The sequence below is a fragment of the Scardinius erythrophthalmus genome (genome assembly GCF_964197995.2).
Source record: "Scardinius erythrophthalmus genome assembly, chromosome: 5".
NCBI lineage: Eukaryota > Metazoa > Chordata > Actinopteri > Cypriniformes > Leuciscidae > Scardinius > Scardinius erythrophthalmus.
In genome coordinates this window covers 15,115,180-15,225,050 of record NC_138225.1, presented here as the reverse complement: position 1 = coordinate 15,225,050, position 109,871 = coordinate 15,115,180, and the positions used below count along the sequence as shown (strand labels likewise).

Below are 109,871 nucleotides of genomic sequence, written 5' to 3'. Positions count from 1 at the left end.
TGTTTACTGTTTGATACGAAACACCATTTTTACGAAGGTGTGAAGAGTTAATCTAGCTGTTTTCGCTTTTGCAAGAGAACTACAATGTTTTGATAATTGGGTGAAAGGTTTTCTTATTTGTGTGTAGAGTTTTGCAAAAATAGCCAATAGTTACAAAAAATGTGCTTAAGCAATCAGAAAAAACTGTAAGAGACTATTAAACATTTGTTTGACACAAAATCCGGAAATCATAATGAATCTAAATTGCTATAAACTGTGTGGCATATGATTTGTAGGCATATGATATAGCAGTTATAGACCTACATAGTGAAGCACACATTTATGTAAGTGTAAAATGAATAGGAGAAAATTGTGTTTTATTATAAATTAGCTTTCTACTGCAGTGGTTCTTTTTGACTCCATGATCACCATTGTCCAAGACAATATTTAATCCAATGTAAGCTAATTGTAGGCTACCTCTACTTCTGTTGTCAGGCATAACAATAATAAAAAAGCTAAAATAAAAATGAGGTGTTTATTTTTAGCATTAACAATTAAGATTATGGGAATATACCTACATTTAAATCAGTTTAAGACTTATTGGTAAAACCCAGTGATCTACAGGATAATGAAGTAGCTACAACTGATGAATGAATTGAAACATTTAGAACTTTTTTTGTTACAAACACTTTTGACATTTGCAATAACTCTCAATGTGTGAAATCTAATCTTTGTCATCAGGCAGAGATTCCATCACAAATAAATTAATATTAAGATTTTCTTTAATTGTAGTATTTTTAGCTAACATTTTTATACAGCAGTGTAAATTTATTTAAACAATGGTCTAAAAATGTTCGGAGTAATAACATGTATGCCTATACATATTTTAAAAAGTATTTCCCTAGTTTCACAGATAAGGCTTAAGCCTAGTCCCAGACTAAAATGTTTGAGCTGTTTTAACCAAAAGCTACTAGCACTGACATATCTTAAAAAAAAGTCTTAAAAAATGCACGTTTTTGAAAGCTTCATAAATTTCCTAATTGAACTAAGGCCTAATCTTGGCTTAATCAAACCCCTGTCTGTGAAACTGGGCCATTGAGTTATAAAATAAATTTAAAAAACATCATCAATGAGGTGAGGATATTATTAGGCCAGTGTTTGAGTGAAATATTTAGCTTTCAGGGTGACTAGACGAGCACTTCTAAAAGGAAAACAATTTCTGAGAGATCCAGGCTCCCACTGCAGAGTCCTTGGAGTTATTGAGATGGCGACTTGTTGCCCTAGCAACAAGAAATATGATTTCTGCGATGTTGAGCAGGATGCAGATGCCGGACACCGCAAGCATAAATATAGTGAACACCGTTTTCTCTGTTGGCCGGGACACAAAGCAATCGACTATGTTTGGGCACGGGTACGAATCACACTTTACCAGCCGGAACATCTTGTAGCCTGGGTAAATCATGTAGAAGAGATACATAAACGCAGATTCGAATAACACACGGAACAGCAGGCTAATCATGTATGTCCACCAAAGGCCACCGGTAATCTTCATCTTTTGAGTCTTTATCTGCTCTAAGTCCTTTGGACTGGTGCGGCCAGCTTGGCGATACAACTTTTTGTCAATATGCCGACGATGTGCAATGTGCATGGCAACCAGCAGGGCGGGGGTAGAGACCATGATGAGCTGCAGCGCCCACAGTCGGATGTGAGAGATGGGAAAGAAGTGGTCGTAGCACACGCTGTTGCAGCCAGGCTGCTGGGTGTTGCAGATAAAATGCGCTTTCTCGTCGCCCCACACACTCTCCGCCGCCACCACCAGAACCATGATACGGAAAATGAAGAGAACAGACAGCCAAATCCGCCCAATGCCTGTGGAATGCCGGTTCACGCCGCTGATCACGGCATAAAAAGACGCCCAGTTCATTTTTGGTTCCAGATCTGCAAAACAGAGAAAAACTCCACTCTTAGCAAACTCTCTCTCTCTCTCTCTCTCTCTCTCTCTCTCGCAAGGAAACAATAAATTGATCAAAAGTGGCAGTTTATGCTCTGCTGAAAAAAAATGCATCATGGTTTACACAGAAATATTAAGCAGCACAATTGTTTTTAACATTGATAATAAGAAATGTTACTTAAACACAAAATCAGCATATTATACTGATTTTTTAAGGATCATGTGACACTAGAGTAGCTAATGGCTGCTACATGAAAATCCAGCATCATAAAATATAATTTAAAATAGAATACCCATTGAACATTAATACATCACAGTCTTGATTTAAGCCTTTTTATTACCACACAATAACCATAAGACATCATAATATGTAACACATAATGACCATGTCTGACTCAAATTTACAAATATATCTTTGAAACATTGCATAACACAATAATAAAAATGTAATTCTGACCAATTTGAGACCAGAGCTAACAATGAACTTGTTCTGTATAGGCTCGTACTTGCACAAAGTGATTTTTCATGACTACCTACCTACATAAAGAACCTCATTGACTGAAACCCATTTACATGTCACAATTAAAGCAAATGCAAAGAGAAAAATACAACTACATCCACAGGAGAAAACAGCAGCAGACCACCCATGTTCTGACAGACAGAGAAAGTAAATGAGAGAAAGAGATGTATGCAGTATTCAGCATTACCAGACTCCGCAGGTGGTGTTAGTGGCATGGGCAAAGCCCGTTCAGAGGGGTTCTGAGACCCGCCGTGTCTCCGGTGTGTGTGTATGCCTGTGTCTATATGTGTGTACTTCTGTCAGATGGAGTGTCTCCGGCTTGCAGCCACCATTTATGAAGGAACGGACACCCATGTGACCGGCGAACTCAGAGCCAATGTCATTCTCCCATCACACAATGAAAGCGTGGGTTCAGTCACAGAACAAGAGTGTGTGCTTTGATGTGTGTGTTTGTGTGATATGGGTCACCGGGTATCTTCCATCTTGTACTTTTGCCTTTCTGCCTCATAGATAGCTATTTTAAGCTTTATATTATATATTAATATTATATGCACTATTATAGGCAAAATCTTTTTTGATTTTAGTAAACTTAATTTTCTATGTCTATCCAATTCATTTGTCCAATGTATTGAACTGATAAAATTAAAAAAAGTTTGGGTGTAATTAAAACTCAAAAAACACAATTTAATGATTTGAAATTATTTGCAGTGTTACCTCACAGGACCATGTAACATATTTTTAAACAAACGTAAGGCACACTCATATGAACTCAAATTTTATGTGTGAGTTTATAATTGGTTACAGGTAAGTTTAGGAATTAGAAATATGCCAATATTTTGGTTTGCAAATCAATAATATGTATCCGTGTGAAAATTCATAACAATTATGATGTCATAGGCTATTGCAGGACATCCATTCATATCATGTAATTTTATGTTTTAATTCATGCTTTTACATTATTGATGAATATAACTATTATTATATTTTAATATTTAATAGAATATCATTTAGTAGGCTATATAATAAATATTATTATTCATACTATACAAATTAATCAATATAAAGTGTTGTCTAAAAATAAAAGTCTTACATTTCTCAATCACTGCATTTACGTGTGTTTTTTTTTTTTTTTAATTCCTTACACTTTTCTTTTTCTCTCTGCTAGGAAAGTGTTGATTGTGGTTTTATTATTGTTTTAGTGAAATACAATGATGGATGTCATCACAAATATACAGAATCCTACACATCAGAAATCCACTAAAGAGTCTCAAGATGCTGTGTAACATCTTGACTTCAAATAGCCTAGAGATTTATAGTTTCCCAGAGTGGTGTTATGAAACAATATATTTTCTGATATTATTATGTGTAGTAGGCTATTCCATGAACAGGGAGTGTTGTAAACTCTCTAAATTAAATATAGAGGGGAGTTTCACACAGCTGAATTCACTGGTTTGGGTTTGGTAGTTGGTTGATTATTGAGTTTCTGGAGTGAACATGGTTGGTAGTTGATTATGACAAAGGTTTAATTGGTAGGTTTAGTACTGTGTTTGATAGGGTTGATATTTGGCTGATGTTTACCTGCGGTTGGTGTGGTCCCTGAGCAGAAGAAGAGGTTGAAGTCGCACAGGAAAGGGTTGATGTTTCCCTAGTGCCGATTATGGCGCAGTACCGGAGCTTTGCATTGCTAATCACTCGTGTCACGCTGTTACTCACCCCACTACAAACATCTCCACACAAAAGATGCTTGTGCTGCTGGTCCTTAACCATTCAGATCAGATCCGAGGCATACACCCACCAGCAGAAACTGTGACGCAAATTATGTACAAACGCACATTTACACATGAACATACACCAACTCACATACACAAGCATGTACATAGCAATTCTTTCACACACATTCAATAGTTTAAAGCCGCGAAAAAAAGTTTAACGTTTAAACGCACACCAAGTCTGTGTCTGCAAAAATATGTATTCTTGTACAACAGAACTGTTTTTAGATAGACCTAAATGTATTATATTAAATCACTCCAATCACATTCACAACAGCAATTTCAAAAGAAAAGATAAAATTAATCCAAATCGTCTTATTGTTTATCAAAAGCAGCATTTATTAAAGGGAAGTTTCATAAAAAATATAAACACCAAACAGTAAGTTTTTTTTTTGTATTTTTGTATTTTTACTGTTTTTTTTTTTTCAAATTGCTAACACACTAAAATGACATGCACAGCACACTTATTTAAACTGACACACAGAGAGCAAAACCTCTTCTCAAGTCTCCAAAAGTCTAAACACACTGAACACGGTTCTCTACATAAGACACAACAATCTGACAAAAGACAAAAGAGTGAGTGGTAGGGGTAGAGCTGGTAGAGGAGTTCATGGCCAAAGAAGACAACAACTTTCAAATAAAATCAGAGCAACTTTAGATGATCATGTCATCAACCATGGGCTGACAATGCGAGAGGCTGGACAAAGAGCGCAGCCTAACTTGAGCCATTTTACTGTCGCCGGTGTCATCCGGACATTTAGACTGAGTACAGGTATGTAACCAAAATTTCATGTAGTAGCCTACACCCCATGTCAGTGTATCAGTTGGGTGACACCTGTTTACTTCATGAATGGCTGATTTCATACACTAACTGTACAAGTTTCCTGTACAATGTACTCTACTGTGGGGGAAATATCTGCATTGTCCAAGCCCCATATATATATATTTTTTTTTCTAATGGACTGAGAGATGCAACCATGGTGGAGGAAGAGGCCAAATGTTCACCGGGGTACAGGAAGCTGGCATTGTAAACTTGGTTTTGGAAAATAATGAAACCAGATTACGAGAAATTCAAAGCCACATCATCCAAGAGACAACACCATATTCAACAACATTCAACGAGTCAGTCTGTCCACATTGGCTCGCATTCTCAAGCAAAACCAAATCAGAATGAAACAACTTTATAAGGTGCCGTTTGAGAGAAACTCTCAAAGAAACAATGAGGTCAGACGAGCATATGTGAATGTAAGAACAATTTTGACTGCAGTACACTACACGCAACATTGTTTCCCAGTTTACTGGATAACACCATATTGACAGATTTTTGTTCTTTGTTTTCAGGGAGTACTGAAAATGGATGTTCATGCAATCTCACATGAGTTCATCTTTATAGATGAGGCTGGGTTTAACCTAGCAAGACCAGAAGAAGGGGGAGAAATGTCATTGGCCACAGAGCCATTATAGATGTTCCTAGCCAACGTGGTGGGAACATCACAATGTGCGCTGCCATGGTGTCCTCCACCGTCATGCCAACCTTTGACCATACAACACAGCCCATATTCTCACATTTCTGGACAGACTCCACAACATTCTCATACAGCCAGAGTGTATGAATGATGCAGACCATCAAAGAAACCGGTACGTTGTAGTATGGGACAATGTGAGCTTTCATCGTGCAGCCCCAGTCCAAAACTGGTTTGCTGACCACCCACCATTTCTCGTGCAGTACCTCCCACCATACTCACCATTTCTGAACCCCATAGAAGAGTTCTTTTCCACCTTTGGTGGAAGGTATACGACCGACAGCCCTTTGTGCGCGTGCCTCTTGTGCAGGCTATGCAAGAGGCATGTGATGAGATTGATGTGGGTGCGATTCAGGGATGGATTAGGCACTCAAGACGCTTCTTCCCTCGATGTCTGGCAAGGGAAGATATTGCCTGTGATGTGGATGAGGCATTGTGGCCAGATCCAGCTGTGCGGCAAGATTTTTTTCAAAAAGATTTTCTTTTTCAGTTTACTGTTTTTTTTGTGAGCATATTTTTGTTCAGTCCAATGTAAATATATCTGATGTGCATATGTTGCACTGACTTGTTTGGTGAAAATAAATAAATAAATAAATGTTTCAACAGCATATATGTGTTTCTGCAAATATTTCGTTGCATGTGAACAATCTGAAGAATTTTCTACAATTTGAACTATTTTAGTATTATGGCAAAGCGTACTAAAGATGAAAGAGCTTTTCATTATGCCCAACAGTGTGTAGTTGGTTAGACAAACATCTGGTAATATGAATGAAGTGTGTGCCATTTCGTGCAAAAGATTGATTTTCATAATGCTATAGTTTTGGTTGCATTGATTTTGCAGGATATATTAGGTATTTCGCAGTTTGGGTGTGTGGTTTTGTGTATTGTGTTAAGTATTTTGATAAAACCAGCCTAGTTTGCAAAATTGTGTGTTAGTAATTGGGGAAAAAAAAAAAGTAAATGCAGATTTCACTTCCCAAAGGTCTCCACAAGGTGACCCAAGAACACGCGCACCAGCACTCTGGCACACATACAGAACGCGCGAGCGCGGCAGCGCGCACGACAAGCCCCACCTAGAGGAATTGTGGGAAGACATGGCAGCTTCCGCTGTTTGTGTTCACGGAATTTCCGTACTGAACAGTCACTAAATTAATAGAGTTTAGTTAACATCATAACTCAATAAGTGTTGCGGTTCGGTTTGTTTCGGGATGGAGGAGAGCGGCAGTGTGGACAGTGTGGAGTCGCTGTGCAGGTATCAACAGAAAACACACTCTCTAAATGAATATGTAGGTTAATGTATAATTTTACGCTGGCTTTTATATAATGTTTTTGAAACTTCTTCTAACTGTCTTCACTTCACTGTCAGAAGGGATCGTTGAATTAAAATTATGCCATTATTTACTAACCATTATGTTGCTCCAAACACGTATGACACCACTTATTTTTATTATATAGAAAAAAAGATGTAAAGATAGTGAATAATGACTGAGGCTGTCAGTCTCTAAGATTCTGCATTATATATTCCATGGAAGAAATAAAGTCAGTTTAAAATATACAGTTTTGGAACAGCATGATGGTGAGTAAATGATGAAAGAATGTTCATTTCTGAGTTAACCTTTCCTTTAAAATGAGTAAAGCTCATAGGTGTGCTTTAATCCACCTTCATCCTCTAATGTCCTTTCAGCTCCACTACGACCCGCTCTGACCGTTCAAGTGGCACCAAAGTTTCAGACACAGAGCTGCGGGTCAGTCAGAACCAAAGTTCAGCCCAGCACTTCTTTTTCTGTATTTAAAACTGATGTATGTTCTGAACTGTTACTATTACTAAACCTCATCTGTTACTTTTTCTTATTACAGAGTAAAGGAAGGACATTTGAAAAGGTATTAAAGTGTGAATGTGTGCAAAAGACTTGGATAAAGTTTCAGTTTATGTTCACTGATCATATTTTCCTGTATGCAGGTCTATAAAGACCCTGGTAAAGGCGAACTTCCTCTTCTGGAAGAGGAACTGGTTCAGGATGCCGGTATGTGTGTCACTTTACACTGACTGCTGTGCATCAGCTATTCTGATGGATTTAATATATGCCTATTGTGTGCTTGTCCACAGCTAAAGACGTGACTTATATTTGTCCATTCATTGGGCCTGCTAGAGGATCTCTGACCGTCACTAACTACAGACTGTTCTTCAGGTGCACTGACAGGGTAAGAACCACGCACACATGCTGTTTCTGTACTTCTGGAGAGAATTTCTAAACTAAAGATTTATTTGTTTGTTAGGAGCCGGTGTTTGGGCTAGATCTGCCACTGGGAGTTTTGAGCAGAGTAGAGAAGATCGGAGCAGCGACTAGCAGAGGAGACGCCTCATACGTCCTCGTCTGCAAGGTTTGTGAATTTTTCGTGTAAAAATTTTTTTGAACAAGACTTGACATTTAACTATACATATATTAAAAATGAAGCTGAAATAAAATATAATTATTAAATGATTTTTTTTATTTAAAATTAGAAATTTTGAAATAAAATCTACAAAACTGACAAACAAATAAAAATAATTTAAAGCTAAATTGGAATATAAAAAACAAACAAAAAAATGTACTGAAAATATACAAATAAAGGCTACTTCAAAATATTAATTAATAATAAAATGAGGTTAATGTTATTAAAAATAGTGTTATTTTAGTGTTATTTAGGCTATGTACACTAATAAAATAGTATATAAATAATACTAAAATAACACTGTTTGTGGTTGGCCAATGAAAATGTTGGCAGGGCAGGAAACTGGCCAGCAGAAAAAACCCTTACTGTTGAGTCCTGATACATTCTTTTCCCTGCATGTTTGCTCAATATGTGTCTTGTAGGATATGAGGAACCTGCGTTTTGTGCACAAGGAACCTGAGGACTCACTAAAGAAATCAGTGTTTGAGGTTCTGATGAAGTTTGCTTTTCCAGTGTCAAACAACATGGTGAGAAACATAAGAAGACAAAGAGCGTATATTATTCCAGCATACAGTATATTATAATTAATGAACCTAATTCAACAAAATCAGCATCAGCCTAAAAGTAATTAGAGCTCATAATCTCTCTCTTCTGTATCCCTCCTTTCTCTTTGTCTAGTCCCTCTTTGCATTCGAGTACAAGCAGGTGTTTCCTGAGAATGGATGGAGGGTGTATGATCCACTGGCTGAATACAAGAGACAGGTACGTTGTGTGTTTATTCATTCACCCCTTCAGAGGGACGAGGACTCTAATGTAAAGCAGGGATGGCTTGTATCACCCTAAAAAGGTTTGTTTTGCAATAATGATGGCTGGGTGTACATTATCCCATGTATTACACAGTTACTTACCAAATAAATTAATATAAATAAAAACGAATAATGACAACAATAATAATATGAAATAGTGGTTTTATTCTACAATATTTCAATATTAATTTTTGATTTTATCACTTGGCAATATTATAATAATAATAATATTAGTTAATAATATTAATACATGTATATACATTATGTAAAATATGAAAAATATATAATAATTTACAGTATTTAACAATATTTTATTATTAGAAAAGAATGAGACTATGGAGTGATACAAGAGACATCTGGCACAGCTATGTAGGATATTGTAAATCAATCATACATTTTAGGGTCATTATACAAATAGGCCTGTCGCGATAGTCGATAAGTCGATTAATCGCACGATAAAAAAAATGAGCTCGATAATTTTTCCGGCCGCGATAATTCCATTTGCATGCTTGTTTGTTTTCCTCGTCTCTCTCTCTCTCTTCCAAAGAGACTGGATGACCACTCTCGCTCGGTTCTTTAGCATATAGGAGGAGTGAACCCTCTTGTTGTCAGTTGCATGGACTTTGTGCGGGGAGGCGGCGCCGCGGCGCTTGTCAGTCACATGGTCTTTGTGTGGGAAAGCGCCGGCGGGACTGTTTGCGGCTCCTGCCGGGAGAGAGAGAAGACGCTAGTTGTGAGTTGCGACAGCGAGCCCTATCACATGAAAATGTGTATCTATACCACGAATGTTATTTCTCGTGCCATTTATACGCCAAAAATAGTTTTTGTGTGCATATGATACGCTCTTTATGGCGTGTAATACGCACGCACTCCTCACCCCTAATCCTAACCAAGTATTTTCAGTGCGTATCATACACGCAATAAAGTGCATCTCCGTCTTCCCGACAGTACACAATCACTTGACAAAGTAACAGGAGGACAAAGTAACAGGAGTAACAGTGCAAAATTGTGTGATATGGCTTGAGGCTTTTTTTTATTTGTTTACAAAGGTCCTAACTGTCAGTTTTGCCTGTTATGGAATGTATCACTATTTAAGCCTAATGTCTAAAGCCTAATGTTTAATATTTTTTGAAGTGCAATTTTGTTTACATCCATTTTATTTATTAACAGACATTTATTTTGTTAACAGACACTAAGAGTCCATTGCTTTCATTGTTTTTGGTTGTTTTGTTCATTTTTTTTGGATATTTAAAATGTTTTCTGTTTTCAATGTTTAATATTCTTTAGAAATAAAAGTTTATAGATCGTTGAAAAGGTGTACCTGCATTATTATGCCATTATAATTATATTAAATGAAAATGGTCTCAGAACGACAATATTATCGTTTATCGCGATAGTTTCTTGGACAATTTATCGTCCAGCAAAATTTGTTATCGTGACAGGCCTATATACACAGCATATTTCACTGCAGAATCTGTGATTGACCAATAAGGAACAAGTATTTCAGAGAGTCCTGTTTTAAATATAAATAGGGTCTTCCGAATGAGAGCTGGAGGATCTCCAAAGTAAATGATCACTATGAGCTGTGTGATTCATACCCAGCGGTGCTAGTTGTGCCGGTAACAATCACAGACGAGGAACTGCGGCGCGTCTCCAGCTTCAGGGCCAAAGGACGCATTCCGGTCAGTGTCTTGAGATGTTGAATCTTCACACTTCAGTTTGTGTGTGAGCAATAATTCATCCTCAGATCTCATCACTGAAGCTATTGGCTCGTTCCGGTTTAGGTATTGTCATGGATCCACCCGGAGAGTCAGGCTGCAGTGGTTCGGTCCAGTCAGCCGATGGTAGGTCAGAATGGTCGACGCAGCAAAGAAGATGAGAAACTCCTTCAGGCCATCATGGACGCAAACGCACAATCACACAAACTGTTCATATTTGATTCCAGACCCAGTGTGAATGCTGCAGCTAACAAGGTAAACACTCACTTTCTTTTCAAGCGTGTGTTTTAAATGAAAGGGAAAGTTTTGACAGTTTGTGTTTTAGATGAAAGGAGGTGGGTATGAGAGTGAAGATGCTTATCAGAATGCAGAGCTGGTGTTTCTGGATATCCACAACATTCATGTAATGCGCGAGTCACTACGGAAACTGAAGGATGTCGTCTATCCCAACATTGAAGAATCTCATTGGCTGTCCAACCTCGAGTCCACACACTGGCTTGAGCATATTAAGGTGAGACAAGAGGGATCTCTTCATAATGTTTCTCACATGTTAAGAAACATAAGGATGATGAAGATGGCACTGAATGTGTGGTGTATGTGTGTGTGTGTGTGTGTGTGTGTGTGATAGTTGATTCTGGCTGGAGCTTTAAGGATAGCCGACAAGGTGGAGTCTGGGAAAACCTCAGTGGTGGTTCATTGCAGTGATGGCTGGGACAGAACTGCTCAGCTGACCTCACTGGCCCTGATAATGCTGGACTCTCACTACAGAACCATACGAGGCTTTCAGATACTGGTGGAGAAAGAGTGGCTCAGCTTTGGACATCGCTTCCAACAGGTCAGGCAACTTACATGACAACAACAAACAAGACTGTAAGGGGATAAAATGTTTGCTGTTTTCCAAATTCCTTACTTGTTAACTCATTCACTATTTACTATATAATGAATGCTTCATAGTGCATCATATAAGTGCACTGGTGTCTACTCTGGGCACATACTGTGATTTTTAATATGTTGCACTACTGAAAAGTCTGAAATTAAGTCAAAATAAAGTTGCTAGAATAACTTTATTTTGCCTTTCTCAATTAAATAAAGTGGTTTCATTTTCAAATATCACATGACAAATATCATTAGACATTCTCAGCATTATAAACAGAAATGATGAAGAGAAGAGATAACACTGGTGTTATGCACTAGCATATATTACATGCTTTTCTAACTGAACATCAGCATTACTGAAAATGTTCATTTTTTTCCCCAAATTATATCTAAATTGAGAATTCAACTTCATTTGCCAGGCTGCAACATAGGCTAATTTTTTTTTATATATATATATAATTTAATACTTTTTTTTCAGCAAGGACAAAATTGATCAAAAGTGACAGTAAATGTTACCAAAGATTTCTATTTCAAATAAATGCTGTTCTTTTTAGCTTTCTATTCATCAAAGAATACTGAAAAAAATTCTATCACAGTTTCCAAAAAAATATTAATATTAAACAGCAGAACTGTTTTTAACATTGATAATAAGAAATGTTTCTTGAGCTCCAAATCTACATATTAGAATGATTTCTGAAGGATCATGTGAAACTGAAGACTGGATTAATGATGCTGAAAATTCAGCTTGGCATCACTGGAATAAATGGCATTTTAAAATATATTAAAATAGAGAGTTATTATAAATTGTAATAATATTTCACAATATTACTGTTTTACTGATCAAAATAAATGCAGCCTTAGTGAGCATGAGAGACTTTGTTCAAAAATATATAATAAAAATCATATTGACCCCAATGTTTTGAAAGGTATTAAATACAGCAGCATGTCAAATATTGAAATAATAACATTCAAAAACAAAAAAGATCCATGTTTTGTAATTATTTTAAGTCACTTTGCTCATTATTTGCTCTACCAGATGAAGTAAAAAGGCTACTAGCATTCATAGTTTTAAAAAGCAGGTTAAGACATATCTTTAAGACAAAGTTGCTTATCAATATAACAATATGGTGTTGTAATATAACAAAGCTGTGTGTAAGTCAGTTTTATGTTCTATTTTACCTTCTAATTTTTCTCATGTTTTATTTATTTTATTTTATATCGATATTGAGATCAAACTATATTGCCAATTTACTTTATTTTACACACTGAACCTGTATAGTTGTTTTACGAATATTTGTATATTTACATTGCGTGATTGTATTATTTGATTTTATGCATGTGAAGCACTTTGAGTTGCATTCTATGAATGAAAAGTGCTATACAAATACATTTTTATTATTATTATTATTATTATGAATACAGTACATGATCATTTTTGTGTATGTAGCGAGTAGGTCATGGTGATAAGAATCACACAGATGCAGATCGCTCTCCGATCTTCCTGCAGTTCATTGACTGTGTCTGGCAGATGACAAGACAGGTTAGTGCAAAACACCCCACACTTCCATTGGCCAACCTGCAACCTGTCTTCAGTGTATTGCTATGATCTGTCTCTTTATAAGTAATAAATATTTGTGTCTCTGTATTTGTAGTTTCCTGCAGCTTTTGAGTTCAATGAGAATTTCCTCATAACAATTCTGGATCACCTCTACAGCTGCCTTTTTGGCACATTTCTGTGTAACAGTGAGCAGCAAAGACTCAAAGAGGTGAGAGCGAGCCTACTCTTAGCTATAAATGTTTGCACACTTTGTACGTATGTAATTTAACAGTAAGAATATCAATGTTTAATGGATCAGGACATAATCTGGTAGATGCTATTATCTTTAACTTACAGCGAATGAACCGTGTTTCGGACACAATAAGGGTCATCTCAAAACTTTGAGATTTGTGTTTGTTTATAAACAAGCATATATAAAGCATATATAACTGTGTGGGTCTAAGGGACTGTCTGTTTTTGTGTTTAGGAAGTCCCGAAGCGCACGGTGTCTGTATGGTCATTTGTGAACAGTCAGCTAGAGGAGTTTGTGAATCCGCTGTACGTACACTACCCCTCCCACGTTCTCTTCCCCACCGTCGGTATACGACACCTTCAGCTCTGGGTCTCCTACTACATACGCTGGAATCCTCGCATGCGGCCACAGGTACACACATGTGAATGGTTTTTAAATTAATGTTCAGGTGCAGAAATGATTAGGTTCATTCTCTGATTATGCCAGATAATGTGTTCTCACAATCTTCGGATGTTTAAAAGATAATAATGTGTGTACTTGAGGTGTCCGTCACTACAAAACATCCAAGTATCTGTTGGTTTAACTAACAGGGCTAGATCCTTCCATCTTTAAACCCAGCTATTTTGTTTTGATTGTCAATAAATATTTCTCCTATGATGTAATTAGATGGATTTTATTATCCATCACCTAAACATCTGAACCTAAACATAATTTAAAGACCTTATGTTAGGTAATAATGGGTCTTGAAAGTCACTGTTTGATTAAAAATGTATTTTAGGAGCCCGTCCATCAGCGCTACAAAGAGCTGCTAGCAAAACGGGCAGAGCTTCAGAAGAGGGTGGAAGAGCTTCAGCGTGAGGCGGCCAATCGTACGGCCTCGTCATCCTCCGAGAGGGCGGGGTCTCCTACGCGCTCCATCACACCTGTTCAAACCTTTGTATAAGTGCTCGACAGCTTTGAGGAATGTAGATCGCCACACACCACGTGAACGTCACACGGTTCTCATGTTACTTGCAGTGATGCATAACTGATGTAAATTCACACACTAACATTCATCTCGCTGCTACAAGCTGGGTGGATTGAAGAAGCTTTTAATCACTAAAACCGTTGGATACTAGTATTATATTAATACATTTATTAAGACTAGTGAAGCATAAACATATTAGGGCTTGTACTGAATGAACTGTATGTAATAGAACATGATGAAAGCGACGTTACTGGGATTCTGTCTGCATCATCTTGATGCAGAGGGAAATTGAGGCAAGTCTTTCTAGCCTCAGGGTTTTATGTACAGAGTTCTGTCTTTACTTGAAATTCCTAACTTTCTTGGGCTTGATAAAGATGACACTATCTAATCATGTTATGAGTCACATAGAATATGCTCTATAATCTAACTTTTGCTTATACTTTAACATTATTGACCAATAAAGTGTATTGACACTAATTAAATGGAACTCTGTTGTCAGTCGTCACCAATCCGGTGGTGCTGTGATACAGCTAATCCACAGCTATGTCATGCAGTTATTATTGAGCTAGAGCTTTTTGAGTTTTTGTGTAGTTAAGCTACAACGTGTAATTTAATATTTGAAAGATCAAATGCATGTTATACATTACCTTATAATGTGCAAAGAGCCAAAGTCAATTATAGCTTGATTAAAGTGTGCACAATCACATTATCTAGGTCTTTTAGTTTCACTTTTCAAAGAGTTGCCACAAGATTTTAGTCGGACTAAAGCATTTACGTTGTAAACTTTTTAAAGTGCATGTGAATGTCAATGAATCAGTGTTTAAAACTATTTAAGAAATGTGTTAATTCGCCTTTGGCTAAGCCACGCCCTAGAATGTAGATTGACCAATCACAGCGCAGCCAAGAACGAGCTCCGACAGAGGTCCGACACTTTTTCACAGCGCTCCGTTGACTTTAACGCAGGCGTCTCATATTTTTGGTCTCGGCAGGCTATTACCGTCGTAGTTTTATCAAAAATATGGTGAAACGTTGTGCCTGGGGCATTTGTAACACAGATACGCGTTTCCCAGAGAGGTTGGAGGGGGGTGTCCGTTTTTTTCCCTTCCCAAAACCGAAGTCAAATCCTGACAAGTGTCGTCTTTGGATTAAACTGTGTGTGTGGACGTCCTCTAAACCCCTCAAGGATCAACAAGCACACTTTTGTGTGCTCTAAGGTAAATTTGTTTTTAACCTTCCCGTCAAGTTATACAAGTTATAATGCAGTTTTATGCTGTTTTAGGTTATGATTTCGGTTCTCTACCCTAATTACGTTAATGAAGAATCCAGGTGCTAGCAAGCAAGCTTAGCGATAGTTTAGTTAACGTTATCACGTAAGTCAGGATTGTATGTTTTGACTAGCGGCTGGATGTTAGCTAACTTTGTTATTCAAGATACAAACACCTAACGTTAACGTTAGGTGTTTGTATTTTGAATAACAAAGTATCTTGAATAACAAAGTTAGCTAAAACAAACAGCATATAACTGTCTAACTAGTATAACTTCACAGTAAGGTTAACATCTAAATTTACCTTAGAGCACACAAAAGTGTGCTTGTTGATCCTTGAGGGGTTTAGCTGACTGTGAGGATGTCCACACACACAGTTTAATCCAAAGACGACACTTGTCAGGATTTGAAATCGGTTTTGGGAAGGGAAAAAACGGACACCCCCCTCCAACCTCTCTGGGAAACGCGTATCTGTGTTACAAATGCCCCAGGCACAACGTTTAACCATATTTTTGATAAAACTACGACGGTAATAGCCTGCCGAGACCAAAAATATGAGACGCCTGCGTTAAAGTCAATGGAGCGCTTAGAAAAAGTGTCCGACCTCTGTCGGAGCTCGTTCTTGGCTGCGCTGTGATTGGTCAATCTACATTCTAGGGCGTGGCTTAGCCAAAGGTGAATTGAAATAAAGCTGGAATAAAATATACAAGAAAAATTTCAATAAAAAGAAAAATCCTTACATGGCAAATAACAGAAATAAGTTCAAATACTAAAATGAATATAGCTAAAAAATAAATTTTAGCTTAAAAAAATTACCAAAGCATGTAACAAAATTACTAAAAACTTTTAATTAAAATTACAATGAAAACTGAATACTAAAATAAAAGGCTAATTCAAATGGTTAATAAATACTACATTAGTATATAAATAAAAAACAAAATAACACTGCATCCAACCAAGCTTTCAAATGTCAATTATCAAGTGTCTGATTTACCTAACGACTTTAATCATGGCCCCACTGTTGTCCTCCTTCACCTGCTGTTTTATTGTTGAATGAAAGGTGGGGCTGGCTCTTTTCCAAATGTTAATCCCAGTCGTACATCGCTATAACATTTATCACGGTTCGAACCCCAGCTCCTGTCCTTTCTGTGTGGAGTTTGTGTGATTTCCCAGTGTCAGTGTGGGTTTCCCCCACAGTCCAAAGACATGCAGGTTAGATGGATTGGATATATCAAATTGGCCATAGGAATATGAGCGAGTGAGTGTGTTCCAGAACTCTGTGTTTTGTCAGGAAGAACATCCGGCATAAACCCTATGCCAAATCTAATGCGTGCGCTAATTCCGATGAAGTGGACCCTGCAAATGAGCGGGACTAACACTAAGAAAATATATATTGCTATACCATTTGTCATGTAGCACATGCTTTTAATCTATAGCAAATGTGAGAAAAAATGGAGTTAAAACCCACTAAAAGGTTTTTAATCACTCATCATAATGTCATACATGTTCCCAGTTTGCATTTGGCAAGTAAAATCAACTCCCCAAACAGTACAAACAGACTGTTTATTTACACATTATCACATTCAGTTACATTTTTTAAATGCCTCCATATCTGTAGAGAAGTTCTTCTTATAAAAACCAAGAAAGTACATAAATACAAGTTTATTTACAGTATTTATGTTGGTTTGAATTCCTGTGTGTCTGTGAGCTAGTGGCCCTGCTCTCTCTGTCCTTCACCACTTCCCCCTCTTGCTCCAGTCTTTAGGAGTGAAATGCAAGCATTTGGGATCAATGCGGAGGTGGCGTTTCTGCATGGCACGCTCGTGGCCTTCCACTATGTCCTCGGACAAGGTGAGGATATATTGACCCTGCGAGGGAAGAGAGCAAAATCAATCACCCTGAAAGACCCCTTCAGTATCTGAATTAGCAAAGAATATAGCTAATTACTCCTTTTCATTGGAAGTGATTTCTTACCTTATAATAATTGATGAGGTTGAGGTATTGAAGAGTTGATATCACATCCTCTTTCTTGACACTCGTGATCTCGCTAATTTCGCTAAGAACAACAAAAGCGAGAACACTGCTAGAACTTTGTGCCTACAAAGTATTTCTTTAGTACAACACAAAGAGTTGGGCACATACTTGATGGTGATCTGTGGCCGTTCTCCATTCTCTGATTTGAGATCCATGAGTATCTCCAGAATGGTCTGGGACCAGTATGAGCGGTAGGAGAGCAGGCCCAAATCGGACAGAGGTTTCTCTGGGGTACCTGTCTTTCCTTCCACCTTTGAGAGCTCATAACCTTGGAAGCAGAGATGTGAAACAGGGGCTATGACATTTAGAGCTTATTATATTTCACAAATAAAACTGAGGCATAAAATATTGACTGAAAATTAATTACCATAATAACCAAATTTGACTAGTCCTAAAGAACTGTAAAATTACTCACTGAACTCAATTAGTAGTTTTCCATAGCCTCTTCTCTGATAAGGTGGTAACGTCAGAATACAGGCCACATTATAGTCTTCTGTTGATTCTTTCTCCTTTAATAAGAGAGTAAAAAAAGACATTAAAGTCATCATGAAACAGAGGTTATGATAGTCTTTTCTTCCTTATTGTGATGAATATTCGAGTGAAACAGCTTCTTGAACAAGACAAAATGTAGGCAGAAACTTGATTTTGTCCATCTGGAATGTGGTTTGCTACTGCTGTGATGTCATGTCAATGACAGAATGTCAGACCAGTAAACACATCATCAGAGAAGAGAAGAGATGTCATTGCAAGAGCGAGGGAAAGTTATTTTGATTAAAGAGGGCACATTCATTTTAAAATAAATAATCACATGCCAGATAAATCATTTATATTACATTCTTCAAAATTCCATAAAAAAACAAGAATTATCCATTTTGATTTCATGGTGAATTAGAATATAGTGGCCTCAAACAGTATTTGGTCACTTTATATTAGAGAATATCAAAACAAGAAGAATTCATTTGAAATAAATATAGCACAAGCGAATGTTTGAAGAATTAAAAAGCAAACAACAGATGCCAGCAGAGAGGAAATATACCTTTGAGAAGTAGCCAACTATATGGAAACCCTTTGAGTCATACTCCGTCATAACATAGAAGAGGAAAGGATCCGTGTCGTAGTACAGGGTCTTGTGGTCCAGGAAGCATTTAGCCAATAAACACAAATTTTGGGAATATGCCTGGGAAAAGAATCACAGATTTAAAAGACCATCAAGAGACCACATAGATGTACAGTACATACTGCAACAGTGCACAGGACATTATTAGTGGAAGAAAAAAAAATGACACACCTTGTTTTTCCTGCCATCTATTTCAAAAAAGGAGATGGTTCCTTTGCGGTAGATCTCATTTCCTGGAGGATGCCGAAGGTTGCATTTTGTCTGTATAGGTTACAGGGGGTGTAATTGTATATCAAATGTACTAAAAATTATATAAAAGGCATCTAAAACTATATAATAACAGCTATTTAAAGATATGGTCATATTTATTATTGTCCAGCAAAATTTAGTGGGTCATTTCAATAGGAATCCTCCATGCTATTGAGAGTTTCGCATGAGGCTGGAAATGTTCAACAGAAAGATGCTTGGTTTGAAAGTGTAAGCCACTGACAATGGACTTTTTATTGCCCGTGAAATTTCACCAGTGTGACCACACCTTAAGCTTAAGTCTTGAAACTACTCTTACCAGGTGTCTTTGAAGACATTTGAGGCTCTTGAGGTATTTGAGACAGAATTCACAGAGGTAGAGAATGGGCAGAGAGGTGAGCTCCTGTGAGTATGGAGAGAAGTACCAAGGCTTCAGCCTGTGCCGGCCCAGCTCTATACAGTTTATGTTTTTCATTCGCGTCACGATGTCATCATGACTGCGGTCTGACACCAAACTACCGGTCATGCGCGGGGCAGATGGGATTCCATCTGAACTGTCCTGAGAGTCCTGAGATCAGAGAGTAGTGTTAGGGAGAATTACATCGATAACATGAATGTCTTTCATATTAAAAAATGTTTGTGGGTTTTATGTAAACTGTTTTGTTTTTCATTGTTATTAATGTCAGGTTTTCCTGATTTCTTTCATAGTGATAAATATATACTGCATTTACAGAATCCATTGTATCAAGAAACATCTTTAACAGCCCAAAGCCTCCATTCTGGCAAGGCACTCAACAAAGCAAAGGGAAGTAAATGAGCCAGACCTCTCCTGGCAGCAAATAGACGGTGGAGCAGCGGGGACTGTTATTCTGGAACACCTTTACCATCTAGAAAAACACAAGGGGTTGCAATAATTTTGGACACTTTAGAGGAGTAAGGTAGTTGATGGAGCAGAAAGAGTTATATTTATTTGGAAAACATTTGATGGATTTGGTTTTGATTGGAAATCAGGTACAGACTTGCCATCTCAATGGTAGTCAGTGTTGGTTTTTAAAGTAAAACTTTGCATAGCACAGAATTTGTATAACATCATAAACATTAAGTTCCTTCATGAGAAATAAAGGATATGTGAAATGCCTAACAATCAAATTCTTAACATCTCACAGCAACATGTTCTTGCCAAATAACAATAAAATGTGTGATGTTTAATTTTAAGCTGAAGGACTTACCTCATCTGTCCCGCCACAATTTTTTCTTTTTCTCCCAGGCTGCGGAGGAATGAGATGACGCTGAATGGACATTGTGCCATTCTTCCAGGTGGAAGAAGCAGAGGAAATAAAGAAAGGTTTGATTGTTAAATGATATTAAAAAAATATTTTATACTTACAACTTAATAATAATAATAATAATAATAAGGATTATTATTATTGTTGTTTTGCAAAAAGAGACACTGGTCTTAAATTGTTTTAAAGTAATTCCTTACTGTTGTTAGAGAGGTGAGTGGTTCATGCTCCTCTCTGGATTTGATGCTGAAAGGGGAATCTCTAATTGTTGGATATACAGAGGCCTGACTCGCCTCTGCAGAACCAGGAAGTGAAGGCACTGGAGTCGCTGCGGTCACTTGTGTTGCCAAAGAGACTGACTCTGCTTTCCTTTTCTGTAAGATCAAACAGAAATGAGTGTTACTTTTTAATCTTTAAAAAGGCACTAAAATCCATCATATATAACAACATAACCATTAGTGAACACCTGCCACTTACCTCATGAAAATAACTAAGGAGTAATAAGTAATGAGAATGACTAATGAGGTCTGGATGCATTGAGAGCTTTTCCATAAAGATTGCAAAATTAATAGATTTGCTTTAAAATTAATAAAACATCTTATTTGAAGGGATAGTTCACCCAAAAATGAAAATTCATGTCACCCTCATGTCATTCCAAACCTGTAAGATGGGTGAACTATCCATTTAATTCCCTGTGCAACAAATACTAACAACGTATCGGCTATCTTAAATGTGCATTTCAAAAGTTTCAATCTCATGTAATGCCTTTAACAATGCTACCATTATTGTGGGATAAATATCTTTAAATTATGTCACACATAAGGTTCTGCAATCTGCAGTTGAAATTGAGATGAGGCAAAAACTGCTTCCCTCACACTGTTTGGAAAGTGTATAATGAGTTTATTCAAACTAGTCTTTAATTCAGCCCATTCGCCGTAAACTCTTGTAGGACAGATTGATCAGTAAAATACAATGGGCAGGGTTCGTCTGTACCGGTGTGGGGAGGGTTTTGCCTCTTGAAGGAGCTGAAGCAGACTGACCGTGGAGATCTAGACTCTTCTTCTAAATTTAAACAGAAAGTAACAAGATGGTAAATGGACTGAAAAGCATGCAAATTTGAACAAAAACTGTGAATGTTATATATTTTTATCATTGATGTGGTGGAGTTTTGTTTCTACATTTAATGTAACTGGGTACAAAGTAGATTCTCTTACCACGTCTCTCTCTGGGGAGCTCGGCCGAGACCCAGGCAAGCCATTCTTCATGGGAGTCTTCGCCTCCTTCTTGGGAAACTGGAGCTTTTTCATGTCCAGTCGGTCTGGAGTAACCCATTCGTCCAGGCGCTTATTGACTAACAACAAACAACAACAGATTTAGTTGAGTTTTTTCTTTCCAATTAATGGCTAAATAAATGGAATCATGCATTATATAAATATTAACACTGTAGGAAAGAAATTAGGTAAGTGACCAAAGTATTTAGTCCGGCTGATAGTTAATACTCACAGTCAATATAGTGGACATAGTAAAGCTTTCTCCCAGGGATGTCTTTGACACTGAGAATTTCAGCCAAAGCTATGAAGAGACAAAATGATCAATTACTTTTGGACAAGCAAGCAGTTATATCCTTAAATATGCGTATATACTGCAATTTACGTGTAGCTAGTTTTGCGCTTGCGACAAATGTTGTTTACATTCTATCCGCAGCTGTCAGGCTGATACTTACGCCATTCGTCTTCATTTTCTTGATTTTTTCGCAGCACAGGCAGTCGACAGCCCTCAGTGATCTCACCCTAAGAGGACATAACGCATTTATGAATCACATCGACCAACAAACACAGGACAAATGTTATTTAAATCGCGAATAAGACAACATAAAAACCAACCGTCTGTCCATTACTCACCGAGTGATCCGCCATCTTTTTATCTGTCGCACAGAATTGTGCGTTATAATAAAACGCCCGTCGCGTTTATTTTGCATCGAGTGACGCGCTGAACCATAATAGATAATAAAGGTTTTATTCACATGGGGGAAAAGAGTGTAGAAAAAAACACAAAAGAACCAAATACAAAATAACCTACTAAAGATTACATTTACATGAAACTCATAACGTTTAAAGAGTTTCATGTGCATGCAATCTTTAGTATTTTGTATTTGGTTCTTTTGTGTGTAAGTATTGATTTATTTTATTTCTTTCCCCCAAAAATAAAATTAAAATTCGTACTGACCCCAAACTTTTGAACGGTAGTGTTTAATGTTACAAAAACTTTCCATCTCAGACAAATTCTGTTCTTTTCAACTTTCTATTCATCATAGCATCATGAAATAAAAATGTAAATAACTGTTTTCAACATTGATAATAATCATAAATGTTTCTTGAGCATCAAATAATCATATTAGAATGATTTCTGAAGGAACATGTGACACTGAAGACTGGAGTAATGATGCTGAAAATTCAGCTTTGATCACAGGAATAAATTACACTTTACTGTATATTCACATAGAAAACAGCTGTTTTAAATTGGAATAATATTTCACAATATTACTGTTTTTGTTCGTATTTTTAATCAAATAAATGCAGCCTTGGTGAGCAGAAGATACTTCTTTTAAAAACATTAAAAATCTTACTGACCCCAAACTTTTGAACGGTAGTGTGTATATATATATATATATATATATATATATATATATATATATATATATATATATATATATATATATATATATATATATAAAGAACAAGTTTATATCTTTAGTTGAAATATCTATATATGAAGATTTCAGATGCAAAAGCCTCTAAGTGCCATCTGAAATTTTCTTCTAGAACGATCATTTTGATCAAGCTTGTATATTAAGTTCAATAATTTCACTTAAATGGCAATGCAAATACCTATTAATTGTCATTTAAGTGAAATTATTTAACTTAAATATACAAGCTTTATAAAAATGATCATTCTAGAAGAAAATTTCAGATGGCACTTAGAGGCTTTTGCATCTGAACTCTTCATATTTAAATCTATATCTATCACAAATAGTTTGGATGTACCAGGTTCATGTAGAGCCTAAAAGTTTCAGTAAACTGCATACTAATGCACAATGAGCAGAACACAGAGCAAAACGCAATACTTGTGAACACTGGTTAAAAATAGTTCAGGTTAAATAAGTGAGTATAATGTTTGGGTTTCTGTAACATTTTTGTAATTTTTTATTGGAATCTGACTGTCTGCTGAAAACCTCTCTACAGCTCTAAAATTGAGATTATTCTTCTGGAAATCCCAAATGATCATATTAAATATTCCTTAAATGCCCCTACTGTAATTCCAATAAAATAAACAATTATTATAATTATTTTTATAATACAATTGGGTTCTCTCTATTTCTGAAGGGGGATGTGTTGCTTCTAATATACACCGTTCTGTTATGTTTTGCTCTGAGACCATTTTACTGTCGTATTCTTTCCTGTTTCACTTTTTTAGATGCTTTATTTGAACATTCAGTTTATGAGCATTAGAGGTATGAAAAATAGAACATAATTAAGAACAGCACTAATAGAGAGAATAAAGAAAACATGAACAAATAATACCATAGCTCAAAGCAGAAAAAGACAGAAAGTAAAGAAAAAGAAAAGAAAGTAAAGAGGAGGGCATTACACAAATTAATAAAAAAATACACATGTTCTGAGCGCTTTTTTGTTAATGGAAAGTGAAATTGAAAGTAGGCCTAAATCATGTTTTCTCTTGTAAGAATACTAAAAAAATAGGTTTACAATTCGAAAATTTACATTTATGAATATAAAATCTAAATAGAAAGAGAATTAGGTTTATTATAAAGCAGGCATTTGGATCCGCTTCAAACAAAAACCTTGAGATTAACAGATCAACATCTCTCCAGAGCTGAAAAGTATAGTTGCACGACCAAAACATGAAGAAGAGTTTCAGTGTCATTCTGACAAAAGGAGCATTTAGTGTCAAAATCAGATCCGAGTATTTTCTTAAGAAAATTGTTGACTCTTTTTTGACACTCACTGTAAGAAAGGGTGATATTTTTACATCACTAACACGTCACAAAACACATTGCGTAGTTCTTTAAAGGGGTGGGACGAGGTCTTCGATTGGTGCTTATATTTTAAAACCACTCTTCCCGCCGATTGGCGCAGGCTCCCGATTGGCTGTTGAGTCTTTCCTTTGTAGTCACAGGTCGCATCCGGTTCGTGCGTCGACGGAGATACAAAAAGGAGAAAGCAAAAATTCTCGCTTGGAGCCGAAATACCGAGCTATGAAATCAGGGTTTTAGTTATTCTTTTTGTGTATGACCATATTTTAGTTTATATTTAGTTCTTAGTCATGAGTATAAGCCATTGATGTTTTTATAGTAGTATTCGCAGAGCAGTTTTAGATGGTTGGATCCATTTTATTTATCGGGATTAGTTGCCGTTTTAATTGGGATTGAATCTTCTCAGGTCTCGCCTCGTCTCATGTGTAAAGGTCGTCCTCGCGTAAGTGTAGTTATATTTTAACAGCAGCGGTAATTGTGTGTTTGTGGGGTTGGTGATGGCCACATCGGCCCTGTACGCCTGCACCAAGTGTAACCAGCGGTTCCCGTTCGAGGAGTTGTCGCAGGGCCAGCAGCTCTGCAAGGTGAGAGTACACATGCACGGAACTTTACTGTTAACATGCGCTTCAAGAGTCTCGGGGAAAAGTGTGTGTACTGTCTGTGTTTTTCAGAGAGTAATTTAAGTGTTAATTGTGAACGGCAGAAGCCTCCAGACATTGTTAAAGCTAAAACACCACTGATGCCCTAACCTATTTATGTGTTTCAATTATGTTTTCACATTTGAGTCCTCTTTAAAAGAAGTTCTACGACTCGGATCCTCTTTTGGTCCACTTAAGTAGTAATGGGGTCTCAAACCTCTTTGTGTTCTTACTGTTGTTTTTTGGATATAAGTTAGTCACATTTAATGCGCGATGCCTGACCCTATACACTTTACCGTAACATTTTATCCAATTCACTTACATTGTGACACCAAGCTTTTATTTATTTTTTATTTATTAATATGTTAAACAACATTTCTACAAATTCTGTTGAGTTAGTTTTACTTTGAACATAATATATATATATATATATATATATATATATATATATATATATATATATATATATATATATATATATAAAATATAGAAACATATCTTTGGCACAAAAATATACGTTTTGTTGCAGTACTACATCCATATTCATGCTCTATATCACACCTCCACACGTATACATCCAGTTTATTTTGAGTTGTTTGCTTTAAATCGTGTTTTTATTTATGGCATAAGGCAATGGTGACATAAGCACAGAAATATTCATGATTCTACTTTGCTAATAATTCATAAATGTGTTAGAAACAGATGGCAGCACAAGATCACTGATTTCATAGTATACATTTTAAACGTTTTAAATTATTATGATTGGTTTTACAATTTAACAATTGTCCTAATGTCTAGTATTGATGCAATATTTGAATGCTTTTTTTTTTTTTTTTTTTTTAGTAGGCTACTGTCAGTGATTGCATTCATTCTAAATATAAAAAAAAAGTACATAACCAGTAATGTACTTAAATAAATCGACTGGAGAAATTGGGCATTATGAGAACTAGCAAGTATTCACTCCATACATTATTGAACATACATTGTTATTTAATACAGTATTTTAATAGTAATATAAAACATAAGACTTTCTCACAGCTGTGTCTCTCTCTCACAGAATTTGGAAGCGATTGGAATAAGAATGACCTAGACAAGTGTATTTTGGGAATTATTAATTTGATTTGGAGAGATCTGTCAGCAGAAGCAGCCCTGATGAATAGCCGATTTGTATGGAGGCATTTGTTGACCAAACTAAAGTGTCCCAAGAATATGTCTGTTTGGTTCGCTTTAAAAGGGTCTGATATTGTTTGGAGTATTCGCATATGGGCCAAAAATCCAGCGATCCATGCTCAGACCCCTGAAAAGGACCAAGTGTGAAAACGCCTAAAGATGCAGTCATACAGTATATCAGATTGTAACATGAATCATTCATGAATAAACACAACACTGCCATTGTTAGTTTTTTATGTTGCCTATACACCTATATATTAAAGCACTTTTTAAGTTTACACTATCATTGGATGTTTTTTTCCTCCCAGGAGTGTCGGATCGCGCACCCTATAGTAAAATGCACCTTCTGCCGGTCAGAGTTTCAGCAGGAGAGGTGAGACACTCATATACACAATCAGCGTGGGAAACTAAGTCTTTGCTCACCAGCCACAGTGTCTGCTAAACATGTATCATCCTATCTGCGCTAATGGAAGATCTTTCCTTTTTCTCAGCAAAACCAACACTATCTGTAAGAAATGTGCACAGAATGTCAAACAGTTTGGAACGGTAAGTTCACGTGAGAGTATAAATGTTTAAATTACTGGAAATTCCGCAGGTGAATGCACTAACACACATCTTTTCCTCTTTTTTTCCCAGCCGAAGCCATGTCAGTACTGTAACATCATTGCTGCATTCATTGGGACCAAATGTCAGCGCTGCACCAACTCTGAGAAGAAGTACGGCCCTCCACAGACCTGCGAACAGTGCAAGCAGCAGTGTGCCTTCGACAGGAAGGATGAGGGAAGGAGAAAGGTGACCAATCACATGCACATTATTATTCAGTCTTATTACTCATCCACACTCTGGCTGTGTTCTCCTGACTGCATGTGTGTGATGTGATTCATCGTGCTCTGACAGATTGCTGTCAGGTTCTGACAGGTTACTGTTTTCAGATTTCAGCACATTGAAAGCTCAGTCATGTCTGTCATTAATTACTGAGCAAGTTGTACAAAACTGCTGTTGGTTTATGCACAAAACAGAACTGAATCATTAAATCCCATTCCTTCCACCAATGTTAACAACTGATCACGCAAGTTTACTTATTTATGATCAGCACAGCAGTGTATTGCGTTCTTCATGATGCATACAGTAGTGGCCAAAAGTGATATACGGCCTAGAAATGTTTTTCTATTATTTTCCTTTATTCAAATATTATTAAAAATTTGTTAAAGATTTTGCAAGCATATTGCGTAGTTGAGCTTGGAGTCTATTGTTTTTTTATGATAATTCAATAAAGCATGCCAAATGGTGCAGACATAATTTTTGGCCGGGCTGGCATCCAAAAAAAATTATGACTGCACGCAAAAACGAGAGAACTAACGAAATAATGCATAGTAAAATAAAATTTGTAGATTTTTTTTTTTTTTGCCAAATTATTTTGTCGGCTTAGTACTTTAACCAAGTTTAGTGCTTTGTTCTTCCCTCATATTTAAGATATAAAATATTTTCTTCATATTTTAATGGTTTAATTGAACTTGTTGGGTCACTAAAAAAATATCCACTCTGGTCATCACTTTTGGCCACTACTGTAGATGTGGAAACATTTGCCGTTATGTCTTTAAGCTGGTGTCATTTTTGTTTGAAGGTCAACCTGTTTGAAAACATAATTTATTATTTTGACTTTATAAAAGTTATTTTTGTATCAAAAACTTCATAAAATTGACTTTACTTTTAAAACATTCAAATGTATGATGTAAATGTTATTTTATGGCCATGAATCCATCTTGAATTTGATTGTAGCCCACAGCTGCAGTTTTGACTTTATGCAAGCTACCGAGACAGCGCTGATTTTAACATTTAACAATATTCTTTCTGGATATTCTGTTTGAAATAACATTGCTGAAAATATGAGTTAACCCTAAGCTGAACTGTTGCAGCGCCTTTTTTTATCACTAAATACTAAGAAGTATCAAGTTTAATTTTTTTTTACATCAAAGGTGTTTATGCATCATCATGGCAAAATGCAAACCAAGTGTACAGCATGTGTAATAAGAGTGCACAGTGTTGTTTACTAAAACTATTAAAAAATGGTGTTCATTTAAATAAATTAAATTATGAATAGAAATATTTCCTTGGAAAGTACTAAAACTGAAGTAAAAAGAGATTTAAAGCTAAATAGAAATGTTAAAATAACACTACAAAATTATTAAAACTGAATATGAAAACTGAAAATATAAAAATAAAAGTATAATAAATGTTCTATTATATAAATAATACTAAAATAACACTGGACACACTTGATGCAGAATTCTTTCTTTCTGCAGGTGGATGGGAAGCTCTTATGTTGGCTTTGCACACTGTCATATCGTCGTGTTCTACAAAAAACAAAAGAGCAGCGGAAAGGCCTTGGCTCTTCCCACTCCAACTCTTCTTCCCTCAGTGAGAAAGAACACCAGAGACACCATCATCATCATCAGCACCACAGACACGGAAGTTCACATCACAAGTAAGTTTGAATGATATAATACAAATACCGATAGCAACCGAAGCGCATGAGCACTAGGGGTGTAACGGTTCCTCCAATGTAAACAGAGTCTGTTGTGTCATACTATACGAATGAAAACAAATGGGAGAAAATCGGATGTGTAACTACATCCGTGCATTCATTCTTAAAGGGACAGCCGCCCTAATTATTTGTTAATAATAACTTTTGACTGAATCACTTTTTATGCTTCTTATGAATCACTTTGCATTTAATTCATACAGTGAAAACTATAGTGTTTTATTTTTACATTGGATTATTTAATTTCGGTTGTGTTTTTTACGACATTTAATAAACCTATGCAACTGTACCTGAAAAACTTTTTATTATTTTAAAATTTCATTTGTATATTTTTCTATTATATTTTTCCTATTTTTTGTAATTTGCTTCTTTGTTCCTATTTTTTATATCAAAAATAAAATTTCCTACCTTGCTTTATTACAGAAGACTGTGTGTAATGATTGTAATCAGCTTAAAGGGTATTTGTTTTATAATATTGTGTTGACTAAAATGGGAAGAAAAACGAAATAAATTTCAAGGTTCACATTTAATTCAGTGTTTTTTTTTTCTTCTAGTCCTATTAAACTGTCTACCGCAGTCAATTTAGAAAAGTAACATAAAACAGTAAACTACAAAATCACACTACAACAATCAAAATGCTCATATTGAATTGAAATTTGATTCAAAATCAAGAATCGAGAAACCTCAAGAATTGAATATAATCGCGAGGTCCCAAAAGATTCCCACCCCTATTGCTTATTGAAAATGCTGTCACTGTGTGTGTTACAGAATGAGTGGTACTTTAAGTCCAGAGCAGGATCAGGGGCTGTGGAAGCAGAGGTGAGACATGTCTCTTTTACATGCGCACACGGCATGCTGTTTCTATTCGGCTGTAGTTTAATATTCAGGATGGTCAGTGTCTCTTTGTCCATGCTGTGGGATTGTGTTGAGATGGATCAACTCTAATTTGCTTTTCTTATGTAGCATTCAGAAGGAAACACCAAAGAAAAAACCCAAACTAGAGACAAAGCCATCCAATGGAGACAGGTAATTCTCATTGCAATTGCCCCTTTATTTGTTGGTTTCTCGGTGTGGACAAGCTGACACAATCTTTCTTTCAATGCCAAACATTTCTTTTTCTTTCCCTCCAGTAGTTCAATCACTCAGTCAATGGATTCTGGAGGCACGGATAACTTCATCTTGATTAGCCAACTGAAAGAGGAAGTGATGTCATTGAAGCGCATGCTCCAGCAGAGAGACCAGACCATTCTTGAGAAAGACAGGAAGGTAACTTGTGATGCCACTTCCTGACTTTGACACAACATTCACATGGAGTCAGTGTTATAGCTGTTGCTCTTCCAAGTTACATTGACTCACTGAATCAGTATCATATACAGTTCTCTTTTATATTTTTATATGACAAACTCTAAAATGAGATACAGAAACATTAGACTCTTTCTGAGTTTCATCCTGCTGTCTGTGATCAGCCGTCCACATCACAGTCCTTTTGCTGCCGAAGATGATAATTATGCTGAATGGTTAAGCTGTTACTAGAAGTCTATAAGTGAAGATATAAAAATTGTATTGATGTAGATTTGGGTTTGCATTTGTTGTGTGACTGTGGTGTATTTATTTTGAGTTGCAATACAATAAATTCCAATTGAACTTCCTATGCAGTGTTGTCAATACAGTTTGCAAAGAAGATTTTCTGAATTTGTTTACCGTTTCAGCTGACAGAGCTGAAGGCAGACTTTCAGTATCAGGAGTCAAATATGCGGGTGAAGATGAACAACATGGAGAAAGCACACAAAGAGGCCATGGAGCAACAACAGGTCACTTACACCATACACACTCTCCAATACTCAAATCACCACATCAGCAGACGTCAAAATTTGCACAGTACCTCCTATGGATCAATAGTTCATTTCTATATTAATAACCAATGGCAAAGAGAATGGGATCTATATACTATGAACAAACTTCATGAAATTAGCCCCAATGTTGGAAGAAGTTTCTATCTCAAACCGATGGGACCAGATTGTTTATACCCATTCCAGGATGACACAAGTTTTAATACTAGAAGAAGACTTTCTTTGTGTCAAAACTCTTTATCATTGAAGCATGTTTTAGTAGATTGTGCTGGTTTTGAAACCAGTGAGAAACCCTTTTCATTCAGTTAACTCTTCTGAAGAAATTAACAAAGTTAAACTAAATATAGGTTTAGAGTTTTTAGCGAGAAATAAATTCTAAAAACCTGATATTTTTACCATAAATTTTTCGCACCATGAAAATAGCCACAGAAGCTGACATTAAAAACAAACTCAAATCACCACACATACTAATCAATGAATTTAACTGGTAACAGGAATTGTCATTATCAGTCAGTATTGTCATGGTTAAAACTGTGGAAATTGTGTCAGTTTTTTGATGAGCACTTTGAAAGAAGTCCTTTATGCTCACCAAAGCTTAATTAATCAGAAATACAGTAATATTGTGAATATTTTTTTCCAATTTTAATTTATTCCTGTGAAGGCAAAGCTGAATTTTCAGCATCATTACTCTAAACTTCAGTGTCACATGATCCTTCAGAAATCATTTTTTGCTGATTTGGTGATCAAGTAACATTTCTTATTATTATTATCAATGTTGAAAACAGTTGTGGTGCTTAATATTTTTGTGAAAACATGATATATTTTTTATTTTTCGATGAATAGAAAGTTGATTTAAATAAATCTTTCTTTTTTTTATTGCATCTTTGCTGAATTAAAGTAGATTTTTCTTTAAAAAAAAAAAAAAAAACTTTTGAATTGTGTGTGTGTATGTATAATTCACTAACTGTGGATTTGTGTTTGTCTCTCAGGGGAAGAACAGAGAATTGTTGAAACAGGTTGCTGCACTCTCGAAAGGCAAGAAGTTTGACCGCAGCAGTAGCTCACTGCTGTTACCATAGCAATGACCTCACGCCATTACAATGACCCCTTTCCTTGATGTGTCATTACTGTGAGGAAGCTTCACCCTCCATTGCTCACAGGTTCTCTGTGTGTTGTGTTTTATTATTCTGATGATGTCACATATGCAAAAATCTCAATTATTATAATTATAATTTTTTTGTTCGTTTACTTTGGCTGTTCTCAGCGGTTTTAGTAATCATACATATTTACAAAACAGACAGAACTGTATAGAGCCATTTCAGGAGCCCTGGCTGATCACAGCCTCAGATCTCATATGCAAAACATTTCTGAATTTCTGAAAACAGACTGACAGGAAGCAGAAAGTGCTGTCAACAAATAAATGGAATGTTATGAATTGAACTTGTGTCTGATATAATGATGTTTTTATAGATGCTCAATTCATCTCTCTCTCTCTCTCTCTCACTCTCACACACGGAAAAGACTGTATTATTGCATGTCTTACTGCCTGGTCAACTGTGTGGTTTTGTATGTTAATTAATCACTGTTTTGTTTGGCTTCGTATTAGTGATATTTCAGAGATGAATTTTGCAGGCCTGTATGAGATGCTGCTGTTTTAGTGAGTGAGCCTCTCTTATGTCCCTCCATGCATTTGCATCTTTTTACTGTCAGACACTTTTGTACTTTTTTTTTTTTTCTGCAACAGACGTTTCAGGAATATTAAAGCTAGTAAAAACCTCAGTTTGTGTGCGTATCCTTATCGATGCATTGAAATTGTTGAAAGTGTGCAAGATTATTATAGTTTTGCATTTTAAAAGTTTTATAAATACTATTCCATGTGTACTCTTACTTTCAGTTTAGTTTTGTTTACAATTTAGTATTTAGCGGGCACATTAATTCATTTTAGAATGTGTTGTAATTGTAGTTAAAGAAGCAGTTGAGTTGACAGGTCTTTATCTCTACTGAATTTGTTGTCATAGCAGTGTCACATGATGAGAGGCGGGTTCATTTTATTCTGATTTTTAAGTGGTATTGCAAAACCTTTTAGATGATCCTGTTCTGAAAAGAAGGATGATAAAATAACGAATTAAAATAGTGACGCCTGAACTATATCGATGATTAAGTAAATACTGACCATTGACACAGCGGGTCGCCTCATGGGGGCCGACATCATGAGTTCACATAACCAACCAAATACGATTTGTTTATTTTAGTAAGATCACTTGTGAAAAAAATGGCTGACTGAACAGCGTATTTTACAATGGCATCTGTAACGAATATCAGGCTACTACTCCATGCTACTACCCATATAGTCTGTAACAGGACATTTTGTGCGATGTTGCATCCACGCCGCTAGGTGTCAGTATAAGTCCATGTCTAACATTGCGCAGCAACAATATAAAACGTTAGACTTTGGTTTTAGTTGTCAGTATTGTCTGTGTATTTACACAACTTTATACAATTCCCTATAAATTCCATTTATTTGTTGCAGATTTACAACGATCCGTTGTGTTATCATGAGGTGTATTTGATTCTCGCTTCGCTTCAACGTTTGTCCCGCTGCGGCCACCGTGACCCCACACACGTGACTGTAGTGTGCGTATCGCGGTGGCTGATGGGATATAATTAATGAGCAACAACAGAAGGGCTAATCGCAAAAAATAATAATACAAACTCGCTTGATTTAGTTAGTTGTTTAGGGTTAGTACGTTTAATTTGTGTTCTCGTTGATAAGTTCAGAAGTATACGCGGGATTTATATCGTCCTGCTGCAGGTGAGTGTAAAATAATGTAACACAAGTAACATAACGTAAAGCGAGCATGTTTTTTATCGAGAACATAAACATATAAACAGTCAACATTACAGACGTTACACGTGTGTTCTGACATATTCATCAAACAAAGAAAATATTCCACGGTTCCTTGTTTTTAGAGGTCTAGAAAGTGGGTTAAGTCATTCCATTTTGTCTAATGAATTTAATGGTGACAAAGGAAAAGATTTCTATATTTTACTTTAAAATAACAACAACATTAATCTATGCCAAAATGCAATTTTGTATTTTTACAACTGTGGTACAAAGCATATTTCATGTGTTTATATGAAATCTCCATAGTGTAGAACATTTCTAAACTTTATCAGACACTTGACTGAAGACTGAAGTCATATCATTAAGTTGATGTTATAAATAATTAGTTTCAGGTAACCAAACATGACCACAGCGGCAAGGCCAACGTTTGAGCCCGCACGAGGAGGACGGGGCAAAGGAGAGGGTGATCTGAGCGCTTTGTCCAAACAATACTCCAGCAGAGACCTGCCAGGACACACCAAGATCAAATACAGGTGAAGTTGCTGTTTACAGACTTTCTTTTGCAGAAGAATCAATTATATGGGGAGAATTTGTCTAGTACCTGTGGACTCAATGATTGTGTGATCGTTTCATGCCGAATTAAGAAACTTCCTGATACGCTTGTGTCCCTGCAGGCAGCCCACTCAGGATGCTCCAGAAGAGGTGAGAGCTCGTGATTTCAGACGTGAGCTGGAGGAGAGGGAGAGAGTTGCTGTTAAGGGCAGAGATAGAGGAGCAAGAGGTGAGGAAGCATATGTGACTTTTTTTTGTGGCTTTGTTCGGTCATTGTGTTCATTGACCATGATCCTTTCCTGTTTCCTTCAGAACACACAACTTCGTCGTCATCGTCTTCATCCTCCTCCAAGCGGCCACGTCTGGATCAGATTCCTGCGGCCAACCTGGATGCTGACGATCCCCTCACTGATGTACATACACTTTTTTTATATATACTTAGGTGTACGGATTGATTTTGGCTGTAGTTTAAATGATGTGTGTGTTTTAGGATGAAGATGACTCTGACTCCGGCTCTGACAGTGATGATGACACTGCCGCCCTGCTGGCTGAACTGGAGAAGATCAAGAAGGAGCGAGCTGAGGAGCAGGAGAAGAAGGTGAGCCTCACTGACCAATTATCACCAATTTTTTTTTTTTAACCTTATCAAATAATTTCAGCTAGGGCTGGGTTGAAAATAAAGGTTTCTAGACTTTTGGTTCTCATTTTGATTAACTGATATTAAATCTTAAATCCCAAGAATCAATCTTTTAGTCAAAACCATTGTGGCGCTCTTTAATGGGCCTTAGTTTTAGCGGCAATTGAACAGATCATCTCGTTCTCTTTACTACTAGATATAGCACAAAATAATCCTGAATGAACATCAGAAGGTATGTTGACCATACAGTAGAACTTACCAAAATCTATAAATTACTGTCTCGTAATCGCTCAATGTTTCAACCGTGAAAAGATCTAAATAAATCAGCATGTAAACATTGTCACGAAATATTGTCCATGCATTGTTTATAGCTTGATAGTTAGAAAAATTAACTCTAGAGAGGAGCATTTTGCTAAATTTATGCACTACAATATATATTATGTATGTATGTACTTAACAAATTCCTCAATATTTAATGAATGTTTGAATGAATCTATTGTGAAAACAGCCACAGTACTGTTAGCCCATCTATTGGCCCAATGTCGGATTTCCAATAATACGGGTGAAGCTTTCTGCGTGTTACTGTCTTTCCTTTTACGCAACTCAACAAGATTAAATAAAATAGATTTTCTCATATGTATTAACTCGTTATTTCATCTGACTCCATAAATGAAAAAGGTTTTAATGATATCTGGGCATCATTAAAAAGGGAGCGAATGTTTGATTATTCTTTTTTAACTCTTTAATTAAGTTTTACCTGCACAGATTAGGAAACTTTATCACTTAGAGGTCCTTAGAGGTCTCACCATCTCGCCAGTTTTGGTCACCAAACAGAGGTAATCAGCTATGATATCTTAGACGGTTGGTTTCACCCTTACACAATCAAAGATACTTTAATAACCCCCATGGAAATTGCATACACTTAAACTTAATTTAATCGTTTTACTTCAGTAGAGGTTTTGGCCACCAACTTTACTTATAATAGCTTTGGATTTGGCCAAGCCTGTGATTTCTCAAGTACACTTATCTAAAGTAACATTAAATTAAGACAGATGTAATTAGACACACCCAGATTGCGTTCGCTGCCCTAAACAGAATTAACTTGTCTCTGCAACCCAAGTACACTTGAATTGATGTCAAATATTAGTTTTCACTTATCTGACGCAAACTTGTGGGAATATACGAATCCGATAATCTACTTGGGAAAACAATCTCAGAGTCAGTCAGAATAAAATCAAGTGTTTACAATGTATTGACCAGGTAATGAAGCAATAATTCAAAATCCAATTCATACAATAAAATCATCGGTCAATCAACTACAATAACAATAATTCGGAAATCGAGGAATTAAAGAAACATTTACCTGGCAACGAAAATTACACACAGCGGTCGTGTGGGAAGTCAACCTACAGACTCCTCGAACATTTCTGCTCCTTTTCCTTATAAACCCAGATAATTCAATATTCTTACCAAATGGTGGTGTCTGTCATTTTAATTAGATTTTGGTGAGATCAGAATTTGTATTTGAATGGGTTCTTGTTTTACATACAGGAGGTAGTTTGAGGATCCTGGGGGAGGGAACACCTTTAAGGGACACATCACTTTTTTCATATTTTATAACTTCTTTTAGCTTTTCATTATAGTTGGGAGAATGAGACCATTTTACCAGGCGCACAGAGACATTTTAAATAATACCAAACATGCATATTTACTTTTTGCACATCCTTAACATTGCATAGGTTTTCAGTGAGTTGTAGGTGAGGAGGAGAAGGTGGGAGAAGAGGGAGATTGTCCAAGTGAGCTGCATTGGGTGCATCCGAGACGGATGTTGCTGTTACATAGCAGGAGAGAGTTCAAATGTTAATTTTTTAAGGAGAGCCTTGTGTTCTCTCGAGGGGTAGCCCAGACTTTTTGGCACCCGCCTTACAGTTACCTCCATTTGGCACTGTGGGCCATTCACAGGGTTTCTTTCATTTCAGTCTTTGTAAGCTGGGCAGCTTTAAGGGGCTAAGAGTTAAGATAGTGTTGGTGGATGCTTTTACTGATCTGATGATTGTCAGAAGTAGCAACATTGAATGTTTACATTTCAAAGCCAAATTTTTGTAGAAACATAATTGTCACTAGCCGCGTTTCCATTACCCTTTAAATTGCGCAAATTGAACGGAAACATTTCAGTTTCGCAAAAACTCCCATATATCGCAAAATAAAAATTACGCTCGCATGAGGTGGTTTTTCAGGCAGTTTGAAAAAGGAATATTTCGCAAAACTGTTTTGCGCATTTACAGGTCACTTGACGTAGATGGCGTGGTATGTTTGGACAGAAGACGAGACAGGATTCTTTATTAAATTCATAAAAGACAAAAGAATTACGGGAATACTGTATTCTAAACCTCAAAGAAATGCCACAATCAAGACCTCGAAGCAGATATAAGGGAGAAACACCTCATATGCAGCCGCTCCAAAGTATAAGGGGCTTTCCTTGCCATTAATGCTTGGATAACATGCCCATGTCTCCTTCGATTAAAAATAATGGCCAGTGTGGTGGCTGGGATATATGTAAACCTACCAACATCCGTTGCCATGTTTTTTGGAATGACTTATTGTGAGAGCAAAAAATTACGTTTCAGTTGCATTACATTGGTTAATGGAAACGTTGTAATTTCGCAATAGTTTTTTATTGACATTTAGAAAATATTGCAAAAGTTTTGCGCAAATCTGTAATGGAAACGCAGTTACTATATGGTTATTATAGTTATTTTAGTATTATAAAAACTGCCTTAAATATACTTTATACTATTGATTAGAATTAAATCAAATTGCGAGCTTGTGAATCAAAATCAAATTAAATCTTGACATTGTCAATCCCAATGATCAGGGTCACCCTGTTAGGGTTCCTTTGGTGATAATGACCAGCCTTCATGTGCATTTATGCCTTTCTTAGGCTTGATATCTTATTGGCTTGAGTCTTCACTGTTTTTGTTGTTCTGTGTGCAATTAAGGAAAGGGAGCAGAAAGCAGAAGAGGAGAGGATACGTATGGAGAACATTCTGAGCGGGAATCCACTGCTTAATCTGGCAGGCCAGCAGCAACAGCAGCAACAACTACAACAACAACAAACGCAGATCCAGAACACATTCAGTGTGAAAAGAAGGTAATTTTGTGGTGGTAAAAATAAGTAACAAGATTGTTCGTTCTTTTCCTTTAAGTTACCTTCAAACCCATGTTACAGTATTATAACCGAAGCAAAAAAAAGTGCTTAAAGGGTTAGTTCACCCAAAAATGAAAATTCTGTCAGTAATTACTCGCCCTCATGTTGTTCCAACCCCGTAAGACCTTCGTTCATCTTCGGAACACAAATTAAGATATTTTTGATTAAATCTGAGAGCTGGATCACTCCTCCATAGGCTTCTAAGGCATTATATCTTGCTGGCCCAGAAAAATGTATTAAACACATCGTTAATATAGTCCAAGTGACTACAGTGGCTCAATCTTAAGTTTACAAAGCGACGAGAATACTTTTTGTGCGCAAAAAACAACAAAAATAACGACTTTATTCCACTATTCATTTCCTTCTCTCTGGGCCTTGAGTGAGTTCACGTAGTGTAACATTGAGCCACTGGAGTCACTTGGACTATATTAACAATGTCTTTAATACATTTTTCTGGGCCAGCAAGTTTCAAACCTTTAGAAGCCTATGGAGGAGTGATCCAGCTCCCAGATTTAATCAAAAATATCTTAATATGTGTTCCGAAGATGAACAAAGGTCTTACGGGGTTGGAACAACATGAGGGTGAGTAATTACTGACAGAATTTTCATTTTTGGGTGAACTAACCCTAATAAGATGATGCAACGCTAAAAAAGTACAGCCCATCTAATAGTAAACGTTTCACTCATTTTTATGTTGCATAGTTTCTGTACTCTTTGAGTCCAGCAATATCAACAGCTCCACGTATTCACACAAACACATTCTGTTTTTGGCAGGTGGGATGATGATGTCGTGTTTAAGAACTGCGCTAAAGGAGTGGATGAAGCACGTAAAGAAAAGCGCTTCATTAATGACACACTGCGCTCTGAATTCCACAAAAAATTCATGGAGAAATATGTTAAATAAGATGTCCTGTTATGGAATTGTATTTCAGCAATTTGTCAAAGTTTTTTCCTTTAGTAAGTTTCACATGTACTTCTTTTTGAAATAAGGTCTTTGTGTGCTTCAATTCAGTAGTTGCTCTGTAATAGAAATGTACCAATAAACAATGGAAAATAGAATGCTTATTGTCTTCTCTTTCTACTTTATGTGAACCAGTTGTTTTAAGTCATGTTTTACGACATTTCACTAATCCTGTGAAAGTGTCTGTCTTTATCTTTATCTTTTTATTTTTAGTCAGAATGGCCTGTTACCCTGTTAGACCTGATTACATTCATATCACAATATTAATAACTCTTTATATGTTCATATATTTGACAAATTTTATTGTTCAAGGTCAGAACGTTTTTTTTTTTTTAGAGTATCTGAAGCAGAGCCGCTTTGAATCAGTAGAGCAGATCTGACTTCAAAACCAAACCTGACCTGTGTTCTTTCACAAGGGCTTTCTATTCTGTTCCCGTCTGTAATTTGAGCTTTCATTTTCAGCATGTATTATTCTCTCCATTCAATTCAGTTTTATTTATTTAGGACTTTTAACAATGGTAAATGTCTCAATGCAGTTGTACAAAGTAGCATGCCTAACCACCCACCCTAAGTGAGCTAGAAAATGGCAACAGTTTCATAAAAAAAACTCTTAATCTAACTAATATATCTTGTGAGAATCCAAAGTTGAAAGAGGAAACCCATCCTCTTCTGTTTGGCCTCAATAATTCTTTGAAAGGCTGTACATAGAATCAGAATTGTGCTTCTCTATGGACGGTTTGTCTAATATTAGTAGTCCCAACTGTTTCCTTGGTAAGAAAACTAGCCCTGAAGGATGTGTTTAGATGTCCTGATAGCACACAAACGGTCAGTAACCGAGATAAAACTATAGGATGGTTGGTTGTGGGCATGGTGAGGACAACGTTAGAAGCCCACAAGCATCAGTCAGTTATGTATTTATGTGGTCAAAGTTAATGAACTGCTACACCTGAGGCACATTTACAGGTCAGACCTGTTTTGAGTTGGCAGCTGTGTGAACTATGACCAAAAGACCCACGTTGTGTGTTCAGTGATTATTCAAAATTTTTCTTGCAACAGTAAATGTGCATCAGCTGAGTGGGTGTCTGAGTAATAGAACTATGCGTTCTCCAGAGTTTGAGTAAGCTCTTTGCTCTGACGTGTATGATTGTGAAAGTGAGTTAAAGGAAAAACTGTTTGTCAAGACTGTGTGTAAAGGAAACACCTCCTGGTATCCCTCTAAACGTAACCTCAGAACTTCCTCCTCAGATCTGTCTTCTGATTGGCTGAGGCTAGCGGGTGGGCTCAGAATGAGGTTTACTGGAACTTTACAAAAGGCATCCAATCAGCCAAGAGAGCCAGAGACGGATACACAGAGAGAGAAAGAGAAAAGGGAAGCCCAAATCTCCTGCTGCAGTTGGCCATCTGTCTGAAGAAGGAAAAGAAGAACTGCTGTGCACAGTGTTGATTTGTAGGTAAGATTTCAGCTTCCTGTACACTTACAATTCTTTCGCCTTGGGTTTCATGTTTGTCTGAATGAAGATGGCTTTCTTTTTCAGTTGTTTACAGTAATGTTACACTTTATCTGCAGCTTGCTGATGTTTTTGAAGTGTTTAAGCGGAGAGCAGACATGAGATGTTTACACCCATGTAAGCTATTAATGTAAATTAATATTAATGTAGATTAAACATTTTCTGTATGTGAGAATTTATGGTTCAGAAACATTCATGGATGTGTAATAGACAGGTTATACATTTTGTTTGATGGAAAATTCAATAATAAAAAAAAAAATCAGATTGGACTAAATGGTCTTAGTATATTAAGCCCTTGTCCATGTTGATTGGTTCAAAAGTAGCAATGTATTATATATTTTACTTTTGATTAATGAGGTCTATTAGATCCCTGCACAACTGTAGTTGATTGTTTATGAAAGGAAATTATTTAAATGGTATTATCATGTAATTCCTCTAGTATTACAGAAACTGTTTTTATATTTTTCTAACACAAAATATAATGTTTTAGTTTAAAAAAGTAATTAATGTGATAATGGCAAAATTACATCATTATAATATTATTTTAAAAATATATAAATAAAAATTGGGTGTTGTAATTATTTATGTATTAGCTAACATGAACTAACAATGAGCAATATACTGCATTCATTAATCTTTGTCAATGTTGAAAAATGCAATTGTTCATTATTAATGTTAGTTCAGTCAAAACCTTATTTAAAATACCACTGTTATATTTTGTTAAAAAACTACTAAAACTACTACTACACTACTATTCAAATTATTGGGGTCTTGTACAATTTTTATTTTTACTAAACCCTCTTATGCTCACCAATGCTGCATTTCTTCAAGTTTGAATTTTTTTGCATTTTTGCACAGCATTTATTTGAAACATATTTACTTTCCCTTTTCATCAATTGAATGCATACTTTTAAGTAACTGAATAAAAGTATTTATTTCCTTAAACAACAGACTCTTTTTGAGAACAAAATCTCAAAAACTGTTGCTTCACAAACAGACCAAACCACGACAGAACCAAAAAAATGATTCTCTGATTCAGAGGGCTGTATCTGCTATATCATGCCAGATAAAGGTGATATCACCATAACAGGATGCGTGTCTAAAAGTTAACTCAGTCTTCTTGGACAGTTTTTCCAGATGTTTAAGAGGGTCATCTGACTTCCTGAACACGCTGCTTGAATCCCTCCAAACTGTGATGTCATCAGTTTGGAAACAGTGGCATTCCTGGATAGTGTTGCTCTAACTCATGCTGGTGGAGCGTGTGTGTTTGTGCATGTTGATCTGTTCCTTTGCAAGCAGCGGATCTTCAATATAACATTCAAGTGAAGCTTCTGAAACTGGTTTTGGCGGTTTATTCAGTTTCAACATTAGTTCAACTCTAAAAGAAAGATTGAACTGCTCTATTAATGCAGTCTTTTTAACATAAGACTTTAAAAAAGCCTCAATAACTGTGCCAAGAAACAGCCTACACACTACAGCCATTTCAGTTTGATCTGATGTCTTTGTGTGTGGGTGCGTGTGAGTGTTGCACAGGATAAACATTTAGTTTGTTGGTATACTAGCTTTGGTCGGCCACAACCACGGATGTTTCCTTGAACGTTAGTGGTAGATTTGTGGTGAAGTAGTTCCTAAATCAGCCATTCATTCACATGCACATGTATCTAACTCATACTTACTCTTCCTCTTTTCCCCTTATCGTTCATGTCTAATGGATGCCGAACTGTTATTCTGTGTCTTCTGAATCTCCCAGAGGGGTTTCTGGTCTAATTCGGGGTGTACGATACATGGAGATGATTGAAGTTTCTAATCATGTGTTGTTACTATTTGTAAGTTGATGTTCATATGGAAGTCTGTTGGTCTGCGTATGTTTTGTGCAGGTCATGTTGCCTCAGTGTGAGAGAGCGCGGAGTATAAGTGGACGTCCAGAAGGGCCGTATCGGGCGGTAGAAAGCGCAGATGCTCTCGCTACACAGGACTTTGAGGGCGTAGACACGCTGGACAAACTTTTTATTCATGCTGTGAAGAGATTCAGTCAGGAACCCTGTCTGGGCACCAGAGAAGTCCTTAGTGAAGAAGAAGAAAAACAAGCCAATGGGAAGGTCTTTAAGAAGGTAAATTCATCCAATGATTCAGTTAATTCTGTTTTAGTATCAGCTGATCACAGTCAAGATGTTAAGGACAGTTGGTAAAGAAACTTATTTGTGTTTTTGTTTGTAGGTGGTCCTAGGAGAATACAGCTGGATGACCTATGAAGCGGTCAGCCAAGCAGTGGAATCTTTTGGCAGTGGTCTGGCAGCTTTGGGTCAACGGCCAAAAAATACCATTGCCATCTTCTGTGAGACACGGGCAGAATGGATGATCACAGCGCAGGCCTGCTTCAGACGCAACTACCCATGTAATACAATCACAGCACTTTTTTATGAAATCATACAATTTCATCATGCTTTTTTATTTTGTCCTCAGAAGAAGTTTGAGTTTATGTAACTTCTGGTCCATTAATTTGATTTGCTTTTGCCTTTTCACTGTTTTTATCACGGCACATTTTTTGCTCGTTCCAGACAGATTGTCAGTCTGCATGCAGTATGCTTATTTTCTTAACTAGCAGCTACGGCCATTTTAAACTCATATCTGCAAATCTGCAAGGCTGCAATCAGCTGCTTCCAGTTATTTTATCTGTACAAAACCAGTTTGTTATGCTGCTTGATGTTGCAAACTGGTATTTGTATGATAATGTGTGTGTATATATATATATATATATACGGCAGTTGCAGTTTAGATTTAAATAGGCGTATAAGCCTTAAATTACCTAAGTATGAGTAAATATACTTAAGAGTCTGTCTAAGTATGCCTCTAGCATTTTATATGTTTGGCAAAAGTTTTTCTAACCCTAATTGACAGAGTGTGTAGCTTTTCATTTCTTAAACAACCACGTAGGAAGATACAACATGGTCATATTTCAGGATGACAATGTCAAGATTCATCAGGCTCACGTTGTGAAAGAATAGTTAGAAAAAAAAAAAAAAAAAGAATAGTTAGGAGGGAGCATGAAGAATCATTTTCACTTCTTCACCTCTGTGTCCAGACCTTAAATTCATGGAGAGTCTTTGGGATGTGCTGGAGTAGACTTCACTCTTGAATTCTTGACTCTGGCATGTTGCGATAATACGTCTTCCTACATGGTTGTTTAAGAAATGAAAAGCGACACAATTCATCAGTTAAGGTTAGAAGAGCTATTCACAAATATCTAACATGCTAGAAACATATTAATTACTGCAATAATGATCCAGTCATAGACTATTTAGAGTATTTGCCTATTTAAAACCAAAGTTGTTTTTTTTTTGCCCGGGCAGTGTATATAAAATTAGGTGGATATTAGAGGTAGAGATTTTCATTCAATCACTTACTCAACCGGGTTGTCAAAAACACTGATTCATTTAGGACTAAAACAAATTATTGTTTTTTATCAGTGAGCCATTTGAATCATTCAACCGATTTGTTTTAAAAACACTAATTCATTCAGGAACGCCGCTACTTTTTGTTGCTTTGATACGCAATAGTTAATTGTCCTTTGACTTTGTTTGGCACTATTTTTGTTGAGAAAAAAGTAGACAAAGTAACTGGCAATATTTTGTCTAAAATACACCGGGTAATGTGTTAACTTCTTGTATATTTATTTAACAGTTCCATGCCAGGACAACCCCAGCATAATAGCCTGTAAAATAACTTAAATTTACAGAACAATTTGTGTGAATTTAGTTTAGGATAACCTTCATTTTATTTAATTTTTTAATGCACATTTTGCAGACTCTGCAAAAGATGAGCAGATTTTATGAACACAACTGTACGTGTGTGTGTGTGTGTGTGTGTGTGTGTGTGTGTGTGTGTGTGTGTGTGTGTGTGTGTGTGTGTGTGTGTGTGTGTGTGTGTGTGTGTGTGTGTGTGTGTGTGTGTGTGCGTGCAGTGGTTACGCTGTATGCAACTCTGGGTGAAGATGCAGTAGCTTATGGGCTGAATCAGTGTGGAGCCACTCATCTCATCACCAGCACAGAACTGTTGCAGAGCAAACTGAAGGTACACAAACTCACAGACATGCATATCTGTGCTTATCTGTGTGGTCTGACTAACTTTATAATTCTCTTTCTCTCTCTCTCTCAGAACGTTTTGAGCGTACTCTCAGGTTTGCAGCATGTTATCTATACAGGCAGTGGTGAAGTATGTCAGGCTGATTATCCAAAGTCTCTCACCATTCACAGTGTGCATGAAGTAATGAAGCTTGGGGAAAAGCCAGAGAACTGTGAGCAACGTGCAAAACAATTACTTATGCAACCAAAATGTGCTGTTTAACAAGCTGATGCACTCACTCTCTCTTTGTGTGTATCTCTTAGTAAGTGCCGAGTATGAGAGGCCGACTGCATCTGATCTCGCAGTGGTTATGTATACCAGTGGGTCTACAGGGCTGCCTAAAGGGGTGAAGATGCAACACAGTAATCTGATTGCAGGAATGGCGGGTCAGTGCCAGCGGATTCCGGGCCTGGGGTGAGAAACAGTAACAACAACACCAGTTCACTAGTTTGCATGTTTTTCCATATATACAGATATTCAAATTACTTCCAGCTTAAATCACTTAAAGGGTTAGTTCACCCAAAAATGAAAATTCTGTCAGTAATTACTCACCCTCATGTAGTTCCAACCCCGTAAGACTTTTGATGAACGAAAGTCTTACGGGGTTGGAACAACATGAGGGTGAGTAATTACTGACAGAATTTTCATTTTAGAGTGAACTAAACCTTTAAGTCGCCTGGTTATGACATTAGGGTAAAAACTGAAGTCGGTGTGTGGTTGAGTAAATACAGAGAACGAAAAAGACGTGTGGGTGCAAAATTGTAGCATCTGATGATTAAAAACATGTAAAAATGATTTAGTGTCTTTCTAATATTTCAACTTAAATCTTTATATGTGTGTCAGTGTTCTTTTAGTATTATTTATATACTATTGTAGTGTTTATTCATATATTGAATTAGCTTTTATTAGGGCCCGAGCACAGATGGTGAGAGGACCCTATTGTTTTTTCTATTTATTTTCATTTTAAGTTTTAGTAAATGTGCTTTTGTCATATTTTTTTAATATTTCACTTTAGCTGTGGTATATTTTATTTCAGTTTTATTTTTTTTAGTAAGTTTAGTTCTTCAATTTAAACTTATGTCGTTAGTTGGTTTTATTTTTTTCATCTATATATTTATAATTTATTTTATTTCAGATTTATTTTAATAAGAAAAAAAGATTTTTAGTACTTTTAGTTTTAGTTAACAATATTCACATTGCTGTTTGTATATACAGATCACAGGATTCATATATAGCTTATCTCCCATTGGCTCATGTGCTGGAGCTGACAGCAGAAATATCCTGTCTGTCATATGGCTGCAGGGTCGGATACTCCTCCCCACACACACTCACGGACCAGGTAACACACACACACACACACACACACACACACACACACACACACACACACACACACACACACACACACACACACACACACACTCTTTTCCTCTATTATACCATGTTCTCTGTGTTTGACCTGTACTCTTGTCTGTGCAGTCCAGTAAAATAAAGAGCGGCGGTAAGGGAGATTGCTCTGTGCTCAAACCCACCCTGATAGCAGCAGTACCGGTGAGGTTTTCAAATGTTGCTTTTCTTTAGGTGTTGTATTTATGTTCCCTTTGCTTTACTCAATATTTGTGTGTATGTGTCTGTTTGTGTGTATGTGTATGTGTTTGTGTAGGAGATCATGGATCGTATCTGCAAGACTGTTAATGGGAAGTTGAGAGAGATGTCAGTGGTTAGGAGGACTCTGTTTAAAGTGGGATACAACTATAAACTGCAGCAGGTGTCACAAGGAGCTGATTCTCCGGTGTGTAACATGTGAGTCTCTATCCGTCCGTCCGTCCGTCCGTCCGTCCGTCCTTTCCTCCGTCCGTCCATCCATCCATCCATCCATCCATCCATCCATCCATCCATCCATCCATCCATCCATCTATCTATCTATCTATCTATCTATCTATCTATCTATCTATCTATCTATCTATCTATCTATCTATCTATCTATCTATCTATCTATCTATCTATCGTTTAAAATTCATTTTTTCCGCATTGTACACAAATACATGCAAATTTTTCCTAATCAAAATGGTTACTAATGGCTTCCTAAAAACATGTTAATGAGTGAAAAAAAAAACATCATGAATATCATTGCTTAAGTCTCTGGGGGTTTCAATGTAAAAAACACTGTCCACACTGTCCAAAAATAAAATAGAGTAAAAAATTATACAGTCTTGTTCCACATGAATATACTATGAACTGATTATAGTAATTACAATAACTGGGTAATAAGAACTAGGTACTAACCCTGAACCTACCGTAAATCTAACCTTAACCCATGTTTTTACCTATATTGCCCAATACTTTCCTAGGTATGTACACTGTAAGGACATGTACTGTAAAATAAAGTGCAACCAGAAACTCTCTCTTACTCACTCTCTCTTACTCACTCTCTCTTACTCACTCTCTTTCTTTCTCTCTCTCTCTCTCTCTCTCTCTCTCTCTCTCTCTCTCTCTCTCTCTCTCTCTCTCTCTCTCTTTTATGATTGTGTATGATAGGTTTATCTTCAAGCATGTGAACATGCTGCTGGGTGGGTGTGTACGCCGGATGTTGTGCGGAGGGGCTCCACTGTCTGCTTCCACACAGAGATTCATGAACGTGTGTTTCTGCCCCGTCGCTGTGGGTTACGGCCTTACAGAGACGTGTGGAGCAGGAACTATCTCAGAATGTAAGTGCACACACACTCATACAACTGGTTACGTTTTTCCTGCACTTTAAAATGATTAGATTCCTGTGCTGACATGTTCAGTCTTGTGTGTTTGCATGTTTGTAGTTTCTGATTACAGTACAGGACGAGTTGGAGCTCCTCTCATTTGCTCTGAAATAAAGCTGCGAGACTGGCCTGAGGGTAAGACAGACACACATGCACACACAACTGCAGTTGAGGGTTCATTTTACATTCCTAACCTACTTCTCTCTTTCATCATTAGGTGGATACACCAGTCAGGACAAGCCCCACCCACGTGGGGAGATTGTGATTGGTGGACCGAATGTTGCCATGGGATACTATGGGAGTGAGGGTGAGGGAGAAAATGACAACTTCTGGGTAGATGAGGCGGGGCAGCGGTGGTTTTGTACCGGAGATGTCGGGGAAGTTCATCCAGACGGCTGCTTGCAGATTGTGGGTGAGTAGGATCTGAATCATCTTACAGGGAAGAGTTACATCAGAGAAGTCCGATGCTGAATTACGTCAACCATAGCATGCCAATCCTCCACTTCCTGTCCTCAGATCGTAAGAAGGACCTGGTAAAGCTGCAGGCTGGTGAATATGTGTCTCTGGGGAAGGTAGAAGCCGCCCTGAAAAACAACCCCCTCATTGAGAACATCTGCGTCTATGCCAGCAGGTACACCAGAACCTTATATCCCAGTTGATCGCAAAACAATTACACACAGCATAATATTCGCTAACTATAGATTAACATGGATAAACACTACATTTACATTGTGATTTATTTCCGATTAGTGACCAGAACTACTTGATCAGCTTTGTGGTGCCCAATCAGAAGCAACTGACTGAGCTGGCAAACAAGAATGGGATAGAGGCCGAGTGGGAGGAGCTTTGTAACCACACCATGATGGAGGAGGAAGTGCTCAAAGTCATCAAAGAGATTGCAGTAAAAAGTAAGGACATTATTACAAGCCTTTTAATTGTGCCTGGTTGTTTGTTTCAGTTTTTTTTGCAGAGATCTGCTGTTTGTGTATTTAAAATTGAAAAGTGTATTTTTTCAGTGTTTTTTTTTCACCTATCCCAACTTAAAGTCAGCATAGTCTTTTCTTCCCTATTGTGATGCATGTCTGAGTAAAACGGCTTCTCAAACAAGAAAAAAAATGTAGGGCAGGACTTGAATTTGTCCTTTGGGAATGGATTGGATTGTGGTTTGCCATTGCTGTTGCTGTGATCTCATGTGAGTGACAGGTTGTCCCGACCTCAGCCCAGTAAACACGTCATCAGATAAGAGAAGAGATGTCATTGCAAGAGGGAGGGGAAGCTATTTTGATTAAAGAGAGGGCACATGAATGCAATATTCAATAAAATATGAAGAATTGTCCATTTTGATTTCAAAGTGACTTTAATATGCAGACTGAGTTGGGGGGGTGGCACTAGATTACACATTTTACATTTAAACAGTATTTGTTGTAAACTACTGATATTTGTGTGTTTGATATGAGAAACGGCAAAGCTGTTTATGTTTGTTTGTGTGTCTATGTGTATAAACTGCATATAAACTTGTGTGTGTGTGGTACTACAGATAAACTGGAAAGGTTTGAGGTTCCACAGAAGATCCGTTTAAGTTCTGAGGTTTGGACTCCAGAAACAGGGCTGGTGACGGACGCCTTCAAGCTAAAGAGAAAAGAGCTGAAAAATCATTATATAAAGGACATTGAGAGGTTATATGGGATTAAATGATGCACATGCAACACTCCTCTGGTCTAGGCTATTTTCCAATACAGATGTATATCACGTGTATTGTATTGTCGTCCAGACTTGCTCCATATAGTAGACATGATAAAAGTATCTTTTAATTGAGCACTTCTTGCCAATCCTGTTTATCTCAGTAGAAACACCATTCTGCCTCCTGCTGGATATATATAGTATTTACTTCTTGGACCATTTTTGTTTAATGGGAATAGAAGATGCATGCAGTGGTGTTATATATGGTTTTGTATTTTTTTACTTTAAAAAGTGCCTTAAAGCATAGCTATGTTACATATTCTGATAAATGTTTAAAAATTGTGCCACCTTTACTTGAAAGTGTTCTTGGGATGTAAGTGGTAAATGTCACATTTTTAGTTGCTCAGTGTAATATTGTTTAGAGTCAGTTGAAGAAAAAAACTGATGAAATGTTGTTTAGTGTGATTCTCTTGTTTCTGATGGTAAGAGTAGTAACTGTCTCTCAAGACCTGCAGAAATTCAACTGCGAACTGTGTAAACTATACAATATAATATGGGATGAGTTTATGTTTACATATGTATGGGAAATAAGTTTTTTTATCTGTATACTATTAATATAAAAAAGAAGTAGCCTACATATTTTGCATTATATTTTTTACACTTCATCTCTAGTTGCACACGGTGAGAAAGTGGTGCCATGAACCCAATGTCATTGTGTAATGTGTGCAAGAGATAAAACTGGGAAGTCACATTTTTCTGTTGAGCAATATATTGTATTGCACTTTTAAAAACGATATCACCATCCCACAGTATAAACTTTTTCACTATTCATTTGTTATTTGCCTCAACAAAGCAAATATTTATAATTGGCTTTCTGTTTATCTTGTGTGCTTGATTTAGTTTTTTGATAAATTTAAAAGTTGTTTATTTGTATATATGCCTTATACCTGTGAATTTTGTAAATAAATCAAATACATTCCTGACTGTGCTATGTAGCCTATGTAATGATATCACTCAGTTTCTAATAAACACAGATCCTTTGCCATCTTGTCTGTCCACCATCACTCCACAGACTTTGGATGCTTTTTATTCTCTATAACTTGATTTGCACATTTCAGGTGTGTCAAAATGAAATGTAACTAAGTACACTTCTTGTTTATCTCTCTTATTTGATCAAAACTGGACACAGAGATTCTGGTTATTTCTCCTAATTTATCTGTCAAACCTTCTCTATACCAATTGTTGTTCCTGAATTGAATTCCTCTTACCATGGAAATTGTCTCTGTCGTCTAAAGAATTGGACATTTAACCCTTTTCTGTTAGTAGGCTACTGTTCTTTTCTCCCGTCAAACTCTGATTTAACACCTCTATTGAAGTTTAAATGGTTGACTTTGAAACTGTTGATGTTCTCAAATCTGGCTAACAAGAATAAAGTAGACAATCTTCTAGTTTTGCCTCATTTATTTGTTTGTAAATAGAAACAGTGTGATTCAGAAACGAAACTATTAAAATGCAAACCAAATGTCCAAAATTGATATGTGCTAGGCTATTTCCATGATGTTCATGTATGTGTGTGTGTATGTGCTCGTGGGTGTGTTTGTGGATACTAGTGTGTGTGGATGCGTAATAAGTGTGTTTTGGGTTCCTCGAGGCTGTATTTTACTCCTGTCCGCCCACAGCACCAAACTGCCTCTTCCACATTCGAACCATAACAGAACTGAGCCAGTTTCACTTGGGTCATGTTTTAATGTCTTAACCGCGGAGCGGAGGTCCGGTTCGGTTCCGTTCGGCGGCGGCTCTGGGCGGGTTTTATGCAGCTGGACTCACGCTGAGGGAGGTGAGGGAGGAAATGGCGGCCGATCTTCATAAATATCCGCGATTTTGGAAAAAAATGAAATAAATAAAATACATTTTACTGTGAGTTTGTGGGAAGATAAATGTCCCAGAGTCGTTCATATGTCAGACAGTTTCAGCCATTAGCTTGAATATTAAGAATTATTGAGACACTATAATGTGCTACGTGTGAAGAAACGTAAAGTTCTAATGTGGTTTTACAGTTTTAAATTGTTTTGGTGGGTTTGGGGCGGTTTTAATGTCTTTTAGAGGACCTGGAGGCCTGTTAGCATGTTAGCATGCTAGCCCGTGTTTACGGAAATCAAACTCAATATTAAAACACAATTAATAAAATCTCACACGTTACACGAATACTTCGAGATTTTATGTGTTTAATTGAGTTTGTATAATGTTTGATTTTTCGTACAGTAATGTTGACAGCAAATGTCTGATATTTATTATTAAAGTCACATATATAAACACACGGTCCTTCACACAAACGCACGCGTAAAAAAACTCATTCAGTAACTGAGTTGTTATGTTTGTTTTAAAGCAGACATTTTAAGAAATGGTTTTCATACACCAGTTTTTAATTTGTTTGGGTCTTTCTTCTGCAGTGTGGGGACACTTATAAACTCCAGAAGAGACAGAAGATGTTGAAAAAATGATAGCAGCTCAGGACTTTCAAGCAGACTTCTACCAGTAAGTACCAGACATACATTAACTCACTCCTTCTCCAGCCATACAGTGTCTGTCTCAAAACCTAGTGAGTTGCCTACCTAAACGTCATTTTTGGGAATTATAAGCACATATGAACAAGAAGTCCAGCATCTGTTACATGACTATTTGCTTATTATGCACTTGTGTTACCTATAACAAAACCAATATATCCATGTTTGTAGGAAAATTAATTAAACTACAACTTGCGTGTTTGCATATGGATGCACACAGAGTACATCTAAACTCTGTATGTTAGGAAATTAAAGCACCTGTTTAACACACACCCCAATTACTTTGATCTTCACTTACACACTGCTGTAATCACTGGTGCGTTTTTGTTTAGGGAAGGACACTCTCGGCTCTCGGACACCGATCTTGAAGATCTCGAGGGTCGAAATGGCAAACCTGGAAAAGGGAAGGTACCTATCAGCAATTGAGCTTTCAGATGTGTAGTCAGTTCTTTTTCATGAGTTAAACAGCTTTCAGATACACTGAAATCGCGACATGGCTTAGTGCGATTTAATGAAATTAAAATTTGCGTTTAATGTTTCAGAGTGATGTGTGGTACTGTTTTCATTTACACACAGCTCACACTTGGAAATGAAAACCCAGTGTTTTCAGTATCTCGGAGTGGCTTGGTTCACAGTAAATGCTGCTGGACACAAACTCAACAAAAGAGAAGCTTTGAGGGCTTATTTTGGTGGTTTTCTGCCAAATTAAATCTCAGTGGTTTAACATATGAAAATGAAGAACTTAAGACAACCATAAATGTTTGTATTGTAAATTTACAGTTGTACTGAAAATTAAAATTATTGTATTATTTTTTTCTAAATTAGATTTTTTTTCTATTGAAATATTACAATGCACTGACATTTCTCATTGTTTCATATTTTTATTTAATAATAACAATGTGTAATAATAATAATAATAATAATAATAATAATAATTATTATTATTTTATCATCATATTGATATATAATCACAGCATTTTTGACCAAAATCTCATGTAAAGATGGCGCCCGGTGGTCTCTCCAAAAACGCCCGGTCTTGCTCAGTTTGTTTTATTGTTCTTACTTTTTATGTTGTGTTTACTTACATTAGTACATGGATGTTTTTATGTTTTGTCTTGTTGTTCTTTTACTTTTTATTGTAATGTACAGCACTTTGGAACTACTGTGGTAGCCTGTAAGGTGCTATATAAACAAATGATGAAACAAAATTAAAATGTGCAGCTCTACAAACAAGCACCGCAAACCTGGAGTTTTTTTTATATCAATGGCAATTTTTATGTAAAAAATACATATACCCCCCCCATATTGTGCAGCATTAGATCTGAGATGGAATAGATACAAGCATGTTTAATGGAATTCTCCTTGCTTTTTACCATTTGTGTCCAGAAGGGGAAGAAGACCCTTGGAGAAAAGTTGAAGGGGTCAGAGGTGAGAGGTCGGGTAAATGGCCACCATCAGGAGAATGACATGGAGAATCTCAGTTTGTTCGAGATTGTCAAATTGGGCAAGAGTGCCACACAGGTACCAACATGCGCACTGTATTCATTCATAGACTGTATTTCAAAGTGCTCGGATGTATCATCACGTGAATCAGTGGTGTGTGTGTGGGTTAGTTATTATATCCAGGCCTAACTGCAGCGTGTGCTTTCTGTGTAGGCTGTGTGTGTATGAAAGAAGGTTTAACTGAGGTAGTTTGAGCGAGTGTGTGTGTGTTCTCTCTCTCTGCAGTCAGTGATTGATGATTGGATTGAGTCCTATAAGACAGACAGAGACTCTGCCCTTCTGGAACTGATCAACTTCTTCATCCACTGTTCTGGTTGTAAAGGTATGTGTTTGTATGTTCTCTAGGTGTACCGGTAGATACATTTGCATACTTCAAGTGTGTGTTTTGTGTTACTCAATGCGTGTGCTTGTTGTAGGCGCTGTGAGCTCCGAGATGTTCCGGAACATGCAGAATTCTGAGATCATCAGGAAAATGACAGAAGAGTTTGATGAGGTTTGTTAATGTGTGAGTTTATACCACAGACATTTCAATAGGAAGATATGATATGTAAAACAGTGTGTGTTCAGGGATGGAAGAGATTAGCTACTTCAAATTAATATGTGTAAAAAGGTTGTGTGTGTAATATGTGTGTTCAGGACAGTGGCGATTACCCTCTGGCGAGTTCAGGTCCTGTGTGGAAGAAGTTTAAATTAAGCTTGTGTGAGTTCATCGCGGTCCTGGTCCGACAGTGCCAGTACAGCATCATCTATGATGAGTACATGATGGACACGCTCATCTCTCTCCTCACCGGCCTGTCCGACTCACAGGTCAGAGCGTTCAGACACACCAGCACCCTGGCAGGTGGGTGACCCTGGGCTACATACCATGCAATGTTCAGAATAGCATACCCTAACCACTGCTTCTTCAGTATACAGTATGTATATTGATATTATGATTTGCACAACTGTTCAAAAGTTTAGAGTCATTCGTATATTTTTTAAATAGATTAATACTATTATTTAGCAAGGATGCATTAAATTGATTAAAAGTGATAGTAAAACATTTAAATCATCACAAAAGATTTCTTTTTCAAATAATTTATTATTATTTTTTTTTCTATTCATCAACGAATCCTGAAAAAAATCATGGTTTCCACAAAAGTAACTGTTTTCAACATTAATAATAAGAAATGCTTGAGTGGCAAATCAGCTTATTAGAATCACAAAGGATCTCGTGACACTCAAGACTGGAGTAATGATGTTGAAACTTAAGCATTTCAATCACAGAAATAAATTACATTTTAAAATATATAAAACAAATATTTGAAATTGTATTCATAATTCACAACACTACAATTTTTACTGCACTTTTGATTAAATAAAATGAGCCTTTAACCCTCTGGGGTCTGAGCTGTTTTCTGGGCCCTGGAGGTGTTCTGACATGCTCTGACATTTGTGGTTATTTCTGTTACTTGTGACATTTTCATGGCTAAAGTCTAATTACACTGTATTCAGCACAAACTCTGCTACAATAATATATCAGCAGCATGTATGTAAAAGTTTGTAGTTTTGAGATAATGACATTTATGCGTGGTTTGTGAAAATACAAAAATAAATTCTCACTGAAATAAGCTCATGAAACCCATACTGATTATTTCTTCACAAGACTTTTGAAAATTGTATGACGTAGCCTAGAATATTTGCTGCAAAACTATGTGAGAATCACCCTGACTGCTCATTCAGAGAAGACAATATATTGATTTAAAAATTTTAAGACGTGTTTTGTGTTAGAAAGCAATATGCGAAGGGGCGGATCACCTCATTAATATGAAAGCTTTCCACACCTGAGAAAGACAAAGAACCTCCCTAATGGCCCTATTAGGAGCTTATCAGGGCCCATCATTCTGACCAACCTTGCACAATACTGTAAATGAGGAGATTTAAAAAAGAATGGCTTTTAAAATTGTTTGGATTTATTTACAACACAACATAATCCAAAGATACACAACAAAAAAGCACTTATTGAAGAAAGAGACCTTTGTGCCATTCCTAAAAACATTGTACATACCTTTCATTTTCTAAGGTGTTTGATTTTCACTTTACCATGTTCATGTACAGAGACATGTACTGTGAATTTTGAAGTCAGCAGGACTCAGTGGCATCTGGGCCCTGAAAAAAAAAGTAAAAAAAAAAAAGTGCTGATATCAAGAGAAAGGCCTGCACGATTTTGGGAATACATTTTAGATTTTTCTTGTTAAAATTGCTTTTTAAAATTCACAGAATACACACACACACTCACACAAATGTTTCCAACAATATATAATGAACACCAGGTTTGTTGTGCCTTGTAGGTATAGGCTATGCGCAGTGCTGCATAAAATAATAACAATATAGCAGCCTATATATTTTCAAAAAGATTTCAGTAACAACTAAGCTAGAGAAAAATATATTGATTATCATGTTACTTCAAATGTTTCCATTCGTTATGATGATATGAAATGAGACAATAGTAAAAACATGAAGCCGTTTGGAGCGTTTTGCTTTTCCAAAATATGATACATTCAAACGCGATCGCGATCAAAAATATGATACATTAAAACGCGATCGCGATCAAATATAAAACATTATGGTTAGGTCTACCATATACATATCTACGTTTGAGCAGATATCCACAAACACAGTAACAGTAAACACGGGTCTAAATATTATAATATTCACCATATATCTAGCAACAGTTCAACTGCAATGTGAAATTTATGCAACAATAGCAAACTAATATGTAAGAATTACTTACCTTATCTTTCTTGTCTTCAAATATCATTCTTCTTCTTCTGATGTAAATCCAATGTAAGCTCAGGCACGTCTTTCAAACTCGACGAAAAGTGAAGTGAAGTGTTTTGTTGTTGAGGTAATGAGGGCGATCGCGTTCCATGTGGAGATTTGCATGTGAATATCTTTTGCGCGAGTGGGCGTGGCCGAATTAAAAATAATTAGGAAGCGTTTGAGAAGCTGGACATCTTGTTGGTTTTATACAAATTACTTAAACAGAGAATATATGTTTTCGTTTTGAATCCGATCATTTAAAAGTACACACTTAAATGTTTATAAAGGTGTATGGCTCATAAATGTGTGACAAGTATTCGCTGAGTTTTGTTTCAGTTTATAGACGTGCTCAAGAAAAAAAAGTTCACCGCGACGGAGAGGCAGAACGCACACACTGTTTATTTTCTTTATTTTACAAAAGCACAATGTTTTGATTTGATTGGAAGTGGACACATACAAAAGTAGAAATACCACAGATTCTTTTTTTATATTTCTTTTTTCTGTATGACCATAAATGACGGAGAAATTTAAGTTTATAGTGCTACAATGTGGAGAAAATCCAGCAAAACGCGCCGGCGCGTTTGTCGACCTCAGAGGGTTAAGAGCACAATAGACTTCTTTCAGAACCATTTAAAAATCTTAATGGCCTCAAACTTTTAAACAGTTGTGTATATTGTTTTTATGACTTAATGCACAGAAATTTCGACTACTGAAAAATTTCGGCCGAAACAGCTATTTTCGGTTTCGGGCCGAAATCTGACTGAAACAGACGTTCAATTAGCGCTTTTCTGATGGCCCTCATTGACTGTGTTCAGTGTTCACCAAAGTGCACACAACGTAGATAAGATACAACAGTTAAACATGTCAGCTGTGTGGACACTACCTCGGATAAACAGTTAATTTCTAATTTTTAATCAGTAATTATATGGTTTCTTTCTTTCTGTTGATATGTGAACAAAACTTCACTAAATATTTGTAGCACGCCAGCCATCTAATAATTACAAAAAGCTTTGTTACTTTTAACATGAAGCAAAGTCTCAACTTTAAAATTCTGTCAATTTTATTACGAAATTCTAATAATAAATGTTGTGTTGGCGCTCTTTAATACAGTGTGACAGATCGCGGTAGCCTCCTCAGTTCAAGCGGATGTAGCACATGTGAACCGATCATCTCATCTCTTCTTTACTACTAGTTTTGTGCACAAAATAAAAATGGATGAACACGTTGAAAGATACTTTACAACTTACCGAGATGAATCTTGTCTCATGTAATTGCTCAATCAGTGTTTCAACTGTGGCAGGACGTCAATATACCAGCTTGTAGGCTATACATTGTCACTTAACATTACATTTACCTCAATAAAGCTATTTAGTGTCCATAAACTCATTAGTTAGCAAGAAAAAATAACTCTACAGAATAGCATTTTGCTAAATATATATTCTCTGTATTACATTTCCATTATTCATTATAATTTTACTTAACCTGTTAGTGATGTCTTCATTACTTAATGTATGTTTGAAAAAATCTGTCATGAATGAAAACAAGTTATTACATTTTATTGTCATTTAAATGTTTATATTATTGTTCTCAATCATTAAGTATGAATTGTACACCCTAACCCTAAAGTTTTTCTCTGTATTTCAGCCATGAAACTGATGACCGCTTTGGTGAACGTTGCTCTGAATTTGAGCATCAATTTGGACAACACACAACGACAATATGAGACAGAACGCAACAAGAGCATCGGGAAACGAGCCAATGATCGCCTGGAGTTCCTGCTGCAGAAACGCAAAGAGGTGACACACACACTCACACACATTCTAAAATGAGACAATAAACCTGATTCAAACATGGATTCTGTAATTTTTAGCTCCAGGAAAACCAGGATGAGATTGAAAACATGATGAATGCCATTTTTAAAGGAGTGTTCATCCACAGATACAGGCAAGGAAACGTCTCAAAATTAACTAAATTAAATGACTAATTTAATGAATTAATATTTTAAAATAGCCCACACAGTCTTTGAAGAGCTTATTTTTTTCATGTATGTGTTTGCAGGGATGTGATTGCTGAGATCAGAGTCGTCTGCATTGAGGAGATTGGTATGTGGATGAAGATGTACAGTGATGCTTTTCTTAATGACAGTTACCTGAAGTACGTGGGCTGGACCATGTATGATAAGGTATCACAAACACATTCACACAGATTGATTATGTACTCTTCAAAGCTAAACAAATAAATAGCATGCTTATGTTTATTACTGTGAAGCAGCTTTGAAACAATCTGTATTGTATAAAGCTCTATATAAATACTGACTTTATACACTCTTTAAATACAAAGAGTGACTTTTACAATCTCTTTGTCTCATCCGTCATATGTTATTTTTCTTTCTCCAGCAAGGGGAGGTCCGTCTGAAGTGTCTTACAGCTCTTCAGGGTTTGTATTATAGCAGAGAACTTAACGCCAGACTGGAACTCTTTACAAGCCGCTTTAAGGTGAGTGTTCCACCAGGATACTTGAAATGGCAACATCAACTCGCTTTATGATTCTGAAGGCTCTGAAAAATGTATTATCTTACTGACAGTTCTCTCCTCTTTTGTCTATGTAGGATCGGATTGTGTCCATGACTCTGGATAAGGAATATGATGTTGCAGTTCAGGCCATTAAACTGCTGACGCTAGTTCTGCAGTGAGTTCAGCACTGATCATTCATATATTTATATATATTTATATATATATATTTATATTCATATAGCCTATATATTTACTCCATAAACTAACTATACAAACATGGAAAACAGTGATAGATGGGTCTCTAAACCTTTATGCTGAAGAGAAAATCCAACGCAACTTTGAGGGGACCACGTCAAACATGATTATGTTTATCTGCCCAGCTAGCAACACTGGACATCAACCACACGACATAGGCTAATAACCTTTTTTCATATACTGTCTAGTGTCTACTTTCTATAACAGTTCTATCTAATAACATATTAAAACAGTACTGTTAGACAGATTGCTAACTAATAAACAGAGAATGCAAGCATTGTTTGCTCCGGCGTTCTCAGCGCCGCCAAAATAAAGGTCTGTCGCGCCGTCAAAATAAAAGTCACCGTGCTTGAGTCACTCCCTTACCCCTCCTACCAGTTCCTATGGCCACTTGGCCAGTGCGAACACAAACAGCAAAACCGGGTTTGGGGGAGAGTAGTTCTTAGAACTGTTTAGAAGTGGACAGTTCCTAGAACTAAGTTCCTGTAACTACTTGGTCGGAAAGCGGCTATTGACAGTCATGTTTTTTTTTTTCTTTTTTTTTTTTAGATGTGTCAATTTAATTTGCGGGTATGTTTGTTTGTGCACACAGAAGTAGTGATGAGGTCTTGACTGCTGAAGACTGTGAGAGCGTCTATCACTTAGTTTACTCTGCCCACCGACCGGTTGCTGTGGCAGCAGGGGAGTTTCTCTACAAAAAGTGAGTGCCACATTTTTTTTTATTCCACTGCACAGTCTGTGCTTCATTAAATACGAATGTGATTAAATGCATTTGCCACATTAAAGGTACAATATGTAAGAATTTTGCATTAAAATATCCCAAAATCTCAAGGCCAGTGTTATATATTTTAAGTTGTTTACTTACAATATCCCAAATGTTTCCAACTATTTTTAAATCGTGAGAAAATTGCGATTTTAACCAAGGAAACGGGGCGTTAGAGCATATTGCGTCATATCCGCGTTACCCTCGGTTTCCGCTCGTACTGCGTGGAGTCCTGGACAAAATGCGGAAGTTGTAGTTGTAGCTTCTATCAAGCAACGTTAGCTTGTTTCGTGCAGTCGTTATCTTTACCGACTGCAGCTGGTTCTGTCGACAAAGCATGCTTAATTTGATATTTTCCAAATGTAGCATTCGGTAATAGTTATGTTTATGTAAGGAAAGAATTATTGCTTTAGATTTGTGTTTAACGTTAGTTTATTGACATTGTTTATCTGATGTTTATGGCCATGTAAATAAATATAGCATGTGTTATACATAAAGATTAATCAGTATGTGTGAGTACAACTACAATATATATGTGGGTACAATGTAAAAATGATGTAGGTATGTTCGAATGTACTTTTACAATTGTTTAGAACACGTAAAACTTCGCCTCGTTATCACAACAATGAATTCGACATACAGTAACATCTATGATAACCAATATAGTATTAAACCTTACTTTTCTTGCGGTTAATTCATTTTAATGAAATAAAAGTGTGATGAGGTTCAAGAGTCATGAAGGAAGAAGACAGGGATCGGCGTGACTGGGACTTTATTCAAATAAAACAAAACAAACAAAAGTCGTGCACAACGCGCATTCACCGTGGCAACCGCGAAGGCACAAAACAGTTAAAAAATGAGAGCTCGGATCCACCGGTTTTCTTTCTCTGCGTCCAATTTTCTCTCCAGTCTCTCTCTTGTTCCAGCGCGGCTTATAAGCGGTCTCTCCACGCCAATAATACTGCAATAAGAAACAGGTGTTTGTCATTAACCGTGACCTACTTGCTCGTAGTGTTGCTTTCGTCAACGAAAATTATGACGAAATATTGTCGTCAACGAACCGTTATCACCTGACGAAAACGAGACGAGACTAGACGTAAATGCATGGTCATGTGACGATGACTAAAATACATGTATAATGCAATATCGTTGACGAATAAAAACGAGATTAAATGTGGTTTAAAAAAATAAAAACTATGCTAAAATGTCTCTTCATTTTCGTTGACCAAAACGAGACGAGACGAAATGTTATAACGTCACGACGAATGAGAGAGTTGTGCGTGAACCCATAGCTTTGTCGGCTTTAAATTCTGGATTGCGATCTGGTCACCCGATTATCAGCGAATTTAAAAATATATTACTCCATTAGTTATTCTATTAAAATGTCTCATTGATATATTTGACACATTCATAATCATTACTTTTGCCGGTTCTTTGTGACAGCTGTATGTTATTGGCAGCGTCTCTGTTTTTTTTTATTATTTTTTTTTATTATTGTTTATTTAAAAGGGACAATGCACATTAATTAACATTTTTATGTTTACACTCAAAATGTAAATGCGCCAGAGTTAGCTAGAGAGCTAATTTTCATCTGTTCATTGCTAATTTTCAAAGCAAACTTTCATTATGTAAAACAGAGAACAATTTAAGAAAATAGATACATAATACTAAGTACAATATAAAGAAGGGCAGTACCTACAATAAGATAAACCAACTATTAATGATTGCAGTTCTGAGTGTTTTTAATCCATTTCTTAAGTGTAAATTTAAATGATAAATAGCTGTTGCTTTCTCTGAGTTCAATAGGGAGGCAGTTCCAATAATTTGAGGCCCGTACTGAGAAGACTGTTTGGCCAAACTTACTACGTCTATACGGTACAACACAGTCTCCCCTGGTAACTGCCCTTGTTGTCCTGCCACTGCTGTTCTTCTGCTGTATAAATTCACCCAGTGGTGGAGGTGCAAGCCCATGTAAAATTTAAAAAATGAGGCAGGCATCTAAATAATGTAAAAAACTGTCAAAATTGAATAAATTATATTTAGTAATAATATTGCAGTGGTGATAGCTGATAGGTTTTTGGTCTAATATTTTTAAGGTTTGTTTATAAAGGATTTCTATAGGTCTGAGAGTTGTCACATTTGCTTGGGACCAGCTTGTAAAACAATATGATATGTGAGAAAAAATCATGGCATACATAAAAAGTTTGGCTGCCTCTGTTGTTAAATAGGGCCTTATGTGTCTAAAGTTAGCCAGATTATATCTAATGGTATTAGCCACCTTTTTAACCTGCTTTTTAAAAGTTAAATTAGAATCTAAAATAATACCAAGGTATTTAAACTCAGACACAACCATGATTTTTTCTCCTTCAATAAAAACATCAGCCTGCTGTGCACTTGGGGACCTCTTAGAAAAGAATATACAGACTGTTTTGTTAATGTTAAGATGCAGATGTGACATTTTTAGCCATTCGGAAACATGCACCAATGCTTCGGTTAATTTAGTTGCAGCCTGTTGTTTGTTCTTAGTATGCAAATAAAGAACTGTATCATCTGCATACATTTGTACATTAACAGATTGACAGACTGAAGGCAAGTCATTAATGTACAGGCTAAACAAGATAGGGCCCAATACTGACCCCTGGGGTACACCAATATTACAATCAAGATATGAAGAGTAAGAGTTACCAATATGTACACTCTGTTTCCTGTTAGTTAAATATGACTCCATCCATTTCATAGCCTCATCTGAGAAATTAAAAAAAGATAATTTTGATAATAATGTCCGGTGATTCACAGTATCAAAAGCCTTTTTAAGGTCCAGAAACACTGCACCTACTATACCACCCTCATCTAATTGTGACTTAAAATTTTCAAGGTTACATGAACACGTCACCGCATCAGCGCCAGAACATGGAGATTTTATTTTAGAGAATAATCGCACAACCTATTCGTTATCCTATAATTAAATAAACTAATCGAATATCCAAAAATCGTGACTCATCCCTGCATGGAATCTCTTGTTTCTTTTCCCAAATCTTCACTCACGTCACGTCTCACCCATTTTCTAAAGGTAGGCTATTATAAACGTTTCTTGGTTCGCTTTTAATTAGGCCTATTACATTCTTATTCTTCACTGTGGTAAAGTAGAAAAACACTGTAGGACAGATAGCCTACATTTGTACTTGTATGTCAAATTCTTTTTAACACAGTTTGTGCTTGTTATATTAGACATAGGGCGCGTCAAGACTCAAGTTTAGTTGTAAAGCGTGTTTCACACGCGCGGGTGATTTTTAGTTTCACTTTCTCTGGCAGCAGCGCAAACATAGCCTAAATATTTCGCCCTTGTGGAGGATAAAATTCGCTCTTCAAACCAATTTACATCAAGTAGAAAACACGAAGATATCATAAAGAGATCGATGGAGATCGATATCTTCGTGTTTTTCTGCTCGTGTCCCACATTCCTCTCAAAGCGCAGAGTGTAGTATATCACGCGTCTTTGTGTGGAAATATAAAACGAGGTTTTTTTTTTTAATAACCCCCCAACCACCGCCGGTAGTTGGTCCATTATCGCGGTGGTAAAAAAAACCTGCCACCATCACAGCCCTAAATATAGGCCTACTAAATAGCCTATAATAAGATAGCCTTGTTTGAAATTCTATATTGACTGGGTTAAATAGAACCGCATTACTAAAAAGAGACTAAAATACAATTTTCATTGACTAAAACTAGACTAAAATGTCATCAGTTTTCGTCGACTAAAACTAGACTAAAATGTCATCAGTTTTCGTCGACTAAAACTAGACTAAAATGTCATCAGTTTTCGTTGACTAAAACTAGACTAAAATGTCATCAGTTTTCGTCGACTAAAACTTGACTAAACTAAAAAGAGTATGAATGTGACTAAAACTAATAAAAACTAAAATGACAGCCTGACACAAAGACTAGACTAAAACTAAAATTAAAACAGGCCGCCAAAAACAACACTACTTGCTCGTCTCGTTTCTCTCTCTCCCGTTACAGACCGCGCTGAGCCACGCCCCCCTCGCCACAAAAAGCATGTCATTAAACGCAACATTTATAAAAATAGAACTTTACCTCATCCATGAACATGATTTTTCGATTCCCGTCTGACTGATTTACATCCACGGTGGAATTTAAAACGACAGTTCCCATCATTCCACTAGAGCCCGACCGATATGGATTTTTGGGCGCCGATGCCGATACCGATAAAAAAAGCCAGATACCGATATATCGGCCGATATTATTTATGTGTATATTATAATACAGTAGCAATATTATTTATGTGTATTATAGTACAGTAAGTTTGGACACACTTTACAATTGGCGTGTACAAACTTTTGATGGGTACTAGAGCCCGACTGATAAAGGATTTTGAAGGCTGATACCGGTACAAATATTTGTTGGTTTTAAAATCCGATATTCCGATATATCGGACGATATATATATTTTTTTTTTCAGAAACGCGCAACAAAACATTAACAAATTTCCCTAACATTAGTTATTTGTAGTTGTTATTTATGAGTTTTAACTAAAATAATATGATAATGCATTTTAAAAAGAAACTTGTTTCTTGTATTGTCACAACAGAACAGAGGAACATCAAAATATATTAAAGTTCTGATAAATAAAATGTATAAAAATACAAACTTAAGATTTTTTTTTAAGACTAAACGTTTAGTCCTTTGAACAAAAACAACAATTTCACATTCAAATTGACAACAAATTCAAATTGTCATAATTTACTCTCTCAAGTTGTTTTTTTCTTCTGTTGAAAATAAGTTATTTGGATGAATGTGGGTAACCAAACAGTTGATGTACCCCAGTGACTTCCATAGTATATTTTTCTCCTTTGGAAGTCAATGGGGACCAGCTACTGTTTGGTTACCCACATTCTTCAAACTATTAATATTAGAAAAATATTAGAAGGAAATTAATACAGTTGGAACAACATTAGAGTGCCTGTAAATAATGAGATCATTTTTATTATTGGGTGAACTATCCCTTTAAGGACAAGCGGCAATGTGTTTACAATTGCTACTGTCTCTTTAAGAGCTGAGCACGACACGTCTAATGTACACGCATTTGACAAGCGGACAACCGACATTGTTTATGTAAATCTTGTGTGTATTTAACAGTATTAGCACAATAATACTCGAAAGATAACTTAGTCCAGTATCCAGGCGCTGGTACTAGAAAGTTTCTAGTTCCAGCGCCTGGATACTGGACTAAGTTAGAAAGGCTTTTAGTGCATGTGAGCTTCACATGTACGCGCTGAGAAACGCACACGTTAGAACAGCGCATCAGCATTTAAAATTAAATGTTTAACCGACAAAGCATTAAAGCACATGCACATTATGAACTTTTGTGAACTGCAGTGTTAACATTTTATGTGAATAAAGCCTACGTCGCGTTGTTCCGCTTCACTCTCGGCTTATTTAACCGCAGCAAAACTGGACATGAGTCACGAATTTTGTCATCCTTATTTGAGTTAAGAGAACTGATAGGGATGTTCTTTTAATTGTTATTCAAACAATGTATGTCTCGTGAGTCGTTACCAACTCACCATGAACACACTTCACCGCTGATCTCACTCGCGGTTCTCTCTGCCCGACTCTGGCTGGATCAGCAGGTTGCTGAATGTGTGGCGCGTTATACACGAGTGTTGCCAACAGGGACGGTGTAGAGTGCCCTCTGGTGAACAAACTATACAATGGCAACACTCATAACATGGTTGAAGGGTGTTTCGTCCGTTTTTATTTTATTTTTGAAATATTAATTTATCGGCCGTTATAAATGCCGATACCGATAGTTTTGAAAATGCCTAATATCGGCCGATAATATCGGCCTGCCGATATATCGGTCGGGCTCTACATTCCACGCTCCACATCGTCATCAAGCTACGCCGTTGTTGTTGTTTGGAATGTAGCACCCTCTAGCGGCAAAAAAATCTTGCATATTGTACCTTTAAGCTCAACGTATACTTCGCACACTCCTCGTGACATAACTTTCGTCATCAGGAGGGTCCGCGGATGTCCACGTGCAGCCCAATTTTAGGTCCGGTTATACAGTTGAGTGCGCAAGCACTATATAAAATGTTATATTATTTAAGTTACCAGTATTTACTGATATTTATTTCAATGCTTTACAGCCTTTAGTGTGTTGTTTCTTTGTTTTGTTATTTCAAAATAACCCCCCAACCACCGCACCACTGCTGGTAGTTGGTCCATTACCCCCGCGGTAAAAAACTGCCACCGGCACAGCCCTAGTGCAAATCTAGTGGACTTCTTTTCAAGTGCTCAAGCCACTTGCACATACGCTGTTGTATGCACACCATAGACACAAAATTTGGGCTGTGTGCGGACGTCCGTGGAGCCTCCTGATGAAGAAAATGACGTCATTGCACGAACCCTCGTGGAACCCGGACAACCGAAGTATACTTTGGGCTTTAGTTCTGATCCATAATACATCTGACTCTCACCCTGACTGGTTCCACCATGTGGCTATTTTGTGAACACAACAATTCTGTGTGTTGTGTTCCTAGGTTGTTCAGTCATCATGGTCCAGAGGATGAGGGGCGGCCCAGGAGAGGCAGACAGTGTTTGAATGCTAACCTCATCAGAACAACTGTCCTGTTCTTTCTGGAAAGTGAGGTGTGCTTGATGTGCTCGGCCTGTAATGTAGAAATAAAATAAATGTATTTTTTGGGTTCTTTTATGAATTTTTATGTGTTTTAGCTCCATGAGCACGGTGCCTATCTGGTGGACAGCTTGTGGGACTGTGCATCAGAGCTCCTGAAGGACTGGGAGAGTATGATCAGCCTGTTGCTAGACGAACCGTTCCCTGGAGAGGAAGGTACAAATGCACACACTTGTATTTATCATAGAGGGTTTTTTTTTGTGTCTGGACCAAAATTTGGCTAAAAATCTTTCTAACCTACATCACAACACTGTGATGTGTGTATTTCAGCTCTCACTGATGCTCAGGAAACTGCTCTGATTGAGATCATGCTCTGTGCTGTCAGACAGACTTGTGAGTGTCACCCACCCATCGGACGAGGCTCTGGAAGAAGGGTAAGACACACACACACAAAACAACATTTTGATTTTACTATATTAGTGAGGACGTCCCATAGATGCAGTGGTTTTTACATAAAGGAGATATTTTCTTAACCCCTAACCATGAACCTAATCTATGGAAAAGTTGTCAACCCTCTACAATGCAAGTAAATCACTCGCATATGCATGTAAATTTCTCTCTGTGCGACTAAATAATGCCTATCATAGCCATTGGCTAATAAATTCTTAGATTTTACTGGCCATTATTTCACTCGTTGAACACTGACTGAGTTCTTGAGAGTTTCACTCTCCGTCAAGCGATCTGATTCTGTAGTATTTCCTCTTCAGCTCAGCGTACCTGTGTAAACTCTAGTGTGAGTATAAACCAGAGGTGTGGACTCGAGTCATGTGACTTGGACTCGAGTCAGACTCGAGTCATGAATTTGATGACTTCAGACTCGACTCGACAAAATGTACAAAGACTTGCAACTCGACTTGGACTTTAACATCAATGACTCGTGACTTCACTTGGACTTGCGCCTTTTGACTCGAGAAGACTTGCTACTTCCCATGAAAACTGGGGAAAAAACGTTCACACGCCGCTCTGTTTATCTGCATCTGTGAAAAAATGTGCACCACCTGTATGCATGCAGAGAGCGCGCGCGCTGCCTGCACGACATCCAATCACTGTAGTCCCACGTTGTTTTGATTCGACAGCATCTAAGCAGGCACATTGCAAGACAACCAATGAAGCGCAACAAGCACAACGCATGCTACGAATTTGAACGAATGATAAGCACCTTATTGGATGTAGCCACACATCCATTTTTTTTTCTCACGCACAGAAAAATCGCGAAGCAAAGAGGACACGGAGACCGACAGACTTGACAGAGCAGGTTAGTTATGATATAAAAAAATCTCTGCTCTCAGATTCTGTCACTTTTATTACGAAATTCAGACAATAAATACCGTTTTGGCGCTTGTAAATGTGACACGACAGATCCCTAGCGGCACGTGAACCGATCATCTCTAGCTGATAGTAAATAACGTTAAACACGAATGAACATTGTTGAAAGATACAGTACAGCTTACCGAAATGTATATTCCTCATACATAATATCGAGCCATCAATCAAAGGGGTCAATAAAACAGTTGGAGAACAATTATGTCACATAACATTTACCTCAGGAAAGCATTTAATGACCATAATATAGGCACGTTAGTTGGCTAGAAAAAAGAGCTATAGAGAGTATTTTGCTAAATATGTGTACTATTGCATGTTTATTATATTTTTACTTCTTTATCATTAAATAAAGTTGTTATTATAATAAAAAAATGCATTATATTTAATTTGTGTTATTTTTAACCTTAAATAATACTGCCAGCTGATAGGGCTCTCTGTATGTTTACAGCATTAGGTGAGATGTTTTTTTCTTGAGAAAAATGAATGCCTATCTTGTGTAGCCTACCTAATATTTATCCAAATGAGTCAATATTAAATCAAATCATAATAAGTGAATTGAACTGAAATAATAAAAAAAGCGTAGCTTACCAGAAATTGAACCATGTAAACATTGTAACATGTTGTCACTAAACCTAATAAAATTCAGTTTAGTTACTAAAATGTTTTGACAATACACTTATTGTGATGCAAAAATTACAATTATTAATAATTGCATCACAGTTGCACCTAGGGGTGTGACGGTTAGTATATAACCGTGAGACCGACGGTTATAGTTGAACACCATCATTAGATCTATATAACCGCCAAAACCGTGTTATTAAAATATTTTTTACAAAAAAAAAATTTATCATACAGAATGTTTAAATACTAATTAAAAACAATTGTTAACAGTCTGTGTTATTAATGGTCTACATCGTTTCCAACTGTATTTGATTCTTTGCCAAGTACCCCCTGACCGACCCAATTATTTTAGATAGAAATAAAAGCTATGATATAATGATATGCCATCATTATGAGATTTATTAAACAAATGAAAAACATTTGCAATAATAAACATTAGCAATGAACATTTGCAATCGGGAGACATGGTTTTTACCACTTAATGAAGTTTTGTTTTGTAAATCGTCAGACATGATTTTTACCACTTCATGAAGTTTTGCTTTGTAGAAATCCTTTCTTTAAAGCGAAGTTCGTTTTGTACAAATTGTATCTTAATTTTAATAAATGTTTCATCAACCAATAGAGAGCCTAAGTCCCGCCCCTCCGCTTCCGGCTCATGGGACCTTACTTCGGAAAAAATATGTATGGAAGTCAATGGCGAGAGACAACTTATCTTTTTATTCCGTCTGAACTGTGCCCTGAACTACACATATGATGTTTGTCAATTTAAAAGGTAATTATGAAAGTCAAGAAAGTCGCAGTTTGTCATAAAACAGAAGAGTAACGTTTAGTTTTATGTGAAAATCGCTCAATGAACTACATCTCTCGTCTCGCACTATGTGCATCACAAGATCCGTTGCTCGTATGTGTGTATTCTGGTTCAAAACACTCAGGCATGACAGCGTAACGTTACGATTATAATGTAAGACTATAGAAAAAATGACAGACGTTAGCTTCAGTAAAGTTAGCTTCATTCATTGAGAGAAAAGGTATGATGTCCCATGTGCGCCTTCTGGGTTTGTAGTCTTTGTAATTACGTATTTTCACAGTCTTATACCTCAACAGTTTTACATCAAACTGCGACTTTCTTGACTTTAAAATGCATCTTTTAAATTGACAAACATGTGTAAATCAGGGCACATTTCAAACGAGATCAAAATATTTGTTGTCTCTCGCCATTGACTACCATACAATATTTTTCCGAAATAAGGTCCCATGGTGGTCTACTGGAAGGGGAGGGACTTAGGCTCTCTATAGGCTCTATGTACGATCGCTTCCGCGTTTTGTCTCAGCCTGCCCAGTTACATCCGGTGCTGCGTCAGAAGCCGTTTTTGCATTAGGTGGAGATAATGGCAAATTACACTCGCTGTTTACAAAAACTTCCTGCGGTTAACGTGAATGATGTTAACAATATTGTGAGGCAGTTAACTGTCACACATATGAGTAAGATAGAGAAGTTCTTTAAATTATAAATTTCAAGCTACATCAACAATTTTGAGGGTGAGTATTCTCTCATATCGCAAAAAAATCCGACTAGCGAATCAGTTTCTAAAATCGTTGTCTCCGTTTCTGAGAAAATGAATTTTATTAAAGTGAATTGTCCTATAGAACGCGCTATGCGGAAGTAAAGACGCCGGCTGAGATCCTACCGGAAATACGTTAGCAGTGTTCGTGCATAGAGCCTATTGCATGTATTTAATAATTAAAACCTATAGGAGACAATAAATAACCGTGACATTGAGGCTCCGATGCGCCGCGTTCACTTGCATTGCATTGTGAAGCTGAACTAGAGCGCATCTCATCGTAAATGAATGAAACTCAGCGTAGGCCTCATACATTAGCATTAAATATATTTGCTGCATCCTTTCTAGAACAGACAAGGGCATTCTTGCGGCTTTGAAATCTGGTCAAAAAAAGTTGGTGCGGATGATGAGTTTTGTGATGCGGTTGCGGATGAAATGATACACCATCCGCGTATCTCTATTGATAACAACATTAAACACTACACAAATATTACTTTTATTCAACCCCCCCCCCGACAGTTATGTTACGAACCGTCACATTTGACTCACGTCATAACCGTCATCACCAAATCTGAAACCGGCACACCCCTAGTTGCACCCATCTCCCGCCCCCCCCCCCTTCCTTCCTGTTCAGCAGAAGAAATAAATTCATGTGAATTTTTTTGTGAAAATTAAATTTTCTGTTTTTTACTGTATTTGATTAATGTCATTGTATAAAAAGAGGTTTAAATAAATACAAATCTTACAGACATACATGATTTGTATGCATTTTATTTCTGTGGTAAGACGACTTGAAATGACTCGAAACTAAAATGGTAGGACTTTGGACTCGACTTGAGACTTGTTGGCTTTGACTTTTGACTCGACTCGGGACTTGCCTCATCTTTGACTTGACTTGACTTGGGACTCGAGGGCAAAGACTTGAGACTTACTTGTGACTTGCATAACAATGACTTTGTCCCACCTCTGGTATAAACCGTCGCGTTTCTCTCACACGCAAAGAGAGCGAGAGCGAGAGTCTTACATACCACGCAAAATCTACGTGCTACATGTAAACAATATTCTTGCTTGTATTTTCCTGTCAAAATAACGGAGTTAATCTGGAATTATTCAGCTTTTAAGAACAAGCAGAATATATGCCGGTTTCTCCGTTAGTGGCCGGAACTAATGCGTAAACGGCAGTCTCACTGGTTGGCACTCATCCCTGTTTTAATTTCAGCAAATCAGTTTGAGCGAACGCTGACAACGTGATTAACATTCATTAACCCAGCAGCTCATGTGTTGTATATTGTCATTATTAGTAGTAGAATTAGTTTTCTTTTTTTTTCTGGTTTGATTATTATCTTTAAAAAAAAAATACTATTATCAATTACTATATCTATTTTTCTTACAGAAACACTGAATGACCAACAATATCTTAAACACCACCACCAGTCCTAAGTTCAGTTAAAATGACAAATATTCATGATTATTAAGTTTAAGATCTAATTACTAAATTTCTATCATTAAATAATGCTTGATTATCATAGCATCATAATAAAATGCTTGACTGACTTATTTTAAGAGTGTACATTTAGATGTTTAAAAAGCTGTGCCATTTTACATGTATTTGTATATATATATATATATATTTGGTGAAATTGTATAACAGTGGCGAGTAATCAAAAAAAATGTACTAGCCAATGGCGATTCTATTGCCAAGGTGTAGAGGGGTTGGTTGAAGATTTTTAAAAAATCACCCTATCGATTTTCTAAATGCATGTTATTTATCTTATTTTGAACGATTCATCCATGTATGTTTCATGTAAAAAAAAAATTAATGATTTTTTTAAACTCGATCTTCCTTTGAAACGAAAGGCTTCTCTCTTCTGTCATGTATGCTAGACATCTCTGATCATTTAGTCTGCTTAAATCTCGGTCATTTCTTATAATCGACCTCAAGCTCGTATTCAGATCTGCCACCATTCAATCAACAACTGATGATTAGAACCAAGTCTCCATCCTATATTTTTTTCTCTTTTGATAATCCGTTTACTACATGGAAGATGCGATCTGATGCTGCTTTTTTTTCATCTAAACTATAAAGCATGATTTGGGTGATTTATGAGCCTTTTCAAATAGAGAGGATCACTTCTTATGTTCTCACAGGTTCTATTCTCAAACCATCATACTTATGTTGTCACTTAAAGGAATAAAAATAATTGTCTAAAAACTCTTTTAAAATGCTGTCATTATTCACTCATTCTCAAACCCGTTTGCTGTTTTTTTTATTTTGGCACAGGTTCTGACAGCTAAAGAAAAGAAAACCCAGTTGGATGATCGAACAAAGATCACAGAAACGTTTGCTGTGGCTTTGCCTCTGTTATTGGCTAAAGTAAGTGTTTCTCTTCCCTGCCAGACAGTGTGTAATGCATCAAAAGAATAGGAAACAAATGTAAACGATTGACAAAATGTCACTTTGATTGATCCTCAACACTTTTTGTGTGTTTTGGGGTTTTCAAAAGAAAATTTACTGCATTATTGATTGGCTTTTTGGGCATACAACAACAGTCCACAACTTCCAATTTGCATATAAATATTCCAACCAAATGGTTCGGGCCACCTGAATCTGGATGCAAACCGATTGATTTCTGAACTGACTCTCTCTCTCTTTCTCTCTTTTTCTCTCTCAGTATTCAGTGGACCCAGAGAAGGTCACTAATCTGTTGCAGTTTCCTCAGTATTTTGATTTGGAGATCTATACAACCGGTCGGCTGGAGAAGGTGATCATGCTCATCCAAAAAAAAAAAAAAAAAAACTTCATATTGTGCCACATAGTAATACAAATATTGTGCTTATAAAATATAGCTTTGTGTTTTAGTTCTTTTTTCTATTGGAAGAAAGTTCCCAATGCCAATAGTTTTTTTAAATAACGTGAATATAAAGAAATTATTGATTGTTTTTGTTTTGTTATAGTAGTACTGTAAGTAATAACTATGATGTCCTGCAGCATCTGGATGCTCTGCTGCGTCAGGTCCGCGATGTGGTGGAGAAGCACACAGACACAGATGTATTAGAGGCATGTTCTGTGACATTCCATGCACTGTGCAATGAGGAATTCACCATCTATAACCGCGTAGATATCGTCCGCAGCCAGATGCTCGATGAACAGATTGACAAGTTCCACCGCTTGCTGGAGGATGTCCTGCAGGAGGTTTGTGTGTGTTTTAGTTTATCACAGCTCTGTGTAATTTTAGCCAGTTTGAGTTTGAATGCTTTTGTTTCTTTAAGGGGGAGGAGCCTGATGAAGATGATGCCTATCAAGTTTTGTCAACACTCAAAAGAATCACAGCCTTCCACAAGTAAGAACACATACTCAAAACTGAGAGATAATTGAGCTAAAACTGAGAAATAGTTGAGCTAACTTGCTAAAATCTTAAAATTTAAAGTTCTTAAAACACTGCTTTCATTTGATAAGCAGATTATTCTTATTTATTCTTTTGATTTTGGTGCGAAATGAGATCTGGACATATTTCTGTGAGACCAGATGAGTGTCTTCATCATAACTGTGTGTGTCTGTGTGTCTGTTTTCCTGCAGTGCCCATGACCTTACTAAATGGGACCTTTTCACCAGCAACTACAAACTTTTGAACTCTGGCCTGCAAAACGGGGATATGCCTGAGCAGGTACTGACTACTAACACAGGGGTTTACTCATTTTAGCAGCTATTCTGCAGCTAAATGTTGTCCTGAATCAACTTCATGCTGCTTTGATAACAAAAAACGGAGCACAAGGAATTTTCTATTTTCATTCCCCAGATGCATTTAGATTACATGTTGGTACTTAAGGAATATTAATCAAGCAACGATGCTGTGAAGAAAAAGAAAAACTACTCAATGAACTTGGCTTGAAAGCATCAAATCTGTTTTAAAGGGATAGTTCACGAAAAAATGAAAATTAAGTTGTTCCAAACCTGGATGAATTTCTTTCTTCTGCTGAACACAAAAGAAGATATTTTGAAGAATATGGGCATCCAAACAGGCCCCATTGACTTCCATAGTATGGAAGAAAAAAATACTAAGGAAGTCAATGGGGCCCTGGGCTTGTTTGGAAACTGACATTCTTCAAAATATCTTCTTTTGTGTTCAGCAGAAGAAAGAAATTCATACAGGTTTGGAACAACTTGAGGGTAAGTGATGACTTAATTTTCATTTTTGGGTGAACTATCCCTTTAAATGATCATATATAAAAAGAAGAAATTAATTATTATATAATTATAAAGATTATTACCCCTGACTTATTCATTTATTTATTTTACAAATGTACTGTAGTGCATAGTTTTTAGTTACAAGTACTGTAGTTCTCTACAGGCCATATTTGGTCTGTGACCTGTGTGTTTGACTCTGGTCTAAACTCTTTGACCTCACTTCAGGGACTTTTATTGATATTTAATTGTTTTGTTTTTATAGATTGTGGCTCATGCACTCCAGTGCACTCACTATGTCATACTCTGGCACTTGGCTAAAGTCTCAGAGGGCAGTGCCAACAAGGTACAACACACACGTACGTGCCCAGACCTGTGTGAGACTGTCATTTTGAATGTTTAGTCACACTCTTGTCTCATTTCAGGATGAAATGGTGCTGTTGCGGAGGCAGGTGAGAGCCTTCTGTCTGATGTGTCAGAGGTACCTGAACAGCATCAGTACCACTGTCAAAGAACAGGTGAGTCTGACCTGCCACAGACCACGCATCCTTTCATGCATATGGGATTGTGGGAAAATTAATGAATTCTTAGGGGCAGTCGTGGCCTATAATTGTTAGAGTCATACTGGTAACCCGAATGTTGCATGTTTGATTCTTAATACCGGCAGGAAATTATTTGTACTTTCATGAACTGTGTGTATCTGTGTGTTGCAGGCCTTCACCATTCTCTGCGATTCACTCCTGATCTTCAGTTATCAGATTGTGGCGTCGGGGCGGGAAGCTTTAGAACCCCTGGTGTTCAGTCCAGATGCATCCTTACAGAGCGAACTAATCAACTTTATCCTGGATCACGTGTTTGTTGACCAGGATGAGGACAGCAGCACAGGTGAACAAAAAACAAATACAAAGAGGACAGAAGACTGTTCTGATCCACTCTAAAGTGGATTTTAAATGTATAACAGCATGTATGTAGTCTTTACTCCAGAGGCACGATCAGCTGCTGATTTGTAATGCATAGTTCTAATTTCTGACATCACCAAAAGAATAAAATTAAAATAAATGATATGGCAATATGTCTCAGGTTTGAGTTTGGGGTCATACGACAACTGTTGTTGTCAAACTGTGGCATACCTTGTTTAAAATAAATTAATCTGGATTAATTATGCTTTATGAGCTTTTTGGATCTTTTAAGTTTTAGTTACCTGAACTTTCTGTGGAAGGACAAATATCTCCCAGGTTTAATTAAATCTTAATTTGTGTTTGATGATTAACCAATGACTTGAGGGTGAGAAAAATTTTCATTCCATTTAAGAATACTGTGAGGAAATGTATTTATAATTTTTTTTGGTTTGGTGCTGTTATTGGAGCAGAAATGAGACACTGCACCTCATTAATTTATTTAGAAACACTCAAATTTGTAGAAAAACCAAATTGGTAATTACCAAGAAGTTGGTAATTGTATTCAATTTGTATTATTTTTTATTTCCATCATTGCTTTAAAAAATCGTAACAAAAAAGAATAAAAAAAGTACAAATTATTATTATTATTATTATTATGTTATTCTGCACAATTATTGGCTGCTTTTTTCACTATTCAGTCCAATTCATCCATTTCTGGGTTGTGTCTTGCAGACGATGAGGCTGGTAAGATTGAGGCGCTCCATAGACGCAGGAATTTACTGGCCGCCTTCTGCAAATTGATCATCTACAACGTGGTGGACATGAAGACAGGAGCTGACGTCTTCAAACAGTACATGAGAGTGAGTCCCACTCACAGTCCTTGTAACAGTCCTCTGTGTTTTATTTATTTATTTATTTAAAGATTTATTTTTAGTGTTTTGCCTTTATTGGGATAAGATCAAATATAGTACACAGGATGTGAAGTGGGAGTGGGATTGGTATCGGGAAAGATCTGTGAACCGGGAGAGGAACTCAGGCCACCCGAAGTGCAACCTTGCTACAAGTCGGAGCCCTGCCCATGAGGCTATCGGCTCCGACACAGTCCTCTGTGTTACTTGAAGCTTACAGTGCATCTCTGTCTCTGTCTGTGTGTAGTACTATAATGATTATGGTGACATCATTAAGGAGACCATGAGTAAGGCACGTCAGATCGACAAGATTCAGTGTGCCAAGACTCTGATCCTCAGCCTGCAGCAGGTGAGATAGCGCTTCAATCCTTACACAGACCCGCTCTGCCAGCAACACTGAATAACAGAAGGGTGATGTGTGTGTTTCAGCTGTTTAATGAGATGCTGAGTGATCTAGGCTGTAACTTTGATCGTTCTGCATCTGCTTTCTGTGGGATTAAAGAACTGGCCCGACGCTTCTCGCTCACGTTTGGACTTGATCAGGTCAAAACAAGAGAGGCGATTGCAATGCTCCACAAGTAAGAAAACTCAAACATGCTTGCTGTTAAGACCCAACAGGGTTATGGGGCTGGGCTCCATCCACTATCTTTCTCCTGTCTGTATAAATCATATATTTTATTTATGTCTAGGATTTTTATTTGTCACCAGATTAGCACCAAAAGCAGCTCTAGATTGCATAAAGTTACTGAAACAAATGAATACAAATAGTGGTTGACTGAAATGGGTTTTTCACTGGCCAATACCAATATTAAAAGAAAATGATTTATGTTTTAAGAGAGGTTCACAAATCTTCTGACTGTCATACTGCTAGCATCAGCACCATTTTTGGAAAAGGGGCATCAGCGTCCCCTTATGTCTTAGCGACAGAGTCTTAAGTGTGTGTATATGTGCTTTTTGTGTTTTAGGGATGGAATAGAATTTGCATTTAAAGAACCCAGTCCACAGGGAGAAGGCGGCCCTCCTCTCAACCTTCCGTTCCTTGACATCCTCAGTGAGTTTTCCTCCAAACTACTGAGGCAGGACAAGAAGACTGTGTAAGACACTCACACTGAGAATCCCTTGCTTTCTCAGATCCCTCAGAGACCTAAGCATTGTTATTCATGGTGTATTCGTTTTTTTAAACCTCAAAAATATCTTTAGGAAACCATTAGTTATAAAAACTATTTTTTTAGGCACAATTTACATTGGCGTATAAGTTGGAAAAATGTTGCAAAATTGCAACGCTGGCCATTTAGCGCTGGGCAACTATTTTTTTTATACAATAAGTGAATATTTGAACACCAGCATTTGCAACATTTGAGATAGGAAGGTAAAAAAAATTGACAATTTAAGTACTGTAAATTTAATTTACAAAATTTTAGATGGCATGTAAGCCTATATATATATGTATGTATGTGTGTATGTATATGTGTGTGTGTTATATTATTTTATTTATTTTAAACAGATCAGTTTGTTCCAAAAGTGTTAAGAATTGTTCCAGCCATTCTTAACACTTTTGGAACAAATTTATCTGAAGTATCAGGCATCTAATATATATAGACATACATTTTGAGTGACTTTAGCAAGCTGTGGCAGATAATATTTGATTTGTTTTTGTTCTCACTGAAACTGTTGTTGTGATACATCTCAATCTTCAGCTACTGGAATGTGTAGTTTTTACCCATATTTAGTGAATATACAAGTGTTGCAATTCTGCTGCGCTGGGTCTCTGAAGGTTAACTGTGTACTGTCTTTTAAATGAATTTCTCTACTGAAGTATATCTGTGTTCTTTGTTTGACCTCTGATCTTTCCCATCAGGCACCTGTATCTAGAGCGGTTTATGACCTTTCAAATGGCCCTGCAGAGGGACGATTGCTGGTTGCCGCTCATCTCCTACCGGAACTCTCTGCAAGCGGGCGCTGATGATGATACACTGTCTGTCATCAGCGGCATGAGCAGGAGCTCCGCCCGCAGTCGCCGGAGCAAACCACCCGCTGCCAACAAGAGAAAACTGCCTGAGGGTTCGTGTGTTCAATCGTAATTATATCATTAATTATAATCTCTACAGAGTTAAAACTAACTTTCCCTTTCATTGTCTTCTCTATCTGTCCGTCTCTCAGAGGAGAGTAGCTGTAGCAGCAGTGATGTGAGCGCGTGGGTCAACCGAGAGCAGACTGGCCCACACACTCCTGTAATGATGTCATCACCCCACATTGTCTCCACTGTCCTGCGGGACGCAAAGAAGCTTCGACCAGAGGAGGGGTACATGGGAGTTTACAGCATGAGCAACGAAACGCAACACACACCCCTGCAGCAGCCGCACCAACACATGGACTACAAGTAAACATACACACATACATTTATACTAGGGCTAGGCAAGTTCTAGGTATAGAACTCCACTGTCCTGAAGAGTTTAGCTCCAACCCTCCAACTCTGCAGGACAGCAGCTCTCTGGAACCGAACTTGCCCACCCCTGATTTACACACACTCCCTCTATTAGTAAAGAGTTGACTGAGAAATGTTGTTTTCAGTTCTCAGGTCACGTGGATGATGGCCCAAAAACAGCAGCAGGACAGAGCAAGCCTGCAGTATGGCAAGATGAGAGGCCACATTCAGCACACCATGTGAGTGCACATCTACGTACACATTTTAAATTAATACTTTTATTCAGTAAGGATACATCAAATTGATCAAAGGTGACAATAAATTACATTTATAATTTTATATTAGATTTCTATTTCAAAAATAGGCTGCTCTTTTGAACTCTCTGTTCATCAAAGAATCATTAAAACAATGTACTACAGTTTCCACAAAATATTAAGCTGCACAACTTTATCATTGATAATAAGAAATGTTTCTTGAGCATCAAATCAGCATCATGTGGGGATCATGTGACAGTAGCCCCTTTTCAGAGCGTTGATCACAGAAAATTGACATAGAATTGCTAGAGTCTCTTCTGTGTGAACGCATACATGCCTCGGGTTGGGGACCTAGTAACATTGGTGGGATTAGTCCCAGAATGCACCTTGTGTGTACAAAAGGCAGGACCAGTGCTGTAAGGGGTATCTCAATGATGTAGTTATCGTGCGACTCTTTGACCGGGGGTTTTAAATGCAGATCAACGTTCACGTTGCACATTAACAAAGAAGAAAGTTTGTGTTCGTCAAGGAACAAAGAAAGGACGGAAAAATGTCTGCAAACACGTCACATCCTGATGTCACGTGTCTTTACGGGATCTTTACGAGATGTGTGTGAACGACCGCTCAGATTTCAGAAAATCACTGGCAGTGTGAATGAACCAAAATTAAACGATCCCGGGACACATTATCAGTGTATTTTTTTTAAATCAAATTAATGCAGCCTTGTTGAGCATAAGAGACTTGTTTAAAAAAAAAAAACATTTAAAAAAAATGAAAGATCCAAAACTTTTGAACGGTAGTGATATTAGTGATAATTTTTTTTATTGATGTGCTTGTTTGCTAGTCGCCGTGGCAGCGGACTGATGGAGGATGATGAGGAGCCAATTGTAGAGGATGTGATGATGTCATCAGAAGAACGACTGGACGACCTTAATGAGGGCATGGACTTTGATACCATGGACATTGATCTGGTAGGAGTCAGAGTTCAGGATAGCATGAAAGTGACAGTGAAAGTTTCTCAGATCTTCACATAGTCCATCTAATCCAATCTCCTTTGGCTGCGGGGTCAACACACTCATACATTGAGAGAAAACACATTTTGTGTGTCATTGTTTTTAACTTAACCTTTTTTTGTCCCTCTGAAGCCTCCATCCAAAAACCGCAGGGAGAGGTCAGAGCTGAAACCAGACTACTTTGACCCTGCCTCCATTATGGACGACTCGGTGAGCATCAGGGTTATTATAGTTTTGCATTTTTCATTAGTTTTTATTTTTATTTCGTTTTGACTTTTTGTTTTCAAATTCAGTTTAGTTTTAATTAGTTTTTAAAGTGGGTTTGCTAGTTTAGTTTAGTTTTTATTTTTTGAAAATGCTTAGTTTTAGTTTAGTTTTTATTAGTTTTAGTGTTAGTTTTAGTCTTTTTTTGTAATTTGGGTTATTTGTCAGGGGCAAGATTCAAAAAGGTCGGAAAAAGTATTGTGTAATAATAACTCAACAAAAACATCATACAATTTTAGAAAATAGCCAATAGCCTACTCATCTGGATTTAAGCAGCAAACATTCAGTGTAAAAGTAAAAAAATGACATAACATTATTTTATATTTGAATCACAGCTTATAGTGTTTTGACATCGACAACCACAACCAAAAAGTGCATTTTACCTCAAACTTGCGACTAGTTAACTTTCTAAAGAAGGCCAATCGCTTCTCGGGTCGACATTAACACACTGACAAAATTATATTCAGAATTTAAAATATTTTTATACCACTTTTTAATGTGTGATTGTGTAAAGGTGTTCACGAGATAGAGATACCAACCTTTCGCGAACTTGCTTTCAACGTCGAACGAACACTCGTTCTCATGGAGACGCGGTGTGCACGGAGGGGAGGGGCTGTGTGTGTGTGTGTGTGTGTGTGTGTGTGTGTGTGTGTGTGTGCGCGCGCACGTGAGAGACGCATGGGGAAAGGAATGCAGCTTAATGAATACGCTGCGTGTTTTAAATAGCGTTAAAAAATGAAAGACCTTGACAAAGACGAAAACTAAGGACATTTACTCTATAATTTTATTTTATTTTAGTTAGTTTTGCCAAACACACATTACAGTTTTAGTTAGTTATCGTTTTTTTGCAATGCCTCGTTTTTATTTTTATTTCAGTTAACGACGATGTTTTTTCCCACCTAGTTTTCGTTTTTTCGTTCGTTTTCGTTAACGATTATAACCTTGGTGAGCATTAATTCATCCGAATGTTTATTCATTAACTTATTAATCCACTCAGTCTATTGATTAGTGGTGCTTGTTAGAAATCCCTCAGACTTAAATTAAAGGATGGACCAGAGCATTTTGTGTTTTTATATGTATCCCCCCCCCCACACTCACAAAATTCAAACATCTGCTTTGCTCATTTGTTCTCTCTGTTTGTCCAATTGTTCTTGTCATTGTGAACTGACAGAGAGAGATGCTGTGAAAGAATACGGTACTAATGGCCTATTCACACCAAGAACAAAACCTATCAACTATGAAGTAACGATAACGATAAACTATGATGTTTAAAACGTCATTGTGAAGGTGTGGTCTCATTAGCTAATTTTTGTGGGCAACTAATTCCATTGCCTTTTGTCAATAACAGCAATGCACACAGATCACACAGAGGTCACTCTGAAACCAAAACATTTCTGTTGGAATCTGTGTGACCAACTTGAATGTTATCATTAGAACCTCTTTGCACCTGCAATACTGGGGTTATAAAGCGACTCTGTGTTTTGCCTTCCAGGTTCTTAATGTCTCCATGTTCTGAGATGGGTAAATGAGAGCATCGCTGACATGTTTCTCCTCTTCTGATTTCACTCCATGGACTAAATGCACATGATGGTGCTGTGTATCGTTCCCTCCTGAAAACACACCATAACTTTCCATCTGTACATATAACAGACAAACATTTACAGCATGAGATCAGACTTATCTATTCATGCTTTTTTGTAATGGAGGTTTAAAAATAGCTGTTTTTTGTAACTCCTGGAGGAGTTTTGATTTTTAAGTAATTTTGTAAAGACAATCAGTTGTAAATGACTTTATAAAGAGTGATTGAAATCTAAAATTTATAACTCAACTTTCCTTAAAGGGTTTAGACTTGCAGTGTCTGTTTTTCCCCCAGTACTTCTCTCTCAATGTTTTCGCTTCCCAGAAGTAGGTTAAAGCTCATATTGTGATGATATTCCTCACTTTTATGGTGGTGGTTGGCTGATTTAGAGTTTTTATTGGTCCTCTAAGAGCTCAAAGCAATTATGCTGATTGGCTGACACTTTGAAAGCCTGCCCCTCCCTCAGATTTAAATTCATTTCTGAATATATAGATATAATTTTAAAGGTATTTCTGCACAAAGGGCATTACCCCCTTTTTCAGAGAAAAGCTCTTTCTGTAGAATATATCTAATTTCTTTTTAAAGATTAGAATGAGGTATTATAATATAATGTTATATATCTTAAATACATACATACATATATGTATGTATTATTTTGTTTTACACAAAATGGGTAATGTAATGTGAATCATTGCTGGTTTATATTTAAGTTAATGTTTTTTATGTTTGGTATCCAACCTACTGTTTTATTCACGCTTCATCTGTCCTGAGAGAATCACTGATGTTTTATTCACTTTTATTTTGGAAAAGCTCCACTGTGAAAAATTCTATAATCTTTCCCCTTTGTGTAGTTCATTGAGGTATGGATTCAGGTTGTGTGTTGTTTTTGAGGTTGGGTAGTTTAAATCATGAATGGCTTGTTAATCAGAGCGAATCATGATGATTGTTTTTGTGGTAAGAAATCTTGGTAAATGCAACCATGGTGATTGTAAGCAGGGTAAATGCATTTCTGCGAGGAGCTTTTGTTCAGGATTGGAAAGGAAACGTCTTTTTATATGCATTTCACACATTGTTGGTCATTTGTCCCACTTTGATTTTAATTTCCAGTTCTGCAATGTCTCCTTATTTCCAAAAGTGTGTGAGTGTATGTATTTTAATGTATTGGACTGTACATAAAAACCAAGATGTTTTATTCTAATTTGCAAGATGTCGGTTGTTTCATTTCCTATGTTTATGCATTTATATTTAGATACAAAATAAACCTTCCTGGTCTTTAGCACTGCTTCTTAAATCAGCAACTCCCAGAGAGAAGACTGTTTGCCCAGTCATCAAATGTTACTGAAAGGTTTGTTTAAATTGTATTCTGTTAAATGCTTCATTGAAGAATACTGGAACTCAAAATTAATTCTATTTTTCGTCAATGGTTTTGTGTCATAGATAAAATACAAACAATTGCCATACAAATCACTGTTGCTTCATTGATCTCTTCCTATGAACCATGAATACAACAGTGGCATTTTCTGGGTCATGAACAAGAAGGTCAGTGTTCATCAGTGGCCTAATCAAAGCCTTCATTCACTCAAAGAATCAATGACTGAACAAACACATCCGACCAGAACAAATGAGAGAGATCAGTGTCAAACACCACAGCATAACAAACCTCCACTGAACATGAAGGGTTAGTTTTTTTTTTTTTTTTTTTTTTTTTATGCAGTAAGCATATGCATGTATGTTTTAAATCACTCACACTTCATAAAACCTTAGAAGAATGTTGTGCACCCTGGATGTAAAAAAGTATAGTTTAAATAACTGGTCAGGTTTCAGAAATAAACACGTAGTAGATCATGGTTTGTTCACACTCGGCCCCTCAGTGTCAGCAGATTGTCTTTTTTGGAAATTTCAAATGCAGAAGATGAGAAAAAACAACATTGAAGGTTAATGACAATGATTCAAAGGAGTACCGAGTGTATACATATATCGATTCAAATATTTAGAATTTAAGTAAAAATGGGAATATATTGCATACTAGTATAGTTGATTTAGTTCTTCACGACAGGGGGCGCTGCTGTCGTACCTCGGCTCGCACCGACCGGAAATCTGCCATGACAACTGCACGCGCAGCTTTGAACTCAATGGCGGGGAGGACGTGCACTTTCTAAAATTGTGACGTGAAATATTCATCAAAACATTTCGATTTAATCATTTTAACTACTTTATATGATACCTCTTTTGTAAGACTCGGCTTTTAGTGGTTATTATGGATATGTGGAAAGCAGAGAGGCTTAACGCGCCTGCGGAGTTCATGAAAGCTCCTGACGGAGGTAAACAAATTAAAAATTATCCGAATAATGACCGACATAAACCATATAAACAAACCAAAATGTGCTGGTGCTCTTATATAAATATATATCAATTAATTAATATTTGTGATATTACAATTTATTAAATCAAAATAAGCAGTATATTAGTCTTTACATCAGGGTAACTTATTGACATGACATGCCAGGCAGTGACAGCTGTTTTTCGTGATATGAGAAATTTCATCTAACTTAATTTTAAACAGTATTGTATATTCAAATGAACTCCATAGTCTACATGGACTATTTGTACTTCTAAAAATTCATTTGTCACTCACACCGCAGGACTTTAACGCTATAATAAAGCCTTCAGTTTAACATTTGATACACACATTTCTATGGTCTCTAAAGTATCAATTAAGGTTCAATAAACTTCCATTTCCTTTTGAGGTTTTACAGGGTTAAAGTGAACTGGAAGAAAGCTAAACGGTGGTTAAAAATAACAAACTTGGAAGATAATGAGCAGTTCTGTTGTGTTGTATGCCAGGCAATGGCATCTGTAATAATGTAACGTTAAATGTGAATGTAAAGATAAAAAGACACCCAGATGCTCGGGACACATACTCAAAAGAGAGATTTAGAGGTCAAGTTCTTTCTTTCTTTCTTTCTTTCTTTCTTTCTTTCTTTCTTTCTTTCTTTCTTTCTTTCTTTCTTTCTTTCTTTCTTTCTTTCTTTCTTTCTGTGTTTAGTACAATAATATCAGTCTGTCTGTTTGTCTCCCAGCATCTGTCTGTAACCCTTCTCCTCTGATGACACCTGCTCAGTTTACTGGGGGTCCTGTGCCCCGGCCCACAGCTTCACAGGCCACACCCACCCAAGATCTGCCACAGTCCACACCTTTCAGAGCTCCTCCCCCTTATAAATTCAGTGGGGAGGGGCTCGTCTGGACCGAGACTGATGGAGTGGAAGCATGGCGGCCCGTCCATCATAAACACCAAAGCGAGAAAATGTTACAGCAGCGCTCTGACCACAGGTACACAAAACAACAAGCACTACCCCTGTTGAATCCAGTCTAGTGATTTTAGGGGTCTGTCTAAAAATTCATCTCTCTCTCTGTCAGGTTGCCAGAAGATGAGAGGAGCAGCTCAAAACCTCTGCAGGTGGAAAGGTTAAGAGAAGACAAGGAGATGATGATGATCGAGATGGAGCGTCTGAAAGGAAGAGTAGAGTGTTTGAAAGAGCAGATTAGAGATCAGCAAAGCCAAATAAACAGGTATAATTACTCAAACTGACTGACTGCATGTCTGATACTTTCACTGTGTATGTAGGTTGAAATATGTGTGTGTGTGTGTGTGTCTGCAGACAGTGTATGGAGCGTGATGAGTTACACAGTGAATTAAAGAGTTGCAAGTCTGAACTCAGTATGAGCCAAGACCTGGTAAATACATGGATACACTATTCCCTTATTCTCTGATTTTTCAGAACAGTTTTACGTGTATGTAACATATATGTAGAACGTTTATTTTAGGGTCAGAAAAGCTAGTTTCTCAATACATCTTTATTTTGTGTGTCTAGATTTTGACCTTAAAAAGGGAGTATAAATTTGAATGTCAACGTTTGGAGAAAGAGTTACAGGACTCAAGGCAGGAGATGGGGAGACTGCAACAAAAATTAGAGACACAGGTAAGGCATAATTGACACTAAATTAGGAATGTTTTGTTTCAAGTGCAATGATATTCTGATCAATTAAATGTGTCTTAAAGGAACACTACACACCTTTTTTCCATCTTGCACAGTGGTTCTCCTTTTTAACTTGAAAGGCCCCTGTATTTTCAACACATTATTCAAATGGTCCCCCTCCCCTATGTAGGCTTAGATATTATCTGTATTTATGCAATAATTATGTCAAAATAGTTTGTTGAGATAAATTAATTAATCATTATACTTGGGGTGTTTATATTGGGATTTTCTTAATTTTATTTTTTAATGATTAGTTTTTTTTTAACTTAAATAATTTTAACTTATTAGAATTAGATTGTTTAATATATTAATATGAATTTATTTAAGATCCTGTGAACCTTTTGGAAGTTTTCCTTGGTTGAGAACCACTGCACTAGCGGTTAGGATCTAACTGATCTAACTCTCAACCTCTTTGAATATCAGAACATGATAAATGATGCTGTACAGGAAGCGACCTCACTGAGAACCCAAATACAAGAAGTGATATCAGAGAGAGATGAGCTGAAAAATCAGCTGAGGTGAGTATATAAAAAATAAGTTGCTCATATAACTGTTTCGAAATGACAAATCATTTACAGGTCTGCTAATTTGAATTCGCGTGATTTGTGTTTATGCAGTGTCCTGAACAGCTCATGGCTGGAACAGTCTGAGTGTGTGCAGAAACTACGTACATACATTGGCAGCAACATCACTGAAAGAAAAGAAGATGAAGAGCTTAGACGACAGATACAGGTGCGCACACACACACACACACACATACATGTGCAGTCTACTGAAATGCCATCAGTACATCAGCTTGTGTAAATTGTGGTGATTGCTTTATTATTTCCAGTGACTACATTAATTCTATAATGATTGTGTGTTTATAGCATTTGGAGAAGGAAAAGGAAGCTCTGTCTCTATCTGTCCAGCTACTGAATGTCAGAGTGAATGCATCCAGTGACATTCTATCCATTCAAGAGAAAGAGCTAGGCGAACAGGTAAGATTACACACGCATATAGATATGCGTTAAGTGTTTGAATTGAGTGACCAATGCAGTTTGATTGTTAAGAATTCATTAGTACATTTAGTGATACTTGTTATGTGTGTAGGTGCAGACGGACCCGTTGTACTCTGGCAGTAAGGCTGGGCAGATGTTGAGTGTTTGGAGGCAAAAGGTCTTCATGCTGCTTGTTAAACTGCAGACAAGGGACTTGCAACTCCACACAGAGAAATCACAACTACACAACATGGTAATATAAACAAATTCCCACACACATACATAGTGTACTATCATAGATATTCATTACATAGATAATCATTTGTTAACAAACAATGAGCTCATTGTTTCTGCATTAAATTATTACATTGTTTAAATTAATAATTTTTTAGCTAACTGTGGTTTTGTATATGTACATTTCTGAAATACATAACTTAGACAGTTACCTCTGATAATAGACCTTATGCGCCAGAGAAACAAGGGCGCCGCCATCTTTAGAATATTGTCTTTGAACTTCCGTTTTTGCAGTCACTCTGTATATTTCTATGGCATTGCTGTCCAGGAGTAATTAGCTTTTGAAGTGGATTCACTTAATGTAAAGTTAACGAAAGTTATCATGAGGATTGTAATGTTTAAAGCAGATGTCTTAACAAATGTCAGTAGACCAGGAAGATTTTAGAACGAGCCGTTCATTCATAAATACGCAAGATCGCTGTGAAAATACAGACTGGAAGTCAAAAGACAAGGAGCGCAGTGCTGAAAAGGGGCGGGGCTACATACGGATCACTCTAAATTGTAATGTGGACTCATGCATTTTCTGTAAAGCTGCTTTGAAGTGATGTGTATTGTGAAAAGCGCTATACAACAAAATGTGAATTTAATTGAATATTCATTCCTAACCACTAGTGTCAGCAATTTGTATTTTTGTTTGCCTCCTGAAATTGATTTTCAAAAGTCATTCCTACCTGTTAGATTATATTTTTTCCAACCATAGTGCAAGTCCATATACAGGTCACAACGTTTAACGTCAGTAAGGATTTTATTTTTAAAGAAGTAATACTTTTATTCAGCGAGGATGCATTCATTTAATCAAAAGGCAGAAAATAATTTTACATTGTTACAAAAAAATTCAAATAATTATTTCAAATAAATGCTGTTGTTTTAAACTTTCTATTCATCAAAGAATCCTGAAAATGTATAATGGTTTCGACAAATATTAAGCAGCAACTTTTTAAACAGTGGTGATAATAATAAGAAATGTTTCTTGAGCAGCAAATTAGCATATTAGAATGATTTGTGAAGGATCATGTGACACTGAAGACTGGAGTAATGAGTACTGAAATTTCAGCTTTGCCATCACAGGAATAAATTGTATTTTAAAATATATTATTGAAATTCACAATATTACTGTTTCTACTGTATAGATGTATAAATAGGTGTAGGTGTATAAATGCAGCCTTGATGAGTATAAGAGATTTCTTTAAAAAAAATAAAGAATTGTACCATCCCCAAGCTTTTAACAGTAGTGTGTCAATTAATTGAATCAATCCAAAATAAATTCTCAATCTGTTAAATTATGGCTTATAAAATTATGATTATAAAAATCAAATCAACATCAAAAAGACAAATAGCTGATGTCATTAACACATTTTAAATAATTGTCTGTTTTATCATGTTTCAAGGTGTGAATAATGAATTTATGAATCTGTAAATGTGTGTAGGTATCCTCTCTACAGCAGGAAGTAGAGTGTTTGCAGTCACAGAACAGTGTCCTTCAGCACCACCTAGAGGACAAAACAGCCCAGTTGGAGTTACAGCATGTACAAGCGCAGGTACTCTGTCATACACACATGCACATATGTGACCCTGGACCACAGAACCAACCACATGGGTCAATTTTTTTAACTTAAGATATATACATCACATGAAAGCTGAAGAAATATTCTTTCCATTGATGTATGGTTTATTAGGATAGGACAATATTTGGCCGAGATACAACTATTTGAAAATCTGGAATCTGAGGGTGCAAAAAAATCAAACATTGAGAAAATCGCCTTTAAAGTTGTCCATTTATGTTCGCGATTGTGCTGCATCCACTCACAAAAATAAATGTTTGATATATTTACAGTAGGAAATTTACAAAATATCTTCATGGAACATAATCTTTACTTAATATCCTAATGATTTTTTGCATAAAAGAAAAATCGATAATTTTAATGGATAATTCCAATGGAATAATGGATCTGTGCAGCTCTTAGGATGACAGCAGCCTAATAATAATATTTTTTTCTGATTTGACTTTTGTTGTTTGATTAACATTAATGCCCATGCTTTTAAACGGATAACTTTTGTAACTTTAATTGTAAGGATTAATATGTATTTAATTTATTCAGGGAAGACTTTCCAGTATTATTTTTTTATAATGCTTTTTTAATAATTTTTATAAGACTTTCCCCTATTCAATTTCTTCAGTATTCAAGTATTCATACGTTTTATTTCATGCTTCAGAAAAGGGAACATAGTGAGCATTGATGCTCCTTGGTTTTCACAGTGCATTGTGGGACTTTTTTAGGCAGCGAGCATTTCAGTGCACTGGAAGAATTTTTACAATTGAGACAGCCCTTAAAATGGCCAACTCCCTGATCAGTGCCCTGAGCTGATTGAGACACTCACAATTTCATTAGAATCACGTTCAGAACGAGATTTTCTAGCTGATGAACGATAAAAACATTGACAGCCAATCAGAATCCTTCCTGCTTTAAAGCACAAGCATTTGAAGTGGCAGATGACATAACAAACAATGATATCCTCCACTAGTGTGGATGCTAATAGAGTAGTTATTGTTCTCTTTATAGTTATCGTTCTTGGTGTGAAACAGGCCTTAAAGTCTGCGCTGATGCCATCTGTTTTGCTGTCATTCATATTGGGTTTCTGGACTCAATATATACATTTTCACAATGTTACAAGTGTTCTAACCAGGTATGGTGTGATAAAGGGTTTACTACATTCCAGGTCTTCCAGGTCATGTGATTGCTTTGTGTGAGAAACAGATTGAAATTTAAGGGGTTACTCACTAAATATCTTAAGCCTAGCTCATTGATATTCACATGATCATTTCAGCATCAGCTTTTGAACTTTCTCTCTTACCCTCATGAGCTCATCTCTTTCTGCCTTCTTATCTTTGCTTTTTAACAGCCTGAGCAGGTTGGATTGAGCTTAGGGAGGTTTAAGCTTGTTCAGCATTGACTCACTGAAGATCTGCTATTTTAGCATCACGTTGTTCATCTGTGATTACTCACTGCATGCAGAGCAGCTGTCCAGCTGATCAGCTGTGTTGCACGGTGACAGCACCAAAACTTTTCTTCTGTAGCGCCTACAGGCAAGTGTGTCTTTCTGAAAGCCTGTGTGCTTGCTTTTTGTGTGTGTTCAGGGAATACAGCAACAGTTGGATGGAGCTCTACAGGAGAATGCTCAGCTGAAAGAGCACAATAAGAGCACAGAGGGATCACTGAATGATATCAGTGGAACTGCACACAGGTAGCACACACAATCACACCCCTTGAGCTTTCTCTGTTTCAATAAGGGCTTCAACCTTGTCAGAATGTTTACTATCTTAAGGCCCGTACACACCGGGACGAATATCGGCGTGCGTTATTCGCCAGCGTTTTGCAACGCGTTTTTTGTGTTCACACCCAAGCGATTTTCGCTGACGATGAGCCGAGTGAACATGCAAATTCATTCCCTGACATTAGATGGCGCTTAATACCACTCCATAACAGTTCTCTTTTATCAAGATTTTTGTAGAAAATCGAGAAAAACGAGACCAGCAGCTCTACATTCATCTTGCCTTGCATCTTCCTCGTCTTTCTTCCCGGCAGTGTTTAGACGCTACTCGGCATATATCTTCTTCGCCGTTACATATGTGTGCTCGGCAAGACCGTTTTGTGTTTGGGCGCCCCCAAGTTGTGTTTTACTGTAACTTCAGAAGCTCCAGACACATGAGCAAAAGCGCCAATCTCATTGGTCGGATAGTTTTTGACGCAATGCGTCAAACCAAAAAAACGAACCCGAGGCGTTTTTTTAAAAATGACACTTTTACGCGTGCCGTTTTTCGCGTCGGTGTGCACACTCACATTGGCGCCCTTTGTTTAGTTACGAGGCATTAAACGTCGGCGAATATCGCGCGCGAAATTCGTCCCGGTGTGAACAGGCCTTAACTGTCCGTCAGAAATCTGCTGTATTTACAATAATGCTTTTTCTCAAATACTTGAGAGGCATGCTCCTGTTAAAACTAGACTGGTTCCATCTACTCGTGCTTCACCCTGGTTCACTCCTGAACTTCGAACGATGAAAACTGAGGGTCGCCGCCTAGAAAGACTATACAGGAAAACTGGACTCATTGTGCACTCTCTGGCTTTTAAAGAACATTTGCTCAACTACCGTACAGTCCTCAACGATGCAAGATCCTCTTATTTCTCCTCTACCTTTAGGAATTCGAACAAACTCACTAATCCACCACAACATGTTATTTTGGGCTCTGGGGTGCTTGTGAATAGCTTTTCCCAATTCTTTTCAGACAAATTGAAGTCAATCACTGAATCCATCACCAAAGACACCCCTCATACAAGTGACTCAAATGTTCATGTGATGTTATCTGATTCAGCTCACTCAACAAACTCTCTCTCTGCTTTTACTCCGACTACTCCTGCTGCCATAAGTGATCTAATTGTGAAGTCTAATTCCACATGCTGCTGGCTTGATCCTACACCTTCTGTTTTGCTTAAGATGTGTGTCTTCGAGGTTGCACCCTTCATAACACATATGATAAACTGTAGTTTGGCTTCCGCCATTGTCCAAGCAGGATTAAAAATGGCTGCAGTGACCCCCATTCTTAAAAAACAGGCCTTGACCATCTAAACATGGACAATTACAGGCCAATATTTAATTGAACATTCTTAAGCAAAATCCTTGAAAAGGTTGTGGCTTCGCAAGTGCGATCATATTTAGATGTTAATGGTCTTTTTGAACCTTTTCAGTCAAGATTTCGCCCATCTCATAGCACTGAAACTGCTCTTCTTCGGGTGGTTAACAACATTCTTTTGTCCATGGATTCAGGGTAAATAAACATCTTGATGCTTCTCGATCTAAGCGCTGCATTTGACACAGTCTGCCATGAAATACTGATCTCTCGGCTTTCTGATATCGGCATCACTGGTTCCGCTCTTTCCTGGCTCATTTCTTACATCAGCGACAAAAAGTACTATATCACCATACAAGGGTATAGATCTGCCACTGCTTTGCTTACACAGGGTGTTCCTCAAGGTTCAGTTCTTGGCCCACTGTTGTTTATCATCTATATATATCCACTTTAAAAACTCTTTTTTCCATCTTTGTAATATTGCACTTCTTTGATCTTCTCTCAATTTAGCTGATGCTGAAACCTTAATTCATGCATTAATCACATCACGTCTGGATTATTGCAATGCTCTATTTCTTGGTCTGCCCAAAAACGTATTGCAAGATTACAGTATGTTCAAAACTCAGCAGAGAGTTCTCACCTCCACCAGGTGTTCTGCTCACATTACTCCTTTGCTTCATGACCTTCACTGGCTACCCGTGGCATCACATATTCACTTTAAGGTATTAATTCTAACGTTTAAGGCATTAAATGGTCTTGCATCTCCATATCTGTCTGATCTGCTTTACTCAACCTCCCTGCCCGGTTCCTTAGATCAGCTGAACTTGGTTTATTGTCCATCCCTCGTTTCCGGTTGTCTACTGTAGGTGAAAGGTCATTTAGTGTCAATGCTCCTAAATTATGGAATTCACTACCCCTTACACTTCGTAATATCTCATCTATGGCTACATTCAAAACTCAGCTAAAACATATCTATTTAACATGTATTTTGGATAATGTGACTATATGTGTCCTTATGTGATTGTAATGTGTGTGCGGGTGTGTTAATGTATTGTAATGTACAATGTAAAGCGACCTTGAGCTACGGAAAGACGCTATATGTAACCCTAGACCACAAAACCAGTCACATGGGTAAATTATTTGAAATTGAGATTTATACAGCATATGAAAACTGATTAAATAAGCTTTCAATTGATGTATGGTTTGTTAGGATAGGGCAATATTTGGCCAAGATACAACTATTTAAAAATCTGGAATCTGAGGGTACAAATAAATCGAAACATTGAGAAAATTGCCTTTAAAGTTGTCCATTTATGTTCGCGATTGTGGTGCATTCACTCACAAAAATAAATGTTTTACATATTTACGGTTGGACATTTACTAAATATCTTCATGTAACATAATCTTTACTTAATATCCTAATGATTTTTGACATAAAATAAAAAACGATAATTTTGACCCATACATTCTATTGTTGGCTATTGCCACAAATATACCCGTGCGACATGTGACTGGTTTTGTGATCCAGGGTCACATATAAATAAAACTACTACTTCTTCTTCTTCTTCTTCTAAACACCAACATGACTGTTGTGATTAGATTAAAGCTGACTGTTCCTCTGACCAAACCCCTGAAGTCCGCTCATCCATAAACATCTGCCTCTCTCTGTGTTATCTTTCTCTCTCTGTCTCTGTCATCAGGGTGATGTCAGCCATAGAGATGAAGGCAGGTCAGATGGAAGCAGTTCAGTCCAGTGTAAGTCAGCTGAACCAGAGACTCGCCTTTGCTGCCAAACGTCTGGACACAGTACATGGTGAGATTGTCATCTGTGTGTGAGCGTGTGCAAGTGCGTTTCACTTTTAATAACGTGTGTTGTTTGTCTGCAGGGCTGCTGTTGAGGAAAGAAGCTCTGTGGAGAACCAAGAAAGCTACAAGATCTCAAGAGCCGGCAGTGTCAGAGAGGTAGAGAATCATGGGAAAGATTTAGAGACATTATTATTCAATGTCAATTTTGAGTAGTTATTTTGTTTTAAGGTGACTTCACCGTTGATTGTTGGAAAAGCCAGAAAAGATCCTTGAGTTTCAGAAGTCATAATACAGTATATGGGTAGTTGACAAATGGCCAAGAAAAAGTACTTTTTTTGGAAAACATAACTTTTTAAGAAAAAATACATATATTTATGGAGTATGAAAACTGCAGTTTCAGAAAATAGTAGTGGTCACTCATTTTGTCAGTGACTTACCATATTTTTTTCACATTTTCACTCAACAGTACTGTAAATGTGTCCTATGGTGTGACATTTAAAAAGTACTAAGAAATTATATTAAATAACATAAAAAAATACTTGAGACAGAATTGTTCACATTATTAAAACATTATTTTCTTAAAGTGATATTTATTTTACATGAAAGTACTAATTAGAATCATTTTCACCATGAATAGATGAACCTGATAAACTTTTCCCTACGAATGTCAATAAAACTTTTTCGCCAACCTTACAAAACTGTTTGAAATTGTACCTATTTAAGAGGAGATATTATTGTAACTCCCCTAATGCCAAACTTGACTCTTTTTTTTAAAGATATTTTAAAATAAGTATATTTTTCTGTTGTTTTATGTTTGTCATACCATAGGACAAAACTTCACACTAAAGGACAAAGATAGTCATTGCATAAAAAGAGTCAGAATATATAGTGTTTATTGTAACAATAATAAAGGAGGACATTTGTTTTTTTGTTGAAACTTTATATATTCGGTTTAAAAGCTTCTTAAGGAGGTCTTGTCCTATTGTGTGACATCTGTGTCCTATGGTGTGACAGGCCAAAGTGTCACACCAAAGGACATTTCCTGTGACATTTCCTGTCACACCAAAGGACATTTGAGCTTTTGTGGCAGTTAATAACCATGCTAATACTAGCTGAACTGTTAATAGCAATTGGCATGATACATTTGCATAATATTACATAGTTCTGCTGTTAAAAATACAAATTTGAATTAAAAAATTAAATTTAGGGGTGTCACACTAAAGGACAAAAAACTGAAAACATAGACTACGTTTACAAGCTGTCAATATTCGTGTTATGGTCGGGTTAAGGTCACTATTTGGGTTTCTGAAACATTCGGAATTACCCGTTTACATGCGTGAGTAGAGAGAGTTACTCCTGTATACATGGAATTGGCAATATCCCGATGTAAACGGCGACGCACAGTTAGCGTCTTGACGTACGGACAACCTTAAGACGCAATATGCGTCATTTCCGATTCTTCTTCCTGTATCCAAAGACAACAACAACAGCAGCAGCAGCACGCGGATAATGAATAGTTCGGGGCAGATAGCGATCGCCTTTGTTTGCGCTTTCCTCCTCGCTCCAAAAGTGTGGTGCTGTTCTGTCATTCTATATAGATCAGTGGTCTCGCCATGTTTACCTCTACTTCTTGTTTACTTCCGGTATACTGCACGCAGGTTTTTTTATGCGCCGTCTCTACTCAAAAGACCAAGATTCCTTGCGAATAGAATCGGGTTTTTGCCGGTGTTTACATGGCCGTATTGCTAATATCCCGGTTTTGAACAGGTTATTGGCTGCATGTAAACGTAGTCATAGTTAAATATTTGAACAATTCTGAGAGAAATACTTGCCATGTGCACTGCTTCATAAGGGTCTTCAGTCACATGACCTTGAATGGGGTCTTTCAACTAAATTTGAAATTTAGTTTATTGCATAACACCAAAGGACTTTTTTTTCTATGACAAACTTTATGAAATTCCTACACTTTTAGAAATGTATGTATAGGAAAAGTGATGGCCACTTAGTGAAATAGACACTTGCACAATTATGCCAGGAGTGTTCATTAAGATGTTTAAACATTATTTTCTATGTTTATGAAATAATGTTGTCTACCGTCACCCCATAGGATGATTTTGAGATTTGGCTCAAAGTTGTAAAAAAAAAAAAAAAAACCTCAGGTATTAAAACAACAAATTCATGTAAAACAAGAAAATGTTTAACCATTTATAGTATTCTAAATGTTAAAAATGTGAAATAAATTATTTTTTATCTTCTGTGATGGTGAAAAAGCCACGTCACGTCAACTACCCATATATATATATATATATATATATATAGAGAGAGAGAGAGAGAGAGAGAGTATATTTTAAATTACCCGAAACACATCAGTTGTATGATGTTTTAGACATTTTATCCCACGATTCATAATAATATTCGCACAATAATAGTTTTTGCATGTTGTTGTTGTCGTCAATGATATAATAATATGTTTATAATAATAATTATTATTATTACCCTAACCTTTTGCCAGTGTGACAGATAATCCAGAAATTATATCAGCATTTGTTTTTTCTACCTTTTCTTTATAATAATAATAATAATAATAATTATGATAAGAATACAAATTGTTGTTACTACTACTACTTTAACCTTCTATTTCCAATGTGAGAAATAAGCAAAATAACATCAGCCTTTTCTTTATATTTATCTTTTAATATTAATTGATCAGTCTGGTAAGAAAACCGGTTTTCCACATTTGTCTAAACTAAACATGCAAGAGATTGTGTGATGACAATATAGTATACAACTTTTTTTGAAATGTTAATCATTGCATAATGTGTACAGCTTCACCTGCAATTATTTTAGTAGTAAACTGTGTATAATAAGCAATATGCTAGTGTTCCGTTCTGTCATCTTCTCTCTGTGTTGCAGCTTTATTAAGAGTCTCCAGGCTGAGGTGGCATTGTTGAGTGCAGACAGGGACAAACTCACACAAGAGCTCAAACGTACACCAGACCTCATCCAGGCCTCCCTGTCCGAACTACAGCAGCAGCGTATGTACACAAACCCCGGCCTAACACTGAATGTTTATAGAGTGGATTAAAGAAAGGAGCCCTAACTGTGTGTTGTATGCACATTACAGGAGAGAGAGAGCTGAGCCACCTGAGGGAAGCTCTGTCACGCAGCAGAGAGGAGTTGGAGGCATCAGAAATAATGCGAATGGAGATTCAGGGACAATGTGAAGAGCATGAGGGGACCATTGGGGAGCTCCGTGCTGAGGCCCAGAGACTACAGCAGCAGTGTGACTCAGGTGTGTGAAAAACAGTGTGTGAGTGGAGCAATGGTAATTTCCCCTCCCCACACAGAGCATTCTGTATTCACTCCACAAATTCCATCTTTCTTCAATTCTCATTGCTAATAGTCTATTAACACTGTGCTTAACACACGGTGAATTCTGCTGACATCAATTGCTCGTTGCTCCAGGCAAAATCATGCAGCTCTGCTTCCACTCTGCTCACATACTCTAATTATGAATCATTTGTGCTTCTTTATATCCATGCAATATTTACAAAGTGTACAACATCTAACGGTACAGTTGCTTATTTTTTTGAAGATGTGTATGTTTGTGCAGTTTTACAAAAGGTATCAGAAGCTGAGAGTGTGTGTGCAGAGAAGCTCAGGGACAAGGAGGCTCAACTCAACACAGCAAGGAGAGAGCACACAAAAGCAGGTATACATATATAGTTTGCATACAAATGTTATGTTATATTTTTCTGAATAATGCTCTGAGTGTCTGCACAGAACTGAACACACACGGTCTGTTTTATATGTGTGTAGTTGTAGCTTTGCGACAGGTTCAGAGGCAGGTGGAGAGAGAGAAAGAACAGATGAAAGAAGGAGAGAGAGAGAGAACAGAACACACACTCAAACAGATCACACATCTGCAGAAACAGCTAAAAAACAAGGACAAAGACTGCAACCTTCTCCTAGTGAGTCATATACACACACACACGCGGACACACACACATACTCACATACTCATCTATTCTCTCTAAGGGGGAATCAGTGGCAGTCCTGGCTCACTTGGTGCTCATCGCAAGTTTTATAATCAAACTTGAAGCTTTAAATTTACTATCCAAATATTTACAGCTAATTTCAGAACAAATTTTGCTGAGAAAAAAAAAACACATGAGAGTAACATAAGGTGTGATATTTTGTTTTAACTTGTCAAAAATGCAAAAAAAAATGTGGAAGTCGTATTTAAATCCACTTGGTTCAAATATCTAAATGTGGGTTTTAGATTTGTTTCTGTTTTCCTTGCCTCATAGTGTTTTGTGTGTGCAGGCAGTGGTTCAGGAACAGGGTTTGATGAATGAGTATAAAAGACTGAGAAGATCAGCAATTCAGACAACCGATGCTCTGAAAGAAAAACATAATCTTCAGTCTGAGTGCAGCAATCCTCCAACACCTGAACGTAAGCATACACTGACACTCACGTATGCAGTTGGGTTTTAATGCTTTTTTGCACATGATATGTATTTTTTTTTTATAATATTGTAAAATCTTTGATTATTTTATTTGTTCATTCATACATTGATTCATTCATTTATTTTGCTTTGTCTACTCAATGTTCTTTCACACTTGACTTGGTTCCTCATCCTGCTTCTCTCTCAGGTCTGCTGGGGGCACTGCAGGCTCTTAGTGCCGCAGTGATGGGCAGCTCAGAGGAAGAGGATGATGAGGAGAGTCAGGCCTTCACTGTGACACAAACACCCTCTTGTGCTGACACACATAAAGAATAGCGCTGAACACACCAATCAATCTCTCTCTCTCTCTCTCTCTCACACACACACACACACACACGCTGTCTTTCCAATCCCTCTCATGGGATTCGATGTCTGTTTTTATAATTTAATAAAAGAGTTATTTGTAAAATTAGACTTGCAGATCTTCAGTTAATGTCAGATGGCTTGCAAAAATACACATTTCTGTCAGTGCCTTTACAACAATTATTATTAGTTATTGGTTTTTATTTCTGATTTGTTTGCAGTTATCCCATAGATCAGGGATATGGAAATGAGAATGAGAGAAACGAGAAGCTGCCATTGGTCAAGAAAAATAATACAGTGTGTGAGATGTCACTAAACCTCCTGTCATTTCATAGAATAACTTATTTGTTATTTAGCAGGCCCTTTTTTCCAGAGCAGCTCAACAATTTAAAATAATATTTTTCTATTTGATTTTTTTTATTTTTTTTATTTTTTAAATGTAATTTATTCCTGTGATGGAAAAGCTGACGTTTTAGCAGCCATTACTCCAGTCTTCAGTGTCAAATGATCCTTCAGAAATGATGTGCTGGTTTAGTGCTCAAGTAACGTTTCATATTATTATCATTGTTAAAACAGTTAGGCAGCTTAATATTTTTGTCAAAATTGTGCTACATTTTTTTTTTTCAGGATTCTTTGATGAATAAAAATAGTAATAGTCAAAGTCAACTTTATTGTCATTTTTAGAACCTTGCATGGCAATTGTTAAAAACGAAACAGTTCCTTCAGGGAACAACAGTAACACATTCATGAAGACTAAGAAAAGACAACAGTAATGTAAACAATAGATATACAAAAAGATGGACAGTAAATTACACAAATAAATAAAGCAATATATATTAAGTGTAGCAGCACTGAGGTACGAGTATATTTAAATAAAAAAATATGTATATTATAATGGGGGTATGGTCACAATCTTTTGGCGGGTTGAGATGTGGTTAGATAACATTATAAATGTTGTTACTGTCACTTTTGATCAATTTTGTGCATCCTTGCTAAATATAAATATTAATTTCTTTAAAAAAATTAAGTGCCCTCCTCCCCCCGCCCCCAAACTCCCAAAATGAAGTGGCTTACTGGCCCCCCAAACATTTGAGTGGTATTGCAAATATGAAGAAATGTAAGATAGAACAAAGCATAAGATATTTTTTACCCAATAGTTTAATGGGGTTGCCCAGATTTGATATCTTAAATTTTACGTTTGAAAAATAATGATCATACATTGAATGAAGATTAATTAAAGAGTCAACATGAAATCAAAATTAGACTTATTGAGAAATTATTTGGTGATTTTTTTTTTTTTTCACTTTTTTTTTTTTTAATTTAGTAGTGGCTTTGTAATCTTTCATCAAAACATAACTTGCTCCACCTCTGACTGTCCTTTTTGGCTTGTCATTCAACCCTTCTCCTTCAGCCACCTGGCTCCATTCTGGTATGAAATGCCCATTTTTCATTGTCCTATTAATGAAATCCTCACGCCAACACTCTCTTCTCTTGTGAGTAGTCGTTTCATTATTATAGGAAAATGGGCTGTGAACATTGTTTCATGTTGACTTTAATAGCTTTTTCTGCAGAACCTGTAAATAATGTGTGTGTGTGTTAAACCACTTTGTCCTTCCTGTCATTTCCTTGATATGTTCTTGAATGGATACACTCCTTCGCTTTTAGAGCATAGAGTGTATCTATTAAAATTTAAACTCACCTCCAGAGAACTTTTGAGTAACGTTACTGCTTGTATTTCAGCCTGTGCTGAAGAGAGAAAGGCATCACTCACTGTCACTGACTGCTTCATACAGTACATATATGCCTAGTTTAACATGTATGTCTGTATTTTTCTGTTTTGGAACACATGGCATTCTTTCTATGGCATTCACTATCTACTGGTGATGTTTGGGATGTAGTGTCCAATAATGGGCTTTAATACAGGTTACTGAGAGGCCTTAAAAATCCCAGTTTGTGACTCCATTTAAGGAGAAATAAAGAGTGGAGTGTCTAAAAGTGACAAGTAAATGATGTAGTATTGAAAGAAGTGAGTATGACTATTGAGTGGGTGATTTGTATGCTTTAAAGGGAAAAGCCTCTTTGATGATACATTTTTTTTTCTTTCTTTTTTTTTTTTAATCCAGTGCCTCTCTATTAGTCGTTTTTTGGGGGGACTCCTGCATATCAGTCAGAGTTTGTCATAAGACATGGCTAATGTGTTAATGGACGTCGAATAGAGTGCTACATAATTTTATATGCCAATTGGAATTTGCATCACACAAAAAGCCAATAGCATTTTTCCATTGGCTTTTGGATTATATACTAACTTTTATCATTTTTACACATTTTGTTCAGCAAGATAATCTTCACACATGAACGCAACTTTTTTTTTTAAAAAGAAGTAAAAAGCTTAAGGCTATAAATGAACTAGTAACTTCACAATGGCTCGAGTCATGACTTTTGAGTTCGGATAGTTTGCAAGAGCGTGAGCATAAACACGAGGAAGCTGTATAAGCAAAGTAGTGAGTAGATGAGTTTTTCTGTTCTGTGTGATGATGTTTAATTTCCCAACAACCTCTATAATCCCATTTAGAAACTTTACAGCAACCGCCTTTTGAACCCTCTGGTGCTCTTCGCGTGTCAGTCAAAAATGACAAAAAAATGTATTTCAATTAAATGAATGTACTATATTTTAGTTCAATAATGTTTTTTATTTAATATTTTGTATTTTTAGGGGATTTTATGGTACTAAATTATATTTACGCTGCATTTACAATCCATTTATTCACTTTTTGAGCTTTGAACTCTTTTTTTTAACTTAATTTTTATATGAAATATATATTTTCAAAAACACGTTTTATTCTAAAACTGCAAGAAAATCAAAGCCATAAATATAAACAAGTTGTGTTCCAAATTTGAGTTTGATACCTCAAAAAATTAGCTTTCAGTAAGATTTTGTTTGGCCGCATGACCAAAAATTTTCACTAGATGAAATTCGTCTCCCATTCATTTTCAATGCGGCCATTTTTTGTGTGTGTGTTCATATAGCAAGTGCCAAAACCTTTACCATGTTTCGTACCATTCTGAATTTTCTGAATTCTGAAAAAAACAAAAAGTACAAATTTTCAAAAATGACCCAAGAGCACCAGAGGGTTGACGCATAACAGACTAGAAAAATAATAATAAAGTGGGATATTAGTGATGTATTTTATTCCAAAGAATAAAACACGAAACTATCTTGAGCTTGTGTTAACCACAGGCCCTATTTCAGCCATTTAATCAAAAACCCATTAGTTTTAGGACTCATTCCTGCAGCACTCTAGGGAGACTGAGATACCTATTTCTGTCCAGATGGTTTAGCTACACCGTACCAGGAGGGACAAACCGGGTCACTCTAACCAGCCAAACCGTGACCTCTTGGTTGCATCACTTCTCTTCCGATTCGTGACGTTACTGAGTCTTTGTCTTATGCTCAAACTTTTCATTTTCCCTCAAGACACGTACTCTACATTTCCCTCAATGAAAAGTGACGTTGCTCATGTAACCATTTTGCAGAACTGCAGCTGGCCTGTGTGCTTGTCCTAAAGCACAAACAGCTGCCATACAAGATTTGAATATATGGATATGTACTGAACGCATGGAAGTGTGTGCAGCAGTAATAGGTGGTATGACCTACCGCTGCAGCCATATCAGAACCTCAATGAAGGGAGATTCATGGACGTCATGCGTGACTGTAAATAACTTATCGGTAATGTCACAAGGTCTTTGTGTGATCGCTATAGATCCCAGCCATGGAAACTGTCCATAACCTTATATCTGAGTCTGACCTCGACTACAGAAACCATGGGGCATAATTCAGCTTGACAAACACATACACACGCGCACACTCCTTCTTCCACACACACTTTTTGCTCTTTTGGTGGGCGCGTTGCAGTTGGGGTTCAGGCCTCTAGCAGATGGACAGTGAGAGCTGCTGACAGGGCATATTTGCGTGAGCAACACAAGGACAGGGAGAACGGTTTCCTAAGGGAACTTAGAGGACGGACACACAGATGAATGTGCAGGAATGATAGAGCCCCAAGGGGGTTAAGAGGGGGAACTTAATGATGGATGAGGCTTTTACTTCCTCTGATATCTTAGAACCCCTAATGCTTCCTGTGAGTGTGTCTGCATTACAGGGAGACTTTGTGCTGTTGCACTTTTGCCGCAAAGCATAGTTTGATCTCCTGCTCTCTATGATGTCATCAGTGCAATCGTCACGGCAACGGGTGTTTCGCAGCATCATCAAATGCCCTCTAAGCCACGCCCCCGGCTGCTTTACTCATCAGTCGCATTTAAATTCAAGCTTTAGAGAAAACCGTAGCAGGTAGACGGATGACTTCCAGGGTTGTGTGATAAAGTTTGAATGACCCTTGTGGATATGGGCTCTTGAGAAAACTGATGAAGGCAGTGCTTGAAACAGCTAATTATAAACCCCCAGAATTTGATTGGTGGTATTAACTTGAAGCAGCTCCTAGCTAAATGTTTTCATGAACCAAATCATGTAGAATCTTGATTTGAACATCACAGGCACTGTCTGCAGGCTATTCATTAACATATTAGCATGGAATTTACAGCCTGTTTGCATCGGCAGTACAATTTTAACATCATAAATAAACTCCCCTGTGATAACTCTTTCTCTGCAGCAGTGAGCTCTGGTTCTCAAGCAATCATCTAGCCGTGTTTGATTTCACAGAGTGCTTTAAGTTATTGACTAGAAGCGGTGTAAAAGCACTTATTGCTGAATCTAAATTAGTGATTTAATCTGAATTAATGAGATCCCAAGCATACCCTTGTGAAAAAGAAGTGTGCTTGAAGGGATAGTTCACCCAAAAATGAAATTTCTGTCATTAATTACCCTCATGTCGTTCCAAACCCGTAAGACCTTCGTTCATCTTCGGAACACAAATTAATATATTTTGATGAAATCCGAGGATTCTGAACCAGCTATAGGCAGCAACGTCATTGCAAATTTCAAAGCCCAGAAAGGTAGTCAAGACATTGTTAAGATAGTCCATGTGACTACAGTGGTTCAACCTTAATGTTATGAAGCGACGAGAATACGTTTTGTGTGCAAAAAAACAAAACAAAAATAACGACTTTATTCAACACTTTCTTCTCTTCCGTGTCAGTCTCCTACGCTGATCACGTAGTAAACACAGTGCAGCGTTTCCAGGTTCTACGTCAGAACACCGGCTCACCATTGTTTGATGCTGTTTACTTGAGCACCACGACACACGTGCACACACGGCTATTTTATCGATGTCTTTACTACCTTTCTGGGCCTTGAAAGTTGCAATGACTTTGCAGTCTATGGCTGGTTCAGAAAGCTCTCGGATTTCACCAAAAATATCTTCATTTGTGTTCCGAAGATGAACGAAGGTCTTACGAGTTTGGAACAACATGAGGGTGAGTAATTAATGACAGAAATTTCATTTTTGGGTGAACTAACCATTTAATTGTACTGAATGTGCACTTGAAAGTATCTTAAAAGAAAATATCTTAAAAGTATATATTTTTAAAACTGTACTTGAAGATAAATGAAGATTATCAAGTACATTTTTAAAAAAGAGCACTTTGTAATAATGTCAAATGAAAAGTTTTATTTTAAAAATACATTTTAATTCATGTGTTTAAAAGACGTACACTTATTTTGATGTTGACTAGCTTTCTAAAGCACATGTAAAGTACTTGATTATAAATTTAAGTAGTGTTATTTGATGTCAAAATAATTTAAATGTACTAAATTGGAACTTTATTATAAATGTGTAATTACAAATATATTTAAATGCATGACAATTTTAGTAGAAATGGCATTATAGTGTATTTTAGTTTACCGTAAATAATTGTCAGTATTAGAACCATATTTCAAAGACAGTATGCAAAGCGGATATGCAAATATGCAAATTTAAACTACAGCACATTTTAATGTAATTGCAGTAAAAAAGCGCTAAGTATGTGCTTAAGTATATTAATTTAAAGTATAAATACTCCTTTTAATTAAAAGTATAGTAAAGTATTTTTTCACAATGTAGTCTTTGTAGTAAAGTTTTTTTGCAATAACTTGGAATACAGTATTGAATATATGATTTTAAGAAATATTTGAGTTTGAACAGTGATCATTTAATAATAATTAAAGCAATATATAAAAATAAATATAAATCTGTTTCTCTCTCTCTGCTGTGATTCTGTTTAAGAAGGCAGAGATTCATCTGCTGTAAATCTGATTTGTTCTTTTAGATGGTGTGTGTAAGAGACTGCAGAGACAAGTTAGGGGGGTGTGTGTGTGTTTGTGAGTGTGCTCAGGGCGAATCTCTATGCTTCAGTGGGTCGGCACTGAAGAATCTCTGCCTGGAAAAAATGCGGAGAATAAATGATGGAGAAGAAATGGGGGGAAAAAGAAAGAGTGATGGCTGCTGAGGCTGTTACTGTGTGTGTGGGTTTGTGCGTGTGTGTGTGTGCTTAGTCAACCATGAGTTCCTATTACAGAATGTCCAGTGTAAGTGAGCGGTATACGAAGACATGCACACATATAACCAATACACAGATAAATTACAGCTTGACCTCTGTGGTGTGTGTATTCAGTTCAGGTGGCTCATGGTCATTGCGTTGTGTAAAATACTAAATACTCCTCATCACTTCAGCCCGCGTGTCATTAGTTATTCTCTTCCAGTTTCTGACAGGTAAGCATCACCTCAGACCTGTAAAAAAAAAAAAATACACAGTATAAATACATATATATTCTTACAAAAATAGTTTATATTTACTAGCCTACTGTTTGTTTTTTGTTGTTGTTTTTTTTTCAGTTTTTGGCATCATCCCATTTCTTAAAAAAAAATAAAAATAAATTTGCAGAATTGTAAGCGGTGTTCATGAGAGGTTGTGAGATGAATTTTCCAGTCAGTAGTGGACAATGCTCTGATAACTGATTAAGTCAATAAGTTGTTTGCTTGCTAGCTGTTATTGACATTACATTATTTTACAAATCAGCTGTCAGAGCTGTGGTCACTAAGACTTTAAAACCTAATTATTAAAATGCATTTTTGAACTATTTTATAGAAATATAAGTTTCTTTACACATATTTAAACAGCATGAGATTCACCATCATGCATTTTAGCTAATACAACAGCACGATTGATAGTGTGATATTAATACTGAAGTTAAATAAACAAGAAGTTACTATAGAGAAACAATTTGGCTATATTTTTTTCTCCGCCAACGCACAGACTGAAACAGAGTTGTGAAGGAAATGGACGGAGCTAGAGCAAGAGAAAGTTTCTGGACTAAATTGGTTGTTCTTTGATGCAGACTTACAAGACTTTCTTAATAAAGTGACATAAAAAGTAACAGTCTCAAATTTGGAGCAGTTCTGTGGTTAAATCTTAGATAGCCCATATAATTGTGCAGTCTGTACACTTGGGTTAGCATCGTTCAATTTCATTCGGATCAGTTGTCTTTAGACCTTTAGACCTGGATGGCTGTCTTCGTCGTTTCGCTGTGATTTCTTTCTTTGCTAACGTAAAATGTCTCACTCTTAAAGGGTTAGTTCAGCCAAAAATGAAAATTCTGTCAGTAATTACTCACCCTCATGTTGTTCCATCCCCGTAAGACTTTCGTTCATCTTCGGAACACAAATTAAGATATTTTTGATGAAATCTGAGAGCTGGATCACTCCTGCAGGCTTATGGACACCTTAAAGGTGGTATCAGTGATTTCAGGCCCAAAAATATTTTTATCACAGTCATCTAATCTTTCCTAACGATCCACTAGCTGCCCGCCCCATAAGCATGCCGTCAAAAAAACGTGTCTCTGTAGGCAGCCTAGGCTCTGAGATCTGCACACAAAAACAAATGGTTTAGCCAAACACTCAAAACCAAAACAAATAGTGTTCCAACCAATCACCGACAGGTGGAGGGTGTTGTGACGAGAATACTTTTTGTGCGCAAAAACAAACAAAAATAACGACTTTATTCCACTTTTCATTTCCTTCTCTCTGGACCTCGAGTCTTTTTACATAGTGTTTAAGCGTAGTGTGTCTGTGTTGCACGTCACCACGTAGGCTCACTATTGGGCGACTCTGGTCATGTGTGATACGTGGTGACGTGAAACACAGACGCGCTACGCTTAAACACTACGTTTAAAAGACTCGAGAAGGAAATGAAAAGTGGAATAAAGTTGTTATTTTTGTTTGTTTTTGCGAACAAAAAGTATTCTCGTCGCTTTATAAACTTAAGATTGAGCCACTGGAGTCACTTGGACTATATTAACAATGTCTTTAATACATTTTCTGGGCCAGCAAGTTAAGGTGTCCATAAGCCTGCAGGAGGAGTGAGTTTTCAGATTTCATCAAAAATATCTTAATTTGTGTTCCGAAGATGAACGAAAGTCTTACGGGGATGGAACAACATGAGGGTGAGTAATTACTGACAGAATTTTCATTTTTGGGTGAACTAACCCTTTAAAAGCATGGTCAAACTCAAGCAAGTGCATTTAAAGTGATAGTTATGATGAAAATCAACCATACTTTAGTCAGATGCATGTGGTATTAGAAGGGAAAGACTTTTTTCATTCTGAAGAGCTTTTTATTGGACAAAAGTTTGGCTATGCCTCTGTGAGCTACCTGAGACATCAATATTTGGCTAGTTTTTTGTTTTGTTTTTAACATATAGAGGAAAAACTGTAAAATCGAAGTTAATTTTGTCAACTCTTTGGAGTACACTAGCATATATATGGAATAAAAACTTACAGACATGGACTAAAAGCCACAAAAGTCCAATTTTTTTTTACTTTGATCTTTAAGTGACAGTTTGGGGCCAAGTGCCTTCTCAGAAAACGAAATGGATAAAAGCTGTTTACTGCTGAAAACTCCCATTTCTCTTAAAATCCCCACAGGAGCTTTTGTAGCCGATTGGTCCAATTAGAATTTGACAAGATGAGCTTCTGTACCAGGCATAAGGGTCACATTCAAATACATGCTGAAATTTGATTATGTAATTTGATGCTTATTTATTTATTTATTATTTTCAGCCTGTCCATCAAAGAACTGTGTGTCTTTTAGCATTGTATTGACTAAACTCCTAATCTGCACTGACACTTCTCTAAGAAATGCCTCATTCTCACTTCTTTGTCCATTTCTTTCTTCAGTGTGAAAATGGAGTGATTGCTGCAAAACCGCTGTTCTTGTGTCTCACTGGATGACTGCCCACCAGCTGATGCCACTGGCCACATTAGATATCGCATCACTTCCTGCACATTTATTATGGTGAGATCACTGTGACAGCTGTGCAGAGCACTAAATGCACACATACATAGACTCATTTTTTATTTAAGAAAACTTCAAACAAATACATTTACTTATTTAATTCGTTTGCAACTAGCATAATTAAACAGGTACACTTTCAAACAAAAATAAATAAATAAACAAACACAATATACGAAGAACAGCTTCTGCATACAATCTTACTATGCACATATTCTTATTTATATTTTTTGTAACACTTTAAAATACATATACAGTAATAAAGTACTAATAAATCATTTACAAAGTTATTTTCTAGTTGATATATTGTAGTCTCTACATTGTTCATATATTAATAGGCTATATACAAATAGTGAGTTCTTTATTCATTGCCACTGTAATTGACTTAATTATTATTGTTTAAATAGCTCATATGTAAAGAATTAGATAAAAAACAAATTATGCTTTTTTTACCGTAAATAGTTCTCACTTTAGATTAGTTCACAGAAAATGGAAAAATGTCATTGAGTAAGTGCTTAAACCAATCTTTATTGGACCTTAACTGCATTAGTAATAAGTGTTCCTTTAAAAAAAATTATTCAGACACCAAATATCATTTTGGATATTTTTTTAGTAGTGACACTGTAGTTCATTTATGTGAGTGAGGATAGCAGAAAAAAGTAAACTGTGACATATTATACCCTAATATTCTTCATACAGTGGACTACCAGTAAAATGTATAAAATTTGGGACCAAAAATTATTCAGACAATTTGACCTGACCATGTTTTGCTTAAGTGTTTTTCTTTAATTGCTAATGCACCTTTTTACACCACAGACTGAACTAAATTAAGCATTGCTTGGTAATTGTTGACATAAATTGGTATTATCTAATTGTGCACTTAAATTTAACATCTGACAGCTATTCAACCTAATTCATTTGTGAGATAGTCTAACAGAAGGGTGTCCAAAACCAGTGAAATATCGACGGATTTGATAACTCTGAGTTCTTGTCATATTTTATCAGCATTTTCTAAACTATATATATTGTATATATAAAACATTAAAACCATTATGCCTATGGAGAGTAATATGTGCGTGTGTGTAATATATATTTGTAAACATTTTAAGGAACATTGAATATGAATGCATGTAATGAGAGCTCACAGGTATTTGAATGTTACCTGCAGTGAAATTAATTTTGTTCACAGCTCTCAATCATTATGCAGAATGAATGAACTTTCCACTTGCCTGAATATAGGACAGATAATTCCCCAGAGCTTCTGGTGTGTGTGTGTGTCAGTGCTTATGCATATGCATTAATTAGTAAGTTCCTTTAATCAATCTCTTGAGCTTGCAGCAGTATTATAGTACTATCATTGAGATACCATTATAGATTATAGTTTTTGGGGGGATCCTGGAACAGTGATCCTGGAACTGTTATGCTACATCAAGTGTAGTGCTAATGCATCAGTGATAATTATTATCAAGAACAAATCAATCTATAGAATATTTTGGTATTTCAAGGTTAAGTAACATGTTTTTTTTAAGGCCTCATATTAGTTTGTGTTGTATGTCCAGTATTTTGCACAGCTTGCGAGGGAACCCTATTGTTTATCTCATGTCCCCCCCCCCTGCCCCCCCCCCCCCTGCCCGCCCCAATATATCTTTTATGTTTTTCTCTGTCGTGGGAGTACAGGGGACTCAAAACACATCAGATCAGCTGCGTTCCATCTGGGCTGCTGTTTCAGAGTGAATAAGCCAGCTGTAGACAACATCACTGTTTCTGTGGCAATAATTTATTGCGGGCGAGTCGCATGCTAATCTGAATTCAAATGCGACCAGTTCAGTGTGCAATACATTTCATTAGTGACACCTGTAAGAAACTGGTGCAAGATTGGTCATTTTGAGCAGTTAATTCTCTTTATAGTCACTATTAAATAACTATTTATATATATACTATTTGTATATACTTGTCCAGCCATCTGCACATCAAGTTGCAAGTCAAAATTTACCCAAAAGACAAGATGGTCAACTCACATCAGCACACACATGGTTCACTTATAAGTGTGTTTTGAATGTTAGTGAGAGAGATGATTGTGAGAGTGTGTATGTGTGTCTGCATTCAACAAGAGAGTCAGTCTGATAAATCTGGCACCGCATACACAGACATTGCTTGTATGGTCAGTTTACACACACTCACTCACATAGGAAATAAGGAGCTGAGGAAATCTGGGTCGCTGTTAGTCAGCCGTATCCAGCTCAGTGTTGTGAGCTTTCAGTTTTGGGTGATGCCAACGTGGAAGCATATTACAGGCACCTGCAGATAGCTTTTCTCTTAGCAGAGCGTGTTTCAAGAATAAAGAACATATAATGGCATAAACACATTGAAACATCAATATTGATGAACATGTTTTCTTTATTGAGTCAGTCAGTTCTTAGAAGCATAAAGGAAGGACAGCTTGTGTTATCTGAAGCACTCCAGAGACAGACTTCACACACAGTCAACAGCAGTGATCAAACAGATCAGAGGTTTAAAATAGAAAAAAATATTCTCCTTAATAAATGGACAAGACAAAATAGATAAACACATATGTGACATAATAGCATAATAATCACGAAACTGCAAGAACCTCAGTAGGGGTAAATTCGGAGGGAAAAAATACAAATTTGGATTGTTTATACATGCAGTGCAGTGTGTTTGGTAAAGACCTCAAGTTAACAGCTTGCAGAGATAACCTTTATTCGACATAAAATATTAATATTCTGTTAAAAGATTCAGGCAGAAGCACCTTACACTCGTTTATCGACACCTCTTGCTTTTCGACAGATTCGTACTTTAACACTATATGACTAGCATGCCGGTGTGGGATAGACTATAGTAATGGTCCGGACCTGTGGGCTGCTGTACGTGAACTTTACATTTTTCAGCTCGCGCGCGGTAAAACGTTTGGTCCGAGCGCACAAATGGAGAAGGGATTTGTGGCTGAATATAGGAGGTTTAAACGACGTCTTTGAAGTGGACGGTTCCCAGGGTCGCGTGCCGATTTTTCTGAGCTGTATGCGGACTGCGCACGCGGGTCCGCAGTGGCGGGTTGCGCGCGTGCGTTTGCGCGTACGCG

General features: G+C 36.8%; 8 protein-coding genes and 1 long non-coding RNA gene across 18 annotated transcripts; 7 read left to right on the top strand and 2 right to left on the bottom strand.

The window, feature by feature from the left end:
- Positions 1 to 1,083: 1,083 nt before the first annotated feature.
- gjb1a (gap junction protein beta 1a) lies at positions 1,084 to 4,169 on the bottom strand. 2 transcript variants are annotated; one of them, XM_081365421.1, is made up of 2 exons: positions 4,029 to 4,169; positions 1,084 to 1,917 (listed from the first exon to the last, which is right to left on the bottom strand). In XM_081365421.1, exon 2 carries the CDS (start codon positions 1,901 to 1,903, stop codon positions 1,181 to 1,183), a length of 723 nt encoding a protein of 240 aa, XP_081221547.1. In that variant the 5' UTR covers positions 1,904 to 1,917; positions 4,029 to 4,169; the 3' UTR covers positions 1,084 to 1,180. The 2 variants fall into 2 exon arrangements, with proteins under 2 accessions (XP_081221547.1, XP_081221548.1); XM_081365422.1 differs by lacking the exon at positions 4,029 to 4,169 and adding an exon at positions 2,638 to 2,762.
- A 2,599-nt stretch (positions 4,170 to 6,768) lies between these two features.
- mtmr2 (myotubularin related protein 2) lies at positions 6,769 to 15,040 on the top strand. Of its 2 annotated transcripts, none has more exons than XM_081367156.1 (16): positions 6,769 to 6,994; positions 7,427 to 7,487; positions 7,600 to 7,623; positions 7,703 to 7,766; positions 7,850 to 7,944; positions 8,020 to 8,124; positions 8,598 to 8,702; positions 8,854 to 8,937; positions 10,514 to 10,663; positions 10,766 to 10,954; positions 11,025 to 11,210; positions 11,328 to 11,534; positions 13,023 to 13,115; positions 13,228 to 13,341; positions 13,600 to 13,776; positions 14,144 to 15,040. In XM_081367156.1, the coding sequence occupies exons 1-16, from the start codon at positions 6,951 to 6,953 to the stop codon at positions 14,306 to 14,308; spliced, it is 1,863 nt and encodes a 620-aa protein (XP_081223282.1). In that variant the 5' UTR covers positions 6,769 to 6,950; the 3' UTR covers positions 14,309 to 15,040. The 2 variants fall into 2 exon arrangements, with proteins under 2 accessions (XP_081223282.1, XP_081223283.1); XM_081367157.1 differs by having other exon boundaries at positions 6,814 to 7,028.
- A 1,103-nt stretch (positions 15,041 to 16,143) lies between these two features.
- LOC308691365 lies at positions 16,144 to 19,853 on the top strand. Its single transcript, XR_014030252.1, has 3 exons — positions 16,144 to 16,271; positions 17,355 to 17,447; positions 19,727 to 19,853. It is a non-coding gene; the product is annotated as an uncharacterized lncRNA (long non-coding RNA).
- Positions 17,006 to 22,255, bottom strand: kat5a (K(lysine) acetyltransferase 5a). Its single transcript, XM_081366451.1, has 15 exons — positions 22,178 to 22,255; positions 22,000 to 22,066; positions 21,780 to 21,848; positions 21,491 to 21,627; positions 21,270 to 21,338; positions 20,477 to 20,650; positions 20,223 to 20,303; positions 19,818 to 19,880; positions 19,313 to 19,561; positions 18,919 to 19,008; positions 18,667 to 18,807; positions 18,046 to 18,139; positions 17,739 to 17,898; positions 17,571 to 17,652; positions 17,006 to 17,464 (listed from the first exon to the last, which is right to left on the bottom strand). Exons 1-15 carry the CDS (start codon positions 22,190 to 22,192, stop codon positions 17,330 to 17,332), a joined length of 1,626 nt encoding a protein of 541 aa, XP_081222577.1. The 5' UTR covers positions 22,193 to 22,255; the 3' UTR covers positions 17,006 to 17,329.
- Positions 22,256 to 24,387: 2,132 nt separating this feature from the next.
- Positions 24,388 to 32,306, top strand: fam76b (family with sequence similarity 76 member B). 2 transcript variants are annotated; one of them, XM_081366452.1, is made up of 10 exons: positions 24,388 to 24,911; positions 26,444 to 26,508; positions 26,627 to 26,681; positions 26,772 to 26,927; positions 28,439 to 28,620; positions 29,446 to 29,496; positions 29,641 to 29,703; positions 29,808 to 29,943; positions 30,387 to 30,488; positions 31,517 to 32,306. In XM_081366452.1, exons 1-10 carry the CDS (start codon positions 24,825 to 24,827, stop codon positions 31,604 to 31,606), a joined length of 987 nt encoding a protein of 328 aa, XP_081222578.1. In that variant the 5' UTR covers positions 24,388 to 24,824; the 3' UTR covers positions 31,607 to 32,306. The 2 variants fall into 2 exon arrangements, with proteins under 2 accessions (XP_081222578.1, XP_081222579.1); XM_081366453.1 differs by having other exon boundaries at positions 24,429 to 24,911; positions 29,811 to 29,943.
- Positions 32,307 to 32,973: 667 nt separating this feature from the next.
- cwc15 (CWC15 spliceosome associated protein homolog) lies at positions 32,974 to 38,832 on the top strand. 2 transcript variants are annotated; one of them, XM_081366454.1, is made up of 7 exons: positions 32,974 to 33,339; positions 33,759 to 33,905; positions 34,047 to 34,153; positions 34,237 to 34,337; positions 34,415 to 34,522; positions 37,561 to 37,712; positions 38,544 to 38,832. In XM_081366454.1, exons 2-7 carry the CDS (start codon positions 33,775 to 33,777, stop codon positions 38,671 to 38,673), a joined length of 729 nt encoding a protein of 242 aa, XP_081222580.1. In that variant the 5' UTR covers positions 32,974 to 33,339; positions 33,759 to 33,774; the 3' UTR covers positions 38,674 to 38,832. The 2 variants fall into 2 exon arrangements, with proteins under 2 accessions (XP_081222580.1, XP_081222581.1); XM_081366455.1 differs by having other exon boundaries at positions 33,145 to 33,339; positions 33,765 to 33,905; positions 38,544 to 38,831.
- Positions 38,833 to 39,974: 1,142 nt separating this feature from the next.
- On the top strand, positions 39,975 to 49,773 carry acsl4b (acyl-CoA synthetase long chain family member 4b). 5 transcript variants are annotated; one of them, XM_081366584.1, is made up of 16 exons: positions 40,067 to 40,181; positions 40,298 to 40,355; positions 42,116 to 42,349; positions 42,456 to 42,633; positions 44,200 to 44,309; positions 44,394 to 44,532; positions 44,624 to 44,774; positions 45,576 to 45,699; positions 45,840 to 45,911; positions 46,024 to 46,163; positions 46,899 to 47,068; positions 47,174 to 47,248; positions 47,331 to 47,525; positions 47,630 to 47,744; positions 47,864 to 48,021; positions 48,651 to 49,773. In XM_081366584.1, exons 3-16 carry the CDS (start codon positions 42,119 to 42,121, stop codon positions 48,806 to 48,808), a joined length of 2,016 nt encoding a protein of 671 aa, XP_081222710.1. In that variant the 5' UTR covers positions 40,067 to 40,181; positions 40,298 to 40,355; positions 42,116 to 42,118; the 3' UTR covers positions 48,809 to 49,773. The 5 variants fall into 5 exon arrangements, with proteins under 5 accessions (XP_081222709.1, XP_081222706.1, XP_081222710.1 ...); XM_081366583.1 differs by lacking the exon at positions 40,298 to 40,355 and having other exon boundaries at positions 39,975 to 40,181; XM_081366581.1 differs by lacking the exon at positions 48,651 to 49,773 and having other exon boundaries at positions 47,864 to 48,333.
- Positions 49,774 to 50,326: 553 nt separating this feature from the next.
- Positions 50,327 to 82,146, top strand: stag2a (STAG2 cohesin complex component a). Of its 2 annotated transcripts, none has more exons than XM_081365621.1 (34): positions 50,327 to 50,630; positions 51,244 to 51,328; positions 51,690 to 51,765; positions 52,744 to 52,878; positions 53,086 to 53,182; positions 53,277 to 53,353; positions 53,497 to 53,701; positions 57,307 to 57,458; positions 57,533 to 57,606; positions 57,721 to 57,844; positions 58,059 to 58,157; positions 58,271 to 58,350; positions 59,023 to 59,130; positions 65,756 to 65,864; positions 65,949 to 66,066; positions 66,181 to 66,284; positions 71,698 to 71,790; positions 72,089 to 72,178; positions 72,406 to 72,609; positions 72,687 to 72,757; positions 72,994 to 73,081; positions 73,865 to 73,945; positions 74,025 to 74,117; positions 74,313 to 74,484; positions 75,231 to 75,358; positions 75,654 to 75,755; positions 75,836 to 75,984; positions 76,372 to 76,500; positions 77,265 to 77,467; positions 77,567 to 77,786; positions 77,978 to 78,070; positions 78,930 to 79,056; positions 79,231 to 79,308; positions 80,855 to 82,146. In XM_081365621.1, the coding sequence occupies exons 2-34, from the start codon at positions 51,291 to 51,293 to the stop codon at positions 80,876 to 80,878; spliced, it is 3,741 nt and encodes a 1,246-aa protein (XP_081221747.1). In that variant the 5' UTR covers positions 50,327 to 50,630; positions 51,244 to 51,290; the 3' UTR covers positions 80,879 to 82,146. The 2 variants fall into 2 exon arrangements, with proteins under 2 accessions (XP_081221747.1, XP_081221748.1); XM_081365622.1 differs by having other exon boundaries at positions 50,598 to 50,710.
- Positions 82,147 to 83,028: 882 nt separating this feature from the next.
- On the top strand, positions 83,029 to 98,151 carry cchcr1 (coiled-coil alpha-helical rod protein 1). The gene is made up of 19 exons (XM_081366229.1): positions 83,029 to 83,262; positions 84,022 to 84,271; positions 84,359 to 84,511; positions 84,601 to 84,676; positions 84,814 to 84,921; positions 85,402 to 85,496; positions 85,596 to 85,710; positions 85,848 to 85,958; positions 86,071 to 86,211; positions 87,680 to 87,790; positions 89,389 to 89,495; positions 92,577 to 92,689; positions 92,763 to 92,838; positions 95,596 to 95,717; positions 95,807 to 95,974; positions 96,296 to 96,394; positions 96,502 to 96,653; positions 97,009 to 97,138; positions 97,339 to 98,151. Exons 1-19 carry the CDS (start codon positions 83,199 to 83,201, stop codon positions 97,464 to 97,466), a joined length of 2,319 nt encoding a protein of 772 aa, XP_081222355.1. The 5' UTR covers positions 83,029 to 83,198; the 3' UTR covers positions 97,467 to 98,151.
- Positions 98,152 to 109,871: the final 11,720 nt, after the last annotated feature.

Coding starts and splice junctions, on each gene's coding strand:
- cchcr1 (XM_081366229.1), top strand. CDS start 83,199: ATGGATATGTGGAAAGCAGAGAGGCTTAACGCGCCTGCGGAGTTCATG. Junction 84,512..84,600: donor CAGCAAAGCCAAATAAACAG/GTATAATTACTC, acceptor GTGTGTCTGCAG/ACAGTGTATGGAGCGTGATG. Junction 84,922..85,401: donor AACAAAAATTAGAGACACAG/GTAAGGCATAAT, acceptor TTTGAATATCAG/AACATGATAAATGATGCTGT.
- acsl4b (XM_081366580.1), top strand. CDS start 42,119: ATGTTGCCTCAGTGTGAGAGAGCGCGGAGTATAAGTGGACGTCCAGAA. Junction 42,350..42,455: donor ATGGGAAGGTCTTTAAGAAG/GTAAATTCATCC, acceptor TTTTGTTTGTAG/GTGGTCCTAGGAGAATACAG. Junction 44,310..44,393: donor TGTTGCAGAGCAAACTGAAG/GTACACAAACTC, acceptor TCTCTCTCTCAG/AACGTTTTGAGCGTACTCTC.
- kat5a (XM_081366451.1), bottom strand. Junction 19,009..19,312: donor AATGTCTTCAAAGACACCTG/GTAAGAGTAGTT, acceptor TAACCTATACAG/ACAAAATGCAACCTTCGGCA. Junction 17,653..17,738: donor CGGCCACAGATCACCATCAA/GTATGTGCCCAA, acceptor TGTTGTTCTTAG/CGAAATTAGCGAGATCACGA.
- gjb1a (XM_081365422.1), bottom strand. CDS start 2,665: ATGCCACTAACACCACCTGCGGAGTCTG. Junction 1,918..2,637: donor AACACCACCTGCGGAGTCTG/GTAATGCTGAAT, acceptor TCTGTTTTGCAG/ATCTGGAACCAAAAATGAAC.
- fam76b (XM_081366452.1), top strand. CDS start 24,825: ATGGCCACATCGGCCCTGTACGCCTGCACCAAGTGTAACCAGCGGTTC. Junction 29,944..30,386: donor TTCTTGAGAAAGACAGGAAG/GTAACTTGTGAT, acceptor TTACCGTTTCAG/CTGACAGAGCTGAAGGCAGA. Junction 30,489..31,516: donor AGGCCATGGAGCAACAACAG/GTCACTTACACC, acceptor TTTGTCTCTCAG/GGGAAGAACAGAGAATTGTT.
- cwc15 (XM_081366454.1), top strand. CDS start 33,775: ATGACCACAGCGGCAAGGCCAACGTTTGAGCCCGCACGAGGAGGACGG. Junction 34,338..34,414: donor CTGACGATCCCCTCACTGAT/GTACATACACTT, acceptor TGTGTGTTTTAG/GATGAAGATGACTCTGACTC. Junction 37,713..38,543: donor ACATTCAGTGTGAAAAGAAG/GTAATTTTGTGG, acceptor TGTTTTTGGCAG/GTGGGATGATGATGTCGTGT.
- mtmr2 (XM_081367156.1), top strand. CDS start 6,951: ATGGAGGAGAGCGGCAGTGTGGACAGTGTGGAGTCGCTGTGCAG. Junction 7,488..7,599: donor TTTCAGACACAGAGCTGCGG/GTCAGTCAGAAC, acceptor TTCTTATTACAG/AGTAAAGGAAGGACATTTGA. Junction 10,664..10,765: donor GGGCCAAAGGACGCATTCCG/GTCAGTGTCTTG, acceptor GTTCCGGTTTAG/GTATTGTCATGGATCCACCC.
- stag2a (XM_081365621.1), top strand. CDS start 51,291: ATGATAGCAGCTCAGGACTTTCAAGCAGACTTCTACCA. Junction 51,766..52,743: donor GCAAACCTGGAAAAGGGAAG/GTACCTATCAGC, acceptor ATTTGTGTCCAG/AAGGGGAAGAAGACCCTTGG. Junction 58,351..59,022: donor CTGCTGACGCTAGTTCTGCA/GTGAGTTCAGCA, acceptor TTGTGCACACAG/AAGTAGTGATGAGGTCTTGA.